The sequence below is a fragment of the Schistocerca serialis genome, chromosome 6, assembly GCF_023864345.2.
Source record: "Schistocerca serialis cubense isolate TAMUIC-IGC-003099 chromosome 6, iqSchSeri2.2, whole genome shotgun sequence".
NCBI classification, from domain to species: Eukaryota; Metazoa; Arthropoda; class Insecta; order Orthoptera; family Acrididae; genus Schistocerca; species Schistocerca serialis.
In genome coordinates this window covers 674,642,725-674,786,903 of record NC_064643.1, presented here as the reverse complement: position 1 = coordinate 674,786,903, position 144,179 = coordinate 674,642,725, and positions in this window count along the sequence as shown.

The window sequence follows — 144,179 nt, the reverse complement described above, 5'->3', positions numbered from 1 at the left end:
CATAGTTACGATCACTCACAACAACCTCTGAAAGACTACACTGGTGCAAATCTGCAACACACCAGATTACTTTAAACTAAAAGTTTTAACAATTTACACAAGCACACAAACAATGCACCCCGTAGGAGGGATGGAAATGGTACAAAACTCTAAAATTGAAATATTAACTTCGCCACCGAATGTGCAATTTGATTTTAACTTCTAAGAAAAGTCGTACGGTGAAAGGGTGGCATCTTTATAAACTAAAATGACCATTTAAATAAAAGCCCATGAAATGCAATCTTATATAAAATTCGGCAAGGTAGGCCAAATAAGTTAACAGGCTCTACAGTACACAGATACCGCCTCTCAAGATGATACGCTAGATCAAAACATATTTCAGGAATTACGCTATTACACTCCAAGCAATAAATTCGTTACTACACCAATTCCGACAAACATGACAGAGTCAGCTACTAACGTACAGTAGATTTATAGGGAGATTACGTAACAACCCGAACCGCAGGTTGCTCTAACCCGCCTCTACTCCACAAAGGAAAGACGGACCACCCAATTCATAAGCAACCACCTTTCCGTGGGTGGGCAAACGGAGAAGAATGGTGGGACCACACCAAAACAAAACGGCTGGTGACCTCACCAAGAAAACAAGTACCATTTAACAAGTAAATGAAACAACATATCACCACTCACTTAACTTCTAATAAACTGCGATTTCAGGAGAAGACCTGGCGCAGCACCCACATATCGCTCTCCCGAACCGTCCGCTGCCAGCCGCTTCAGTGGACGCAGGAAGGCGCTCCGATCTCCCGTCTCACGGCGTCGGAGCTCGCACCGGCCAGACTGATATCGTGGGTTGACTCCTGTTGCTCTCGTGTCGACCGCGAAGCCACTACCCCCTCGCTATACGGCGCGGCCCACTGGACTCACGTGGCGACCTCACATGCGCCGATGTTCAAGCCGGACAAGTCATCTTGTGTCTCAGTGCGCGACCGACCGACGAATCGATCCAACCGCCCTGACCACTGCCTGAGCAAACTCGAGCATACTGGCGGCCTAACGCGCAGGGTCAGATGCAGTGACTACTCGCTGAGTTCTCTTACTGGCGGAGTGGAAAGACTCTCATTTTGCCGGCCTCAAAGGTTGATCCGAACGAAAGACATACTAGCACTCCGGACGACAGACAGACACTAACTGCCTAACAAATGCGGACGAGAGACAGACTAGCAAGCTGGGGACGAGAGACTGACCCCAGACTCTCTCACTGGCGAGCTCATAGCGCCTCTTAAATGGACGTGAACAGGCTACCTTTCCTCTTTGCCACCAGAGGGAGACACCAAAGCTGCGATTGCCACAGCAGCGCCACCACCAGTAACGGCGGGCGACTACTTCACACTACGCGCTGCGGCGCGCTCTTCAAAACAGCAACTTTAACCGCGGCTACCTAACTATTGCCACCAAGAATAGCTCTGAAAGTATGATATGAGCGGAAAAATTTGTGGCACAAAAGTTTCATGGTAAAACGGGGGCCGTAATACGACGTTGGTTTCCTGTTGCTGTGTGAGGTCGCGTCAGAGATACGAAGATCTACTTTGTTTTTTTTGTTTTGTTTTTTGTGTCTTTTTTTAATTGGAATGCTATAGGCAAAACGGTGACATGAACGTCCATTTACAGAAGGTGTTCGAAGTGATGACCATTGGTGTCAATGCAGTGCTGCAACCTTCTTATCATGGATTTAGTGTATTCCTTATCACAGCGGCACTTATCGAAGCACATGCTCTGACAATTCTCTCTCGCATGTCTTCAGGTGTAGTTGGAACGTCTTTATAAACAATGTATTTTACGAACCCTCACAATAAAAAATCCATAGGCGTCATGTCTGGCGAACGAGCCGGCCACGACACATCTCCTCCTTAGCATATAAGTTGCTAGCTCTCACTGAATTTCGTTGGCATTCTCCGTATACGAGAAGCATATCGCCTTGTTCTTCGAAGGAATACATCATTCACATTTGCTTGGTTCGACGATACTAGACTTACCGTTCGTATTAGTGTTGTAATGCGAAACCACCGAATGGTATTTACATGTCAATGGGACGTTAGATGGTTACGCCGTATTCAGCGACTATTTACGATTTTCACGATATACGAGAGAGAATTGCCGGGGCATGTGCTGCGACAGTGCCGAAAGTGATAAGGAATACCACTCAATTAATGATAAGAAGATTGCAGCACTGCATTAATGCCAATGGTTATCACTTCGAATACCTTCTGTAAATGAACGTTCATGACACCTTTCTGATCTTCGAAGACCTTACTGTTACACAGAATTAGATTCATCTCGATAGCCGCTATCAGAAAATGAGTAACAAACTATAGCATTCTATTGTTTTTAAAAAAGTGGACCCTCATATCTCCGACGCGACCCCACCTAGCAACAGAAAAACTCAACGTCATATTATTGTCCTCGTTGCCCCATGAAACATTTGTCCCACAAACTTTTCAGCCACCATCATACTTTCAGAGTTATTCTTAGTGGCACTAGTTAGTGACTCACTTGGAATATATACATATATATATATATATATATATATATATATATATATATATATATATATATATAAATGGAAGCCATGTTTTATTACACTTTTCTCAGCAACACACACACAGACACACACAAACTTTGTAACGAAGATTTGTAAACGAGGCACTAACTCAAACTGGGATGGTAAACTGAAGAATACTGAAGCTCACTCTATAAAACAGACACAAATTGCAAAAGCACTGTTCCCCTTTCAACGCTGTATGAAGTATCTTACCATGAATTTATGTGACTTTCTATGTACGACATTACTCATGACAGATGTTGTGTTTGGACTAGTGTGCTGTGTGGAATCTGCGCACTACTGTGTTTTCAGGCGAACTACACCATACCGTCAGTAAAGTTGTCGATTTTTTGGTGTACCAACACGAACTCTCCATTTTGTCTAGGAGGAATAGTTTATTGTTCTCAGGCGTAAAATCATTGATCGTAAAAACATCCTAACGAATGGGGAACGGACACGATTGTCACACCTTCTCCACGAGAATAAGTTTCAAATGCGAGCAGCTGTCAATCAATGCAGATCCCTCTGCCATTTTCTTACCGATAACGGAGAAGCAGCCGTTCTACGTGACAAGAAAGTGGTTCACCTCGAAGTCATGGTCAGATAGCAAACTATCTTCGTACACTTAGAGACCATCGGCGGGGATGTCAATAATTGGAGTTTGAATTCCTTTTCACAGGCGGCAACAAAAGCTCATAACTGTTGTTAGTATTTATTATTACCATGCATCGTACGCCACAAAAAGGCGTGAACATCCAGACTTCCTTCAACTTCAGTGATCACTATGAGGGATACAGAGATTACACATACTCATTTGGGATAGCCTTATCAGCACTTGACAATGATGGAAATGTGTCTTACTGTGAGTATCCAGGTGGTTGGCTCGTAGAACCATGCAATACCCATTGTTTGGGGAGTTCGGCTTAGACATTAGCTTAATGTTTAACTTGTAGCGAACGTGATGACATGCATACTCATTGTCAAGTTTCTATCAGACAAAGTTTATTCATCGCAAGCGTGGACTGACGTACCAAGCTCACTGTAAGCCCTTTACATCTGTACCTGCCATCCAAGAACAGCTAATGGACTCCCTGAAGCGTACTTTGTCATACTTCGCATTGTTCAGAGACAAGCAACAGCCAGAATTACCGTCCCGTACGATGGCTGTAATAAAACACAAAAGGCTGCATCTTGAGTGGTACCGTAACCAACAAACATGGACGCCTGTTGAAAGGCGTTGCATTGTGTTCAGTGGTGAGTGCAGCCTCTGTCAACCTTGATGACCATCGTCAGCAAGTATGGTATCGACATAGGCAGAGTCCCGTTCCTCCAGTGTTTTCTATTGGTACAGCGGTCTGGAGAACCATCGTGTATGACCACAGGTCACGGCTGATCGAGACTGAGAAATACCCGCCGCCACAACCGTAAGTCACGGTTATCCTGCCTCGTCAAGTGTTACATCGCGTGCATCTGCATCGCAGTGTCATTTTTCATCTGAACAGAGCACGTCCAGATATTGGATATCTATTTAAGAAAGGTGTGATGTTGAGTTACTGCCGAGGTCAGCATGGTCCCCAAATCTGTCCCGGATGTAAAGTGATTGGTACAAGCTTCAGCGTCAGCTCATTACATCCGTAATGTCAAATACCAGTTACATCAGTTGTGCGGCAGCTTGGGTGAGGAGGTAATAGAACTTTCACAACACCCTTCCCAATCGAATCAGTGCACGCAGCCAAGCCCAAGGGGGTGCAACGTTATACTGATAAGTGGACTTAATAACAGCAAGTTTTGGTAATTTCGTGATCACTCAAATGACGCCGCATACCCTCTCAATCCGTCAAGTTGAATTTAGTTTCATCTTCCACTTTTAGCGAACTGTCTTTTATTATCAGGCAGAGAAAGTGACTTTTATCCATCAGCTGCAGCAAGCCAGGTTGACTTCATGGAAGCGTTAGCCTTCAGGTTATGACACCATACATTACTTTCCTAGTGATTCACGATTATTAACAATTTTTTTTAAAAAAAGCAACAACAGTAGAACACAATCAAATAATCTCTTAGAAATTTGCAGTTAAGACAGAGAGAGGAATGCTTTGAATTTACAGGAGCACAATGGCTTAACCAATTTAACAACCATAGCAAAGTAATATAAGGCTAACACAACGGTTTGAAACTAGAGACCCAAAACACTGTAATTTAGCAGACCTGAAATATTAGAGCAAAATCTTAAGGATGGTCAAATGTAACAATGACTAGCACGAAATTAGTAAAGGTAAAATGTTTAACAAAATTAAATTTCAACCCTAACAGAATCGTTTTAAATTACAGACCAAGTATTTAGTATAGCCCTTTGAGGGAGCTGACTAATTTACGCAACACAGAGGCCAAGAAATCGCCCGGCTGAATAGGGAAAGCTTGATAAAAAAAGGGCATGGCACCAAGAGGGATTCAAGCCAAAAGACAAAAAGTACGCAAATCCTGAAAAGACGGAGGCCCAGGAGAACCTTTGTAGGAGAAATTTAACTAACGCAGCAGTCATCGTGTCCTAGACCTGCTTCACGTAAGGTAACAGCAGCGACGAGCCGCAAATGCCGGCCAGTACAGTCGTGCCACCCATGCGCTCACCCTTCTAAGGCCGGGCCAATTGCAGACGTAGACTGCAGAAACAGTAGCTGACGCATCTAGCAACAGCAGAGAGCTCATAAAATAAGCGTTGTGCGACAGGAAGATTTCTGGAGATACCAACAGGTCAATTAGCACGATAACACACTTTCAGCAAACAGCTGCCTGAGCAAGCAATCCAGAATAAGGTGCGTCAACAGCCGGGGAATGGATATTAACAGACTGAACTAGGACTTTCGAGGATAGTACAATCTAAACAATGGCGAGTAGAAACAAACATATTACCATAACCAACCTACAAATATAGTTTAAATTGATTTTAAATAACGGTTTTCAACTTCCTCTCCTGGTTGAAATGTAGCTTCTGTTAGTAATAAAATGGTCAGACACTAATATAAGACGGCCCGTAGACCCAAACAGGTTCCAGGACTCAGCTAACAAATATCGCCTTACAACATCCAAGACCACTAACACTGAAAATTTAACAGCTGCCCGGAAGCACACCTGGTATACTAATACACTGAAGAGCCAAAAAGCCTGGTACAGCTGCCTAATGTCATGTAGGGCCCACGTGAACACTCCGAAGTACCAAAAGAGGACGTGGCATGGACTCGACTAATGTCTGAAGTAGCGCTGAAAGGAAATGACACCATGGATCCTGAAGGGCTGTGCTCAAATCAATAAGAGTACGGCGAGGTGGAGATCTGTTCTAAACAGCACGTTGCAAGACATTACAGATAAGCTCAACAACATTCTTGTCTGGGTAGACTTGTGGCCAGCGGAAGTGTTAATGGGGCCAATCTGTAGCAGTTCCGGACGTGTGGGGTGCAGCATTGTCCTGCTGAAATCTGAAATTACCCACGTCAGTTGGAATGCACAATGGTCGTGAATGGATGAAGGTTATCAGACAGGATGCTTACGTACATGTCACCTGGAACAGCCAAATTTATATGTAACAAGGATCGAATACCACTCCAAATGCACTCGCCCCACACCATTACATTGCTTCACCAGCTTGAACAGTTCCCTGCTGACATGCAGGGTTCGTGGATTCATGAGGATGTCTCCACGCTCGTACACGTCCATGCACTCGATACAATATGAAAAGGAACTCGTCCGACCAGGCAATATGTTTAAAGTCATCAACAGTCCAATGTCGGTGCTGATAGGCCCAGGCAAAGCGTAAAGCTCCGAAGGCCAATATCGATGATGTTTCGTTGAATAATTCGTACGCTGAGACTTGTTGATGGCCCAGCATTGAAATCTGCAGAAATTTGTGGAAGGGTTGCACTTCTGTCACATTGAACGATGTCGGAGATTTGATATTTTAGCGAATTCCTGATATTCACGGTACACTCTTGAAATTGTTGTACGGGAAAATCCCCACTTCATCGCTACCGCTGAGATACTGTGTCCCGTCGCTATGGGCCTACTATAACACCACTTTCAAACTGACTTAAATCTTTATAACCAGCCATTATAGCAGCAATAACCGATCTAACATCTGCGCCAGACGCTTGTTGTCTTATATAGGCGTTGCTGCCCGCAGCGGCGTATTCTGCCTGTTTACATACTTTGTATTTCAATTCGCTGGCCTTTACCAAATTCTTTGGCTCTTCAGTGTACATATCGCCAAATCAGAGTCCAAAACATAATTAAAAGAGCACATTAATCGTAAATAATTGTGACAGCATCAGTAATACATGCGACATGCGACAGCCGTCACATTCCCGCCGCTTGCAGAAACGGTGACAGTATTTATAATAGGCATCATTTGGCAAGGAGAAACACTTTTAAAACCAAACGATAGAAAACTACCACAACACTCATCCCACGTGCAGATCACAACTAAGTTGCTTATCAGGAAAGTAACACAGGGCGCTCAGCGAGTACCGAGGTGATTAGCTCTTACAGTTCCTATAAGTGATAGAGACTACACAAACGGCGGATCCAAACTTCCCGGAAAGCACAAAATCGCAACTCGGCGAAGAGTCACATACGGCACGGCTGTAACGAGAAAGGTTGCTAACGCCGCTAAACTAGATTACATATCACAGCCCTTTCAGCGCACTGAAACCAGCTGGTAAAAATCCAAGTCGTTCACGATGCAAAGATTTCGTCACAGGGAATCAGTCAAGACACCGACCACTGTCGCATGACAATACATGTTGCCTCCAACCGCCAGCCTTTGTCCTCGCCCCAGTAACTGTCCGTTCCACACCCATCCACCTTGCAAATATTTTAGCCCGAACCAGAAGGAAAACGAGGAGATATTAGATCTACAGACCGCGATCGATATGAGCTGAATGGCTCAACCTCTCCCACTAAAACCTGAACCCTCTCCCCCTTTCGATTTTCAACAACATGAGCGGTGAGGGGGAAGAAAGAGGCAGACCTCACTTTCTTGAGATGGATAACGCGCACCCTCAAGACTGCGTACGGAAGGATAATATTGGCCCAGGAGCCTAAGGATTTGGCAAGGCCCCAAAAACAAGGAAGCAATCCCAGCAATACGCCTGCCGCCACCGGGATTGAAGCAACCAGCTTAAAATGAAAAGACGCTCTCCTGGCTGTAAAGCCTCATTCGGCAGAGGTAAGCAAGTTCTAATTTACGCCTAACCTTACCCGAATTCCATTTGGTGATATCTGGGGTTATATCCTGAAGAGAAAGGTCATTGGTGCTCCACAAGTGGCCTAGAGGGGAATTAAGAGGACAGGAAAACATTAAGGGGCAGTATTCAGCATTGACGTCCGAAGACGTCCCTCGTAAGAAGTCTGCATCAGTCTGCCAACGGCCTTGTCAATGAGGGCGAAGGAGCGCACACAGGGTCAGGACACTCTTGTCCTTGAGGTGCGGAACTGCCCTTAAAGACGGAAGAATCAGCCACGATCAACGGCATGAGGATGCAAAAGCCAATGGAAACCGCTGCGTTAAACACACAATGTGTATATACAGGACATGCGGCCTGTAATTGAAAAGCTGTCATGGTGATCTCTGCATTGACCAAAGGTACCTCAATAGTCTCCCATTCGGATCTCCGGGAAGGGACCGCCAAAAAGGGAGGTGACCATGAGAAAAATATTGAATAACCAAAGAAAGGACAACGTTCTACGTGTCGGCGGTGAAATGTCAGGAGCTTGAACGTGGTAGGGAAGCTAGAAAATCTGCGAAGGGAAATGCAAAGGCTCAATCCCTAGATACAGTAGGGGTCATTGATGTGAAATGTAAACATGACAGCGGTTCCTGATCAGATGATAATAGGGTAATATCAACGGCAGCAGAAAATGGTGTAACGAGAGTAGGATTCGCTATAAATACGAAGGCAGGCAGGAAGTGAGTTATTGTGATCGGTTCATTGATAGGGTTGTTCTTGCCAGAATCGACAGCAAACCAACACCAATGATACTTTAGGTATGCATGACAATGTCTCAAGCTGAAGATGAAGAGATAGAGAAACTATGCAACGATATTGAAAGGATAACACAGAATGTAAAGGAAGATGAATATTTATTAGTCATGGTGAACTGGAATGCATTTGTACGGGTTGAAGTAGCAGGAAAGGTTAACGTTGAATATGGGCTTGGGACAAGGAATGAGAGAGGAGGCAGACTATTTCAGCAGGTGATACCGAATACTCTGTTCAAGAATCACATGAGGAGGAGGTAAATTAGACAAAGGCCGGGTGATACGGGAAGATTTCAGTTAGGTTACGTCATGGTGAGACAGATATTTCCAAATCAGATACTGGATTGTAAGGTGTATCCATGAGCAGGTCTAGACTCTGATCACAATGTATTAGTGATGAACACGCTGAAGTAAAAGAGATCAGTCAGGAAGAATCAATACGCAAGGAAGTGGGATGCAGTAGTGCTAAGGGTTGACGATATACGTTTAAAGATATCTAAGGCTATAGCTACAGTAATAACGTATAGCTCAGTAGGCAGTGCAGTTGGAGTGGACGTTTCTAAAAAGGGCAATCACAGAATTTGGAAAGAAAAAAATTGGTACGAAGGAGGTGACTGTGAAGGAACGATGAGTAACTGAAGAAGTACCTCAGATCACCAATGAAAGAAGGAAGTATAATAATATTCTGTAACACAGAAGTACAAGTCGCTGAAAATGAAATAAATAGGAACTGCAGGGAAGCTAGACGAAATGGCTCCATCAAAAATGCGAAGAAATCGAAAAAGGAATGATTGTAGGAAGCTCTGACACAGCACATAGAAAAGTCAAAATAACCCTCGACTAAGTTAAAAGCAAGGGTGGCAACATTGACAATGCACCAGGAATTGTTAATTGCAGAGGAGAGGGCCGGCCAATAGGTGTAAGTAGTATGTTGAAGATATCTAGGAGGCGGAAGATTTCGCTGATGTGATAGTAGAAGAAACGGGAGTGGATTTAGAAGTGGTAATGGATTCAATATTACAATCAGAAACTAAGAGAGCTTTAGAGGAATTAAGATCATATAAGGCAGAAGGGATAGATTACATTCCATCAGAAATTCTAAACTCATTGGGCGGTCTGGAAACAAAACGACTATTCACGTTGTTTTGCAATATGTGTGAGCCTGGCGATATACCATCTGAATTCCGGAAAAATTTCATCCAAACAGTTCCGAGGACTGCAAGAGGAAACTAGTGCGAGAATTATCGTACAATCAGCTTAACGCATCCAATTTGCATTCAAGTATAATATACAGAACAATGGGAAAGAAATTTTTCTTTAGGAAGGATAGAACCACAAGTGAGGCAATTGTGACGTTGCTGTTGGTAATGGAAGCATGCCTAAAGAAAAATCGAGACAAGTCCATAGGGTTTGTTGACGTGGAAAGAACGTTCTACAATGTAAAATGATGTTCGAAACTCTGAAAAAATAGGGTTAAGCTCTAGGGAGAGACGTATATTATATAATATGTACAAGAGCCTACAAGGAATAATAAGAGTGGACGACAAACAACGAAGTGCCCCTACTGAAAAGGGTGTAAGACAGGGATGTAGTCTTTCACCTCTACTGTACACCGAAGAAGTAATGATGGAAATAAAGGGAAGATTCAGTAGTGGAACTAGCATTTAAGGTGAAAGGATATCAATCACACGATTCGCTGATGACATTGCTGTCCTGAATGAATGTGAAGATGAATTACATGATCTGCTGAATAGAATGTACAGCGTAAGGAGTACAGAATAAGGATTGAGAGTAAATAGAAGAAAGACGAAGGTAATGAGAAGTAGGAGAAATGAGAACAACGAGAAACTGAATATCTGGAATGATGGTAAGAAAGTAGGAGAAGTTAAGTATTTTTACTACCAAGGTAGCAACATAGCCAATGACGGACGGAGCGAGGTGGACATCAAAAGCAGACTAGCATTGTCGAGAAGGGTATTTCCCACCAAGAGGAGTCTACTAGTGTCAAACACGGGTCTTCATTTGAGGAAGAAATTTTTGACAATATGCGTTTCGACCACGGCATTGCATCATGGTGAGACATGGAATGTGGAGAAAGCAGAACAGAAGAGAATCGAAGCATTTGAGATGCGGTGCTGCAGACGAATGTTGAAAGTTAGGTGGACTGATAAGGTAAGGAATGAGGAGGTTCTGATCTGAATCGGAGGAATAAGGAATATGTGGAAAACAGTGACAAGGAGAAGAGACAGGATGATAGGACATCTGTTAAGATACTAAGGACTGACTTCCGTGGTATGAGAGGGAGCTGTAGAGGGCCAAAACGTTACAGAAAACAGAGGTTGGAATACATCCAGCAAAAAATTGAGGACGTACGTTGCAAGTGCTACTCTGATATGAAGATGTTGCCAGGGATGAATTCGTGGCGTTGTCACACCCCCTTAATGTGCCAAATTCTGTTGCGGAATTCGGACATGTGTACCACCTACGTGGTGATCTTGTCGGCTTTCCTAAGTCGCGCTATGACCCAGATTAAGACTTCGTTGTCGGTCTCCGAATCAAACTCGCTGCGCTCCACCTAAAATTTAAATTTCTCAGCAGAGGAGAGAAAGGAAAAGGCCTTACAGTCGTAAGTCGAATACTTTAGATCAGCAGTGGTTAAACTCCTCGAGGCGTAAGTGATAGGACGCTTTTCCCCGAAACAAACTTGGACGAACACGGCCGTGAGGCATACATTATATGTTTCAATCTGGACAATGAAGCATTTTTCGAAGTCCGGTATGCTCAAGACTGGTTTATTATTCAAAGCTCTTCACCTAGTCTTAAAAGCAGCCTGCTGGCTCTCCACCTCTCTCCCAAAGTAAGGTCTCTCCCTTTTTTCTTAAGCTATTAAGAGGAATGGCGAGCTAGGCAAATTAGCAACTAACTTCCTAATATAATTGGTAATGCCAATAAATGTTGCTATTCTACTTTTACTCCTTTGGGGGGGGGGGGATAAATGTCTTAAGGCCGAGGTACGATCCTGACTAATTTTAATCTCATCGTTTGACACAATGACCCATGAAAAAAATTTCCAACTTAGCAAGCGTAATCGTACTAGGCTTAAAGATTAACCAGCTGCCCGAAGCCGTAAAAACTTCCTCGAGCTGAAACAAATGTTGATCAAAAGAGTAATGGTAGTTAAAGACGCAGTTGAACTTAAGGTCGCCCACAACAGCACAGCGGCCCCAGTAGATAAGCCAAAGCGGATCTGATTGAACACATTTTGTGATAGTATAACCCTATGGGACCAGTCTGCTGAGGTCATTGGTGCCTAGGCCTACTTAATCTAACTTGAGCTAACGTACGCTAAGGGCAACACACACACCCAGGCCCAATGGAGGATTCGAACCTCGGACGGGGGACCCGTGCGAACCGTGGCAAGGCGCCCCGCACCTTGCGGCTACCACGCGCGGCCAACTCACACTGGTTCCAATCGGTGCAAAATGTAGTAACATGCTTAGAATCCTCAGTCAACGGTATCTGGTAATAGGCTTCGTTAGATCAAGCACCTTAAGTAGCAAGATCCAGAACACTAAATGAAAAGATTTCGGTGTTCGCAGAGCGGCACAGATTCCAGGATGACCTTTTGCTTAAGATCCCTGTAATCAACAACGGTCTGTATTCCATGCCTCGTCCCTTAGGGATCCGAAAAATGGCGGAGCGCAAGGTGATGTGGACGTCTTAATAACCCCGTTCCTAAGCATGTGATTGACTTTAGGTCGCAGTGTCTTTATCTTCAGGAGGGAGGGCGGAAGGTCTACAATCGATATGGAGCTGTCGCACAGGAACACTGACTAATGAGGACACCAGGATAATTCCTTAAGGTGTTCAGTAGCTGCCTAGCCTCAATCTTTCCCAACTGACTCACGTTAACTCGGAAATGGAACGACTTTAGCGACTGGCATTGCTAAGATTACAGCAAGAACAGAGTGATGTCTTGGCTCTGAGCACTACGGGACTTAACAGCTGTGGTCATCAGTCCCCTAGAACTTAGAACTACGTAAACCTAACTAACCTAACGACATCACACACATCCATGCCCGAGGCAGGATTCGAACCTGGGACCGTAGAGTGATGTCTTCTCCGAAGGATAAAAAGAAGACTGTCTTGCTACCAAAATCCAGCACCAACCCAGTCCGTTGAATAATGTCATAACCGAGAAGCTAGGTGACAAACAAATTCTTTACAATGGTTGACTTAATAGTCCAAGGATAGTTACAAATAGATGCTTTTCCTAGCACCGTGCCTACCAGAGGCAAGCCCTGCCTGTTCACCGCCCATCATCTCTGAAAAGTAAAGCATAAGGGAGACATTTTACATGAACGACCATATTCCGAATACCATTCCTAGTCCAATAAGGAAACGAAACTCGGCGAATACACAAGGTGACAAGCAGGTTCCAAATTGAGCTGAGCACAAATTTGTGAATGAGAAGAATTGTTAAGAGCGAGAACGCGACCACAGCAACCAGGAGACTTACCGGGAATATGCTTGGCTTTCCCCTCGAAGGCGTCACCTCTTACCTCCTGAACCTCGCTCGACGTGAAACTCGCGCACGGAATGATCCTCCCCCCACATCGGAAGCATCCTCAGCGGCCCGAACTAGGGGTCGGATGAAGGGTATTATTACCTGGAAACTGAGGCGTGAATTGTAGCCCTTCGCCTAGGTCACGCTGCTCATCGGCGATCCTAAGAGATTCCATGATGGAAAGCATTTCGCTCAACTCAAGAAAGGAGGTGCGCTCTCACGCGAAGGTAGCCCGTGAGCGATTTCCCGGCCTCGTTTCCTGCAAAATAGTTAAAACACTTTCACGTTCCGCGACTCCGTAAAGCAGCGGCAGCTTCGTGAATTTCTCGATTTACTTGTCCTATGCCTCGGTAGGTGTTTGTACAGGCAATTAATATTCACGCTCCAGTTCATTCCGAATGCGAGGCAGTAACTTCAGCTGTTTTATACGACCCGTCAAGTCACTGAAGGTGCCCTGGTTCTGAAGCATTATGGAAAACACGACGCTCAGAATCCCTCGAGTCAAGAGATATAATAAACGAAATATAACAGAAAATTATAATTGTAAGACGTCGGTACGGAATTCAAAACGAAAAATCAATCACAAGATCTCCTCAAACTGGGCCAACTGACCGATTAATATTTCTGAATTACCTTTCCATTAGAACTACTGATGGCCTTGGGAGAGCCAGACATGACAAAACTCTACCATCTGGTGAGCAAGATGTATGAGACAGGCGAAATACCCACAGATTTCAAGAAGAATATAATCATTCCAATCCCAAAGAAAGCAGGTGTTGACAGATGTGAAAATTACCGAACTGTCAGTTTAATAAGTCACAGCTGCAAAATACTAACACGAATTCTTTACAGACGAATGGAAAAACTGGTAGAAGCGGACCTTGGGGAAGATCAGTTTGGATTCCGTAGAAATGTTGGAACACGTGAGGCAATACTAACCTTACGACTTATCTTAGAAGAAAGATTAAGAAAAGGCAAACCTACGTTTCTAGCATTTGTAGACTTAGAGAATGCTTTTGACAACCTTAACTGGAATACTCTCTTTCAAATTCTGAAGGTGGCAGGGGTAAAATACAGGGAGCGAAAGGCTATTTACAATTTGTACAGAAACCAGATGGCAGTTATAAGAGTCGAGGGACATGAAAGGGAAGCAGTGGTTGGGAAAGGAGTGAGACAGGGTTGTAGCCTCTCCCCGATGTTATTCAATCTGTATATTGAGCAAGCAGTGAAGGAAACAAAAGAAAAATTCGGAGTAGGTATTAAAATGCATGGAGAAGAAGTAAAAACTTTGAGGTTCGCCGATGACATTGTAATTCTGTAAGAGACAGCAAAGGACTTGGAAGAGCAGTTGAACGGAATGGACAGTGTCTTGAAAGGAGGATATAAGATGAACATCAACAAAAGCAAAACGAGGATAATGGAATGTAGTCAAATTAAATCAAGTGATGCTGAGGGGATTAGATTAGGAAATGAGACACTTAAAGTAGTAAAGGAGTTTTGCTATTTAGGGAGTAAAATAACTGATGATGGTCGAAGTAGAGAGGATATAAAATGTAGACTGGCAATGGCAAGGAAATCGTTTCTGAAGAAGAGAAATTTGTTAACATCGAGTATAGATTTAAGTGTCAGGAAGTCGTTTCTGAAAGTATTTGTATGGAGTGTAGCCATGTATGGAAGTGAAACATGGACGATAACCAGTTTGGACGAGAAGAGAATAGAAGCTTTCGAAATGTGGTGCTACAGAAGAATGCTGAAGATAAGGTGGGTAGATCACGTAACTTATGAGGAGGTATTGAATAGGATTGGGGAGAAGCGAAGTTTGTGGCACAACTTGACTAGAAGAAGGGATCGGTTGGTAGGACAAGTTTTGAGGCATCAAGGGATCACAAATTTAGCATTGGAGGGCGCGTGGAGGGTAAAAATCGTAGAGGGAGACCAAAAGATCAATACACTAAGCAGATTCAGAAGGATGTAGGTTGCAGTAGGTACTGGGAGATGAAGAAGCTTGCACAGGATAGAGTAGCACGGAGAGCTGCATCAAACCAGTCTCAGGACTGAAGACCACACAACAACAACCCTGATGCAAAAGTGTAATTGAATTTGGTAACTTTTCAAACAAGTCCGCCAGCACGGATTGGCCGCGTGGTTTGAGGCGTCCTGTCACGGACTGCGTGGCCTCTCCTGCTAGAGGTTCGAGTCCTCCCTCGGACATGGTTGTGTGTGTTGTTCTTAACATAAGTTAGTGTAAGTTAGTTTAAGTCTAGGGACCGATGACCTAAGCAGTTTGGTCCCTTAGGAATTCACACACACTTGAACATTTTTAAATAAGTCTGGAACATATATGACCTCGGTATCTTGATTGAACTGACTTTCAGTGGGACCCCTGTCCTCCGTTCCGCTCGTCTCCCCATCCAAACCCTATGTGCTAACCGAGAAATTAGTTGAATCGTCTTGCTCATCACTATGCTCAATATGCTTCAAATGGGCGAGACGTTTGTTGCCGTATCTGTTTGGGTAGGTTGACTGCCCTCGAGAAACTGAACATTGCGTTGTAATACGCAAAGTCGGGCGACCAAGTAGAAATACCAGAATCTACCTCCCAATGCTGTCAGGGGAGAAATGAATAGGACCCCAACGATGTGCGTAACCGTGGTAACAATTCCGCAACGCCGCCCTCAGTCGGCTGTTGCTGTAACCTCAGCTCATACCGAAAGTCGTTCCGTTGTCAGGCCAAAGCCACGTCTGTGCTCCATCCCTCAGTGTTGTCTTCTGTAATCAATCCGGTAAAATTTAGAGACAAGAAATACAATGATAAAGAAAATTCATATTTCAAACAATAAATTATTCGACAAAGAACGACTACACTCCCACCCCCATTTCGGCAGTAAGAAATAACCGCGCTCTGGGTTACCAAGTGAGCTCCAGCAAGCCAGGTTCACAGGAATTCAAGGAAGGACTAGGACCCAGGTTATCACATTATTCAGTATTTGCCAAGTGATTCTCATTTATTAAGCATTTTTCTTTTAAAAACCAACATATATAAAACACAATAAAGTAATAGTTTAGAAACTAGCAATTCTTGAAACAGTCAATGGAAGGCTTTGAATCCAAAGAAGCACTATAGCTTGACCAATTTAACAGCGATAATAAATTGATACCAGGCAAGAACATTGATTTAAATTACATACGTCAAATTTAACACTATTCTCTAGGAGATTCGGCAGGCTTAAAGATAAATTCTTGAAGGTCAAATGTAACAAAGACTAACGCGAGTTTAGTAACGTGCAAAACGTGTAAACAAAATTTATAAGTTCCAATCTAACAGAATCGTTTCAATTCACAGACAAAGTTTTTAACATTATCCTCTGACAGAGCTGACAAATTTAAGCAATAGAGAGACCACCAAATGGCCCGGCTGTCTAGGGAAAATGTGATACAGAAAGCCAAAAGACCGAAAATACGCTAACCTGGGAAAGATTTACGTTCACACGAACCTCTCAAGGAAAACCTAACTTAGGCAACAATCACCACTCCTTAGAGTTGCTCCACACAAGATCACAGGCGCCAACACACAAATTATCACAGCTCTCTGGCAGCGCACCAGGTATACAAAAATTGGGTCTACAAATTTGCTTCTGCCGTTTTGCAATAGACGGCAATACAGGCCAGTGATGTTCAGGTGGTTTGTTATAGGTGTAATACAATAACCTTAGGCATCTGTAAACATAATGCCATAAAAATATTAGACGATTTCTGATTGCGTCATAAGGTTATTCTCGATTAAGTACGTCAACTTACGTACCCATTTCTCGCCATGTGAGGGATGTTTTAATTTTCTGCTTTAACCTGAAGAATTCTGTGGCTGTGGCTGTTAAAATGCTGGGTAAGACCAATGGTGAGGGAACCACTGGTGGAAGAATGTGCAGGGTTTTGATGTCGTAAACCGGCTTGGCGGGAGAAGACAGAACGTTTTCGTAGCAAGTGAAACAGACGAAGACAGTCACAGGACATCATATCGAAAGCAATTGACGCGTTCGAGCCCAGCACTGATACACAAACGGCCACAATACAGAGATAGACACGGTCGCAAAAACCGTCATAATATACATGGAAACGTAGAAATGAGAAGTCCTACCCCTTCCTCCGTGTTCTCTATACGTTGCTCTCTCTGACTACCACCTTTTTCGAACCGTGGTATACAGTCTGGCTGACCAACACTTCCGATCATATGAACAAAATTGCATCGATTCATGGAGCCCCACAACAGACGCCCAGTTCTTCCACCACGGGATTCGTATGCTATCGCAAAGATGTGAGAATGTAGTGGCCAACGATGGGAAATATAATGAATGATAATTTTTTTGTATGTTTTTCACAGTATAGAACCGAACGTCGAGAAAAATCGGAGGAAGCAATGTTGTAGACATAGTAGATCTGGACAGATCAGAATCTAAAACATAATTAAAAGAGTAAATTAATCATTAATGTCTTAGACAGCACAAGTAGCACCAGCCACCGCCGTCACGTTCCCATCGCTTGCACAAACAGTGACAGTAATAATGATAGGCATCATTTGGCGAAGTGGAACACTGTTAAAATAAAACAATAAAAATCTGTCACAACACTCGTCACTCCCGGAGAACACAACGAAGTTACTTTTCAGGAAAGCTACACAGGGTGCGCAAGGAACACCGTGGTGGGCAAGCGGAAGCAGTTACTATAAGCGATACAGTCTACTCTATCCATGAATCCAAACTCTACGGAAAGCACAAATTCACAACTCGGGGAAGAGCCACATAGGCCACGGCAATAACAACAGTGGCCTTAAAGCCGCCAAACTAGACCAAACAACACGACTCGAGACCTGGAAAGACGTAACCTTTCAGCCCACCGAAATCAGGTAGTCACAATCAAAGTCGTTCCCGTAGCGACCATTCTCACAAAGTTGATTATTCAAGACACCGACTACTGCCACAAAACAACAGACCTTTCCTCGGAGTCATTTCCTTGCTAATCGTCCCAGGTGACTGTCCGTTCCACACTCATTCTGTGTTGTTGTTGTTGTGGTCTTCAGTCCTAAGAATGGTTTGATGCAGCTCTCCTTGATACCCTATCCTGTACAAGCTTCTTCATCTCCCAGTACTTACTGCAACCTGCATCCTTCTGAATCTGCGTAGTGTATTTATCTCTTGGTCTGACAGAATTACAATGTCATCGGCAAACCTCAAAGTTTTTATTTCTTCTCCATGGATTTTAATACCTACTCCGAATTTTTCTTTTGTTTCCTTTACTGCTTGCTCAAAATACAGATTGAATAACATCGGGGAGAGGCTACAACCCTATCTCACTCCCTTCTCAACCACTGCTTCCCTTTCATGCCCCTATACTCTTACAACTGTCATCTGGTTCAAAATATGGTTCAAATGGCTCTGAGCACTATGGGACTTATCTTCTGTGGTCATCAGGCCCATACAACTTAGAACTACTTAAACCTAACTAACCTAAGGACATCACACACACTCATGACCGAGGCAGGATTCGAACCTGCGACCATAGCGGTCGCGCGGTTCCAGACTGTAGCGCCTAGAACCGCTCGGCCACCGCGGCCGGCGCCAACTGTCATCTGGTTTCTGTATAAAATGTAAATAGCCTTTCGCTCCCTGTGTTTTATCCCTGCCACCTTTAGAATTTGAAAGAGACTATTCCAGTCAACATTGTCAAGAGCTTTCTTTAAGTCTAAAAATGCTAGAAACGTAGGTTTGCCTTTCCTTAATCTTTCTTCTAAGATAAGTCGTAAGGTCAGTATTGCCTCACGTGTTCTAATAATTCTACGGAATCCAAACTGATCTTCCCCGGGGTCGGCTTCTACCAGTTTTTCCATTCGTCTGTAAAGATTTCGTGTTAGTATTTTGCAGCTGTGACTTATTAAACTAATAGTTTGGTAATTGTCACAACTGTCAACAACTGCTTTCTTTGGGATTGGAATTATTATATTCTACTTGAAGTCTGAGTGTATTTCACCTGTCTCATACATCTTGCTCACCAGATTGTAGAGTTTTTTCTGGACTGGCTCTCCATAGGCCGTCAGTAGTTCTAATGGAATGTTGTCTACTCCCAGGACCTTGTTTCGACTCAGGTCTTTCAGTGCTGTGTCAAACTCTTCACTCAGTATCGTATCTCCCATTTCATCTTCATCTACACCCTCTTCCATTTCCATAACACTGTCCTCAAATACATCGCCCTTGTATAGACCCTCTATATACTCCTTCCACCTTTCTGCTTTCCCTTCTTTGCTTAGAACTGGGTTTCCATCTGAGCTCTTGATATTCATACAAGTGGTCTCTTCTCTCCAAAGGTCTCTTTAATTTTCCTGTAGTTAGTATCAATCTTACCCCTAGTGAGATAAGCCTCTACATCCTTACATTTGTCTTCTAGCCATCCCTGCTTAGCCATTTTGCACTTCCTGTCGATCTCATTCTTGAGACGCTTCTATACGTTTTTGCTTGCTTCATTTACTGCATTTTTATATTTTCTCGTTTCATCAATTAAATTCAATATTTCTTCTGTTACCCAAGGATTTCTACTAGCCCTCGTCTTTTTACCTACTTGATCGTCTGCTGCCTTCACTACTTCATCCCTCAGAGCTACCCATTCTTCTTCTACTGTACTTCTTTCCCCCATTTCTGTCAATTTTTCCCTTATGCTCTCCCTGAAACCCTGTACAACCTCTGGTTTAATCAGTTTATCGAGGTCTCATCACCTTAAAATCCCACCTTTTTGCACTTTCTTCAGTTTTAATCTACAGTTCAGAGCCAATATATTGTGGTCAGAGTCCACATCTGCCCCTGGAAATGTCTTACAATTTAAAACCTGGTTCCTAAATCTCTGTCTTACCATTATATAATCTGATTTCTCCTAGTAACTCGAGGATTCTTCCATGTATACAACCTTCTTTTATGATTCTTGAACCAAGTGTTAGCTATGATTAAGTTATGCACTGTGCAAAATTCTTCGAGACGACTTCCTCTTCATTTCTTACCCCCAATCCATATTCACCTACTATGTTTCCATTAGTTCCTTTTCCTACTCTCGATATCCAGTCACCCATGACTATTAAAGTTCCGTCTCCCTTAACTACCTTAACTATCTGAATAATTTCTTTTATCTCATCATACATTTAATCGATTTCTTCATCATCTGCCGAGCTAGTTGGCATATAAACCTGTACTACTGTAGAAGACGTGGGCTTCGTGTCTATCTTGCCCACAATAATGCTTTCACTATGCTGTTTGTAGTAGTTTACACGCACTCCTCTTTTTTATTCATTCCGATTTTTTTATTCATTATGAAATTTACTCCTGCTTTACCTCTATTTGATTTTGTATTTGTAACCCTGTATTCACCTGACCAAACGTCTTGGTCCACCTGCCACCGAACTTCACTAATTCCCACTATATCTAACTTTAACCTATCCATTTCCATTCTTAAATTTTCTAACCTACCTGCCCGATTAAGGGATCTGACATTCCACACTCCGATCCGTAGAACGCCAGTTTTCTTTCTCCTGATAACGACGTCCTCTTGAGTAGTCCCCGCCTGGAGATCCGAATGGGGGACTATTTTATCTCCGGAATATTTTAGCCAAGAGGACGCCATCATCATTTAACCATACAGTGCAGCTGCATGCCCTCTGGGAAAATTACGGCTGTAGTTTCCCCTTGTTTTCAGCCATTCGCAGTACCAGCGCAGCAAGGCCGGTTATTTAAGACATACTTTTATAGTTATGTAGGTTTTAATGTCTCGTTTGAACATTTTGTGACAAAAGTCTACTGGCTTAATCGGGTCTCTGCCTATTAACAAATAAGATCAGAGGTACACCACAATCAGTGTCTCTTTAGCTCTCCCCTAGGTGCCTCTCCCTCTCTCTCAAATTTAAAAGCAAAGAAACAATATTACCTCAGACAGCTTGGCTTCTACAGAAGATTTACTCTGAAACTGTGCAAAGCAAATAGAAATTCTTAACCAGACAGCAGAACGAGTGTGATTCTAATTATCATAAGAAAAACCAGAATACATATCTAGCAACTATCTGTAACCCAAAACTTTGAGCCGCACGGAGTAGCCGAGCGGTCTAGGGGATCTTATCATGGTTCGCGCGGCTACCCCGGTCAGAGGTTCGAGTACTCCCTCGGGTGAGGTGTGTGTGTTGTCCTTATCGTAAGTTAGTTTAGGTTAGGTTAAGTAGTGTGTCAGCTTAGGGACCGATGACCTCAGCAGTTTCGTCCCAAAGATCTTACCACAAATTTCCAAAACTTTGAAAGGTAAATGTGAGCAATCGAGGGAGATTCTCTCAAACCATACGCTTACGTAAAACCATTCAGGGAATTCACCTGGAATAGACTGCTTACGAAATTCGCGGCACAAACTGAAAACCATTTCCAGTCTTATAAAGGGTATTCATCTCAAAATACACAAAACTGGGACGCTACCATGCATTCATAAAACCAATGAGTCCTTACGTGGCTGAAACACTCACTTTAAAGAGAAAAACAACTGATAAAGTTGAAAGGGTAGACCTATAATCATGAAAAATGTAGATCAAAATTATGCTCCAGCTGGAACATACGGACAAAGAGAAAACAAAAAAGTTGCAGAGTACACCAACATTTATTCGGATGTGACAAATTGCGGGATAAAATTCTGAGGGTATATTAAAAGAATGAGGCTAACCAGAATTGCTACATAGGTTGTGTAATTTTACTAAATCAGTAGTAAAGCTGAAACTGCAACAGTAAAAAGGGTCGGCGCAGCTAAATAACACCTGAAGGAATCAGGAATTACGAAACCTTACATACCAGACAGAGCAATTCCTAGGCGGGACAGTGCAGTCAGACTGGAGCGTAAACCGTAGAAGAGCTGAGTAGCCTGGTCTGACAACCGGAAGGGAGCCCATTCTGAGAGATAAAAGTAATACAAGCAGAAACAAAAGCTAAAACCAACCCTGAAAATTCCCCTTGGCGTACAATCACTTGGTCCATTAGGTTCCAGATTTCTAAAATAATAGCATGAAAGTCGACTATAGGAAGTACCATTGCTTGACACGAGGAAATGTGCTTTCCATTTTACTATCTGTCGAAAAATTTTGGCTATATAATGCACGTCCTTAGGTAATCACCTGCTGTTAATGGATAGCAGAACATATAGTCACCGAGCGACTTACTGATTCTGGTTGGAAATACACTGTGGTACAAGTGGTCAGCGACGCCCCCTGAGTAGCTCTACTGGGAAAGCATGGAAGAAGTTCCTGTTACGAGACCTTTTCGGTTGATTCAGTGCTGAGACTCTTCGTGCGTTTTGCGACCAACGTGCCTCCTCTAAGAAAATCTTATATTGTGATCAGTTTACACAAGAGTCAATTTTATGATTTTTCGACATTACGTTTACGATTGACAGAAAAGTACAATAGCTCGGTGAGTGTTGGTTTGTGTGAAAAATACTGTAATTCACTACTTTGGGATATTGTTCACGATTATCCGTACTCATCGAAAAGTGACACTGTATGCACAACGTATATGTGCTTATGTATATGTGGCAGTTTTTGTGTTCCCTGGAAAGTTAAGTTGCCACCATGCAGATTATGATGTTGCTATAAATTGAATACGTTGAAAGCGGAAATCGCATTGAGATCGACACTTTTGCAACGTAAAAAACACTATACAGCGTAACACTGTTTTCGCATATGATACCATAAGCACCACAGATTATTGCATAAGTTCATTTCGTTTCTGCTCTTATTATTATTTCTATGAGCAGTCTTAGAATTTATTCTCCCAGCCAGGATGCAAACCTCACCCAGGGACCCCCAACGTGGAAGACCAGATCTGCTTTCATTGAGGCTCTAAAGGTACGGGCTCCCCTGAAGGTAGAAGGTGAAGGGGAAATTGGAAGATAACCTCGGGCCTAAGAAATTAATACCAATGGCATCGAGGAAACGTGAGCAATAGGAAAGAAAACAAAAAAGCATGACCGAAATAAGTGAAGGTAATGTCGAACTTAGTTAAGGGCTCATGTGTTTGCCACCGACATACTTCCAACACTGGAGACCCTTAGGGGGTACTACGTCTGGAGACTCACCAACTGTCCATTCTCATATGAGTGGCTTCACCAAACGAACAGCTTAGTATAGTGGATAACTATCACACGCAAACGCCCTGTCAGCATTAAGGTGGAAGTCCATGGGAAGACTACATTTCGTAAGACGTTAATCGATCGGAATTGCCCATCACGTTTTTTGTGATCCTGAATTATTATTGTTATTATTATTATTAGTAGTGGTACTATTATTATTCTCTCGTTCTGTTTACGGTATTTCAAGCGCACCTTTCTTTGAACTTTAACTTGTACCAAAGACACTCTTGTTCGTTTTCCTTGAGCCTCCCATCTGTCTTCATGCTATGTCTTACAAGGTTTCAACTTCTTTTCGAAATACAGTTTTATTGCAAGTTTCTTATTGAGTAAGTCGCGATTGAGGATATCTTCATCCTGCTCAACATCACTGAGCCATGACTTCTTCGATTTTGTCCATAAATTTGATAAAAATCCACTTAGTCATTCCGTTCTCACTGATTCGTGTCATGAATTCACAGAAAAAACTTACTTTTTCGCAAGTTCTTTGCCGCCATTTCCACGTGTAGTTACAGTACGTTAGTTATTTGTCTTTTACATATGATATCCTTTCTTATTAGACCTAATATCTCCTTTGATGTTTTATCTTCCAGTGGCTTCTCACTTGATGTTCGGACCTACCCTTTATATCGTGTGTCATTCGGTTCGCACAGTATCTCCGCTGCGATGACTCGACAGTGGTGAGTGAGCTTAGAGCTAAACGGCAGCGATAGCTTGTGGGAAACATGTCTAGACAGCTGGAATGCTATTTTCTTCTTTGCTGTTTGTCGTTGGCCTGACGGCCTCGTTCTAAACTACTGCATATGCGGCTTCAACCATACCACCTACCGAGATTTCTTCCCGGATGGTGTCTACCTGAGATAATTCGAGATCTCCCGGCGCTGGCTTGATGTTAGTTATTAACTTTGATTTTTATCTGTCGGCCTGCCTTGCTCGGTAAGGCTGTGAATTCATTAATTTTTTTCTGCGGCAGCTCCTAGGATATCAGATAATTTCGTCTCTTCTGCGCAAATTTAGTAATTGAATGTCTGGTCTAGTCTCTTGCAGCCCTTTGTGAACTTAAGTTTTCACCCCATCATGACGAAATTAGTGGATGGTTTCCTGCTGATATTTAAGGCGTCTGAAATCCCATCTTTGGATTTGGCTTTGGAGGTGGTGCCACTCAATGTCTCTTGAGTAATTGCTGTTGTTTTTTACGTATGTCTTTCCGGGTTCGGTACAGTTATAGGCTTTCTTGAAATCAACAAAGGTCACAAAGCTTTTCTACTAAGTTTCAGGCATAAAAGCGCAGATTATTTAAATTTGTCGCAATAGTGCCTTTTCGTATATCGTTCATTATATTCCACTGCTTTTGTGAATCAGGTTGTCCTGTCTCTTCACTGTTGGCTTACGAACCTATTCTGCAACTTCTTTTTTTTCTCTCCATTTGGTGAATTTCAAAATTTTTCTTTGGTTAGCCGTTATCTGAAAATTTCATTCTCGGCCCTTCTATCAGTCTTCTTCGTTCTTGGATTCGTCTTCCACTATCTTGATGAGTCTGTATTAATGTGATCTTGTTATGTGAAGAATACACTTCATACTTTTAACATCAATTTTTGATAAAATACAAGGTTCTTCAAATATATTATATATGTTATATTTGTCTGGATCAGTCTTCTTCACTGACGGTATCTTTCACTGACCCAAAACATCAGTCTTGTATTTTCATGACCAACATCCAAACTCTTGTTTTTTCCTCATGCATAATTAGAACAGGTTGAGTAAGTAACTTACAGAATAATATTTTGGTTTCCCTAATGGAATTTCTGCTGTTTAAGATATTTGAGAATGCTATATTGTTTCTAAATTCTGGTAGTATTCTTTGCTGCATCGAGGTTTGCCAGAATATTTAAATTCGGAAACATGTTCAAATGTTTCAGACGGCACTTCCAGGTTACCTCTACCCTTGTGAGTAGCTGTTGAGCATACAATATTTTCTTATGTTAACATTTAACTGCAGATGATTCATATTAATTCGAATCCGAGAGAACGTACTCGGTTACGTTAAAGAGGGTCAGTCTGCACCAGCAGCAGTTCTATGTAAGCCCAACATTGAGTTTATGGTTAAACTGGATAAGTGACTACGTGCACAGATTGTAAGGAGCGATAGATGGCAGCAGTTAGTGAGGAGCTGGAGACAGCTTGCGAATAAAAGCGCCCCGGAATTGTGTCAGCAGTTTATATGAAGCTGTAAGGGCCCCGTCATGCTCCATCATTCGATATGTCGACCATCCCATGATGACGTTACTTTTCGTGTCCATTTCTCGATTTATGACTTCCCCGTGTCTGTTATGTTCTGGTCTTCGTTTTATGCACCACTGCAGTAGCAGTTTATTTCGTACGGGCTCAAACTTCGCTGACTTTCGTGTCACTGATAATTCACATCCGTTGTACTTCCGTAATTTGGTCTTACGGCTGTCTATAAAGTACAATGATGCATCGTTTGTTGGTGGCAAACATTCAAAAGCAACATGGAAAGACCTTCTACACGCTCACACTGTTGCTTAGAATGCACTGATTAACCCACTTATGTCATCGCAATGTAGTTTAACTAGATAATCTCATTCTCACGTTTGAGTGTTTAAACTTCGTGCAGTATTTATGTTCACCTCAACTTCCAAGTGGGAAAGTACTCTGTAACACTTTACAAGTTCTTTAGTATACATAAAAATGTACTAATTGCATGGTTATTGGCAACGTTTTATAACTTTCAATATCAGAGCTGTGTACGGGTTTGAGGACTAAGATGCTCTTCGTCCCCCTGAAAAACTGGATTTACTTTTAACTATAATGCAATCAATGACATCTACAATATGTTTGTATTTCTCAGGGTTTTTTCAAAACAGCACGCATAACAAGTGTTACACATTCCTGTTGCTTATGATACGTAGTATAAATTTACAAATTACGTATCATCTGAACAACAGGAGACATTAACGAAATTAAATTTATACAGATATCCAAACGTTAATTAAGTGCGCACTACTGTACCGTAATTCATCTATAATGTAAGGTGAGACATCAAGATGAACATGCCATCTCAAGATAAGATCACCGCTTCTATTTATCAGACATTGTATTTAAATCAGCGAATTTCTGAAGAATTCTGTAACTCTCTTTGCATGACAGCCGTGCAAAAGGTATTCAATACCATCTGAAGATGGGAGGACAAACATAAATAATCCCTAAAAACTTGGTTTGCTACAAATATGTAATATGTAAAGACGGTGGGTTGTTAAATTAATTCCTCAAAAATACCGTGCATGCATTTCCGCTGTATTACCTTATCGATTACGCACAGCTACGATCAAGCCATTATTAGGTAGTTAAGATATGAACAATGCGGTGCATACATTCAGTCGCCACACAGAATAAGACGAGGTGGACAATTCATTTTATTTATTATGTGTTCGAAGAACTGGTGCCTGATATTTTAAAGATCAGGTCGTACACTACACGGTTCTACATGTAATATTAAATTATTCCGTATTAGTGACAATTTTGTTTCACAAATGAAACAACGGTAACAACAATGAAATACAAACAAAATCAAATTATTTGTAGGAAATGGAGTGTTAGAACAATAAATGTTAATAATTTACAAGAAAATAATAGGAAGATAGGAAAAGAATGTTCTACAAAATTACCTTTACTGTTAAAACAAAATATAACATATAAGTTATGGCTCGCGTTGTTGCTTTTCTAGGTGGAAGGGTCTCGGCAGAAGCATCGAGCGTCTCTCATCTGAAGTAGCATACTTAATTATGTCTTCTTATATTACTTAACGAAATACAGTACCAGTGACTGTGTATTTTTTTCTATTGTGTAAGGATAGTACTAGTTATTATATTTTTAAGTGCTTATGTACGGCATACTAATTACATTATTTGTTTTGCTATATTTAGATGCACGTCTACATGTTGTATGCGTGCTGTTAAATTGTATGTTCGTGTATCTTTTTATGTTTTAACCAGCGTCAGAGCTTAACCAGCGTCAGAACTTAAAAACTTCGACTCTCACTTCCCTGTATGGAGTATTCCTTAGATGTAATTAGTGTCACTGAAATCTGGTTTCCCAGGACAGAGTGGATCAGGTTGTGGGAAGGGGCCAAGGTCAATTACTGTTAGTTTGCACAAGAACACACTCAACTTCGTAGCTCGAACCAGTGTACATTTTTCTCTTTAAAACAGCAAAGATCAATTCACGTCTGAAGGCCGAAGTAACTTCTCCAGGATAAGACTAAATGACTGCCTTTAAAACACCAAGACTTACAGTAAAGGCTAAAGGCCTTACTTAAGTAAAATTGCAAAATATTATCGGCTAAAGGCCCAAATAGTATTTCAGATCGGTTAAGGAACTTCTGTAAAAGCCAGGGATTTACGAATTTCGGCTCAAGGCCATATTAACGAAAATTCAAATTAATTATTCGGCTTAAAGCCGCAATAATTTTTTTTTTACATAATTTAAAGAGAAACTTTAAAGATAAGCTTTACACAGTACAACACAAAAAACATCTAAAAAAACTTTAAGTATCTCGTCGGCAGAAGGCCCAAACAATTACTCAAGAATAATTGAAGACAATGTTAAGATAAACGTTTACAGAACACGGCTGAAGGCCGATTCAAGAATTCAAGATTATTGAAGAGAGACCTTACAGACAAGGATTTACATATTAAAAGCACAGATTCTGAAACAAACACGGCTGAAGGATTAAATACAGAGCAACAAGAGCTACAACTTTATGTTGCCGGCCGGTGTGGCCGTGTGGTTCTAGGCGCTACAGTCTGGAGCCGAGCGACTACTATGGTCGTAAGTTCGAATCCTACCTCGGGCATGGATGTGTGTGATGTCCTTAGGTTAGTTAGGTTAATTAGTTCTGAGTTCTAGGCGACTGGTGACCTCAGATATTAAGTCAGTGCTCAGAGTCATTTTAACCATTTCCAACAAGAATTTTAAATGAAACGCGGCTGAAGGCCTAGTCTTAAAATAGTTGTCATGAAGATCTGCTGAAGGTCATATACTAAACATAAAACAAAGAATATTAATACACGGCTGAAGGCCTGGCACAGTACCTGCGACCAAATAAAATGACAATCACATACAACAAATCGTGTTGCTCGGAAGTGTTCCAAGGGTCGGCCTTGGGAGGAAACTCTAACCACAGTTTAGGAGACAGGCAGCCAAGCGTAATACTAAACAACCGCCTACTCCAATACGTAGACAGCATTTATCTGCTCAGTGGAGACCAATGAAGCTGCACACGGTTCCACGTAAACACACTTGCACAAAAACTGGAACTATCGTAAAAGCAATCACTGTGGAGCAACAAGGACGAATCAGTTCGACACACAGAAGGTTTCCTCAAGCGGTCGGCAACCAAATACACGTCGTCCGATAGACCGAACGACCAACCCAGGTCGTTGCCATTCAAGTTACATGTACCGGCAACGGTCGGGCGAGTGTTGACTGCCCGAAGCTGACTGCAGCTCCAACCCGATTCAACTCCATGTCCGTTCGGAACTCGGAGACACGGCGACCGGGTGACCGGGGTTGGGCTCGGACCCATCCATGCAGAGGTAACTCTTGCCCATTGGCCACGACATCTCTGCACAAGGAAGAAAACGACCCACGGCCGGCAAGATAGCCAACTGACGAGGTCCAGACACGGTCAACATACCAAATACACGTCGCCCAATGAGACGACCGACCGAACGACTAACCAACCAACGGTCATTCCCGCTCAAATCTTCTTCCGCCTAACAAGGGAACCTCCCTATCGCATCCCCCTCAGATTTAGTTATACGTTGGCACAGTGGATAGGCCTTGAAAAACTGAACACAGACCAATCGAGAAAACAGGAAGAAGTTGTGTGGACCTATGAAAAAATAAGCAAAATATGCAAACTGAGTAGTCCATGCCAAGATAGGCAACATCAAGGATAATCCGAGCCCAGGAACGCCGTGGTCCCGTGGTTAGCGTGAGCAGCTGCGGAGCGAGAGGTCCTTGGTTCAAGTCTCCCCTCAAGTGAAAAAAGTTTCTTTATTTTCGCAAAGTTATGATCTGTCCGTTCGTTCATTGACGTCTCTGTTCACTGTATTAAGTTTAGTGTCTGTGTTTTGCGACCGCACCGCAAAACCGTGCGATTAGTAGACGAAAGGACGTGACTCTCGAATGGGAACCGAAAACATTTGATCGCAAGGTCATAGGTCAACCGGTTCCTCCCCAGGAAAACACGTCCGATATATTCTATACGACACTGGTGAGGGCATGTGCGTCACATGACAGGAATATGTTGTCGATCCACCTAACTTGTACACTCGGTGAATGAGTAAAAAGATTCTTCTACATTGCCTGATTTAGGTTTTCTTGTGGATGTGAGAATTACTCCCAAAAAAGTGATGAAAAGATAAGAGTCTGTCACATAAACTACAACAAATGAATCCAACAGTTTCACAGTCCCGCACTTTTCTCTGTGCTCTGTCAAAACATATGTTTTTAACGTTTTCAAATTTTTCCGTGTGTAGACCGTCAAATCCTGCATATATCCAAGCAAATCTGAACATGTCCTGGAATTTTGGAGAGCGAAGTTGATTATGTGTGATTGCCTGAACTTTGATAATTGTCTGAAAATAAAAAATAAAAGTCTACGCTAGAAGGAAGACTTGAACCAAGGACCTCCCTTTCCGCAGCTGCTCACGTTAACCACGGGACCACGGCTCTGGTGACCTCAGACTATATTTGATGTTGACTATCTTCGCATGGACTACTCAGTTTGTACATTTTGCTTATTTTTTTCATAGTTCCAAACAACTTCTTCCTCTTTTCTGGATTGATCTGGGTTCAGTTTTTCAAGGCCTATTCACTGTGTCAAATTGTAACTAAATCTGAGGGGGATGCGATGGGGAGGTTCCCTTGTAAGAATACATGTATGTCCTCAGCGGTCGGTCGAGTACTGGCTGTGTAGATCTCACTGGAGCTCCATCCCGACTCGACGCCCTTCGGACGGACGACGTCCCGGAGACACTGGCTCGCACCCAACAGCTCAGAGGGAACACTGGCCCATTAGCGACCCGACGTCTCTGCACAAGGAAGGAACTGACCAAAGTCCCGCAAGAAGGTCAATTGAAGGGGCCTAGGAGCGATTGGAAGACCCGATGAGACGACCGACCGAACGACCAACCGTCGGTCATTCCCGCTCCAATCTCCTTCCGTCGGACAGTACATGTGTGTGGGCAGCAGTTGGCAAGTACTGGCTGTCCGCGCCTCAATTGGCGCTCCGTCCCCGTCTCTCCTTCGTCCCCGGCCGCTGCTCCGTCCCCAACTGCTGCTCCGTGCGCGACTGGCTCCACTACTGGTCCGACCGCCACTGCACTCCCGATAGACGACAACCCGGAAACACTAGCGGTCGCTCCAGAGATAGTACGACAGTGCAATTATCGATAAGTGCTACTACTGCCACTCACAGTCAGGTAAGGCAGGAAGTTACTGACGCCAGTAGATGGAATAAGAAAACGAGGTGGCAGTACCGTAAAGAGAAGATGACAAACAATAAACGGCATTAATTATCATATTTAAGGTGCAGTTTAGATACGTAAGCTAATCGCGTGCTATGTCTGCTTCTTTCCTTATAACTATCTTATTTATTTTAGGTGCTATGCCCTTTATGTTACGGGTCTGTGCCTGATGTTGTTGTGTTTGTGCCGTTTTCTGCGACTGCTTCTACACCAGCGTCTATCTTCCCAGAGATCATGTTGTCGTGTTTGTTGAGTGTCTGTTCTACCTTTGCCTTATGAAGTTTCCTATCTGTAGACGACACGTACTGTCCTTGAAACCTTGCTAGCGATGTTGCCTAGAGTACACAATTTGTCTGGGTCACGTGATATTTCTTTCATGACATTTTATTGTGTTACGTGTCTTACGTGTGCGAGGTTGTCACTATGTAATGCCACGAGTTCAGGAGATCCATATGCCCCATATGTCAACGTAGCGCTCTGGCAAAGACCCATGCGGTTCAAATGTACCGAACACTGGCTTAAAAGTGACCAAGTCGTTGCTTGGATACGCATGCTTCAACTTCAGTCGCTCCCGTATTTTGAGGAAGAAGGAGAAAACGAGACGGCTTTATATCGGTCATCTCACACTCCCGTTGCCATGAGTCAAGGCGCCAGCTGTGTAAACGACGCACTTTTACAATGTTTTCCCCCTGTTTTTTCACGAAACTTGTCATGTCTGCCCCTCTTTATCCAGTATGCGGATGGTGATGTCAATGGAGCAAGTCGCCAGAACAATGCTTCTAACGGCGTGGTGTCTTAAGCACCCGATATTCAGAGTAGTATATTTCTCTATTCTCACCTCATAGTGTTTCTATGGGTCACTAGACCCAGGCGGTGCGCCCGTGAGCTTGCTGCAGAGCATACTATGGCCTCCAGAGAGCTGTGTGACACCTTTGTAGCAGTTTCGAGGGTAGTCTGTATGTATGGTGTTTAGCCCTGCGGTTTTCTTCATCAGTTTCGTTATTTTGTCACCTGTCAGTCCAGAATGTCGTTCGTCAAAACATATTCCTAAATATTGTGTTAATTGTTTCCTCATTGAAATAATGTTATCCAGTTTAATAAATGGTATCCTTTTCAGTGCCACTTTGAGTAACAGGTAAACTGGTTTGTTTACAGTTATTCTCAGTTTGTTTTGGCAACATCAGTTACTTATACTTACGAGATGTTGCGCAGTTTTGTTTCCTAGGTGTACTTATGAGTTTGATCATACAACTACCGAATCATCTGCGTGACCAACTACCCTGTTTGCCCGTCGTCCGTGTCCGAGTTGTTTAGGAGTGGCTCGATAGCAATGTCCGAAAATAGTGGCTCACAGAAAGAACCTAGTGGGAATCCTTTGGTTTCTTTTCTTGACTACGTTCTGGTGTTCTGCTTCCCACTCTGCCGTCCACTTTTTGAAACAACTTGGTAAGCTGTTACACAGGGCTCTTAGTATTTGCAGCTCCCTCAGCGAGCGAAGCAGGCTCCCTAAGGTTATCAAAAGCATCTGCGATATCGATTAATACTACAACTGCGTATTTGTCGTTTGTATTATTTCTAATTCGCGGTTGATGGAATCATTTCTTAGTCTCTCTGCCCTAAAACCGTATAGATGTGGACTTTGCCAAATAACTGCCTGTGTGATTGTACTCGATCACAGCGGAGCCTCTCCAATACCTTAACCAATCTCTTTAGGATGCAGATTGGCCTGTGCTCTGATTGCTGAATAATGACCGCGTTGGCTATTAATATGGACTCTGCCTTGTTGTAAGGCATCGTTTAGTGTGCCTACTAGAAAGGAGGTGACATGTGTCACAGTTTCCTGAAGAGTTCCCGACTGCATTCCACCTGGGCCGCATGCTTTCTAATTCAGGCTATCGCCAGCTCCACATCTTCATGGGTTAAAGGAATTTAACACCGCCATTTACGTAAATGTTGTTAATTTGGTCATATAAGTACGTACGGTGTTGTTGGTCGTGTGTTTCTTGTTATAAGGGAGGAGCTTTTCCATCAGGAATTTTGCCGAGCATCTCCAGGCTTGTTTCGCAGCATCTACCAGTTTTAATGTTGACGGAAGTATTGGATCTTAATTGGTTCTATTTGTATCTTTAACGGTTTTTCCCATATGTTGTTTTGTGGCTGTTTTAATAAAGTAGTTTATGTTTCTGTATGTTTTGTTTAGTTCTTCTTTGCACTGTTGTTTCGCGTCGCAGTATAGTTCAAGTCTGAGCTATTGCTCATGTGTTGTCTTGGCTCTTTGGGAGTACCTTCTTTTATCACGTGGTCTTTCCTAGTCATCTCTTTCTGCAGACTTTAATAGCTTATGTTTCCGTCCTCCTTTAGCTCGTGGAATGGCCTCTCACTGCACTGTTCGGAGTAAGTCGGTTAAAACATGCGTTTAGTAGTCTATGCTACCTTGAATAGCGTGTAGTGGTATATCTTCTACTACATCTCTAATTTTCTTCAGTTTGCCCTATTTAGACGTAATCGCCGATGTTGTGAGATCGTGATATGTGTGTTCATGTACGTGCCTGTGTGAATGATTATGACATTGTGGTCACTGTATGTCCAGTAATATTTTATGTCTACTATTGAGTTTTTGTTTGCTAGTTACATGTCTACGTTACTGACTCCTACAGTGTTAAAGCAATACGTTTGTCATTGTCTAGTTTTGTTTAATACAAATATTTTGCACTCATTTATGATGCCAACTATAATATGTTCCCTATTAACTGTTCTATCACCATACCAGAGCTTAGGGCGCGCGTTAATGTCTGTGAGTATAGTTAGTCCTCTACCTACGGAAAATCGTGCAACTTCTCTAATTAGGTCTGCAAACGGTTCCGTGTCGTGTCAATACTGTGCAAACTTTTGATGTTATTGTCTATGTATCGCGATCACAAGTGATTTAAGCTGTGGCTTATGCTCTGAAAAGAGGTATGTAATCTATGCTATCTTGAAAGTTGTATTTGTTACTACTACTGCAGCGTTTGCGTCTTTTGCTGATATGACTGTCAAGTAACGTTGTGCTGCCTTGGAAATTTTTCACCACGCATATATTGTTCATGGAGACAGAGGACATCCGCTCCTACTTCGTCCAGAAGGATAGTAAGTTCGATGCCTGTTAATTTATTGCTCATACAAGTTAAATGTATTATCTTCAGAAAGGATACTTAGTGTAGGAGAAGCAATGCGGTATACTCTCCGTGTCGAAGTAGACGTCTTCATCTGCTCTTCAATTTCCTTTCTCTGTAAGTCCTAGCGCTTTCAGCTCATGTGCCTGCAGCACCCAAGAGGTTGCAGAGTTCACATTTGTATATGCCAGTTGGCCGGTCAAAAGTTTAGAGGATCATACGGTCTGTCTGCTCAGTGGCCGGGAAGCGTATTGTGTGTCCGTTCGGATGATTAAGATGTGTAACGATGCGTAGTAGGATTTGAAATATACCTTTAATTTCAACCCAGTCGTCATAGATGATTTCATTTAGTATGTCACACCCTTGTTTCTGGTGAGTGTCTGGTGGTACGTTCTGATGGTAGTTTTCTTTATTTTAGTTAGGACTGGATCTATGGAATTTACATATGTTACTGCTATTTGCATGGAATACTCTGTGTCTGCTGTTAATATACTTAACACGGGTGGTTTCGGATTGTCTCTCTTTGCAGTGTTTATATCGTCATGTGTTTTAAATATCTTTGTGGGTCTCGCGTCCCTGAATGCGTTTGTGACATCTGCGTTACTGTTGCCATCCCTACCACTAATTGTTACCGTTGTTGTTTTAATCTCTTTTTTATTTGCATTCTTCTCGCGTGTTGCCGAGCCGTCTATTACCTGTACTCGAATGTGTTGACTGTTACATTCTCCACAAGCAAAGCGCATTGGCCTTATGTGAGGTCTACATTTTGCTGCGTCGTATTCTGGTTTTAATCTCGGTGTCTCTGTTGTGGGTGCGTTTGGGCTTTGTGTTATATTTCGTGAAATGTTAGAGTGAGTGACAACTGTATATGTGACTAAGAGTACGGCTGTTACATTAATTTCGGTGTTCTGGTGCTGAGTACTAGAATTACTCCACTGATGACGATGTGTGTGTACGTAATCAGTTTGTAGATGGAAAATTTTCGCTTCAAGCTCCTCCATTCCGAGTAAGATTCTAGTTTGAAACACTGCCAACTAGTACATGTGGTGCTTGATTTTCTGGCCACATAGTAATCTATGGCATCTTGCATACATGCATCGTCGATATAGTCTGTGATATAAAAGTATCTCTATTGAACTGTATGTCACAAACAAAGCAGTGGCTGTTCTAGATTCGTATGATCGCTATGTTTCACGCACGTCTCTCAGACAGTGAGAATCAAACGTCTGATGTAAGCCTTTCCACTGTAATGAAAACAAACAAAAAACAAACACCTTGAAGATCCAATAGTATCGATCGGCTGCCGTGACGTCCTGAATCCTTAAGACTTTAAGCGTAACCGGATGCGGATGCGGTGTGGCATGTTTGAAGCCCCGTTTCCATTACTAGCCATCGTCAGTATACGTGACCGATGACGCTACTTCTCAATCACGTTGGCCTCACAAGGGTTGAGTACATGCTACTTGCCAACAGCTCGGCAGACCCGCATGGTGACCCATTCAAGCGCTAGCCGTGCCCGACAGCACTTACCACTGCGGCAAGGCCGTTGGCTTCTCACCCTTTTATGCAGGGTGTTACAAAAAGGTACGGCCAAAGTTTCAGGAGACACTCCTCACACACAAATAAAGAAAAGATGTTATGTGGACATGTGTCCGGAAACACTTAATTTCCATGTTAGAGCTCACTTTAGTTTCGTCAGTATGTACTGTACTTCCTCGATTCACCGCCAGTTGGCCCAATTGAAGGGAGGTAATAATGACTTCGGTGCTTGTGTTGACATGTGACTCATTGCTCTACAGTACTAGCATTGTTGGTGATGTCTTGATTGGGCCCCGTGTTCTTCCACCTACGCTCAACGGAGCACGTTGTCATGATTTCATACGGGATACTCTACCTGTGCTGCTAGAACATATGCCTTTACAAGTACGACACAACATGTGGTTCATGCACATTTCAGTCAAAGTGTTCGTACGTTTCTCAACAACAGATTCGGTGACCGATGGATTGGTAGAGGCGGACCAATTCCATGGCCTCCACGCTCTCCTTACCTCAACCCTCTAGACTTTCATTTATGAGGGCATTTGAAAGCTCTTGTCTACGCAACCCCGGTACCAAATGTAGAGACTCCTCGTGCTCGTATTGTGGACGGCTGTGATACAATACGCCATTCTCCAGCGCTGCATCAGCGCATCAGGAATTCCATGCGACGGAGGGTGGATGGATGTATCCTCGCTAACGAAGAACATTTTGAACATTTCCTGTGACAAAGTGTTTGAAGCCACGCTGGTACGTCCTGTTGCTGTGTGTTTCCATTCCATGATTAATGTGATTTGAAGAGAAGTAATAAAATTAGCTCTAACATGGAAACCAAGCGTTTCCGGACACATGTCCACATAACATTTTTTCTTTTTTTGTGTGTAAGGAATGCTTCCTGAAAGTTTGGCAGTACCTTTTTGTAACACCCTGTATATGCCATACTTCCTAAGACCGAAATCGTCGCCGGCCGAAGTGGCCGTGCGATTAAAGGCGCTGCAGTCTGGAACCGCAAGACCGCTACGGTCGCAGGTTCGACTCCTGCCTCGGGCATGGATGTTTGTGATGTCCTTAGATTAGTTAGGTTTAACTAGTTCTAAGTTCTAGGGGACTAATGACCTCAGCAGTTGAGTCCTATAGTGCTCAGAGCCATTTGAACCATTTGAACCGAAATCGTCTTTCACGCAGTCGACTAGTGCCCTAATCCTGGATGGTGACGTAATACACTCTTAATGTTAAAACACCTTAAAATTCTTCCACTCTTAAACAACATGCTCACTGCATAAGGAATAAAACCAAAGACCTAGTATCCTCTTCATGCATCTCTGGAGATAGTCTAAACTTAGTAGCCCGAAGAATCTGCTTCTCGGAGTCCCCATTTTTCTTAAAACAGCTATCGGAAGAGCAGGTTCTTCGATAAATAAAGTGCTCTCGTCGAAAATGACATACGCTCTCCGTACCAGAGTCCCTAAGGATGTTATAGCGCTGTTATGGTGAGTGCCAAATCTAAGCATGCAACCAGCCGGAGTGGCCGTGCGGTTCTAGGCGCTACAGTCCGGAGCCGAGTGACCGCTCCGGTCGCAGGTTCAAATCCTGCCTCGGCCATGGATGTGTGTGATGTCCTTAGGTTAGTTGGCTTTAATTAGTTCAAAGTTCTCGGCGGCTGATGACCTCAGAACTTAAGTCGCATAGTGCTCAGAGCCATTTGAACCTATCTAAGCATGCAGATACCGATCGACAGTGTCGGCTTTCGGTGAACACAATACCCCAGACCCCCACCTTGATTCTGTAAACAATGACGTCCAATGATGAAAACAACCGGTCACATTCGACCTCCAAGGTAAATTTAATGTTGACGTAAAGACGAAGCGATCCTAAAGTCTTCGATAGCGTTGCTTCTATGACGCAAAATGGGAAAGCTATCACATACGTATCTCCAGAAGCACGTTGGTAGTAAAACTTAAGTCCTCAGTGCCGTATCTTCGAAATCCTCCAGACATAAAATGGCGTCTATGGGTAGTCCTTCATCACCAAATTTTATCAGCAGCCGATTTATCCCTCTCGGCAGAAGTATATCGCCTTATTACGTCTGTCCTCCTACCGGTTGGCGTGGTTTCACTTCTATTACCCTAAGATCTCACCATGATTACCAGTTTAGGATCCCCGTTTCCACTACTACGACCAGCGACTACTCCTAATCATAGCACATGTAGTTTTCTCCAGTTTCCACGATTTCGCGTGGGCATTATAATACACTCCTGGAAATTGAAATAAGAACACCGTGAATTCATTGTCCCAGGAAGGGGAAACTTTATTGACACATTCCTGGGGTCAGATACATCACATGATCACACTGACAGAACCACAGGCACATAGACACAGGCAACAGAGCATGCACAATGTCGGCACTAGTACAGTGTATATCCACCTTTCGCAGCAATGCAGGCTGCTATTCTCCCATGGAGACGATCGTAGAGATGCTGGATGTAGTCCTGTGGAACGGCTTGCCATGCCATTTCCACCTGGCGCCTCAGTTGGACCAGCGTTCGTGCTGGACGTGCTGACCGCGTGAGACGACGCTTCATCCAGTCCCAAACATGCTCAATGGGGGACAGATCCGGAGATCTTGCTGGCCAGTGTAGTTGACTTACACCTTCTAGAGCACGTTGGGCGGCACGGGATACACGCGGACGTGCATTGTCCTGTTGGAACAGCAAGTTCCCTCGCCGGTCTAGGAATGGTAGAAAGATGGGCTCGATGACGGTTTGGATGTACTGTGCACTATTCAGTGTCCCCTCGACGATCACCAGTGGTGTACGGCCAGTGTAGGAGATCGCCCCCACACCATGATGCCGGGTGTTGGCCCTGTGTGCCTCGGTCGTATGCAGTCCTGATTGTGGCGCTCACCTGCACGGCGCCAAACACGCATACGACCATCATTGGCACCAAGGCAGAAGCGACTCTCATCGCTGAAGACGACACGTCTCCATTCGTCCCTCCATTCACGCCTGTCGCGACACTACTGGAGGCGGGCTGCACGATGTTGGGGCGTGAGCGGAAGACGGCCCAACGGTGTGCGGGACCGTAGCCCAGCTTCATGGAGACGGTTGCGAATGGTCCTTGCCGATACCCCAGGAGCAACAGTGTCCCTAATTTGCTGGGAAGTGGCGGTGCGGTCCCCTACGGCACTGCGTAGGATCCTACGGTCTTGGCGCGCATCCGTGCGTCGCTGCGGTCCGGTCCCTGGTCGACGGGCACGTGCACCTTCCACCGACCACTGGCGACAACATCGATGTACTGTGGAGACCTCACGCCCCACGTGTTGAGCAATTCGGCCGTACGTCCACCCGGCCTCCCGCATGCCCACTATACGCCCTCGCTCAAAGTCCGTCAACTGCACATACGGTTCACGTCCACGCTGTCGCGGCATGCTACCAGTGTTAAAGACTGCGATGGAGCTCCGTATGCCACGGCAAACTGGCTGACACTGACGGCGGCGGTGCACAAATGCTGCGCAGCTAGCGCCATTCGACGGCCAACACCGCGGTTCCTGGTGTCTCCGCTGTGCCGTGCGTGTGATCATTGCTTGTACAGCCCTCTCGCAGTGTCCGGAGCAACTATGGTGGGCCTGACACACCGGTGTCAATGTGTTCTTTTTTCCATTTCCAGGAGTGTATAATAAAATAATGGAGTAGATGATAATAAAATGTTGATATGCATGGCTTTTTAAAATGTATTGAATTACTGAGATTAATTTTTCGGCCTGAATGACAAGCACAATAAGCTGAGATATGGCTGGCAATAAATTCATATTAGTCCACATTATTTTGCAGGGGGAAGTAGTTTCTTTCTCCGCTGTAGATTTGTGCTTACCCTTCTTTATAATGCTACGTTTGGTCGCCGTGTTCACCTTCGAAGACTTGACGGTGATCCCATTGAGCTTATCGGATCTTCGTAATTTTCCAAAGTACACAGGTGGGCTTCAGTTTTTGTAGTTATCGTACTATTTGAAATAACAACTCACACAACCTTTCTTTGGTTGTTACACTGTGAGGTTCACCGATGACATTGTAATTCTGTCAGAGGCAGCAAAGGAATTGGAAGAGCAGTTGAATGGAATGGACAGTGTCTTGAAAGGAGGATATAAGATGAACTTCAACAAAAGCAAAACGATGATAATGGAATGTAGTCGAATTATGTCGGGTGATGCTGAGGGAATTAGATTAGGAAATGAGACACTTAAAGTAGTAAAGGAGTTTTGCTATTTCGGGAGCAAAATAACTGATGATGGTCGAAGTAGAGAGGATATAAAATGTAGACTGGCAATGGCAAGGAAAGCGTTTCTGAAGAAGAGAAATTTGTTAACATCGAGTATAGATTTAAGTGTCAGGAAGTCGTTTCTGAAAGTATTTGTATGGAGTGCAGCCATATATGGAAGTGAAACATGGACAATAAATAGTTTGGACAAGAAGAGAATAGAAGCTTTCGAAATGTGGTGCTACAGAAGAATGTTGAAGGTTAGGTGGGTAGATCACGTAGCTAATGAGGAGGTATTGAATAGGATTGGGGAGAAGAGAAGTTTGTGGCACAACTTGACTAGAAGAACGGATCGATTGTTAGGACACGTCCTGAGGCATCAAGGGATCACAAATTTAGCTTTGGAGGGCAGCGTGGAGGGTAAAAATCGTAGAGGGAGACCAAGAGATGAATACACTAAGCAGATTCAGAAGGATGTAGGTTGCAGTAGGTACTGGGAGATAAAGGAGCTTGCACAGGATAGATTAGCATGGAGAGCTGCATCAAACCAGTCTCAGGACTGAAGACCACAAAAACAACAACAACAACCCACCCTTTCTGTTAATAAAACAATACTGTTATTTTATAAACGGTGCACGTATGAGATACATACTCCTCACTTATTCATAGCGACCTCAAAATGGCGGTCTACAAGTACTCGCTTGAAATGGCGTGCTTCTCACTCGTTCAATAGCTGAGCGTGAATCCTTCCTTCCTCCTACTGGTACAAGATAAACTCCTCGCTTTTTTAACAACTGAAAATCAAAAATACCCGACGGTAGGCTTAGGCTCTATGATGGGCTACCGCTTCATCTTTTCTCTTTGCCTTTAAAGAAGACGAAAACTTAAAAGAAATGCAAAAGGTTTATAACAACATTGAGCCACCGTAGTCAACTATACGTAATGCAAGCGTTCCATTTACTTCATGAGGTACCGACGGTCTCGTAAACTGAGTAGTGTGTTGACCACTGGCCCCTTCATATCTGCCTCGAGGGACGTCTGTGTGCTGATCATGACACGGCGGCTGGTCGGTACCGTTGGGCCTTCATGGCCTGTTCGGCCGGAGTTTAATCCTTTTCATTGTCCGAACTAGTTTGTACTATCTACTCTCACATGAACTGAGGGTTTTTGATTAAGATATAATGAGTTTACAAGTCTTCTGGTTTTCCAGTCCACTCTCTTTTCCCTCATTATAGTCGCCAACTTGTCTCAAGCCACATTGTCAAATGCCTTTTCTGGATCGACGGTCTCTTCGTTTTTTAATATACCTTTCTCCCAAAATTTGTAGAAGCCCTATTGCATCTCTAGTGTCCGTATTCCATCTAAAGCCAAACTGCTCTTCCCCAAGATTCTCCTCCATTACTTTTTCAAGTCTCTTATTAATTATTCTTAACAGGACTTTGTCTGCAGGGGAATGAGGCCGATTGTCCCGTGCTCACTGCATATCTTGGTTCCTTGTTTATTCGGTAATGGAATCATTACATTATGTCGTGGAGCTGCTGCTAATCTCAACGTGTTGCGACGCGACGCGCTGACAAGAATCAACCGACAACTGGTGGCGGCTGCTGGCGCGTCGTAATACACTGCCGCTGGTGAGCTGTGAGTCAGGGGCCTTCGTACAGCGACATACTGACACGCCACAACCAACGAAGGTGACATACATAACCTATAACCGCTCTGCCAGCTGTCGCCGAACGAAAGTACTACAAATATAAGCGTAGGCTTCCGCGGCCGTTGCCTTCTTCAATAAAGAAGGAACCAAGTGTGTTCATTTAGCAATTAACGTAAGGCCCTGATGAAGGCTAGCTGCAACGCTGGCCGAAACGTTGGCGCATTTTAAATTATGACGATGCGGTCTACTACAAATACTTTAATCGCTGTTTTTTTATATAAAGTTCTGATGACCAAAGGAGAAGCGCACTAGATCAGTGAATACCCCTGGTACCCGCGAAAGCACCTGCCGTTTCTCTAGATTAAAGTAGTCATGATCTGCGAACTACCCTGCCGCCATCTTGACTACACCATGGGAGCAGCCACAGAGTGAGACGGAGGCAGGAAGTCAGTGAGAAGTGAAACTCTGAATGTAACTGTGCTCACCGACGGAAGCATGCCGCATTGAGAACAGATGTCCCTCTGCGGGCGCGCACACACACACACACACACACACACACACACACACACACACACACACGGGCGCGCGCGCGCAGGACAATCTGCGGACTCTGGGGGTGAGGTGGCCACTATTGTGACAGGAGCCTTGTGCGTTATTAGCAGCACCATGGGATTAGATTACGGTGCCTCGATCTGGAATGCGTCTATCATGGATGACGAATATTCGAGCTTAAACAAACGGCACGTTAAACTTGGGAACCTTGTAAAGGCGTAGCGAATATCTGAAACAAAGGCGTCGATGTTATGTCACACCTGTAGGAAGTGCCACAGAATAATGCACTTGGTCTAATAACAATTCAAACAAGAGTTCCTTCACTCGTTGGGCCTTATTTATTGGCACAACTCCTTAACTATAAGACCAGAAAAATATGATACTAGAATCATAGGAAACTTGGCAACTCAAAAGAGGAGGGTAGATATTAAGAAGACAACTTACTTTTTATTGCACAAATGTATATAGATATGAAGACTGTCATCGGGTATAAGCCCGTTTATAATTAGTCTTTATTAAACATTATGCTGTATCATATCGTAAATCGTTTAACTTTAACCTGATTTATTGGAAGATAATTTCAGCACATATTTTTTAAAAGTCCGATAAATCGGTGTAATACAAGGCAGTAACAATCTCAGGCTGCACTAGTCACAATGAGGTTTGAGTATATAAATAAGATCTAAGAAATTCATGTTTGGGCTTTGTGCTTTGTACCCCACGCTCCCTTCCCCTCTCCAGCCAATAGGAGTGCAGCACAGAAATAAAAAGTGGAATTGCGCTAGACATGCAGTGAATTGTTACGTAACACTGACGTGAACGTCAAAGATATGCCTTCAGTATTTCCGTGGTGTTTACATAAAACTGTGCACGCATGCATACCTCTATATTTAATCAGTGTAATATTAAAATGGTGGCAGGTTCGATATATATATATACACTCCTGGAAATTGAAATAAGAACACCGTGAATTCATTGTCCCAGGAAGGGGAAACTTTATTGACACATTCCTGGGGTCAGATAAATCACATGATCACACTGACAGAACCACAGGCACATAGACACAGGCAACTGAGCATGCACAATGTCGGCACTAGTACAGTGTATATCCACCTTTCGCAGCAATGCAGGCTGCTATTCTCCCATGGAGACGATCGTAGAGATGCTGGATGTAGTCCTGTGGAACGGCTTGCCATGCCATTTCCACCTGGCGCCTCAGTTGGACCAGCGTTCGTGCTGGACGTGCACACCGCGTGAGACGACGCTTCATCCAGTCCCAAACATGCTCAATGGGGAGCAGATCCGGAGATCTTGCTGGCCAGGGTAGTTGCCTTACACCTTCTAGAGCACGTTGGGTGGCACGGGATACATGCGGACGTGCATTGTCCTGTTGGAACAGCAAGTTCCCTTGCCGGTCTAGGAATGGTAGAACGATGGGTTCGATGACGGTTTGGATGTACCGTGCACTATTCAGTGTCCCCTCGACGATCACCAGTGGTGTACGGCCAGTGTAGGAGATCGCTCCCCACACCATGATGCCGGGTGTTGGCCCTGTGTGCCTCGGTCGTATGCAGTCCTGATTGTGGCGCTCACCTGCACGGCGCCAAACACGCATACGACCATCATTGGCACCAAGGCAGAAGCGACTCTCATCGCTGAAGACGACACGTCTCCATTCGTCCCTCCATTCACGCCTGTCGCGACACCACTGGAGGCGGCTGCACGATGTTGGGGCGTGAGCGGAAGACGGCCTAGCGGTGTGCGGGACCGTAGCCCAGCTTCATGGAGACGGTTGCGAATGGTCCTCGCCGATACCCCAGGAGCAACAGTGTCCCCAATTTGCTGGGAAATTGCGGTGCGGTCCCCTACGGCACTGCGTAGGATCCTACGGTCTTGGCGTGCATCCGTGCGTCGCTGCGGTCCGGTCCGAGGTCGACGGGCACGTGCACCTTCCGCCGACCACTGGCGACAACATCGATGTACTGTGGAGACCTCACGCCCCACGTGTTGAGCAATTCGGCGGTACGTCCACCCGGCCTCCCGCATGCCCACTATACGCCCTCGCTCAAAGTCCGTCAACTGCACATACGGTTCACGACCACGCTGTCGCGGCATGCTACCAGTGTTAAAGACTGCGATGGAGCTCCGTATGCCACGGCAAACTGGCTGAAACTGACGGCGGCGGTGCACAAATGCTGCGCAGCTAGCGCCATTCGACGGCCAACACCGCGGTTCCTGGTGTGTCCGCTGTGCTGTGCGTGTGATCAATGCTTGTACTGCCCTCTCGCAGTGTCCGGAGCAAGTATGGTGGGTCTGACACACCGGTGTCAATGTGTTCTTTTTTCCATTTGCAGGAGTGTATATATATATATATATATATATATATATATATATATATATATATATATATATATATCCCAATAAGCTGATTTTAATACCGGGGACCCTGTACCTTCTATATCGACTTTCGTATCTTCCCATATAAAACATCACCCCTCCCTTTCCTCCGCCTACTACGTACTCTTTCGACATATTCGCTCTTTCCGCTGCGTTTACAAGCGGAAATTCTCTTGCAGTGTTAAAGTTGACGCCTATGGGTTTAATTTCATCGAAGGTAGTACAGAATTCTCCTTACCGTGAATCTTTATCCCCAGCACCAATATGCCCAACCAAACCCCTCCGCCAGGCACTGCTGCTCCAGTCCTCCTCCTTCCGTCACGTGCCGTTCACAACTCGCCACTACTGGGCCGAACCTCCACACGTCAACCAGGAAAATCAAAGATGAGTCACAAGAGAGGTGACTATCGATACCGGTGCCAGAGGTAGTTAGGCCAGAAAAAACCGAGCCGCCACGACTCAGTACTGCTGTAAAATGATTAGGTTTGGATGGTTTAAGCTCAAAAGAATGAAATAAATGGGGAGGGCTGAGAATCCAAGGACACATTGCTGCATGAAAAACGTGGTCGAAAAACAAATACATTAAATGTATTCGCAGTTGCGAATATGGACAACCACCGACAGTATTATGGAATGAAGGCATTAAGAATTTGTCCGGGTCGGGCCTGGAACTCGTATTTTCTGCTTATCGCCAGCGGCCGCCTTACAGAGAGGTTATTCGATCACACTTCACAGCCATGTGTCTACAACCTGCAACCGTACACCCATTATGTGCGTTACCGTAGAGGGGTCACATTTTACTTGAAAGTCTTTTGCCCGGTGTCAGCTCACAAATACGATATTGCAGTGCGTATTTGTTAGAGGAACAAAGTATTGTTCCTGCATGCCGCAGCAGTGCCTCTTCCTTAGGGCATGAATGCATGCGTGAAGGATCATTGTATCATATCTCAAGAACACAGCACTGCAATATCGAAAAATAACTAGTGCTGGGAATAAAAATTCACGGTACGGAGAATTCTGTACTACCTTCTGTTGTGGGTGGGCAAGAGAGCCAACACCGTATGAATAGAGGAAGCCGATAGGCACGCGTTTTGGCTCACGCAGGCTGGCGTCAGGTCTGGAACAGGACAAGGAAATTAGAATTTAGAAAAACGGACGTAGCTGGTGGAATACTTAACTTTAATCCATTAATGGTGAACGTCGACCTGACGGTACATGAATCACAACATCAATAGCAACTGATAATGGCGCCTTGCTAGGTCGTAGCAAATGACGTAGCTGAAGGCTATGCTAACTATCGTCTCGGCAAATGAGAGCATATTTTGTCAGTGAAGACGCTAGCAAAGTCGATTGTACAACTGGGGCGAGTGCTAGGAAGTCTCTCTAGACCTGCTGTGTGGCGGCGCTCGGTCTGCAATCACTAATAGTGGCGACACGCGGGTCTGACGTATACTAACGGACCGCGGCCGAATTAAAGGCTACCGCCTAGCAAGTGTTGTGTCTGACAGTGACACCACATTCCTCCCCCGCAAATCGGTGGACGTGTGTGGCATAAGGCTTCCGCCCGCCGTGGGAAGGACCCCATGTTGACGTATACGATGAGGTGGGGAGCCTAACAACAGGCCAGGCTGTGCCACCCACACCCTGCCATTCGGACTGCGGGGAGCTAGGGAACGCCTGAAAACCAGCTCCAGGGTGCACGCCAACATGCGGTGTATACGCCCGCAGAGAGACAGGAGGGGCCGAAGGGTCGACCTCCATCGGGCCGGGGCACCCAATGAGCGAAGACGACATATGATCCGGAGCGGGCAAGAGTTCCATGTCGGAGGACAACTGGGCACGGGAAGCGATCGGCGGTGCGTGACCCAGGGAGGCGACCGGCGGTTGCAGCGACGCGTCCATGGCCGGCGTCGCCGGCGGGGGAACAGGCGGCGGCAGCGGTGGCGGCGGCGCGTCGCCATGGGGCAAAATGGAAGGTAGCGTCGGTAACATCTGGGGCTGAGGCGAGCCAGTAGATTGGTCCCCAGGGCGCTGACCGGACGGCACCGTCGCTGAAAGCAGACGGCGAGCGGCAGATCCCATGCGACGACAGAGGCGCAGCTGGTTGAGATGCCGGCGCACCTCACCAGAGGCCTCCAAAACCAGATACATAGCGCGTCCGAGGCAGCGAAGAATGCGCCCTTCCAGCCAACGCCATAAACCTCGGTAATGACGGTAGTAGACAACGTCGCCTGGAGCAAAAGCAGGTGTCTGCCGCTGCACAGGAACCTGATGCGGCAGATGTAGCAAAGACATCAAGGTTCGATGATGACGACCGTGGAGCAACTCAGACGGCGAGCGACCATCTCGGGGCTGAGAGCGATACGAGGACAAAAAGATCAACAACGCATCTTTCCGAGAATGTGACTCTTTCAGCTTCAACATCTGGGACTTGAAAGTCCTGACCAATCGTTCAGCGGCACCGTTTGACTGTGGCGAAACGGCGCGGACGTCAGATGTTGAATACCATTGGCTTTGCAGAATCACTGAAATTCTGTGGACATGAATTGTGGGCCATTGTCGGGAACAATAGTCTGTGGAAGACCTTCAATGCAAAAGATAGCAGACAACGCTTGGATGGCGGCAGATGACGTCATGGAAGACACCCGGACAACAAACGGAAAATTACTGAATGAATCTACCACAACCAACCATCGAGCATTCCAGAACGGACCAGAAAAATCGATTTGTAAGCGTTGCCAAGGAGAGGTGGCTTTTGGCCATGCAAAGGATTTCCACGGTGGTGCTGATTGTTGTTCGGCAGACACCATGCAAGAAGAGCACATATTCGTAATCGCGGCATCGATTCCGAATCAAGTACAGTGCTGACGAGCAAGTTGTTTCTTTCTCACTATACCCCAATGTCCTTGGTGGAGAAGCTGTAAGACAGAGGACTGTAACGAACGTGGTACCACGACCCTGGACTGATCATTATCAGAACGCAACAGCAAAACACCACGTCGAACAAAAAGTCTCTCCTTGTGAGCAAAAAATCGGCGAACCAACGGATCCCCGATCCGTGGCTTTGACAAGGGCCATTGTGTAGCAACGAAACGCAGAACGGTAGCAAGGACAGGGTCAGCAGCTGTGGCTGTAGCTACAAAACGAAAATCAATCTGGAACGATTCGAAAACGTCATCGGTTTCCGCATCAATGAACATGCAAGCAAATTCGGAGGAATCGAATGCCCTATCCTCATCAACAGGCAAACGGGACCACGCATCAGTGTTTCCGTGATTAGCAGTGGACCGATACAAGTTATCGTTGCGGTACTGTGAGAGGAAAATAGACCAGCGAATGAATTTCTGCGCTGTACGTGGAGGGACAGGCTTGTTCGGATGAAAAAGCGATGTCAAAGGTTTGTGGTCTGTGATGATGGTAAAGTGACGACCATACAAAAAATCATGAAACTTCGTAACACCAAATACGAGAGCCAATGCTTCTTTCTCGATCTGTGAATAATTTCTTTGCGCAGACGAGAGCAATTTGGACGCAAAGGCAATAGGGCGATCGTGCGATCCATTTTTGTGCGCAAGCACAGCACCGATCTCGAAATCCGATGGATCTACCATCAACAAAAGGGGTTTCTGGGGATCGAATGGCGTATGGCAAGTATTGGAAAGCAACGCCGATTTTAACTGGCGAAAGGCGCGTTCGCATTCCGTCGTCCAGACGAACGGAACACCTGTACGGCGTAAGCGATGAAGCGGAGCTGAAATGGAAGAGGCGTGTGGGATATATTTATGATAACAGTTGATTTTTCCCAGCACACTCTGTAGCTGCTTCAAATTCTGCGGTGAAGGTAAGTCTTTTATGGCACGGAGGTGCTCGGGACTAGGACGTATGCCTTGGGCATTGAGGACATGTCGAAGGTAGGGCAAGTCACGAGCAAAAAACACACATTTGTCCTCCGCAAGCGAAGACCATTTTGTCGCAAGACCTGAAATAATGATCAGAGATTGTCTAAATGTTCTTCTTCCGTCTTTCCGGAGATCACAATATCGTCTAGATAGTTTGCTGCAGTAGGGACCGACGCAAGAACAGTTTGTAGATATTGCTGAAACAATGCAGGGGCGGATGCACACCCGAATGGCAGTCGTTTGAATCGATACAAACCAAGATGTGTGTTAACCACCAAAACACGCTGGGATTCTACATCCACCGGTATTTGCAAGTACGCATCTGCTAGGTCCAACTTCGAAAAATATTTACCTGGGCACAGTTTATCAAAAAGATCTTCCGGGTGGGGTAAAGGAAAAGCTGCAATCACTAGTTGTGGATTCACTGTTGCCTTGAAGTCCACACAAAGTCTCAGTTTTCCGGAAGGTTTTGGCAAAATTACTAAGGGTGTTGCCCAGAGAGAAGCCTGCACACGTTCAAATACACCTTGTAATTCCAAATTGTGTAACGTTTTTGCGACCTCATCACGCAATGCGTGGGGAACATTGTGCGCTCTGAAAAATTTCGGTTGCGCATTTACTTTCAGTTCCAAATGTGCTTTATAGTTCTTAGCGCAAACAAGGCCCGGTGCAAAAATGTCTGCAAATTCTTAACATAGACGAGAAACACTGTCTGAAGGCACAGTCTGGTTAACTGATAGAACCTGATTTACTATAGACAAGTTGAACAACCGAAATAAATCGAAACCAAAGAAGTTCGCTGCAGAAGAAGAACAAAGGACGAAAAATGACACAAGTTTTGTTTGTCCCTTGTATGTGGCGAGATGGCTGCACTGTTTTAACACAGGGATATGTTGACCGGAATAGGTAGTTAACTTAACAGTTGCGACATGCAATGGAGGTGTGTCCAGCAGTTTCTAAGTGTCTTGATTGATCAGTGAAACTGCAGCTCCGGTATCGAGCTGGAATGGTATCACTTTGGCGTTAATGTCCAAATCTACAAAAAGTTTATTATCCTGCTGACGACAAGAGCGACTGTCTCGTGCAACTTGAACTGACACTCGTACAAACTCACTTGCGACTTCACGGGATTTCCAGCGATGTCGACAAACACTATTTGTGGGATGAACACAGTCACTGTCAGAGAGAGTGGCACTGAGCAGAGTGGAATGAACTACATGAATTGCCATGGGTGAAGTTTCACGAGCCGGAGTATCCTTGGTTCGAATACGGTGGGAAGCAAAGGGCCTGGAATGGTTGTGAGTGTCCGACGAGAGCTTTTTCTGGCAAACACTCTGAACATGGCCTTTTTTATTACAGAAAAAGCAGATAGCTTGGCGTGACAGGCAGTTCTCATGCGAATGTTTATTAGCACACCGTGGGCATGATTTTAGCACTGCATTTGCTTACCTGCGCGGCACATGTGGCTGAGAGCCTGGCGGCATCGGCGCAGCCGGGCGCGAGGGCTGTTTACTGCTCCGTGCATCTCGCCCGGCGGGCTGTGTAACCTGACACTCGGCTGGTGAAGATTCAAATGATTCCTGAGCAAAGTCAAGTGGTTCCTGCCGATCCAATATGTCCATCACTTGTTGAAGGGAGGGATCGACTAGTTTCAAAATCTGTTCCCTTATACGAACATCAGAAACGTTATGTGCAATTGCATCACGTACCATAGTATCTGAATAAGGGAGTCCACATTGACACTCAAAAGCACAATCCCTAGTAAGGCCTTGCAAGGTTGCAACCCACTCCCGATTAGTCTGACCTGCCGTACATTTTGTGCGAAAGAAGGCATACCTTTTTGCAACTACGTTGACTGATTCTTGAAATATGCATCTAATGCAGACAAAATTTCGTCTAAGGACAGAGTTGCTATGTCGCGTCGGGGAAATAATTTGACTATCACACGGTACGTTTGTACCCGGATGGAGGAAAGGAGAAAGGGCTGCCGCTCATTGCCTTGAATTTTGTAGGCGGCGAGATGGAATCCAAACTGGCGTGACCACTCCGTCCAGCTTTCCAATGCAGCATCAGAAGGTCGAAAAGTTGGTGCAACAGCGAGTTGTGGCTGCGTTGGCGGTGGAGCGGCGTTTGCCGCATCATTTTGCATTGCCCGTTGACCTTGGACGAGCTGTCCAAGGACATCCAGTAAGGCCTGCGTCTGCTGATTCTGTAAGCGATAAATTTCGGACAGTACATCTGGAGAGTGTGGCGAAGCCATTACACAAGTAAATCAGGGCAATATCGATATGAACGCGGATTGGCCTCGTCGCCAAATGTTGTGGGTTTGGCAAGAGAGCCAACACCGTATGAATTGAGGAAGCCGATAGGCGCGCGGTTTAGCTCACGCAGGCTGGCGTGAGGTCTGGAACAATACAAGGAAATTACAACTTAGAAAAACGGACGTAGCTGGTGGAATACTTAACTTTAATCCTTTAATGATGTACGTTGGTCTGACTGTACATGAATCACAAGATCAATAGCAACTGATAATGGCGCCTTGCTAGGTCGTAGCAAATGACGTAACTGAAGGCTATGCTAACTATCGTCTCAGCAAATGAGAGCGTATTTCGTCAGTGAACCATCGCTAGCAAAGTCCGTTGTACAGCTGGGGCGAGTGCTAGGAGGTCTCTCTAGAGCTGCCGTGTGGAGGCGCTCGGTCTGCAATCACTGATAGTGGCGACACGCGGGTCCGACGTATACTAACGACCGTGGCCCATTTAAAGACTACCACCTAGCAAGTGTGGTGTCTGATGGTGAGACCACACCTTCGATGAAAATAAAGCCAAAGGGGTCAACATTAACAGTGCAAGAGAAATTCCACTTGTAAACGCAGCGGAAAGAGCGAATATGTCGAAAGAGTACGTTGTAGGGCTCTACCAAGGTGGAGGAAAGGGATGAGTGATGTTTCATACAGGAAGAAACGGAAGTCGATATAGAAGGTACAGGATCCCCCGTATTAAAATCAGCTTATTGGGACAGAAATATATATATATATATATATAGAAAGAGAGAGAGAGAAAGAGAAGAGAAGAGGACTATTATGCAGTTTGTGAGTGTTGTGTGTTTGGGGGGGGGGGGGAGGGGTGTATTTTCGCAAATACGTCTGATTTACAACGAACCTGCCACCATTTTAATACTACACTCATTAAATATAGAGGTATGTATGCGTGCGGAGTTTCATGTAAACACCACGGAAACAATTAAGCCATATCTTGGACTTTCACGTCAGTGATACGTAACAATTTACTGCATGTCTGGCGCAATTCCACTTTTTATTTCCGTGCTGCACTCCTATTGGCTGGAGAGGGGAAGGGAGCGTGGGGTACAAAGCCCAAAGCCCAAAGAGTTGGACAACGCATGTAACCGGCTGGATCGCGAGCGACGTGTCGAATGTTGGGCAGCCGCTAAAGAAGGAGCTGAAGGTTGTGCTCTGGAGCTGTGGTGACGGGTGCCTCCTTCTGTACTTTGAAAAAGGAGTTAATAGGGTCATTGACGGTGGGGAGAGTGCTCCGTGGCAAACAGCCTATTGACATTCTGGCCATTTGGTTTTATTATTTAAAGGAAAACTAGGGCAATATTATTGTGTCTTTTTCTGTGAATAATATGTATTTGTTGGTTCTGCAGTGTGCCTTGACTTGAGAGAGGCCAATGGTTGTTAGTGCGTCTTCCTTGAAGCTACGTGTAAACCGCTTGTGTGCACCCGCTTGGGGTGCAATGTTTTGAATCGAAGTGGTAACACCGGTGAGTGGCACTGTACCCGGTGGCAATGTCATAGTATTGTATCAGGCACTGAGTATGAATCTTAAACGTAATTGTGATTTAGTAAGGGTATTTGCTCTAATCTACGTTTATGTGTTTTAGTCGAAATTGAATTACGTGGGGGTGCTACTGCGTGAAATATTCCGCTTTGCTTAAGCTCACCTTAACTAGAATTTCTTAACGCCTTTTTTTAGCACTACTTATTGATGACCCAGGGGGTTTAAGTGCAACTGCTCTGTTTGTACCTGCACCTTGTCAGTTACATGTTCTTGTTTGTGATCTTACCTAGACAGAAGCGCATGTCTTTATTGTGTACGACCAAATCCATTCCAAGTGTCTCTGTCAATCTTAGCTTTAACTATTTGTTCTATCTAAGGTTACAATTTGCATTTATCTTATTAAAGCGAGTCTCATCATTTGTGAGTGTATATTCTGTTATAGTTTGAGGGTGCTGCCTCGCGTGTGATTTATGTTCACAGTTGATTGCGAAACACGAGAGTCTACCTTGGTGTTTGCAGCCTTGACGTCTAGGCCGCGTTGTCTGTCATACCTAGCAAAGCTGAGTAGTTGTCTTGTTCCTTGGAGCTATACCTGAGTTGAGTGACATCTTCAAGTGCTGTAGGCTGTGAAATTTACGGGGACTAACTCATAAACCTTTGTAAATTATCCTCTTACTGAATGAGATTTTCACTCTGCAGCGGTGAGTGCGCTGATATGAAACTTCCTGGCAGATGAAAACTGTGTGCCGGACCGATACTCGAACTCGGGACCTTTGCCTTTCGCGGGCAAGTGCTCTACTAACTGAGCTACCCAAACACGACTTACACCCTGTCCTCACAGCTTTACTTCTGCCAGTACCTCTTCGCCTACCTGACAAACTTTACAAAAGCTCTCCTGGAAGGCAAAGGTCCCGAGTTCGAGTCTCGGTCCTGCACACAGTTTTAATCTGCCAGGAAGTTTCTTATCCTCTTACTGTTCATAAAAGAAGAGTGTTATACTCTCTAGTAACTGTTCCTCATAAAATCGGATGCGCTCTGTATATGGTAAATATAGTTTCCCTGTACTGAACGATTCAGATCTCATTCTTACTGTTCATAAACTGAGAAGTTTTATGTTTTTTGAATACTCTGTCGTTTTGCTTGTATTGATAAATTTCACCAGTTCGTAACTTTATATGTCACTATATTTCTGATGGTTTTGTTGTTGTTAATCTGGAACTTAATTGATCACTATGTTTCTCTTAATTAAATATTTATTTGTTGAAAACGATGAACTACCTGATAGGTCTCGCTTCCATGTGCTGATGTTCGATCCTTTCATATCCTGCACTGATACCAGGGTTTAACGTAATTTATTCGTATTTCTCTGTTAAGAACGTCAAATACACGGAGACAATTTCACCTGGTCATATGAAGTAAGAAATTAAGAATTTCGCAGAATACTTGGAAATTTGACTTCTGTTATTGTTCTAAATAATGTATAACAGACATTAATATTGTCTCTTTGATGTGGTGGTAAGTATTTTCATTTGCTGTGTACATGGTAACTTAGATGGTCTGTGGTTAATACACAGCACAGCTATCAGAGTTGTAGACGTGTAGACGAGCCCTCGTTCCCGAAGCAGGTGCAGCTGCAGCTGCAGCTACAGCAGTGCAGGGCTGCAGGGCATTGCTGGTCGCCGTGCCACTGCGTCCCCCGGGACACAGCCGTAATTGTCTGCAATTAGCAGGGCCGTTGCAGTTAGAGGGCGCGGCCGGCAATTGTTTCGCACGCGGCGCGACGTTACGGTTTGTCAGCGGTAGGCGCGCCGCCTCTGCTGCCGCCGGCAACGCCTCGGCCGCCTCCGCCGCCCCCCGCCACCCGCGCCAACCCACGCCGCCATCCCAGCCACCCCTGTCGCCGCCTCTAACGGCCCGGGACGTCGTAAGACGGCTCGTAAAGGCGCCAGATAAGCGCTCTTAAGCCGGGAAGGGGCAGGGAGGAGGGGCCGTCGCACCTGGTGCCGCCACAGTCTGCGCCACACCGTGTCAATTCCACCACTCCATGGGGGCTGCTCCACGCAGTGCTAAAGTTGGCCACGTGAAGCCGCAGTTTTCATATGCGGCATATACTGCCCAGAGGCATGTGGTAATAAGGGAGAACGAGCACATCACAGCGCTGTTGCTGTTACGTCTACGTCCCATCTTCCGCACGGAAAATGATGCTACCTCGGCAAATGTACAAATGGCATACAACAGCATGCTAAGGTTTCCGGGGATACTGTATTGCCGAATTGCATTATGGTGATCACCTGCTAGTACCTTGAGTAACTGCCGTTTGTTGCAGATACATTAGCGAACGAGTTGACAGTTACACAGTTTCGCCTCCACAGGTCTGTTCAACTCAGCTACTTGTAGCTGAAGCTTCGCATTGCAACAAAGCAGCCTCACATGGCCTGTAGGAGAACAGGCGGGCTTAGAGGCCTGTTATATAGGCTATAACTTTGTAATAATCTAAAAATATAACTGTAATTATTACATGATTTCATCGATTGATTAGGTTAATGTAGTGACGCAATATCGAGTTATCACACAAAATGCACTTACGTTTTTGTCGCAAAGTGGGTGCTCCTACTGATCGTGAATGTCCTACCTGTCTTTTAACATTAGTTATCGAAGCCTGTGACAACCATTTTCTACAGTTTTATCCACGGAGGTGACAAAAGTCATGCGATACATTCCAGTACGGTCAGATCTCATTTTACCCGGCGTAGTGCAGTAACTCTACTTGGCACCGACTCAATAAGTGGTTGGGAGTTCCCTGCAGAAATAATGAGCCAGACTGCCTCCATAGCCTTCCATAACTGCAAAAGTGTTGCCAATACAAGATTTCGTGCATGAAATCGCCTCTTCATTATGCTCCGTAAATGTCCGATGGCTTTCATGTCCGGTGATCAGGGTCACCTAATGATTTTCCCAAATTCTTCAGAATATTCTACAGACCAGTCGCGATCAACTGTGGCCCGGTGACCTGGGATATGTCATCGATAACTGAGGTCCAGGAATGGCTGCAAAAGGTCTTCAAGTAGCCGAACGTAATCACTTCCAGTCAGTGATCGGTTTAGCTGGACCAGAGGACCCAGTCCATTCCATACAAACTCTTCCCAAACAATTACAATTACAGCTTCCACAGTGCCTCGTTGACAGCCTGAGTTCATGGCTTCGTGGAGTTTGCCCCAAACTCTAACCTACCATCAACTCTTACCAATTGAAATCGGGACTCGTCTGATCAAAAAATGATTTTCTACTCGTCTCGGGTTGGTCACGAAGCCAGGAGAGGCGCTGCATAACATGTCGTGCTGTTGGCGAAGGCACTCGCGTCGATTGTCTGACGCGGGAGTAGCAGAGCGGTCTGAAGCGCTGCAGTCATGGACTGCACGGCTGGTCCCGGCGGAGGTTGGAGTCCTCTCTCTCGGGCATGGGTGTGTGTGTTTGTCCTTAGGATAATTTAGGTTAAGTGGTGTGCAAGCTTAGAGACTGATGACTTTAGCAGTTAAGTCCCATTAAATTTCACACACATTGGAACTTTTTTTCGATTGTTTGTTGCTGCATACAACATAACCGCCAAATTCAGCTGCACTGCGCTAACGGAAGCGTTCTTCGTACATCTCAATTGATTTCTGCGGTTATTTCACGGTTTTTGCTTGACTGCTACCACTGACAACGCAAACGTTGCTGCTCTCGGTCGTTAAGTGAAGGTCTAAACTACTGCTTTGTACATGCCGACAACTGTAGCATGAAATTTGCGATTCTCTTCACGCTCTAAACACTGTGGATCTTGGAATATTGAATTCCCTAACAATTTCCCGAATGGAATGTCCCATGCGTCGAGCTCCAGGAATCATTCCGCGGTCGAAGTCTGCTGATTCCTGTCGTGGGGCTATTATTACGTCGGAAACCTTTTCGCAAGAGTTTCCTGAGTACAAATGACAGATCCGTCGATGCAATTCTGTGTTGTACCGCTTTAATACGGGAGGGGCGGGGTTAGGTCAATTTATCTAGGGGGCTGTGTGATTCTGTAGGAATGCAATGCCGATTTCTTTGCAGGTCTCAGAAGTCTGTGTATTTGCATATCGTTATCCCACGACTTTTGTCACCTCAGTGTATTCCATCGCGTTTGTAGTTTGCCATTTTGTTGCCGGCCGGTGTGGCCGTGCGGTTCTAGGCGCTTCAGTTTGGAACCGCGTGACCCCTAAGGTCGCAGGTTCGAATCCTGCCTCGGGCATGGATGTGTGTGAAGTCCTTAGGTTAGCTAGGTTTAAGTAGTTCTAAGTTCTAGGGGACTGATGACCACATATGTTAAGTCCTATAGTGCTCAGAGCCATTTGAACCATTTAAACCTTTTTGTTGACTGAGACCTTCCGTACCGTGCAGTTTGTTACAGAAAGATTCACCCATCTGCAGTGGACTATTTTTTGTACGTTAATGAAGGAGACGTTGGGGTGGATTTTAACTTACGTATCGAAACGATAGATTTACCTTGAAGGCCGATTGAATGCTTCCGGTTCGTGGGGTTGCCGATAGGAGACTCCTCGGTTCCCTTACTCGTTCGTTAATTATCCAGTGTGTGTGTTAGTGAGTTAACGATAACACGTGAATAAAATATGTTTTACATTTTCCGATTCAGCAGGTGCTATTCAGTTAGGCCCGTTCAGCACATTTTTCATCGAGAGGAATTCGATTTACCGCTTACAGCTCAAAGGTTTTGATGATGGCCTCGGTATTTCATGACACTTCTTGTTATGAAACGGAAATCGTTGAGTTTTTATGTAGGCTCCGTCCCCATGTCCATCCCTCCCAAACTTTGGGCGAAACGTAACGTCGCCTAGCGCCAATAACGAATGCAGTAACAGAAGATATGCTTGCGTAAGTACTGAATGAAAAAATGGTTCATATGGCTATGAACACTATGGGACTCAACATCTGAGGTCATAAGTCCCCTAGAACTTAGAACTACTTAGACCTAACTAACCTAAGGACATCACACACATCGATGCCCGAGGCAGGATTCGAACCTGCGACCGTAGCGGTTGCGCGGTTCCAGAGTGAAGCGCCTAGAACCGCGCGGCCACACCAGCCGGCATTACTGGACGAGTTTCTTATCTTCCATCCACTGGAGATTACACTGTACGTATGTGAAAGTTAATGGATACTGTATATTGTCGGATACCTCTTTTGAATTTAATACCCTTGTAGTTCTAAGCGTAAGTTAAAATTTCTCTCATTTGTGTACACTCAAGTTGAAGTATAGTACTGTGCTAACGGACGAATTTCCTTGGAAAACTCTGTAAAAGAAAATAAAAGTATACCGCAATTTTGTTTTATAATTTCTGTTGTTATTTAAACGTGTGAAATTATGGGTTCTCTGCAGGGGTTGGACAAAAAGATACAAACATCGCGAGAAATGTGTGATTGAACATACATGCGGACGGTAGGCAACCCCGCAGCTTGTGCAGTTGTATTTCACCACGAAAGGCTCATGTGTGGTGTCATCAATACTTCACAATTGTTGGTTGTGGTCAGAACGGTGTTCTGTGTAGCAGTGAGGGAACTATGTTGGACCTAAGTGAATACGTGCGAAGGCAAATTATTGGTGCTGATATGGTGGGTGGTTCCGTAATCAAGGGAGCCAAAGTGTTTCGTGTTTCAAGAGAACCGTGTCGAAGATTTATACCGTGTACTGGAGAGCGGAAAAGTGTCACCCAATGCTCCAAACGTTCGCAGTTGGGGTAACACCCAGCAACCTTTCTGGCCAAGTTAGGGCTTGGCAAGCACGAAGAAAAGCAGTCTGCGAGCGGGTATTTTCTTGCTCAGATATTTCATACCCACACTGGTATGCCGACGATATTCTACTCCTCGTTTTATTGCCCTACACGACAAGCCATCATGGGTTTACATTTCAGCAAAATAATGCCCACCCGCACACGGCGAGACTTTCTACAGCAGGGGCTTGCGAGACCCTACCATCGTCAGCAAGGTCGCCGGATCCCTTCCCAACTAAGAGCATTTGGAGCGTTATGGCAGGGCCTTCCGAATATCTCGCGACGGAATTTGGCACGACATCCTTGAGAAGAACGTCCAAAAAATCTATCAGTTAATGTCACGCATGAAGACGAGAGATGTACCAACGTGCTATGATTTGCTCAATTTGTAAAGCTCTTCATCCAATAGTTCAAGTTTAATAGTTTGATTCCCTGTACATGTACATCACATCTACCGATTTCCATCCCATTCGGATAATTTATTCGTGGTGGGTCGTCGGCATTTTTTTTTTTTCTCTAGCGAGCGCTTAACTTCGTGTATCAGTCTATAGACAGCGCCTGTAATCAGGTGAAAACCCATGTCTTCAAGCCCCTTTGATATTTGCTGCAGAATGTGCCGTTTCGAAATGACATCTACATGTACTTCAATACACTTGAAGTATCTTGGTCGTGTCTCATGGTATATGTGGGAGTAAGTAACATGTTGTCCGACTCTTCTCTGAATGCGTTCTCTCGAAATTTTAGTAGGAAACCTGTAGTGTCTGCCACATACGTTTTTTATCATCTCTGTGTCACCCTGGTACCGCCTAAACGATACCGAGTGGAAACGTGCTGCTGTTATTTGATTCTTCTGCATATCCTCTATCACTCCTACCCGGTAGGGCTCCCAAGTTGATGAGAAGCACTCAAGAACTGGTCGAACAAGCGCCTGAGACGAAAAGCCAATCGGTCAAACGAGAGCCTCGTAAGCCACCTCTTTACTGGATGAGCTACATTTCCTTAAGATAGTAGTATGAATTTCCGTCTGGCATCTGGTTTTCCTACTATTTGTTTTAGGTGGTCAGTCCACCTGAGGACGCTCTGAATAATTACTCACAGATGTTTTACGTTAGATAACTTCCAGTGAAATTTGTACGCCTCACCATATCCATATAGGCCAAAGCCTTTCATTCCTCACAGCAGTCAAAACATAAATTACCGAGCGGATTATCACTCTCGCAACCCTTTGCAAATATTAAGTGTTCCTCAGGCGTTGTCGTTGCTTTCGTTTTATACTATAGGCTAACGGTCCGTGTACCTAACTAGGACCACCACGAACACTCTGAGGAATCGTTTTAGAACTTCCACGTCTAACTAGGTCACAGGCTACGCATTTCGAAACAGGATATGCCTCTTGGAAAATGATTAGTTTCCTCCTACAGAATGCACCAGGCGTCGGTGTTTCTTCAGCATACTCAGTTCTTCAGTAAGAAACTTTTGCGATTTGGCACTGGTTCGAACGTGACTCTGCATTGCATGGCGTGTGCCGATGTAGCGGAAATAGTGGTCGACCGCTGATCAGTGAGGGGAAAAAGAACAACGCCTGGCGAGCGGAAGCACCGCTGATTGGCTCTGAAATATTCAGGCGGGACGCTCCGACTGCGCCGCAGTTTGCTCTGCGTTCCTGTGCCCCGGCGGAGCGGTCAGTGTCCGCTGGAGGGTACTGTGCGCGACGCTGGTAGCACAAGTGCCGGACGACGACTCGTAGAAATTCTCTCTCTGGTTTAATATGTCTTAGAGTGGAACTACTCTGATAGGTGCGTTGCTCTACTGTGGCGTGGCTCCGCATTGTTTCCAAACAGTCGAGAGTACATTCTTGTGTGGGTAGTGTCGACAAAGCACTTTGTACCATGTGCCGTCAGTCTGAATAACGATTCTAGAGGACTAGTATGTGGACAAAATGGCCGATCCTACATACAAAACTACAATCGCATCACACTGGCGCATTCTGTGGTAGCGGGAGAGGTAGGAGCCCTTGGTAAGGGCGCTTATTTCTTTCAATACAGGAAACTCCGAATTGACTGTGGACTGTTTTGCTACATTTCAGTGATTATCTTCGAACGTTTTCATAAAACATTTCGGAATTGTTACGGAGGTATATAAGTTCAGGACGGATAGCTCACCGATTACGTAACGAACATGAACTAGCTAGTTCCAACCGTAAATTTCAACACGAAAGTCTAAGTTCCATGGGCTACGTGCCTCGCCCAGGCAAACAATAATTTCATCTTTGTCGCTCTTGATATTTTGCGCAACACCTTGCGGCGCAAACGTGCCTCGTCGAGACATGAAACTAAATCATTTACTTTTCTCGTTTGCTAATCCTATGTGCTTATTTGTTAACAAGTGCCACACCTCACTCTAACCTTGAATACCTTTACATTTTTACTTATTCTATTGATTTCTTATTATTTGTCAACTTTTAAATCACATTTACAATCCGATCAAGTTGCTGCACCGTCTAATTAATGGTATCACAGCCTTTGATAAGGAGATACCTCATAGAGCTTCAGTTTTACTTGTGCTTGTGATGGAAATGAAGGACGACAGTGTGGTTTCGAAGATCTAGTTTCTTAAAGCATGCTTCCTAATCAAATGAAACAGCATGTGCAATCATATGAGGGCAGTTTGGTAAACTAATCACGTGAGTGCTTTCCTCGAATGTTAAAACTTCAGAAAAAGAAAGAAAAAAAGAAAACGCTTCCACAAAACAAGTGACGATTCCTACAAAGGCTCCTCCTTCATCTTACAAAATTACCTGTCTTGCAGTAAAAAGCGAAAAACCTCCAACTATATCGGAAGGCATTATTTCACCAACTGCTCTAAAGATGGTGTCTATTGTGATATTTCGGTCAGCTGCAAGCAACTGGCGAATGTGCCTTTGTCAGACAATATTTTTAGTCGTCGAGTCCTCTATGCGGCTGATGACATTAGAGATCTGTTGGTTCAAAAATCTCAGAGGTAATGACTATTTCGCTATTCAGTTGGCCAAAGCTACAGACAACGACAACGACGTACATCAAATTTTTTACCTGCAGTCTACACATGTAAAGAAATTTCATGGAGTTCTTCTTTCCTGCAGGAAAGTAACTGTACCATCAAAATCAAGAGACCTCTTGGAAAAAAGGTACCATAAATTTTCCATTTCTTCTTTCTGTTGGAGTCATGAGTCATCTGAGTGGTTTGATGCGGTCCACCACGAATTCAATGATCACACGCACGGCACAGCGGACACACCAGGAACCGCGGTGTTGGCCGTCGAATGGCGCTAGCTGCGCAGCATTTGTGCACCGCCGCCGTCAGTGTCAGCCAGTTTGCCGTGGCATACGGAGCTCCATCGCAGTCTTTAACACTGGTAGCATGCCGCGACAGCGTGGACGTGAACCGTATGTGCAGTTGACGGACTTTGAGCGAGGGCGTATAGTGGGCATGCGGGAGGCCGGGTGGACGTACCGCCGAATTGCTCAACACGTGGGGCGTGAGGTCTCCACAGTACATCGATGTTGTCGCCAGTGGTCGGCGGAAGGTGCACGTGCCCGTCGACCTGGAACCGGACCGCAGCGACGCACGGATGCACGTCAAGACCGTAGGATCCTACGCAGTGCCGTAGGGGACCGCACCGCCACTTCCCAGCAAATTAGGGACACTATTGCTCCTGGGGTACCGGCGAGGACCATTCGCAACCGTCTCCATGAAGCTGGGATACGGTCCCGCACACCGTTAGGCAGTCTTCCGCTCACGCCCCAACATCATGCAGCCCGTCTCCAGTGGTGTCGCGACAGGCGTGAATGGAAGGACGAAAGGAGACGTGTCGTCTTCAGCGATGAGAGTCGCTTCTGCCTTGGTGCCAATGATGGTCGTATGCGTGTCTGGCGCCGTGCAGGTGAGCGCCACAATCAGGACTGCATACGACCGAGGCACGCAGGGCCAACACCCGGCATCATGGTGTGGGGAGCGATCTCCTACACTGGCCGTACACCACTGGTGACCGTCGAGGGGACACTGAATAGTGCACAGTACATCCAAACCGTCATCGAACCCATCGTTGTACCATTCCTAGACCGGCAAGGGAACTTGCTGTTCCAACAGGACAATGCACGTCCGCATGTATCACGTGCCACCCAACGTGCTCTAGAAGGTGTAAGTCAACTACCCTGGCCAGCAAGATCTCCGGATCTGTCCCCCATTGAGCATGTTTGGGACTGGATGAAGCGTCGTCTCACGCGGTCTGCACGTCCAGCACGAACGCTGGTCCAACTAAGGCGCCAGGTGGAAATGGCATGGCAAGCCGTTCCGCACGACTACATCCAGCATCTCTAGGATCGTCTCCATGGGAGAATAGCAGCCTGCATTGCTGCGAAAGGTGGATATACACTGTACTAGTGCCGACATTGTGCATGCTCTGTTGCCTGTGTCTATGGGCCTGTGGTTCTGTCAGTGTGATCATGTGATTTATCTGACCCCAGGAATGTGTCAATAAAGTTTCCCCTTCCTGGGACAATGAATTCACGGTGTTCTTATTTCAATTTCCAGGAGTGTAGAAACACCCTACACGGATTGAGATTAGGATAATTACAGATTCTTTCAAAGTGGAACAAACAACGAAATTGGCTAAGGATCTGCGCTATGTATCATGGTCTTCACTGTAGACGAAAAAAGTTTGCATCCAGTAAAAGATATGACACCCACTAACAAGCGAGTTATGAGCTTGACAATCATACAACCAAAACCTACATGCTTATGAACGTAAGTGCACGAACAAATGGTGACAATAAAGAAGATCTTGAAAAGACTTGATTGTTTTGGGAAGAAAGTGAAACTGAGATGCCAAAACTTCCAAAAGATGATGTGAAAATACTACTCTGTGATTTTAATGCCCAGATGCGCAGGAAACGCAAATACAAGAGGACAACGGGAGACTTACCTGCTCACCAGTTGAGCAATAAGAATTATGTGAATAAAGCCATCTAAAAATTATGTTGACCTAATTGTTGAGGTAGCCCGCCCCCCCCCCCCCCCCCAAAAAAAAAAAAAATGGTGCTCACCAACTCCGCATTTAGGGAAATTTCAGATTTATTATGTGGCAATATCGTATGGCTACCGAAAAGAAATTCACGATGTGCAAGTACACGGAGAGGCAAACATCGATTAAGATCGATATTTAACCAGAAAGAAAATTAAATTCACACTCAAAAGGAAATTCAACAGGAAAATTAGGGAGAAACACAAATTTGAGCCAAACAAAATCAAAAACTCTAAAAGTACAAAACAATCGGTAGAATAACATGAAAACAGAGAAAGACCTCATCCTTCTTCACAAAAAGCCAAAACTCTTGGTGAAATAATGAATGTAAAACGCACTAGAAGAAACAAACAAGGAATTTAAGTTGAAACAAATTAGAGGAAACACAGAATTTTCTAGAATTTCTCAAATGTCCTCTACTTTAAGACAAAATAAACGAAAATGGTGAATGGCCAACTGGATTCAAATGAAATAAAATAATTTCAGAGACTTTACTAGTCTCATATAGATATGATTATTGTGTATGTAAAATTAAGTGGCTATCAACATTTGTACTGCTTACTAGGCAGGTGCGTTCGTGTGTTAGCGGGAATTTAAGGTAGACTAGGCGGCAGTGAGCATTTCAATTGGGGATGGAACCGCTGTGCCAAGGTGACTTACTTAACAACGCCCCTCTCTAGCAAGCTGTAGATCCAGGTTCCATCCCCGGCCTTATTACAATTTTTCACTCGCCACTTCAGTATATATACATAAAAAGTCAGCTGGAATCGCTTGAAAATAACGTCCAAAGTTACAAGACCGGCGATTTCTGCCAGAACAGTGGTGGTGGTGGTGGTTAGTGTTTAACGTCCCGTCGACAACGAGGTCATTAGAGACGCAGCTCATGCTCGGGTTAGGGAAGGATTGGGAAGGAAATCGGCCGTGCCCTTTCAAAGGAACCATCGCGGCATTTGCCTGAAGCGATTTAGGGAAATCACGGAAAACCTAAATCAGTATGGCTGGAGACGGGATTGAACCGTCGTCCTCCCGAATGCGAGTCCAGTGTGCTAACCACTGCGCCACCTCGCTCGGTGCAAGAACAGTAACAAGAAAATCAAAGGGTACTGCTTTCGGAAAGAAGATGTTAAAACAGTCCTTTCAAGTAAGGGAATTTTCCAAGAACTAGCCACGTATGTTTCACAATTTTCAAATTGTACAGAACCTAAAGAGAGATTCCAGAAAATACATCCAAAAATCATAATAAAGTTTCTCATCATCAACAGAAGAAGAAGTTTATTCATATACCAAGAAATAACAAACTAAAAGTATCAAATCATCAGAGGACGACGAAACTGCAGCGCAAACTCACCCAAAGAAACTCCACAGATAACCCGAAACATCTGGCCAACCGAGAAAATTCCGGATGGCTGAAAAATGACTCTAATACATTTATTACATAACAAGGCAACAAATCAAATGTAAACAACTATAGATGAATCTCCTTCTTACCGGCACCATGGAAAATCATATTAGCTTCTTTCTCGAACAGAGCACAAAAGCAAATAGTACCAAAATTATTTCGATATGAAGCAAGATGGCTGAAATATGGCTCTAATCCATTTATTACATAGCAAGGCAACAAATCAAATGTAAACAACTACGGAAGATTCTCCTTCTTACCGGCCACATAGAAAATCCTATTACCTTCTTTCTTGAACAGAGCACAAAATCAATTAAAACTCAAATTAGCACGATATGAAGGAAGACTCAGATTTAACAAGTCCCTCACTGAACACGTTTTCAATCCTAAAAGCACACTCAAAATGTGGTCTCTCAGACAGAAACCTCCGGTCTGCACATTTTTAGATTTCAAAAAGGCTTATGACCCGATAGAGAGCCCCCCAGAGTTCCAAATTTTAGAAGAGTGGGGACTAGATCCCAAAACACAAGATCTCGTTAAACAAACATTAATTGACACGAAATATAGAGTAAAATTCATGCGGGAGATTTCAGAACGTTTTGACTTTGAAACAGGTGTGAGACAATGAAATAGATTGTGTTCGAAGTCGTCCTAGTCAAGGTTATGGAAGAGTGGGAGAAAGAACTCAAGAAAAGTGGGTTCTGAAAACCAGTTCTACTGGGCTATCGCAGAAACAGCCCCTACTAACAGTACCTCGCATTTGAGGATGACCTGGTGATATTTGCAGAGGACGAAAAGACTACAGTCAAGTAGCTCGAGAAACTTAACGAACGTGGAGAAAATGTAGAGCTACAAATCTCATTTGATAAAACTGAGTTCTTATGTTCAAAGACAGAAACCATGAGCCAGACAACATAATACTGTAGAACTAACAGGGTCCCCTACTTTAAATACTTCGGAGAATTCACCGAACCGACGGGTCTTGAAAAAATCTCACAGTAAAGTAGCCTTCGAAAAGACAATGAAGCATTAGGGTTAGGCAAAAGCCTCAACAACAAAAAATCCATGTCAAGACAGGCAAAAATTGGGGACTGCTAAACAGTCATAAAATCAGCAGTCCTCTGTCCAAGAGAAACACTGACGCTTAAGAGAGATTAAGACGCTGTAGAAATCGGAAAAGTTGAGAGACAGGTCAGCAGTAGAACTTTAGGAGGCCTTCAAACACCGAAACTGACATTAAGAAAAGGCAAAGGAAATTCTTTGGTCATTTCATCAGACTCCCAGAAAAGCTATTGAAAGGAAAAGTATAACAGACGATGTAACATCACTTAAGAACTCAACACCCTAGCTGAACGAAACTCGAAAGGACCTAAACAACGCAAACATAAGACCTACCGATATTCAAGAGCCAGAAACTTTCAGACGTTAATTACAGAGCTGGGATGTTGCATTACAGCAACGAAATAAGAACAATACAAATCAAAGTGGTGGGTGAACGTAAACAAGGCTTATAGTAAAAACTGAGAGCCAACTGGAGCAAGAAGTAGAATCTAAAGAAATGTTCACTCAGTTATTTGCTTGAAGTCTTTCACTTACTGGGAGAATTCACTAATAATAATAACAATAATAACAAAGCTATCTCCTTTGATGTACAGCTTTTAATGTGTACTTGTCACATTAAAATTCATGTTCTTAAGGTTTGCAAGAGCAAATTTTGCAACTAAAGTGACGCTTCGGCTGCTAATTGTCAATTGCCATTGTTCACTTTCTGTTGTACACTCGTACCGGGTATGGTATTGAAACACGTATGTTGATAATCTGTATCGATATTCGCCAGTCGTAAAGTGCAATTGCGAAACATAGATATTAATGTCTCAGTTACTGAGATTAGGTTTTGAAACTGAAGAAAAATATAAAAGCACACGCTCCAGGCTTTTCAGAAAATGTTGAAAGAGTTTCCAACTGCAAGCGCTGTTTAGATTTGGTTTAGATTTGTTTTTGAATGTCTTACCAACTGCGTAAATAATAGCAACTAATGTGTTAGGGAAGGGGTGGACGGGAGGTGCACCAAATGATATGACACTACTGTGAAAAAATGTCAAGGATGTGGGCTTGTTGCCCAGCAACGGACGTTCCCTGATTTTCGAGAACCTCCGCAAGGTGCCTTTCATACATTGTAATAGTTACAAGACGAGTGTACAACAATTTTCGTACTTCTTCATGAATGATATTCCTTAATGAAACACATAGCGGTTCTAACTTAATTATGCTGTTTGTAACTTCCGTTCCTACTTTCTGTAACCTTTCTCACGACGCTAGGTAAAGTTTTAAAACGTTTTGAGTCCACAGCTTCCGTGACCTGAACATCGATACCTGTGGCTCCTTTCGCACGTATCGTCCTTCACGTAGTAGTTAACTAATCAAATGTTAAAAAAATTAGAGTAGGTATTTCTTTTATAACTGGTAACATAACAGATTCAAGAAAACTTTTAACGTTATTACATCTTAGCCTTGCAACAAAATTCACGGAAAGGATGTGCTTGCGGTTTCAGCATTAGTTCTTCAAATCTTGGTGCAAGAAGGGGCGGTTTAAGGCCCAAGCGACAAGCGCTCGCTTATGCTGCCAAGCGGAGAGGATCGACAGAATTCCCCCTAATGCTGAATTTTTTACAGTGTATACAAGAATTGACACTGAAAATGATTCATTTCCATACTCACTTGGTTTAGATTTGTTTTTGAATGTCTTACCAACTGCGTAAATAATAGCAACTAATGAGTTAGGGAAGGGGTGGACGGGAGGTGCACCAAATGATATGACACTACTGTGAAAAAATGTCAAGGATGTGGGCCAAATGATATGTCGCTATTGTGGTAAAGTATCGAGGATAGGGGCCAAATGGTACGTCCCATTGTGGAAAGATGGGGAGGGAAGGGGTGGGGGGCGTGCAATGATACGTCGCTTTTGTGTGGAACTGGTCCTGGATACAAGACCTGAAATGGCGAATTGCGCGTCTTGCCCAACAGTCTGTATTTCGTATTGATGATATTTCGTATTGATGACTGCCAACGCTGAAAAACCTAACTCACATAAATAGGTTGTGCTAACCTCTATATCTCAGAGTAGCACTTGCAACCTACGTCCTCAATTATTTGCTTAACGTATTCCAACCTCTGTCTTCCTCTACAGTTTTTGCCCTCTACAGCTCCGTCTAGTACCATGGAAGTCATTCCCTCATGTCTTAGCAGGTCCTATCATCTCCTTATCAGTGTTTTCCACATATTCCTTTCCTCTCCGATTCTGCGTAGAACCTCCTCATTCCTTACCTTATCAGTCCACCTAATTTTCAACATTCGTCTATAGCACCACATCTCAAATGCTTCGATACTCTTCTGTTCCGGTTTTCCCACAGTCCATGGTTTACTACCATACAATGCTGTACTCCAGACGTACATCCTCAGAAATTTCTTCCTCAAATTAAGGCCGGCATTTGATATTAGTAGACTTCTGCTGGCCAGAAATGCCTTTTTTGCCATAGCGAGTCTGCTTTTGATGTCCTCCTTGCTCCGTCCGTCATTGGTTATTTTAGTGCCTAGGTAGCAGAATTCCTTAACTTCATTGACTTCGTGACCATCAATCCTGATGTTAAGTTTCTCGCTGTTCTCATTTCTACTACTTCTCATTACCTTCGTCTTTCTCCGATTTACTCTCAAACCATACTGTGTACTCATTAGACTGTTCATTCCGTTCAGCAGATCATTTATTTCTTCTTCACTTTCACTCAGGACAGCAATGTCGTCAGCGATTCGTATCATTGATATCCTTTCACACTGTATTTTAATTCCACTCCTGAACCTTTCTTTTATTTCCATCATTGTTTCCTCGATGTACAGATTGAAGAGTAGGGGCGAAAGGCTACAGCCTTGTCTTACACCATTCTTAATACGGGCACCTCGTTCTTGATCGTCCACTCTTATTATTCCCTCTTGGTTGTTGTACATATTGTATATGACCCGTCTCTCCCTATAACCTACCCCTACTTTTTTCAGAATCTCGAACAGCTTGCACCATTTTATATTGTCGAACGCTTTTTTCAGGTCGACAAATCCTATGAAAGTGTCTTGATTTTTCTTTAGCCTTGCTTCCATTACTAGCCGTAACGTCAGAATTGCCTCTCTCGTCCCTTTACTTTTCCTACGAGCCAAACAGATCGTCACCTAGCGAATTCTCAATTTTCTTTTCCATTCTTCTGTATATTATTCTTGTAAGCAGCTTCGATGTATGAGCTGTTAAGCTGACTGTGCGATAATTCTCGCACTTGTCAGCTCTTGTCGTCTTCGGAATTGTGTGGATGACGCTTTTCCGAAAGTCAGATGGTATATCCCCAGACTCATATATTCTACACACCAACGTGAATAGTCGTTTTGTTGCCACTTCCCCCAATGATTTTAGAAATTTTGATGGAATGTTATCTACCCCTTCTGCCTTATTTGACCGTAAGTCCTCCAAAGCTCTTTTAAATTCCGATTGTAATACTGGATCCATTATCTCTTCTAAATCGACTCCTGTTTGTTCTTCTATCACATCAGACAAATCTTCACCCTCATAGAGGCTTTCAATGTATTCTTTCCACCTATCTGCTCTATCCTCTGCATTTAACAGTGGAATTCCCGTTGCACTCTTAATATTGCCACCGTTGCTTTTAATGTCACCAAAGGTTGTTTTCACTTTCCTGTATGCTGAGTCTGTCCTTCCGACAATCATATCTTTTTCGATGTCTTCACATTTTTCCTGCAGCCATTTCGTTTTAGCTTCCTTGCACTTCCTATTTATTTCATTCCTCAGCGACTTGTATTTCTGTATTGCTGATTTTCCCGGAACATGTTTGTACTTCCTCCTTTCATCAATCAACTGAAGTATTTCTTCTGTTACCCATGGATTCTTCGCAGCTACCTTCTTTGTACCTATGTTTTCCTTCCCAACTTCTGTGATGGCCATCTTTAGAGATGTCCATTCCTCTTCAACAGTACTGCCTACTGCGCTATTCCTTATTGCTGTATCTATAGCGTTAGAGAACTTCAAACGTATCTCGTCATTCCTTAGTACTTCCGTATCCCACTTCTTTGCGTATTGATTCTCCCTGACTAATGTCTTGAACTTCAGCCTACTCTTCATCACTACTATATTATGATCTGAGTCTATATCTGGTCCTGGGTACGCCTTACAATCCGGTATCTGATTTCGGAATCTCTGTCTGACCATGATGTAATCTAATTGAAATCTTCCCGTATCTCGCGGCCTTTTCCAAGTATACCTCCTCCTCTTGTGATTCTTGAACAGGGTATTCGCTATTACTAGCTGAAACTTGTTACAGAACTCAATTAGTGTTTCTCCTCTTTCATTCCTTGGCCCAAGCCCATATTCTCCTGTAACCTTTTCTTCTACTCCTTCCCCTACAACTGCATTCCAGTCGCCCATGATTATTAGATTTTCGTTCCCCTTTACATATTGCATAACCCTTTCAATATCCTCATACACTTTCTCTATCTGTTCATCTTCAGCTTGCGACGTCGGCATGTATACCTGAACTATCGTTGTCGGTGTTGGTCTGCTGTCGATTCTGATTAGAACAACCCGGTCACTGAACTGTTCACAGTAACACACCCTCGGCCCTACCTTCCTATTCATAACGAATCCTACACCTGTTATACCATTTTCTTCTGCTGTTGATATTATCCGATACTCATCTGACCAGAAATCCTTGTCTTCCTTCCACTTCACTTCACTGACCCCTACTATATCTAGATTGATCCTTTGCATTTCCCTTTTCAGATTTTCTAGTTTCCCTACCACGTTCAAGCTTCTGACATTCCACGCCCCGACTCGTATAACGTTATCCTTTCGTCGATTATTCAATCTTTTTCTCATGGTAGCCTCCCCCTTGGTAGTCCCCTCACGGAGATCCGAATGGGGGACTATTCCGGAATCTTTTGCCAATGGAGAGATCATCATGACACTTCTTCAATTACAGACTACATGTCCTATGGATACACGTTACGTGTCTTTAATGCAGTGGTTTCCATTGCCTTCTGCACCCTCATGTCGTTGATCATTGCTGATTCTTCCGCCTTTAGGGGTAATTTCCCACCCCTAGGACAAGAGAGTGCCCTGAACCTCTATCCGCTCCTCCACCCTCTTTGACAAGGCCGTTGGCAGAATGAGGCTGAATTCTTATGCCGGAAGTCTTCGGCCGGCAATGCTGTTTATTTATCAAAATTTAGACAGTGGCGGGGATCGCACCCGGTACCGAAGACGTTTTGATTATGAATCAAAGACGCTACCCCCCCCCGACCACGGGTCCATTCTTGCTTTATCAAGCTTCAAAAGTCAAGCAGTGGTGAGACACGTTAACAAATTACTCTTGTTCTTAAGTCGTAATTGTTAATGGAAGTTCTGTACTGATAGGAACATTGATACAGTTTTCTTCTCCGGAAAATGCTTAAGAAAATTATCTCTAAGTTCAGATATATGAGCCACAAACAGAGGCCCCAATTCATCACTCAACTGAATGTCATTGTCCTTTAAAACCGTGTGAAGAATATGATAAAGAAAGATATTGTGTATCTTTATCATCATAAGCGTCCTTTTGCTATAGTAATTTCTTCAGAAGGCTGAAATTTTATCTCATATCCTTGAAGGGGTTCGTTCAGTAACCTGAGTCCTTCAAAGACGTCACACAGATACGCCAGCTTCAAAACAAAGTCTATCTACACGAACGTCTCGGAACCCAAACGTTCCTCTTGAACAAGGTAAGTGTAAAGTTCATTCTTTTCTTTTTACACCATTTTTATGACATTACTGCCTGAAAACGAGCGAGAATTACTGTAAATAGTAAAAACCCCAAAACGATAAAAAAATAAAGGGAATGTGCTCAGCCTCCACATCAACGCACCTGTATTGAAAACATCTCGACTTGAGAGGTCAACTTTTAACGAAGTTTAGTTTACCTCTTCGATCACTGATACAAAAATACCGTGAGGGACTATGCTCATGTTTTCTGAAATCAGTGTTTCAAGAGATACAAAAGAATGTTACCAAAGAGGATGAGGTACCTCTTTACTGGTCAGAGCCTTCAATTCGGAGTAACAGCCAACCACACTACGGCTTCCAACTGCACCCACGACTACACAAATTTCACATATTTCTTCCGTAAGAACTTCCAGACGTGATCTGGTATTTTTGATTACTAAACAAAATGTCATGGGTCCCTACTCGGAACCTAGCCACTGCTTAAGTTCTGAACAAAAATCAACAGCAGTGAGAGCCGAAGACTTTTGGCATAAGTCGTCACTCTTATTCTGCCAACGGCGTAGTCAAACAGGGTGGAGGAGTTGACGGAGCTTCAGGACACTCTCTTGCCCGTGGTATGGGGAACCGCTCCTAAATAGCAAAGGGTCAGCGATTATCAACATCCTGAGGCTGCAGAATGCGATGTATACCACTGCATTAAGGACACACAGTGTGTATCCATAGCATATGTGGCCTGTAATTGATAAAGGATCATGATCATCTCTCCATTGCCGAAAGATTCCGTATTAGCCCCATCTGGATCTCCTGGAGCGGACTGCCAAGCGGTAGTCAGCCAGCTGACCAGGAGAAGAGCATGGGATAACGAACGACACGATAAGATTCTACCACTCGGAGGATGGAATGTCAGATGTTTGAACATAATAGCACAGCTCGAAAACCTGGCAGGGAAATGCAAAGACAAAATATGGATGTGGTAGGCGTCGGTGAAGTAGAATGTGCAGAAGATTTGTAATTAGACGACTGTAGTAACTGTTATAAACAGGTGCCGGTTTTTTTATGGACAGGGGGTAGGGCAGAGATTTAGGTCCTGTGATCTTTTAGCGGCTTGTTGTCATCAGTTTCGGCGGCATATGCCGCCAACGAAAGTTCACGTGTATATGCTGAGGTCGCAAACAGAGGATGATGAGGTATAGGAACAGATACTGAACGGTTGATTCAGTATGTCAAGGGAGATAAAAATCAAATAGTCATGAGGGACTGGAACAAAGTTATAGAGACGAGAATGGAATAAAGAGTTACACGAGAATATGAGTTTTGCAGTAAGAAAGAGAGGGAAGAAGGACCAATTGAGTTCTTCCACAAATTTCAGATGGTAAGTGAATACTTTGTTCAAGAATCACATGAGGAGGAGGTGCACTTGGAAAAGACCGGGAGACATCAGACGGTTCCACCTGGATGAAGTTATTGTCAGGCAGACATTTCGAAATCAGATATTGGATTGTAAGGCATACCCCAGTACAGAAGTAGACTCAGATCACAATTTAGTAATCAGACGTAACTACTACAGATAAAATACTGATTAATAAACTGAAATTGCTGCTCATGTAAACACGAGTTTAGTGAAGTTATTTTGTATATTTAGATACGATAAAGCGACAGGAAATGCTTTGGAGGTATAGTCTGTATGTAAACAGAAAAGCAAGGGGCGCTCCTAGTGGAGAAAGTCGCCTTTCGTGGAACAACGCTGCAACTGCCGTATACAAGAACCAAAAATCAATTTTTCCCATAACAGTGTAGAACAGTGTGCAGTGATATTCGTAGAATCTATGCACATGCGTTTCCTGTTTAAGCATCTGTGGTACATGTAGTGTCAACGAACTTTGTTGTAAATAAACACTCCCTCCCCCGGATTTTCCCCCACATTTCAGTGACAGTAGTTCATAAGGCAAGCCATGGATGGACCGGTAAAACTTTGTGTAGTTGCTCGTAGTGACGTAGTGAGATAGAGAAAGCTAGTACTCGCCTTCTTGCTCTGAAGTTTGGCGACCTGTGTCGAAGGGAAGTGCATGACAACAATCTGGCGACCTTCTTCCCTCACCCTTCTAACACCACAACCCTGCACTTTCCTTCCAGGGTGCCACCACCAGAACACAATATTTGAACACTTGATACGGTTCCACTATGTTTAGATGTTGTGTAGTAATTTAATACTTTTTCTTCTCAGATTAAATCTTTAAAGCACTTTTCTCAATAATCCGCTATATTTTCATCCCCTTGAACGCGCACATTGTTAGTCCTCGAGAAAGAGAAATAGGACTGTTCAGTACGAATTTTAACGTAGTTTCATTTTGTGTTGAGAAAGACTTTCTTTAGAAGCCGCAGCGTACGAAATACTCAAGAAAAGCATAAAACGGGAACTTCGGACGCCTGCCCCCACCCTCACACTCAAATCACACTGGTCATGATTTCAGTACGTTGTTCATGGCACTTGCCCTTCTACGGTAGGAAAGTTTGCGACCAAACGAAATATTGCCCCCAGTTGAACTTTTCCGATCTTCGTTAAATGGGATGCAGAGTAATAATTTTTTGTATTATCAGTGCTTACACAACATATTTTTTGCTTGCAAACTTAACTCCTCTATGTTTCTTTCAGTTTCATAGTTTCATTTGTGAACCAATAATGCCAACATGGCTTCCGAACGGGAAAAATGGGCTCAATACATGCTGGGAAAAGTTGTCATGATGTTGAATCAACATCTTGAAGGGTATGCATTCACGTAGGGAGATAGTTCTTAAAACATACAGAAGTGCTGTCAAAAATTCGTTGTCGGCAATAGAGTGTTTGAAGAAGAAACAATTATTAACAAGAGAAATAATGCATTACAAATTACATGCTTAACCTAGTATCTATAATTATTTTGTCCAACAATAAACCAGCCTTATTGATAAGGAAAGATATTCATGTCTTCTTACACTAAAGGAGGCATTATTGTAAATGTTTGGCGTGAAGTTATTCGCTTGTCACCAGATTCAAACACGGCAATCTTGAAGTTGTTCATGGATAGCCTAATCTCAATAATACGACTATAAGCGAAAACTTGGTGGTTCCGAAATATCGGTTGAGAACATTACGGTAAGGTAAATATAATTTAGCACTCACACATGTAAATCATGAGCAAAGTATACCAAACTTCATTGTCAACAAAATACCAATTGCAATACTGCAAAACTGTTTAGAATATTCAGGGCGAACTACATACGAGAATCTGACGACACTGTTATCCAATTTTATATTAAATAAGCTGCTTAGTTATCTAGCTCCATACATCTTTTTTTTATCGAGGGTCTCTCCCACTGATACAACTCTGAATGTTTTGAAAAGAGCACTGATTACTCAGTATGAAAGGTTGGATGCACAAATCTATCAAGCAATATCGGCAACTCTGTTTGTTACAGAATCCCAGAGCAGTTCTGAGCTAAGCATTATGTAGCCCATAAAACTGATACAACACCCGCAAACAAATGATTGAAATGTCAAATGAAGGATTCTCGTTGTCCTAGGTTTTCTAAAAGCGTTTGCAGCTACACCTAAAAGTCAATTAAGAACTTACATAGGAGCATAGTATGTTCAAAGATTCAGTAGCACAATTTTTATCAGTAGATCCCAGTACACTGAATGGTGAATGTTGAAGAGAAATAAAAGTAACGCGGGATGTGCCAAAAGATAGTATTGTAGCTGGTTGCAACTTACAAATGCACTGGTGTGCAAAGCTTAAAGACGAAAGAAACTCTCCCATGATGTACCACTGGCACGAAAAATAGTACACTGTGCACAAGACATATCTGAGCAATGATAGGAATCGCTCTACAGCAACGTCTTTTCACTGTTACTGGAAAACAAGTACGTGCACTTCTGCGAGGAGGCAGCGATCTTGTGCTGAGCGGATGTATATGGACATATACGGCACACGTAAGGAGAGTAGTCTTAATGAAGATACAGTGTGCTGTTTGGGGTTCGCTGTTGCTGCAGACTTGTTTAAATCAGTGGCAGGCTGATTACTGGGGCTCAAGTAGCAGCCTGGCATGAAAACTGTTGGTGCTGAGACTCCCATTCGAATTTAAGCCAATAGCCACTCAGTCGTTTGACAGACAGGAACCTGGCCACGAATTTCTTCTCGAAATGGTATTGGACTCTTTCTGATGGGCACTACCTCCATCACGGGGTGGTGGTTTCAACTTAAGCAGTTGCCCAAAGTCCCTATCATCCTGTTTAGGTTGCCCATTCCAAGAGTGTTTTCTCTGCCTTGCATACAGCAGGAGAGTTTGCCCTCGTCAATGAATTGTATTATTGTTTGTTGCCACTTTGAGCACGGATCGTGAGTTGCTGCATGCACGTGTTATTTGATGAATTTAATTGTTAACGGCTCCAGTTGAACATTTACCATACTTGAAAGTGCAAGGTTCATTGGTGTTCATGCAAGCTTTGTGTTCTGTTCTGTTACTCCTTTATTGAGCTGTATTCTAAAGACATTAGTTTTAAAAGTTCCTTGCTGGTTTTTATTTTACGTCCTTGTGTAAACTGTAAGGTTCATTTGTGTGTGTCTGGGCCTTTAGGAACTTTATTAAGAAAATTTCGCATGATTCAGGGAAGCATAGGATTATTATTAACATAAATATTATTATTATTTTCATCGTACTTACAAGGTAAAGAAGCATAGAAGGGGACCTCACCAAATAGTCCTGTGACTCTGCTGCAGGGCAACTGAGTTGAAAACTAATTCAAAGCAAAGAGTGTCATTCATATACCCCTTAAATTCTGAATGCAGTGGCTGATAAAGGCATCTGCCTCCTTTCAGTAAAGCACGTGGAGAAGTATTTAAATTTGTGTGCTTCTGTTGGCAGGTTTTGAATGGATTACCTACATTTTGGTTGAGCTCGACGCCTTGTGATAATGCCACCATTCCCTGTTGTTATCCACTGCCGATCCAGACTTCGAAAGTTAATTTAAGGATTTTGTATTTACTGTTCCTGGCATTTAATTTTTAATTCCTTTCGAATTGATCATCAAGTCCTTTTGTTGCTTATTACTGCTCTAAGACGCTTATTCTCAGCCTAATTCTACGTGGCCTTTGAGAGCGGTTCCTTTTGGTTAACAAGATCAAATTAAAATTTTACTATTACAGTCAGGAGGCGGTTTCAAGCCTGTAAGTCAATTGGCAGTTGTTGTCGCATTCTCACTTATTTTTCTTACACTCATTGGGCGTACTCTATATTCCAGTGTGGCATTCCGTGTGTGTTAAGTACAATTTGGAGACTTCCCACTAACGTTAACTTCTAATTGGCCGTTGCTTGTAAATGCTGTCATTTTATAAACTGCGGCAGTACGGAAGACATCTACGTAGGCTGTTAAGGTTTTCTTATTGGTAACGCCACGTAGCGCTCTGTATGAAAATCACTGGCTGTGCTGTGTGCAGTCTGTGGCTAGTTTGCATTGTTGTCCGCCATTGTAGTTTTGGGCAGATGGATGTTAACAGCGCATAGCGTTGGGCAGTTGGAGGTGATCCGAAGGACATTTCAAAAAAAATTTTGTGAGTGCACAAGTGGTGGTTCATGGACTTGCTATATTATCCGCAAGACTCTTCAATGGTGATTGTGCACCTGCAGAGTCACAACAGATGGCTGCTGGCCATCTCTACAAGGACTACAGTGGGTCTGCATCTTTGATGACCCACCAATACCATTGTTTCTACAAGGACTGCAGTGGGTCCGCACCTCTGGTGGCCCACCAATACCATAATCTCTACCAGGACTACAGTGGGTCTGCTCTGTGATGACCTACCTACCAATATTCTTCAAAACTTCGACTGACTCTGCTGTGGGTTTGCTCTGTTGTGGCCCATTACCTGTATGCACGTCAAGAGTCAGCACTGTCTTTCTGTTGGAAGGACATCACAACTTCTTCAAGACGGCATGGAAATCCACTACTTCCGTGTGCATTTTCTTTTACTGCTCAGACTTTGAGAAAAACACTGCAATTTTACTGTGATGAACGATCAGGACTGTCTTTATGGACTGTGAGAAAATTTTAGCTTTTGACCAACATTGTATCTATAAGGGTGTGCATTTGATTTCTTTGTTATTGTAAATGTGAACAAAATTTTAAGAAATATGTATTGGCCAAGGCCCAAAAAAATTTGTAAAATTTTTTGTGGGGAGCATGGGGGCTATGTAAGTAGGCTGTTTAGGTTTTCTTATCTGTAACGCCACGTAGCGCTCTGTATGAAAATCGCCGGCTGTGCTGCGTGCAGTCTGTGGCTAGTTTGCATTGTTGTCTGCCATTGTAGTGTTGGGCAGCTGGATGTTAACAGCGCATAGCGTTCGGCAGTTGGGGGTGAGCGGCCAGCAGTGCTGGATGTGGGGAGAGAGATGGCGGAGTTTTGAAATTTGTAATACTGGATGTCATGAACTGCTATATACATTATGACTTTTGAACACTATTGAGGTAAATACATTGTTTGTTCTCTATCAAAATCTTTCATTTGCTAACTATGCCTATTAGTAGTTAGTGCTTTCAGTAGTTTGAATCTTTTATTTAGCTGACAGTAGTGGCGCTCGCTGTGTTGCGGTAGTTCGAGTAACGAAGATTTTTGGTGAGGTAAGTGATTTGTGAAAGGTATATGTTAATGTTAGTCAGGGCCATTCTTTTGTAGGGATTTTTGAAAGTCAGATTGCGTTGCACTGAAAACATTGTGTGTCAGTTTAAGCCCAGTCACGTATGTAATTTTTCTAAGGGGAAGTTTCAGACAAACAACTTAATTACAAGACATCTTCCGTGAGAGTCCTGGAATGGTGCGCAGTTTTTAGTTTGAACATGTATGTTACCGTTTGCAGATATGGGCTATAAACAGTTCATTGAAGTTTTTATAACTAACCGTGAAAGTATTTACAGATCAGCGTCTAATTTGTTATTTGTGGGCCTAACAGCTTTCTTTCATGTGGCAAACAAACTCAAAGTTTGCAGTACTTCTTCAGGTGACTGATTTCGAAATATAGCAATGTAACTGCCATTTTCTGTGTCTGTAGTGTCATTCGTTTCTGTAAGTGTTGCCTACCTTCTCAGGTTATGTTTAGAATTGTTTCTCCGTGGCTGTATGTGAGCTGATGTAAGTTCGTTCTGTGTGAAAGTGATTTTGTGTGTGTGTGTGTGTGTGTGTGTGTGTGTGTGTGTGTGTGTGTGTGTGTGAGTGGTACCTTTTCAGATTATTTACTTATTTAATACCGCGTTTATCATTTAATTTTCTTACTCTAATTTATTTTTTATTTTTGCTGTTTATTATTATTGCCATTATTATTTCCTTTCGTTTTCTCTTCCTTTTTCATTTCTCTTTTATATATTTGGGAGGGAATTGGGATTTTTGATTTATCTGTTGGGATTTTTGTATACTACATGATCAATGTAAACAGTAAGTAGTTAGTCGTATTCCCTTGCTCATCTACTAGTAGCTCCTTTCCAGCCAATGTTTTGTATATTTGACAATTTTCTTGCTAGGTATTGGGTGTATTTCATAATTTATTCTAACTACTTTCATGTCATTTTCTGTAGCAGTAGGTTTGTTATTATTTTCTGTTAAATGTTGCACAAAAGTGAAGTGGGTTGCCCCAAATGTCAGTACTCTGGTGTGGCCCTTGCAACATGCGTCGAGTGTTATGCCTTCTAGCAGATGTCCGTGTCCCTTGCTGCTTTTCGAATGTGAAACACGGGAAAATAAGAAAGTAAATAACAAAAGAGGTACACACACACACGGCCAGAATTTATATCAGCTCACATACAGTCACAAAACAATTAAATCGGCGGCAAACCTTGAGATTGTTGTCAACACTTACACAAACGAAAGACGCTATAGACACAGAAAATGACAGTTACAGTTCCTTTTCGAAAACAGTGATCACAAGAGAATGTACGAGAGAGAGCTGTGTGGCTCATATATAATGAATTAGAAGCTGATCTGTAAGTACCCTTTATTTCAGTTAAAGATTTAAAATTTGTACCCTACAAGTGCATACGGCAGCGTATACGTGGAAGCGAAAACATCGTGTAATATTTCAGGACTCTCACTGAAGATGCCTTGTAACTAAGGCGAAACGCGTTTGGGAGATTAATTCAAATACAAACACCTAATATGCGGAATTTAGAAGGCGTTTTTCTTTTGAACTACTGCAGTTTATATGCAGCTGCTGCGAAATGGTCACCAAAAGGAACTGTTATTGTCTTTTCAATTTATTATTTACTTCTTTTGCAGGTGGCCTTGAACATTTAAAAATTTTTTGAATTTTGTGGTTCTCAACACTGGCGTGAGGCGTACAAATTTTTATGAAGCTAATCTTTGTCCACAGTAGTAAAGGAACAATAAAATTAAAACTCTCTAAATTACTTTCTTGGTTTGGAACTTTGATGTTTATTCTGATTTGCAAGGCCGTTTCTCGAGACCCATACGAGCTTAAGCATCAAATGTTTACCATTTGTTCATTTGGATACTTAATGTTAACAATTCCTTTGTAAAAATTTCTAATGCTTTTATAGACCCGGCACCTTACCACTCATCCTACCAGCTCCCTACCACTTTTCATAGTTGGCTGTAATTTGTACCGTCAACAGAAGGAACTCCTACAGTGCAGTACAGTACAACACAAAAGGCAACTGAATGGTATACGCAAGTAGATGAACTTAAACTACATTTTTATTTCACTACAGGACTACTTGCCACCTAGGAAGGCAATGCAGCCTGCTTTCGTATTGGCCCCAGGATGGTAAGGAATTTTTGGCAGCAGGGCGCTCCATTCCTCCATCAGTGTTGTTGACAACTGCTGGAAGGTCGTTCTTGCATGTCGAACTGCTGGAGTACCGTTTTTTTCCTGAAGGTAGAGCCCCTCCGCTCCCACACCGGCATGATGGCCAACTCAAAAGGTCTACTGCCATCTCTGCATAAGGGTTAGTTTTCACTAAAGTGAGGTGTCGCAGGATGTGGGTACTGCGATGTTTCGTACGTCTGGTTAAGGTTAACTATTAATACGCGCTCATCTGGAGATAGATTGGGTCGAAGTTGAACGAAGGGTAGCCGTTTAAAGGGCAGAGAAAGAAAGGTCCGAAGGCAACAGCCAAGGGGAAAAAACCTCTGCGATAGTTAGGTCGGGTGGTAAAAGCAGTAGCGGAAGTCTTGCTGCCTGCCATAGGTTGTCACCCTACCGCATTCCACGCACGCTCACTCTGGTTGAAATCGGAAGTAAGACCAGGCCAGTCCATTTGCCAAACCAGGTCCACGAAAACAATAATGTTACATAATGTTTCTGGGTGCATTACGTGTTCCCACTTCTCACGATGTATAGTCACGACTTGGATAGCTTTGTTGGTCCAGGTGTTATGGTCTGGGGGAGCATGGGTCTGCATGTGTGAACTGGGCTCCCAATCTTTGAACATAGTACGCTCACCGATCAACGTCATTGTGACACTGTACTTCTTACCATATCAACTCTTCGTGGGTGCATCCTGCCCTTATCTCATTTTTAAGGATGAGAGTGCACGACGAGGTCGAACCACGCACGTGGTTGAGGTCTTGGAGAGAGAGGACTTTTGGGTAATTCACTGACCTGCCTATTTCCCCAATTTAATTCACATTAGCTCGTGTTGGATGCGTTGGGGAGATGTATCCCGCAGCACGTTTGAAACCGTATTGGTCGATAAATGGAACGCACGACCACAAAATGATTTAATCATCATCGATACGTGACACGCCTGGCGTGCTGTCAGCTGAAAAGACGTGGAACTCGGCAGCCGACGTTGCCCAGGTGGGGACTCCCAGCCGTCAGTGCCATAAGACCATTTAATTTTTTTCTTTCTTATGAAACATGTACGCGTGTTGCAGAGAATGCACTGCTGTGCGTGATTATCACACACCATATTAAGTACCATGTCCAGTTCTTTACAAATTCCCTTGGTTCATCATGAATGGGGGTTATTTTTGTAATTACTGTATTTGAATAAAAGCGTCATTTCCATTCGTCTCCTTGCGTATTTATTTGAGTTACCTTTTGTACTATGTTTCGGCAGTTATGTGTGGTTCAAGTTTAATAGAGTAATGTTATTTGGCAGTGTCACATAACTCGCCGAATGTTTTTAGGAAGCGTAAAGGAAAGTATGCAACTACCGCAACGTATACATAATCCTCTTTCTGGTGTATTTTCAAGTGTCAGAATTCGACTTGAACTATGTCCATTCTGCTTCACCTGTTTATGTCCTTCATAAGCATCAATGAAATGAGATATACGGGATTACGCAGTACACCGAAGAATATATTGCTTTCTCCCTTCTCCCAGAAGTAAATGTAAGAGCACAGTCGAAGGGCATATTTCAATAGGGGTACAAATACATTTTTATTCATTCTGAGATTCAGACTCCTAACGATCAATGAGCGCTGAAAAATCTTTTTCAGTGCTCAGTTAATCGTCCTGCCATTTAACCGGCTTGGCTTGCGGACTACTCATACCAGTACACAGTGCATGGGATAGCGGCGGGCGGAATCTACCGCTGTTGGTCGGCGCTGTAGTACAGTTTCCCACTGCCTGCAGCGACGCGGCTCAAATGTTGGACACGCCGTTCAGGAGCCGTGGCTGCTGTCAGAGACCGGTCCCGCACATAATCTCGCCGAAATTCGGTGAGAGCCACCCAGCTGATGAGGCAATCAGTGTGGACCGCCTGCACAGCGCAGCTATGCAGCACACCTCTGTTAGCTGTCGGAGTTAATCGTGTGCTAGTCTCAAGTGACTGCTGAAGACACCTTCAACATTACGATGGACTGATTTACAATTGTCATCCACTTTACTTCTGAGCTAGCCTGCATTTATCCCTTGTAAGGTTTGTCTTCAAGGCATATGTAATAATAAGATCAATAACAAAGGTAACCGTTTTAAATCGCTATTTCAGATATGGGTAAACAGCCATTTTTACCGTTTTACGTCAATACCAGCGACTCTCAAACGAAAACTCACCAGAAAATCAGGAACGTAATTCATTATTACGAACTCGTCTGTAATAAAAGACGTACAAAAACATGAACACAACAAAGGCTCAACAAGTTTCTCTATGGAAAATACACTACTGGCCATTAAAATTGCTACACCACGAAGATAACGTGTTACAGACGCGAAATATAACCGACAGGTAGAAGATGCTGCGATAGGCAAATGATTAGCTTTTCAGAGGATTCACACAAGGTTGGCGCCGGCGGCGACACCTACAACGTGCTGACATGAGGAAAGTTTCCAACTGATTTCTCATACACAAACAGCAGTTGACCGGCGTAGCCTGGTGAAACGTTGTTGTGATGCCTCGTGTAAGTAGGAGAAATGCGTACCGTCACGTTTCCGACTTTGATAAAGGTCGGATTCTAGCCTATCGCGATTGTGGTTTATCGTATCGCGACATTGCTGCTCGCGTTGGTCGAAATCCAATGACTGTTCACAGAATATGGAATCGGTGGATTCAGGAGGGTAATACGGAACGCCGTGCTGGATCCCAACGGCCTCGTATCACTAGCAGTGGAGATGACAGGCATCTTATCCGCATGGCTGTAACGGATCGTGCAGCCCCGTCTCGATCCCTGAGTCAACACATGGGGACATTTGCAAGACCACCACCATCTGCATGAACAGTTCGACGACGTTTGCATCAGCGTGGACTATCAGCTCGGAGACCATGGCTGCGGTTGCCCTCGACGTTGCATCACAGACAGGAGCGCCCGCGATGGTGTACTCAACGATGAACCTGGGTGTACAAATGTCAGAACGTCATTTTTTCGAATGAATCCTGATTCTGTTTACAGCATCATGATGGTCGCATCCGTGTTTGATGACATCGCGTTGAAAGCACATTTGAAGCGTGTATTCGTCATCGCCATACTGACGTATCATTCGGCGTGATGGTATGGGGTGCCATTGGTTATACGTCTCGGTCTCCTCTTGTTCGCACTGACAGCACTTTGGACGTTACATTTCAGATGTGTTACGACCAGTGGCTCTACCCTTCATTCGATCCCTGCGAAACACTACAATTCAGCAGGATAATGCACGACCGCATGTTGCAGGTCCTGTACGGACCTTTCTCCATACAGAAAATATTCGACTGCTGCCCTGGCCAGCACATTCTCCAGATCTCTCACCAACTGAAAACGTCTGGTCAATAGTGGCCAAACAACTGACTAGTCACAACACGCCAGTCACTACTCGTGATGAACTGTGGTATCGTGTTGAAGCTGCATGAGAAGCTGTACCTGTACACACCATCCAAGCTCTGTTTGACTCAATGTCCAGATGTATCAGGGCCGGTATTACGGCCAGAGGTGGTAGTTCTGGGTACTGATTTCTCAGGATCTATCCACCCAAATTGCGTGAAAATGTAATCACATGTCAGTTCTAGTATAATATATTTGTCCGATCAATATCCGTTTATCATCTGCATTTCTTCTTGGTGTAGCAATTTTAATGGCCAGTAGCGTATTTTCTTTCCAAAGAGCAGTAAAAATGACTAAAATGTTATTTGGAGCACTATTTTTCATACCATAGCTGCGTTTTCATTTATCAGGCTATACTGCTTGTCTGTACTGTCCTGTTTTTGAAAGTAATTAGACTGTTTTGATTTTATCATTATGTATCAACTGAAGGGCGATATGTTTTAACTGTCAATAACCACTCACAACCAAAAATCACCCGAAACTTATTTTTTTTTATTTCAGCAGTATTTGCTACCATCTTCAGGGCTAGAATATCTTCTTCTAGTAAAACATGTTCATTTGGCGCTGAGTCACATGGACAAGATGTCAAGTGGGTAAAACTCAGCACATTATAAACGTTTGCCTCAGATAAAACATTTAACAACACAAAAATCCTTGTCTAAAAGGCCCTGTCCCTATACATATTTCTTATTTGTACCGTGTAACAAGCGTCTGTGAGTAACATATATCGACATGGCCTTTTCGATAAGGTCCTTTTTTAAAATACTTTAGCGATGACCAAAGTTTATTATGCACTCAGTTTACCTAAAATCTTGTGCATTACGTACAGCGTAAAATATACACGTTCTATTGCAAAAAGGCATTTAACATCTGAAGATGACAATAAAGAGTGTTGAAATCGATTGTCTTAGATAAAAAATGTTTTCTGCAATCTTGGCATTTGAATGATTTCTAGGAATTACATTGACCTATTACAAGAATCGTTTGTAATATGCATGGAACATTTCCTTTTATCAACTGAAAACCAGCTGTTCTAACTTAAACGGTCAGTATACAGTGAACGATGAATACGTATTAAACAATGAATACCCATTGAACGATGAATACCCATTAAATGACGAATAGCCGTTATATCAGTCACTGCGTGAGTGCTAATGGCTACAGAGATTGGTGCACTGAATTCAACATAAACTCTTCCATTACGCTTATAAGTGTCGGGTGAAGTTGTGTTCTACAGACCAGGAAAATGGATATTACTGCGCAAGTAAATATATGTTTCTTGTATCAGCGTCATTTATAACTACAGATTGATATGAAATATTATCTAGGCTTGAATTTTTAATGCTGGGCTTCCGGCTTGCACTGCACTTTTACACCGGAACCTAATCAAAATCTGCAAGCAGTATTATGATGTATCTTACAATACGACAGAAAGCAGCGTCACTTGACGTTAGGGTGCTATAGAAAGTGACTTTATTAGTTTGTGGCGGTTAGCGCGCAGGTAATTATTCTTATTATCGGAAGTCTTTGTTCTTGTTAAGAAGTAATTTATTAGGAGTTTTCATTATTGTGAGGTAGAAATCGACGCCATTGCGAGATTTTGAAGGAAAATGTATTATATATCTTAATATAAGCCAGTGAACACATAATTCATGTTAAGAGAAGAATTTCATTCACACATTTCAAGAGCGTACGTGTCTATTCCACAATTGACGTATTCTTCAATTATGATCTGTTAATGAATATCAGCTCGAGAACATTTCCAACGGGAGCGTTCAGTTCTAATTAAATAGTTTGATGCTTTCTTCAGAAAAGGAGTAATTTCACGAATCATTTAAATCCACCAATGTTGGACATTTCTAAGAACTGAAAGGTAATCTGATTGCTAGGCAAAAGAGCCCTGACGAATATTTGTCCGCAACTTTGATTAATACTTTCAGCTTCAATACAGCGTCTGCAGCAGTTGGAACAGATCGCTACAACAACGGAAGCGTGTAGTGTGAAAGCAGTATCACACATCACCCTGTATCAAACCAACGGTGTGGGTATTCAACACAACAGAGCACACACAGTCACTCATACATATAAAGACAAACACAAGGTGGTGTGGGAAACATACAGAGAGAGACACTCACTCAATGTATATACTCATCAGAGCGACTTTATAGTATGAAGCAGTCATGGGAAAGGTTTTAATGCACTGGGCTACTAAAAATCTTCATCCATTTCAAAGCTCTATATTTTCCAAATTATTATATGTGAAAATATGATTGATGGCTCAATAGAGTCTTAAACTCACCAAGTTAACATTTTAAACTCGACAAATATTTATTGAGTTCCTTTCTGATCACACGACACACGTCCAAGCGGTGAATGTTCCATACTGTCGATGGTCATCAGAGCTACAGTGATGCGTTCTCTGATCTGTTTCAGTGTTGTTGGCAGTTTGTTTGTGCAAACACGATAGTTAACATGCCCCCAAAAGAAAAAGAGACAAGGAATTTGTTCAGACGACTTTGGGACAAGGGAAAAGAGCCTCTCCTCTTCACCACTACAGCAAATCAAGAACGATGCATTCGTTCATCGTTTAGGTAACGATGAATATAGGTGCTCCAATGGCGAGTGTCCGTCCTGTTGGAAGACGAAATTCTCGGAATCGCAATTGCAACATTTCAAGGCATGTCGCGCGATCACAGTCTTCTCACAGAAGAAAAAGTGCCAAACTGGTTCCCCTGTGACATTCCAAAGAAAACGTTAATCTTCGTCGAATCTCGTTCTTGTGCCGTAATTTGATGAGGAGGTTCAGTGCCCCACACTCTCACATTGCGAAGACCAACGATCGTCTACTCTAAAGAAACAATCAATAAAAAAGCTGAACTGCATCCAAGCACGTCTCGGAGGGCCCATCAATACCGACCGACCTCTGCGCCGTCCTTTTCCGTTAGGCGTCACGACATGCTTAATTGGGTGGGCACGTGGTCAGCAAACCGCTCTTCCGGCCGTTGTCAGTTCCCGTGACCGGAGCCGCCACTTTTGAGTCAAGTGCCTCTTGAGTTGTCCACGCAAGGGCTGAGTGCACAACACATGCCAACAGCGCTTGACAGACACGGACATTGACCAAAGTGCTGAACGTAAGTGATCTAAGGGTGAATGGTGTTTACACTGCTGCAAGGAAGTTGGCACCTTCTCAACTAGAAAAGAAGTAATCCATGATGGCTACTGCCTTCCGCTCGGGTTACACACACCATATTGTTGCCAATGATCGCACGGGTACTGTTCGCTCGGCAGTACGCATTGCGTTTGACTGTTGCTACGTAGGCGATCATTCCACTACTCCGCGCTCTGATCACTTTTCCCTGTACTTCTGAGATTCCTTTGGAATTTTTCCCTATATTCACAGTCTTACTGTCGAGTTCTGGCCTTAACCTTCACATTCAACCAGTGTACGGTCCAACCGACGAGCAGCAACAGTCGCATACAGTAATTCTGTATCTACCGTGTTCGTCACTGGTCGATTTCTTAACTTAGAATACTTGAAGAACCCTTTTACTTGACAGACATACATGGATTCTACTCTGTAAATGATGAAAGTCTATATGAATGCAGCTTGCCGCTAACTTGGTGTAATGTTTTGTCTGTACAGAAGTGTATCTGTCGCCTTTATCGCTCTTTCACCCTCACACATAAATCGGTACAATAAAGTCAAGGCCCGCATCTCGTGGTCGTGCGGTAGCGTTCTCGCTTCCCACGCCCGGGTTCCCGGGTTCGATTCCCGGCGGGGTCAGGATTTTTCTCTGCCTCGTGATGGCTGGGTGTTATGTGCTGTCTTTAGGTTAGTTAGGTTCAAGTAGTTCTAAGGTCTAGGGGACTGATGACCATAGCTGTTAAGTCCCATAGTGCTCAGAGCCATTTGAATAAAGTCAGGGCTTCGTGTTTTCTTATTAGGCTGATCCGTGAAAAGACAGACAAACAATTATGCTAATGGAGGATTCTGAGTAATTTCTCGAATTTCATTCGCTCTCTCTCTCTCTCTCTCTCTCTCTCTCTCTCTCTCTCTCTCTCTCTGTCCTTTATCTGTGTACAGTTTAACTATATTATTTACGTGAAATCAGCCTAGTAGAATCTCTGGTGGAGCCCTTCGTCTTAATATTCAGCGGCTGGCTTGCTAGAAAAGATCTTTACATTTGTTATTATTATTAAGCGCTGCATTCAGTTGGGAAAATCGATCGTTTGAACAATTCGTCCAGTTTACGACAGATCTAAAATTTCAGATGTGGACGAAGCCTTTTTGGACGATTTATAAAAAAACTCAGAGATTGCAGGCTCTCTTCGTCACAGCTGAAACTTCCCAATTAATTACAGGGCCCAGACAATCATCAATGGTTCAGACAGAGAACTCATTCGTCATTCACTCTAGAATGAAATGGTCGCAAACCTTATTTCTGAGGAAAATTGTATATTGAATCCATTTCCGTACATGTTACGTTTTGTGTGGGTTCCAAGTCTCATGCAATTTGCTTTTACAGGTTTTTTCTTTCTCTATACTTATCACGCTAGCGGCACAAACTTCCTAGCTCGCTTTAGCGCGAAGACGAGTAAATAAATCTCTTTTAGCAATCCGATATCTTCCAACCGATTCTTCCGAAGCTGTTCCTTTATCCCACTATAATAACCATGGAGCATACATATCTGTACCTCTGTTGTTCCAAAGAATAAACGTACTAGAAAAATACCTTGACGTCGACGAGCTGTCGGCGCATATATTACTAGAAAATCTGATCAGATACTTTTCAAACGTAAATATATGTGGATGATTTGGTTGACCATTATTAATTATTGCGTGGTAGAGGGTAATTTTCCGTGGGGAGATTACAATGCCCCTCGCAGCGAGCGAAGTTTGTGAGCTCAATTTTGATTCACCGAACACACTTCGCGAGCTATCTACTAGCGTGGATAACCCGGAAGTGATGATTGTCAGTCCTCCGACTGATAAAGAATATTATATTTGAGACAGACGAAGAAAAGAAATGTTGAAGACAGAAGAAATGAAGAGACTGGTACCGCGGCTGTATTGCTTTTACGTGCATCTAGGACTTATATTTGCTGTGCACAACCAAGGGAGATGATCTTTCATGAACTGATGTCAGGGTCTACCCATTCGGGAACTTTCTTAAGCAGGGAAACCTTGGAAAACCTCTTAAGCCTAGACCCCCAGCCTACGGTACATAGAAGATAGGTAAGCCTGTAGAAGAAAAAAAAAATATAATTTTGAAATAGATCTCTAAAGGAAAGACAGGGATCAATTTGTATCACGATTTGGAGAAGAGTGGTTTGTGCCTCTAGCAAAAAAAAAACGTTTTACAATAAATAACGTGAATTCTCGTTTTACAATCTTGCTCCTGGTACAATATCTTGCGGTGCTAAACTCCCCCGGGTCTTGCATGTCCCCGACGTCCACATTTGTAGTCGGTCTTCTACGCGGCCCCCTCTGTAGTTGATCTTCTACGCAGCCCACAATGGGAAGAGTAGAAGGAACAGGGATACTCGAATTCACATGCAACATTCATTCCAAAAGAATTAGCAATGACCAAAAGGAAAACTCTTCCTGTAAGAGAACCGATTAGGTTGCACCGTCCAAGATTCTCCTTTTTGAAAGCAAAATCTTTATGGCTTCATGGATCCTTTTTGTTACGACGTACTTCAAGGAATTCAACCCTTAACTAATGATGTTGCCAAAAGCATCATCCGATTTACTCCCTTTTGAATACTCCTTTTGACTTTGCCTCCCCACTTGTGCTTATAAGTCCAAAAGTTCTAACACATTTTCTATCACTGATTTGTTCTTCGTAATTTAAAGGGTTCATGTAACTTACTATAGATTTTGGGTTCAAATCATCGAATAATGGAAAGTGTAGTTCATTTTATACCAAGACATCATCCATATTTCCTTGATAAGTCATGTAATTTAGCTATACTCAAAACCTTTTATTCTAAATACATATATTTCTTCGCTTGAGTGCTCAAATGTAAAAGTTATTAGCATTGAGGAATGCGGATTCGCTTCTTTCAATTACTCTCTGATTCATACGGTGTTCATCCATGCTCATATATGGAAATGGATTTTCCAAACAAAATTCCCAAACGAACACGAACCATTGAAGGTCCGTTAGATCCTTAATCATTCTTGATGACATTAGCAATGCTAAAGTTCTATGTTCACCCAAACCACAGGTGAAGCCTATCTTCACTATCTTCTTTACAACACTCGATAATAATAGTTAGTCACTATTTCTATACTCTATGTCACTGATTAACTATTTCAATTTAAAGGTTTCTATCACTACACACACAGTTTATTATTATGTTTTTTACGAGCGTTCATTTTGCTTTTGGCACGACCAACAATGGGGAGCAGTATGGGCTTGTAGAGGGTTCGATCAAACCCCATTTCCACATGTGATCTATTTCTTTTTTAAATTGCGCCTTAACCTCCAGGGAACAGGATAGAAAGTTCTACAATACGTTTCGTGCGGCTTAACGTAGAGATGTCATATGTATCCCTTAATAACTCCTGGCCTTTCATCAAACACGTTTTCATACGCTAATAATAATTCTTTGAGCTGCTTCTTCTGATCTTCAATAATGCAGTCGTATTCATTTAACTTCTCATACACTAATTGACCGAAATCTCCTTTGACTTGTAACTCATTCTTTACGTGCTGTTTAGAATTTTGTGCAGTCCTGATTACTTGCACACTGATCCCACTATTATATTTTCTGGTAAGGCTTTCCCTTTTCAACAAGTCCAACTCAATTTCTTGTTTATTTACATTTAACCAAATTTTTCCTGTTTTAAAATCTATTCTGCATCCGTATTGACGTAGGCTGTCGACTCCGATAATGCAGTCTACCACCAAATTTTTCACAACAAGGAATGTGCTTAATATTGCTACATTTCCGACTTCTACACTAAGTAGTGACTGCACTTTTACATTAGCCGATCTAGCCCCAACGGCGCCTATTATTCTGCAATTTTGAACTGGAAAAATTGGTACTCGTCTTATATTTCTGATCTTGTTGAATAGAGCCTCCGAAATAACATTCGTGGTTGCAGCTGTGTCCAAAACCGCCACTAGAGGTACAGTCTCCTAAATGACTTGCACTTCGGCTACTGCCACCTGTTCCTTATCCTCATCTTGGAGTTCTAAGTCCTCGGTCAATTCATCTGCCAGTAATCGTCCATCATTATACGTTAGCATGGGTACACATATCCTGTTGCCCCTCAACATATTGTTGACCGCTCCTCCGGGGCACGAGTAGGTCCTTACAAGTTTGTTGGATTTTGATTCGCCTGGTGGTTGACATCGTCCGTCACTTCGGTAATTACCGGTTGATTCGCAGATGTCCGTCCCCACTGATGTTGGTTATTTGAGTTTATTCCCCCCGGTTGATTCCACTTTCTATTATCGTTATTGTTCCAGGCTTGCGGTCTGAAATTCCTTTCGTTCCCCCATACGGGATTGTATCTTTTCCCATTCCTGTTGTTCCTTGGATAGCCCCTCGCAAGACTATTGCCGGTATTATTGTTGAGATTTTGAGGGATTTCTCCACTATTTATCGATCTCTGTGCGTTTACTTGCCTACCATTTGGCGGAGGTTCTATCTCCCTATTTTGGAATCTGTTGTTACGGGCTTTCTGGTTGTTCTCTTCTATAATGTCTATATGATCTAACGTCGTGAGGAACGACTCCAGGTCTTTATCGTTGCCGTAAATTAATTGATTCCGTATACTAGTTGGTAGTCTTGCCTTGTTGTTGTGGTCTTCAGTCCTGAGACTGGTTTGATGCAGCTCTCCATGCTACTCTATCCTGTGCAAGCTTTTTCATCTCCCAGTACCTACTGCAACCTACATCCTTCTGAATCTGCTTAGTGTATTCATCTCTTGGTCTCCCTCTACGATTTTTACCCTCCACGCTGCCCTCCAATACTAAATTGGTGATCCCTTGATGCCTCAGAACATGTCCTACCAACCGATCCCTTCTTCTGGTCAAGTTGTGCCACAAACTTCTCTTCTCCCCAATCCTATTCAATACTTCCTCATTAGTTATGTGATCTACCCATCTAATCTTCAGCATTCTTCTGTAGCACCACATTTCGAAAGCTTCTATTCTCTTCTTGTCCAAACTATTTATCGTCCATGTTTCACTTCCATACATGGCTACACTCCATACAAATACTTTCAGAAATGACTTCCTGACACTTAAATCAATACTGGATGTTAACAAATTTCTCTTCTTCAGAAACGCTTTCCTTGCCATTGCCAGCCTACATTTTATATCCTCTCTACTTCGACCATCATCAGTTATTTTGCTCCCCAAATAGCAAAACTCCTTTACTACTTTAAGTGCCTCATTTCCTAATCTAATTCCCTCAGCATCACCCGACTTAATTAGACTACATTCCATTATCCTTGTTTTGCTTTTGTTGATGTTCATCTTATATCCTCCTTTCAAGACACTGTCCATTCCATTCAACTGCTCTTCCAAGTCCTTTGCTGTCTCTGACAGAATTACAATGTCATCGGCGAACCTCAAAGTTTTTATTTCTTCTCCATGAATTTTAATACCTACTCCGAATTTTTCTTTTGTTTCCTTTACTTTGCCAGACATAATAAACATAGTCTTGCCTTAAGTATGTTTATTATGTCTGGCAAAGGCATAGGTCTGTCCCAATATCTAGTTTTATTTATATATTTTTCAAAATACTTCCTAAGGTTTCCTTTTGAAAAAGAGAATGGCTCTGGGTAGAGCACCTCCTGCCTTAGGCGTTCCTGTACCCCTTCTGACCAGCATTTTGCTAAAAACGCTTTCTCAAAATCTTCATAGGTCGAGCAAACAGAAGTCATGTGCGAGGCCCAGATCGCCCCCGAACCTTGTATATACCCAGTCACGAAACTGATCTTCTGCCACTCCGACCAATTTCTGGGTAGTACTCCTCTAAAACTTCGAATAAAAACAATCGGATGGACCCCCCTTTTGTCAGTGTTAAAAATCTGAAATTGCCGATGCTTTAGCATTTTTTCTTCGGCATGGCAAAGGCTTTCGTAATCTCCGTCAGATAAAACTTCACGCGAACAACTAGCTCGTGGCAATTTAATATTCGAATTACTCACACAAGTCGGTATCGTGTGCGAATGTGCAGTAACGCTCTACAGTCGCTGCCATCTTCTGCTGCTGGCCTGTATTCATTTGTTCTGAGCGTTGTTGTGAAACGCGTATCGACTCTGCTATCGTTTGTTTCCAATGCTCGAAATCAGCCCCTAACTGCTGTCGCACTTCCTCAAGTCCTTTCGCAAACAAATTCTCTTCCTGTTTGTCACATAGACTCTGGAATGCTGCTTTAACATTTTGCTCAACGTTTTCACACATTAGCCTTTTGTTTTCTAATGTGATTTCGGATAATTTATCCGTTAATACATTAATTTGGTGGTCTATAACGTCCTGACATTCTGTCAGATGTTCCACACTTTCCTTTAGGTTCGTCTGCGTACGTGCCAATTCAGGAAGTTGCGCAATTGCACATGATATGGCATCTTGTTTTTGTACTAACTGCGGAACCATTTCCACCTGTTCCCGTACGGTATGTATCTTAATAGCCACATACTCCTTCATTTCTACTCGTACGCGTTGAGTAGATTCCTCACATTGAGCTTTAACCAGTTCTATTTGTGCAGTTAATTTTCGTTCCGTCTCTTCGGCCTGATCTTTAAGTTCCTTTGTCTTCGCCTCTATCCGCTGCTCTAATTCGGAAAAACTGTCGTGTAACTGCTGCTTAATCTCAGCTTTCAAATTTTCCTGCCCCTCAGTAACTGAGGCTAATTTCGCATTCAAATCATTTTGCCCCTCGGTAACTGAGGCTAACTTCGCATTAATGTCATTTTTCAGATTTTCTTGCCCTTCAGTAACTGAGGCTAGTTTCGCGTTAATGTCGATTTTCATATTATTCATGCTCTCGGTTATCATCTGCATCTGTCTCATGATAATTACTAATAGATCTAATCCATCTGCATCTGTCACATGATAATTACTAATGGATCTAATCCATGTTGCATACCTGCTGTTACATCTCCAGCCGTGTCTGCAGAGCGTTCTATTGCGCTATCTGTAGCGATCGGTTCCACAACACTTCTTACTCCATCATTATCATCAGTGTTAACAGCTGAAGGCTGTTGCGTGTTGCTCTGCTCTGTTTGACTCATCTTAAACATTGCCCTAGTTAAAACCATATAAATGTTCTATCGTCAATATGTATACATCTCCCTTCACACAAGAATACTTCTGTGGCTACTTTCTTATAGTACTTATACTGGTAAATGCAGTTAGGGCAGATCAAACTACGTCTCGCATGAGCACAATTAGTAAATGTTCAAGCCTACGTCTACTTCCTCAATATTAACAAGATATAATTCAAAATTATAGATCTAGAATACTTCTGTGGCTACTTTCTTATAGTACTTATACTGGTAAATGCAGTTAGGGCAGATCAAACTACGTCTCGCATGAGCACAATTAGTAAATGTTCAAGCCTACGTCTACTTCCTCAATATTAACAAGAAATAATTGAAAATTATAGATCAGGCCTTCTTTTCTGCGCCCAGCGTGCTGCTTTTATTTGTAGATGGACTTAATTTGGCTGCGAGTATTTCTTCTCTTTTCCAAGTTAAGTTGTCTCGTCGTAGTTCACATGAAACAGAGAGCAAAATTATTTTAACAACGTCCAAAAACGTGTCCGGTCACGGATTGGCCATTATAATGAATTCTACTCTGTAAATGATGAAAGTCTATATGAATGCAGCTTGCCGCTAACTTGGTGTAATGTTTTGTCTGTACAGAAGTGTATCTGTCGCCTTTATCGCTCTTTCACCCTCACACATAAATCGGTACAATAAAGTCAGGGCTTCGTGTTTTCTTATTAGGCTGATCCGTGAAAAGACAGACAAACAATTATGCTAATGGAGGATTCTGAGTAATTTCTCGAATTTCGTTCGCTCTCTCTCTCTGTCCTTTATCTGTGTACAGTTTAACTATATTATTTACGTGAAATCAGCCTAGTAGAATCTCTGGTGGAGCCCTTCGTCTTAATATTCAGCGGCTGGCTTGCTAGAAAAGATCTTTACATTTGTTATTATTATTAAGCCTGCATTCAGTTGGGAAAATCAATCGTTTGAACAATTCGTCCAGTTTACGACAGATCTAAAATTTCAGATGTGGACGAAGCCGTTTTGGACGATTTATAAAAAAACTCAGAGATTGCAGGCTCTCTTCGTCACAGCTGAAACTTCCCAATTAATTACAGGGCCCAGACAATCATCAATGGTTCAGACAGAGAACTCATTCATCATTCACTCTAGAATAAAATGGTCACAAACCTTATTTCTGAGGAAAATTGTATATTGAATCCATTTCTGTACATGTTACGTTTTGTGTGGGTTCCAAGTCTCATGCAATTTGCTTTTACAGGTTTTTTCTTTCTCTATACTTATCACGCTAGCGGCACAAACTTCCTAGCTCGCTTTAGCGCGAAGACGAGTAAATAAATCTCTTTTAGCAATCCGATATCTTCCAACCGATACTTCCGAAGCTGTTCCTTTATCCCACTATAATAACCATGGAGCATACATATCTGTACCTCTGTTGTTCCAAAGAATAAACGTACTAGAAAAATACCTTGGCGTCGACGAGCTGTCGGCGCATATATTACTAGAAAATCTGATCAGATACTTTTCAAACGTAAATATATGTGGATGATTTGGTTGACCATTATTAATTATTGCGTGGTAGAGGGTAATTTTCCGTTGGGAGATTGCAATGCCCCTCGCAGCGAGCGAAGTTTGTGAGCTCAATTTTGATTCACCGAACACACTTCGCGAGCTATCTACTAGCGTGGATAACCCGGAAGTGATGATTGTCAGTCCTCCGACTGATAAAGAATATTATATTTGAGACAGACGAAGAAAAGAAATGTTGAAGACAGAAGAAATGAAGAGACCGGTACCGCGGCTGTATTGCTTTTACGTGCATCTAGGTCTTATATTTGCTGTGCACAACCAAGGAAGATGATCTTTCATGAACTGATGTCAGGGTCTACCCATTCGGGAACTTTCTTAAGCAGGGAAACCTTGGAAAACCTCTTAAGCCTAGACCCCCAGCCTACGGTACATAGAAGATAGGTAAGCCTGTAGAAGAAAAAAAAATATAATTTTGAAATAGATCTCTAAAGGAAAGACAGGGATCAATTTGTATCACGATTTGGAGAAGAGTGGTTTGTGCCTCTAGCAAAAAAAAAACGTTTTACAATAAATAACGTGAATTCTCGTTTTACAATCTTGCTCCTGGTACAATATCTTGCGGTGCTAAACTCCCCCGGGTCTTGCATGTCCCCGACGTCCACATTTGTAGTTGGTCTTCTACGCGGCCCCCTCTGTAGTTGATCTTCTACGCAGCCCACAATGGGAAGAGTAGAAGGAACAGGGATACTCGAATTCACATGCAACATTCATTCCAAAAGAATTAGCAATGACCAAAAGGAAAACTCTTCCTGTAAGAGAACTGATTAGGTTGCACCGTCCAAGATTCTCCTTTTTGAAAGCAAAATCTTTATGGCTTCATGGATCCTTCTTGTTACGACGTACTTCAAGGAATTCAACCCTTAACTAATGATGTTGCCAAAAGCATTATCCGATTTACTCCCTTTTGAATACTCCTTTTGACTTTGCCTCCCCACTTGTGCTTATAAGTCCAAAAGTTCTAACACATTTTCTATCACTGATTTGTTCTTCGTAATTTAAAGGATTCATGTAACTTACTATAGATTTTGGATTCAAATCATCGAATAATGGAAAGTGTAGTTCATTTTATACCAAGACATCATCCATATTTCCTTGATAAGTCATGTAATTTAGCTATACTCAAAACCTTTTATTCTAAATACATATATTTCTTCGCTTGAGTGCTGAAATGTAAAAGTTATTAGCATTGAGGAATGCGGATTCGCTTCTTTCAATTACTCTCTGATTCATACGGTGTTCATCCATGCTCATATATGGAAATGGATTTTCCAAACAAAATTCCCAAACGAACACGAACCATTAAATAACTCCTAATTCTATGAATATTACTTTCTTTAATCATTCATTAATAATTTCAAAACTCTTAACTTCTAATTATAACACCTATTTCTCTTAGAGTTCAACAGTTTATCCTCGCGTTTGGTGCGAGTCTCTTACAAAGCATATCTGTATCGTCTATATCGATTTTCATTCTCGCGCCGTCGTCAACTGTTTTGCGCGGGAAATTATCTTTGCGGCGTTAACCGTCACTCACGATTCCCTACCACAACACATTCCTTCACACGTTTACACATGTAAGCGTTCACATGAGATTATATATGAATCTTCACTCGAACCTGTTTAGATTATTCAGCGTCATTTGTGGGAAACATTTCATTCTTCTTGAAGGTCCGTTAGATCCTTAATCATTCTTGATGACATTATCAATGCTAAAGTTCTATGTTCACCCAAACCACAGGTGAAGCCTATCTTCACTATCTTCTTTACAACACTCGATAATAATAGTTAGTCACTATTTCTATACTCTATGTCACTGATTAACTATTTCAATTTAAAGGTTTCTATCACTACACACACAGTTTATTATTATGTTTTTTACGAGCGTTCATTTTGCTTTTGGCACGACCAACAATGGGGAGCAGTATGGGCTTGTAGAGGGTTCGATCAAACCCCATTTCCACATGCGATCTATTTCTTTTTTAAATTGCGCCTTAACCTCCAGGGAACAGGATAGAAAGTTCTACAATACGTTTCGTGCGGCTTAACGTAGAGATGTCATATGTATCCCTTAATAACTCCTGGCCTTTCATCAAACACGTTTTCATACGCTAATAATAATTCTTTGAGCTGCTTCTTCTGATCTTCAATAATGCAGTCGTATTCATTTAACTTCTCATACACTAATTGACCGAAATCTCCTTTGACTTGTAACTCATTCTTTACGTGCTGTTTAGAATTTTGTGCAGTCCTGATTACTTGCACACTGATCCCACTATTATATTTTCTGGTAAGGCTTTCCCTTTTCAACAAGTCCAACTCAATTTCTTGTTTATTTACATTTAACCAAATTTTTCCTGTTTTAAAATCTATTCTGCATCCGTATTGACGTAGGCTGTCGACTCCGATAATGCAGTCTACCACCAAATTTTTCACAACAAGGAATGTGCTTAATATTGCTACATTTCCGACTTCTACACTAAGTAGTGACTGCACTTTTACATTAGCCGATCTAGCCCCAACGGCGCCTATTATTCTGCAATTTTGAACTGGAAAAATTGGTACTCGTCTTATATTTCTGATCTTGTTGAATAGAGCCTCCGAAATAACATTCGTGGTTGCAGCTGTGTCCAAAACCGCCACTAGAGGTACAGTCTCCTAAATGACTTGCATTTCGGCTACTGCCACCTGTTCCTTATCCTCATCTTGGAGTTCTAAGTCCTCGGTCAATTCATCTGCCAGTAATCGTCCATCATTATACGTTAGCATGGGTACACATATCTTGTTGCCCCTCAACATATTGTTGACCGCTCCTCCGGGGCACGAGTAGGTCCTTACAAGTTTGTTGGATTTTGATTCGCCTGGTGGTTGACATCGTCCGTCACTTCGGTAATTACCGGTTGATTCGCAGATGTCCGTCCCCACTGATGTTGGTTATTTGAGTTTATTCCCCCCGGTTGATTCCACTTTCTATTATCGTTATTGTTCCAGGCTTGCGGTCTGAAATTCCTTTCGTTCCCCCATACGGGATTGTATCTTTTCCCATTCCTGTTGTTCCTTGGATAGCCCCTCGCAAGACTATTGCCGGTATTATTGTTGAGATTTTGAGGGGTTTCTCCACTATTTATCGATCTCTGTGCGTTTACTTGCCTACCATTTGGCGGAGGTTCTATCTCCCTATTTTGGAATCTGTTGTTACGGGCTTTCTGGTTGTTCTCTTCTATAATGTCTATATGATCTAACGTCGTGAGGAACGACTCCAGGTCTTTATCGTTGCCGTAAATTAATTGATTCCGTATACTAGTTGGTAGTCTTGCCTTAAGTATATTTATTATGTCTGGCAAAGGCATAGGTCTGTCCCAATATCTAGTTTTATTTATATATTTTTCAAAATACTTCCTAAGGTTTCCTTTTGAAAAAGAGAATGGCTCTGGGTAGAGCACCTCCTGCCTTAGGCGTTCCTGTACCCCTTCTGACCAGAATTTTGCTAAAAACGCTTTCTCAAAATCTTCATAGGTCGAGCAAACAGAAGTCATGTGCGAGGCCCAGATCGCCCCCGAACCTTGTATATACCCAGTCACGAAACTGATCTTCTGCCACTCCGACCAATTTCTGGGTAGTACTCCTCCAAAACTTCGAATAAAAACAATCGGATGGACCCCCCTTTTGTCAGTGTTAAAAATCTGAAATTGCCGATGCTTTAGCATTTTTTCTTCGGCATGGCAAAGGCTTTCGTAATCTCCGTCAGATAAAACTTCACGCGAACAACTAGCTCGTGGCAATTTAATATTCGAGTTACTCACACAAGTCGGTATCGTGTGCGAATGTGCAGTAACTGGCTCTACAGTCGCTGCCAACTTCTGCTGCTGGCCTGTATTCATTTGTTCTGAGCCTTGTTGTGAAACGCGTATCGACTCTGCTATCGTTTGTTTCCAATGCTCGAAATCAGCCCCTAACTGCTGTCGCACTTCCTCAAGTCCTTTCGCAAACAAATTCTCTTCCCGTTTGTCACATAGACCCTGGAATGCTGCTTTAACATTTTGCTCAACGTTTTCACACATTAGCCTTTTGTTTTCTAATTTGATTTCGGATAATTTACCCGTTAATACATTAATTTGGTGGTCTATAACGTCCTGAAATTCTGTCAGATGTTCCACACTTTCCTTTAGGTTCGTCTGCGTACGTGCCAATTCAGGAAGTTGCGCAATTGCACAAGACATGGCATCTTGCTTTTGTACTAACTGCGGAACCATTTCCACCTGTTCCCATAAGGTATGTATCTTAATAGCCACATACTCCTTCATTTCTACTCGTACGCGTTGAGTAGATTCCTCACATTGAGCTTTAACCAATTCTATTTGTGCAGTTAATTTTCGTTCCGTCTCTTCGGCCTGATCTTTAAGTTCCTTTGTCTTCGTCTCTATCCGCTGCTCTAGTTCGGAAAAACTGTCGTGTAACTGCTGCTTAATCTCAGCTTTCAAATTTTCCTGCCCCTCAGTAACTGAGGCTAATTTCGCATTCAAATCATTTTGCCCCTCGGTAACTGAGGCTAACTTCGCATTAATGTCATTTTTCAGATTTTCTTGCCCTTCAGTAACTGAGGCTAGTTTCGCGTTAATGTCGATTTTCATATTATTCATGCTCTCGGTTATCATCTGCATCTGTCTCATGATAATTACTAATGGATCTAATCCATGTTGCATACCTGCTGTTACATCTCCAGCCGTGTCTGCAGGGCGTTCTATTGCGCTATCTGTAGCGATCGGTTCTACAACACTTCTTACTCCATCATTATCATCAGTGTTAACAGCTGAAGGCTGTTGCGTGTTGCTCTGCTCTGTTTGACTCATCTTAAACATTGCCCTAGTTAAAACCATATAAATGTTCTATCGTCAATATGTATACATCTCCCTTCACACATGAATACTTCTGTGGCTACTTTCTTATAGTACTTATACTGGTAAATGCAACTAGGGCAGATCAATCAAACTACGTCTCGCATGAGCACAATTAGTAAATGTTCAAGCCTACGTCTATCAAACTACGTCTCGCATGAGCACAATTAGTAAATGTTCAAGCCTACGTCTACTTCCTCAATATTATCAAGCTTGAATTAAAAATTATAGATCCGGCCTTCTTTTCTGCGCCCAGCGTGCTGCTTTTTTTTGTAGATGGACTTAATTTGGCTGCGAGTATTTCTTCTCTTTTCCAAGTTAAGTTGTCTCGTCGTAGTTCACATGAAACAGAGAACAAAATTATTTTAACAACGTCCAAAACGTGTCCTGTCACGGATTGGCCATTATAATGAATTCTACTCTGTAAATGATGAAAGTCTATATGAATGCAGCTTGCCGCTAACTTGGTGTAATGTTTTGTCTGTACAGAAGTGTATCTGTCGCCTTTATCGCTCTTTCACCCTCACACAAAAATCGGTACAATAAAGTCAGGGCTTCGTGTTTTCTTATTAGGCTGATCCGTGAAAAGACAGACAAACAATTATGCTAATGGAGGATTCTGAGTAATTTCTCGAATTTCATTCGCTCTCTCTCTCTCTCTCTCTCTCTCTCTCTCTCTCTCTCTCTCTCTCTCTCTGTCCTTTATCTGTGTACAGTTTGACTATATTATTTACGTGAAATCAGCCTAGTAGAATCTCTGGTGGAGCCCTTCGTCTTAATATTCTGCGGCTGGCTTGCTAGAAAAGATCTTTACATTTGTTATTATTATTAAGCGCTGCATTCAGTTGGGAAAATCGATCGTTTGAACAATTCGTCCAGTTTACGACAGATCTAAAATTTCAGATGTGGACGAAGCCTTTTTGGACGATTTATAAAAAAACTCAGAGATTGCAGGCTCTCTTCGTCACAGCTGAAACTTCCCAATTAATTACAGGGCCCAGACAATCATCAATGGTTCAGACAGAGAACTCATTCGTCATTCACTCTAGAATAAAATGGTCACAAACCTTATTTCTGAGGAAAATTGTATATTGAATCCATTTCCGTACATGTTACGTTTTGTGTGGTTTCCAAGTCTCATGCAATTTGCTTTTACAGGTTTTTTCTTTCTCTATACTTATCACGCTAGCGGCACAAACTTCCTAGCTCGCTTTAGCGCGAAGACGAGTAAATAAATCTCTTTTAGCAATCCGATATCTTCCAACCGATACTTCCGAAGCTGTTCCTTTATCCCACTATAAAAACCATGGAGCATACATATCTGTACCTCTGTTTTTCCAAAGAATAAACGTACTAGAAAAATACCTTGGCGTCGACGAGCTGTCGGCGCATATACACTCCTGGAATTTGAAATAAGAACACCGTGAATTCATTGTCCCAGGAAGGGGAAACTTTATTGACACATTCCTGGGGTCATATACATCACATGATCACACTGACAGAACCACAGGCACATAGACACAGGCAACAGAGCATGCACAATGTCGACACTAGTACAGTGTATATCCACCTTTCGCAGCAATGCAGGCTGCTATTCTCCCATGGAGACGATCGTAGAGATGCTGGATGTAGTCCTGTGGAACGGCTTGCCATGCCATTTCCACCTGGCGCCTCAGTTGGACCAGCGTTCGTGCTGGACGTGCAGACCGCGTGAGACGACGCTTCATCCAGTCCCAAACATGCTCAATGGGGGACAGATCCGGAGATCTTGCTGGCCAGGATAGTTGACTTACACCTTCTAGAGCACGTTGGGTGGCACGGGATACATGCGGACTTGCATTGTCCTGTTGGAACAGCAAGTTCCCTTGCCGATCTAGGAATGGTAGAACGATGGGTTCGATGACGGTTTGGATGTACCGTGCACTATTTAGTGTCCCCTCGACGATCACCAGTGGTGTACGGCCAGTGTAGGAGATCGCTCCCCACACCATGATGCCGGGTGTTGGCCCTGTGTGCCTCGGTCGTATGCAGTCCTGATTGTGGCGCTCACCTGCACGGCGCCAAACAAGCATACGACCATCATTGGCACCAAGGCAGAAGCGACTCTCATCGCTGAAGACGACACGTCTCCATTCGTCCCTCCATTCACGCCTGTCGCGACACCACTGAAGGCGGGCTGCACGATGTTGGGGCGTGAGCGGAAGACGTCCTAACGGTGTGTGGGACCGTGGCCCAGCTTCATGGAAACGGTTGCGAATGGTCCTCGCCGATACCCCAGGAGCAAGTGTCCCTAATTTGCTGGGAAGTGGCGGTACGGTCGCCTACGGCACTGCGTAGGATCCTACGGTCTTGGCGTGCATCCGTGCGTCGCTGCGGTCCGATCCCAGTTCGACGGGCACGTGCACCTTCCGCCGACCACTGGCGACAACATCGATGTACTGTGGAGACCTCACGCCCCACGTGTTGAGCAATTCGGGGGTACGTCCTCCCGGCCTCCCGCATGCCCACTATACGCTCTCGCTCAAAGTCCGTCAACTGCACATACGGTTCACGTCCACGCTGTCGCGGCATGCTACCAGTGTTAAAAGACTGCGATGGAGCTCCGTATGCCACGGCAAACTGGCTGACACTGACGGCGGCGGTGCACAAACGCTGCGCAGCTAGCGCCATTCGACGGCCAACACCGCGGTTCCTGGTGTGTCCGCTGTGCCGTGCGTGTGATCATTGCTTGTACAGCCCTCTCGCAGTGTCCGGAGCAAGTATGGTGGGTCTGACACACCGGTGTCAATGTGTTCTTTTTTCCATTTCCAGGAGTGTATTACTAGAAAATCTGATCAGATACTTTCCAAACGTAAATACATGTGGATGATTTGGTTGACCATTATTAATTATTGCGTGGTAGAGGGTAATTTTCCGTGGGGAGATTACAAGAGGTACATGGATTTTTTCCCGTCGACATGGAGCATTTCCGACCGAGAACTTGTCGTCTTGTCTCAAACTTGTGCGGTGCTGGCAGTCGGTGCAACGGTCTCTTCGTTTCGCTGCCACCTGTCACATGTCCAAAACGAAATCTTATCCAGTTAAACAACAATGCTCAAATCTAAGAGAAAATTATAAAGAGGAACTGGATTGCCCAAGTAAACCCTAAGAGTGAAAAGCTGTAATAAACCTAACAAGTAAGGCTCAAAAGGAAAAATTATTCTGTGCGCAGACGACGTGGTTACATGACCAACTGTAAGAGAGGAGGTACAGAAGGCACTATAAAGAATAGGACGTGTGCACAGGAAAATAACCCAAAAGGGAACATAGAGATAATAGTTCAAAGGTCATTCAGGAAGGGAGGAAAAACATCACCTAAATACAGAAACTCTGTACAATAAACCACTCTACATAGCAGGGAAATAAGAATACTTTGGAATTACATTACAGTCAACAGCACTATGCATATTCAGGAAGGTCGCCAACAACCACCAAAGCCTCATGCACTATCGCGTAAATAACCAACCTATCGACAAAGACAGCGACTTAAGTATTCAAAGCAGCAGTGGCGTGAGTCGTAAAGTGTCGAATACAGATCATATACGAAAAACGTGGCTTCATTAAACGAATGGAAACAGTCAAGACTACGTTAATGACACGGATACTAGGAGTGAGAGAACTAGCGCTATTCCATTTACATTTTAACTCATGAAAGAGACTTATTTTGTAGAGGAAATCAGATTACAATAGTGGCTATCGTTCAAAGGACCGTATCGAAACTAACATTACGGGCCAGAAGGATGAGGTATACCTAGAGAGATACAACACACCTGCCACGCTGAATCAAAGCTGGACCAGAGAACGTAGGGACCAGAGTGATGTAACAACAAGACACGCAATACGCGGATTCCATCATAATGTATTCACCAGCAACAAATTTCTCGAATTGTGTGAGGAGTACAACTACTTGCAACGCGTACAATGAAGTAAAAGATACCACACTGTAACGTGGACGAAGAAAAGGAAAGCTGTAACAGACTGAATCGAAGACTAAAATCATGTAAAAACTTACGTAAACTTCAATAGTCATGATTAATGCGAGCAAACTTTTCTCTTTAATAATAACTCATCAATCGAAACATGAAGTTGGTCTAATATTCAGCACGTCCGTTTTTGTTAGTTAGGCTATAAATCGAAAATGTGTACAAGTAATTGTCAGACCATCGACAGGGACATGGATGTATACATACACAGCACTGCGGCAGCAGACCCACTTGTAATCAGTCGGGCAGGCGGTCTGCAACGAGATATCTAGGTATTCTCAATTACCACTTGACGGATGCTGCTGCACTATTAGGACCAGGAATTAAGGTACAGATATCACTCACAGGCAATTTATCTGCCTAGCCGTCCCTCCCTCATTGCTCGCTTCCCGCACCCCGGTTCCCGGGTTCGATTCCCGGCGGGGTCAGGGATTTCCTCTGCCTCGTGATGACTGGATGTTGTGTGATGTCCTTAGGTTAGTTAGGTTTAAGTAGTTCTAAGTACTAGGGGAATGATGACCATAGGTGTTAAGTCCCATAGTGCTCAGAGCCAAGTCCCTCATTGCTGTCAACACACTTACATCCATCGCAACCCTATGTAGTGATTATGGGACCCGGCTGGTGATTGGAATGTATTTCGTTAGTGCATTAATTTGTACGGTTTTTGTTTTGCATGTTTTTATATTGGTTGCTATGGGTTTATGAATTGATTGCTATTTTTATTTATAGTTCACTGTTGATAACTGAACTGTTGTTTGGTCATGTACAGATAGTGAGTGGAGCTGTGGAGCGCCAAGTCAAGATATCAGAACTTTTACAACCTATTCTTCTCTTAGAGTTCAATAGATGTGTGACAATAGCGAAGGCAGCCAGAAACTTATGCGCCGTGATTGAGAATGACGCTAATGGACAGAGCACTGCAAGAAAACGAGTTTCTCGATTTAAGGAGGGTATTTTTGACATAAGCGACGATCCACGGTAAGGAAGACCTTCGGGGTTTCATTAACATCGTTTATATACATTCACCCACAACTATCTACATCATTTCACTCGAGAATTGGTAAATGTGACGATCTGTGAGCATTCCACCATCGAGCGACGTTTGCATGCAGTGGGAAAGATTCAGGTATCGGGTGAATGGGTACCGTATGTTCGACGCCAAAACCACAATAATCAGAGGATGGCCGTACGAGCGTCTCTACTTGCTCGTCATCAATTGCCTTATGAACAATACCGATCAATCCTTTCCCGTATTGTCACTGGTGACAGGAAATGGTGTCTTTATGATAACATAAGGAAAAGAATGGAATGGTTGAGCCCGAACAAAGCAGCAACTTCCCGAATATAGAAGTGCTTGTATAAAAAAAAAAAAAATGTGGTGCATCTAGTGGAATGGCGACAGTTTGGTGTACTACTAGTTGCTTCGCCCAGGTGTAACCATCAAGGATACATTTATAGTCAGTAACTGAGAAAACTTGCAGACGCAGTTCAGGAACAACTGCCATTTGAAATCTGGTTTCGCAGGACAGAGCAGATCAGGTTGTGGAAAGGGGCCAAGATCAGTTACTGTTACACAAGAACAAATACTTGATACCTCGTAAACCAATGCACACTTTTCTGTTTAAAACAACAATGATCAATTCACGGCTGAAGGCCCAAGTAACTTTTCAATAATAAAGTTTAAATAATTCCTTTTAAAATACAAGCATTTAGAAAAACGGCTGAAAGTCATTCTTAAATAAAATTAATATATCCTCAAATAATTCCATTTAAGGCACCAGAATTTAGAGAAATGGCTGAAGGCCTTACTTAAGTAAAATTAAAATATCTTCACGGTTAAAGGCACAAATAATATTTAAGATCAGCGGAGGACCTCGTGTGCGTGCTGGGGCCCTGTCTCGGCGCGGCGGACGGCAACGCACAAGGCAGCACCGGACGCCGCGCCGCACCTCACCTCCACGCTGCTCCGCTACCGCTATGGCCCGCACAAAGCAAACGGCCCGCGAGTCCACCGGCGGAAAGGCGCCGCGCAAACAGCTCGCCACCAAGGCGGCGAGGAAGAGCGCGCCCGCCACCGGCGGCGTCAAGAAGCCCCACCGCTACAGGCCGGGCACCGTCGCCCTGCGAGAAATCAGGCGCTAACAGAAGAGCACAGAGCAGTCTTCAGCTAAAAGCCATATTAATAAAAATTTAAATTAATTCCTCGGCTGAAAGCCCAATAATTTTTCAACATAAGAAAAGGCAACTGCTTCCAGTTTATATATAATAACAAAAGGCAACCTTTAACGACAAGCATATACACAGTATAACAGAAAACCATCTTAAGAAAACTTGAAATTCTTGACGGCTGAAGGCCCAAACAATTATTGAAAATAATTAAAGACAAACCTTAAACAAAATTAATACAAGTCTAAAGACCTGGCACAGTGCTTGTGACAAAAGAAAATCAAAATCGCAAGAACAGAACAGTGGTGCTCAGAAGTGTTCCAAGGGCCGGCCGGGGGAGGAAACTCTAACAACAGTTTAGGTGAGACAGGCAGCCAAGCGTAACACTAAGTAATCAGGTGGCAGCACGACCTAGGGACGGCTGAAGAACCAACCAATAACCTAATCAATTCCCTTCCACCCAACCAATGGCATGACAACCAAAAACATCAGCAAGGACAAGGATCGCAGCAGGAGTATGTCTTAATAACTGGCGCCTAAACACAGTCAAGGCTCAATAACCTCTCAGAGAAAAAGGGAGAACAACATCCAGCTCTCGAACTACACGCTGTGACAGACAGCATCAACACAGCATGGAAAGCACACCGCCAGAAAACTACACTAACGACCAGGGAAGGTAACCGGAATGTTAACGGCTACAAGGCAGAAGATACGGCTGGTGCACCTCACTAATAAATTAAAATCATTTCAATAGTTAGACGTCACACAGGAAGACGGCTGCAATATTTTGGTAACTCAAGCTCACCATCATGTTGCTGCTTGCAGGAACAGCCCAGGAAGCAACAACTAGCAATCAACGAAGAGATGTCACCGCAGTTGAGATTTCATAACTGGTTCACTGATTACTCAACTCCACTATGTAGGTTCGGTGGGCAACAAACCTTGCAGCTCTCGCAGCTAGTGCCGTACAACTCCGACCGCACGTGCGCTCCGCCAGTGGCCCCAGCCTGACTACACCCTGCCAAGACATCCTCACTGCTCCTTTGCAACCGACTAACTGCCTCACACACACCACTACACGGAAATGTAACGGCCACACCAAAGAAGATACAGCAGTACTAGTATCAATAAAGGCTGCTGCTGCCACTTACAGAGGCAAGTGAGCAACTCGTTCAGGTAGCAACTGAGGGGGCAATGAGGCACCACTAGATGGCGACAAAATGTCAAAAAAGAAAATGGCATCAGCGGAAGCCGGGGCCATGGCTCAGTCTCCCGTCCTCAAACACCAAAGGCTGTCAAACTACATGCAGTATGGACAGCATCAACATGGAGAGGAAAAACACACTGCTAAACACTACACTAATGGCCTCACTGTGTAGACTTCCTCGCTGCTCAGTCCCAACTGACCAACTGCCAAACTCCATTATTCAGACAGCATTCATCTGCTCGGCGGAAATCACAGAAGCTACACATAGTTCCATGTAAACACTTGCACCAAGAACTCTGACAATCCTAAAACCAATCACTGTCGAACAACAAGCTGAAATGACGAGTCACACACGCAGGAAGTTTCTATAAGCATTAAGCGACCAAATAAACGTCGTCTGATGAGACCAAAGACCGAACGACAAACCAAGATCGTCCCCACTGCAGTTATGAGTGTCAGTAACGGTCGGGCTAGTCTTGGCTGTCCGGAGCTCAGTGCAGCTCCAACCTCACGCAACTCAATGTCCGTTCGGAAAACGGAGACACGGCGATAGGCGACGACATCTCTGCATAAGGAAGGAACCGACTCACGTCCGACAAGATGACCAACTGACGAGGCCCAGAAACAGTCAAAAGACCAAGTACACGTCACTCAACGAGGCGACCAACCGAGCTACCAACCAGCAGACGTTCTCACTCCAATCTACTTCCGTCATACAGTTCATGTATGCGACCCGCGGTCGGCGACCACTGGCTGTCCGTACCTCACCGGCTCTGCATCACGACTGAACTCGATGTCCATTCGGAACTTGGAGACACGGCGACCCGGGCACACTGGGTCAGACCCAACCAAGCTGAGGTAACAATTGCCCATTGGTCATGACGTCTCTGCACAAGGTGGGTTCGGAAGACAGAGTGGATCAGGTTGTGGAAAGGGGCCAAGATCAGTTACTGTTAGTTACACAAGAACACCGAACTTTATTCCTCGAAAACCAGTGCACAATTTTCTCTTTAAAACTATTAGGATCAATTCACAGATGAAGGCCAAGTAACTTCTCAATAATAATGTTTAAATAATTCCATTTAAAACCCAAAGACTTAGTGAACTGGCTGAAGGCCTTACTTAAGTAAAATTAAAATGTCTTCTCGGCTAAAAGCCCAACAAATATTTCAGATCGGCAAAGGAAATTCTTTAAAAGGCAAACATTTACAAATCTCGGCTAAAAACCATATTAATAAAAATGTAAATTAATTCCTCGGCTGAAAGCCCAATAATTTTTCAACATAATAAAAGACAACCTTTACAGACAAACATTTATGCACTATAACAAAAAACTTGAAATATCTTCACGGTTGAAGGCCCAAACAATTATTGAAAATAATTAAAGACAAACCTTAAGACAAGCATTTACACAGTATGGTGAAGGCCATTTTAAGAGTTCAAGACAATTAGATACAAACCTTACACCGAGTAATTTACACATTGCGGCTGAAAACCACCGATTTTAAAACGAACGTGGCTGAATGCCTATACACAGAGCAAACAAGAATTTTAAATAAAACACAGCTGAAGGCCTAATCTTAAAATACTTCACATAAAGTTGGGCTGAAGGCGATATACTGAACATAGAACAGAAAAGCCTGCCACAGTACTTGTGACAAAAGAAAATCACAATCATAAAGAACAGAGCAGTGGTGTTCAGAAGTGTTCCAGGGGAGAAAAGTCTAACGATACTTTAGGTGAGACAGGCAGCCAAGGGCATCACTAAATAATTGGGTGGTAGCACGACCTAGGGATAGCTGAAGAAACAACCAACAACCTAATCAATTCCCTTCCACCCAACCAACAGTGCGACAACCAAAATTATCAGTGAGGGCAAGGATCACAGTAGGTCTGTGTCTTAATATATGGCATCTAAGCACAGTTAAGGCACAATAACCACTCAAAGAAAAAGGGAGAACAACATCAAGCTGTCGAACTACACACCGTGCCAGACAGCATCAATATGCCAAGGAACACACACTGCACGAAAACTACGCCAACGACCAGGGCAGGTAACCGGAACATAGATGGCCACAAAGCAGATGATACACAGAGTACGCGAAAGAACTTGCCCCCCTTCTAACAGCCGTGTACCGCAAGTCACTAGAGGAACGGAAGGTTCCAAATGATTGGAAATGAGCACAGGTAGTCCCAGTCTTCAAGAAGGGTCGTCGAGCAGATGCGCAAAACTATAGACCTATATCTCCAACGTCGATCTGTTGTAGAATTTTAGAACATGTATTTTGCTCGAGTATCATGTCGTTTTTGGGAACCCAGAATCTACTATGTAGGAATCAACATGGATTCCGGAAACAGCGATCGTGTGAGACTCAACTCTCTTTATTTGTTCATGAGACCCAGAAAATATTAGATACAGGCTCCCAGGTAGATGCTATTTTTCTTGACTTCCGGAAGGCGTTCGATACAGTTCCGCACTGTCGCCTGATAAACAAAGTAAGAGCCTACGGAATATCAGACTAACTGTGTGGCTGGATTGAAGAGTTTTTAGCAAACAGAACACGGCATGTTGTTACCAATGGAGAGACGTCTACAGACGTTAAAGTAACCTCTGGCGTGCCACAGGGGAGTGTTATGGGACCATTGCTTTTCACAATATATATAAATGACCTAGTAGATAGTGTAGGAAGTTCCATGCGGCTTTTCGCGGGTGATGCTGTAGTATACAGAGAAGTTGCAGCATTAGAAAATTGTAGCGAAATGCAGGAAGATCTGCAGCGGATAGGCACTTGGTGCTGGGAGTGGCCACTCACCTTTAACACAGACAAATGTAATGTATTGCGAATACATAGAAAGAAGGATCCTTTATTGTATGATTATATGATAACGGAACAAACACTGGTAGCAGTTACTTCTGTAAAATATCTGGGAGTATGCGTGCGGAACGATTTGAAGTGGAATGATCATATAAAATTAATTGTTGGTAAGGCGGGTACCAGGTTGAGATTCATTGAGAGAGTCCTTAGAAAATGTAGTCCATCAACAAAGGAGGTGGCTTACAAAACACTCGTTCGACCTATACTTGAGTATTGCACATCAGTGTGGGATCCGTACCAGATCGGGTTGACGGAGGAGATAGAGAAGATCCAAAGAAGAGCGGCGCGTTTCGTCACAGGGTTATTTGGTAACCGTGATAGCGTTACGGAGATGTTTAACAAGCTCAAGTGGCAGACTCTACAAGAGAGGCGCTCTGCATCGTGGTGTAGCTTGCTCGCCAGGTTTCGAGAGGGTGCGTTTCTGGATGAGGTATCGAATATACTGCTTCCCCCTACTTATACCTCCCGAGGAGATCACGAATGTAAAATTAGAGAGATTAGAGCGCGGACCGAGGCTTTCAGACAGTCGTTCTTACCGCGAACTATACGCGACTGGAACAGGAAAGAGAGGTAATGACAGTGGTACGTAAAGTGCCCTCCGCCACACACCGTTGGGTGGCTTGCGGAGTATAAATGTAGATGTACATACCATCATATTGCGGCTTGTGGGGAAAGACCAGGGAGCAACAACCAGCAGTCAACAAAGAGATGTTACAGCAGTTGAGGTTTCATAACAGGTTCACTCATTAATCAACTTCAGTATGCAGGTTGGGTGGGCGACGAACATTGCAGCTCTCACAGCTAGTGCCACACAACTCGGACCACGCGTGCACGCCGCCAGTAGCTCCAGTCTGACCTCACTCAAACGGTTCAAATGGCTCTGACCACTATGGGATTTAACATCTGAGGTCATCAGTCCCCTACAACTGAGAACTGCTTAAACCTAACTAACTTAAGGACATCACACACATCCATGCCCGAGGCAGGATTCGAACCTGCGACCGTAGGGGTCGCACGTTTCCAGACTGTAGCGCCTAGGACTGCTCGGCCACAACGGCCGGCCTGACCTCACTGTGCGGAGACTTCCTCACTGCTCCGTCGCAATCGACCAACTGGTACTCCATTACGCAGACAGCTTTCATTTACTCAGCATAAAACAGAAATACTACATACAGTTCCACGTAAACACTTGCACCAAGAATTCCAACAAACCTAAAACCAATCACTATTGAAAAACAAAGAGAAATGACAAGTCACACACACAGGAAATTTCCATAAGCGGTGAAGGAGCAAATACACCTCGTCCGGTGAGGCGACCAACCGAACGTCCAACCAAAGTCGTCCCCACTCAAGTTATGTGTCGGCAACGGTCGGGCGAGCCTTGGCTGCCCAGAGCTAACACCACCTCCAACCCGAATCAACCCAATGCCCTCCGTTAGGAAGTCGGAGACACGGCCGCCTGGGCACACTGGTTCGGACCCAACCATGCAGATTTAACTGTTGCGCATTGCCGACGACATCTCTGCACGAGGAAGGAACCGAACGACGTCCGGCAAGATGACCAACTGACGAGGCCCAGAAACGGTCAAAAAACCAAATATACGTCACCCAATGAGACGACTAACCGGCGGTCGTTTCCGCTGAAATCTCCTTCCGTCAGACAGTGTATACGTTGTAACACTACCTCCCTACTCGGACGTAGGTTAGCTCTTTAAAGCCTGTACTGCAATAAGTTCACGGGCTTCACCTTATAAACAAGGATTTTAGTACATTAGTTGACCGCGTGTACCTAATGGAAGCAAGATCGGACTTATATTCAGTCAATAACTACAGTGATGCATCAAGCAAATGTACAGTATAATTATTCTTTCGCATGGACAAGAAGTACACACAGTAGATGCTACCTATGACTAACAATTCGGTCGCCAGCCTACTTAGGCAATTAGTAAGTTTTTCCTTGTACAAGTGGGTACATGTACAAGCATAGTAACACGTAGTAATGATGCGTTATATGGCGAAGTTTGGAACCCGAAAAATCCACTGAACTAAAGTTATCTCTTTTTGGTACTAATTTGGACGAGCTACATTTACACAACACCACACAGTAATGATTACTACGAACTGCCTTTTGTATGTTGAACAGACTGAAATCGGGCATAGATTGCCCTAGCGTCGACAATCTTAAAAGTACACACACAATATCACTATGAATAATGGAAAAACACTAATACATTTAGGATTAATATAGAATTTAGCTTTACTGGTCAAATCTGATCAGTACACATCAAGGTTTGAACGAATGGACAAGAGCAAAGGGGGGGCCCTGAAACTGTTATAGTCGTTATACTGAAACTATCTAGTACTGAAGGCAAATTAACACACAATATTTATCAATCTCTGGATAACTACTCTTTTGTCTTACTTCTGAATAATTTAACTGTCATTACTTCTGTCTCAAATTAATTAAATAACATCGCTAACTCAATCCAACAAAAACTCTTTTGTTCTTTACCAATATTTGCAACAGCACACAGAACTATAGATTCCTTCATGGCATAGATTAATCTGCTGATAATTTTCATTAACACAAACATTAAACTTTCAGTTTAGGATACTCGGATTGCACAATACGAGGTAAGGATCCTGTCTAGGTCAGTGATCAGGATAAGTCATGGCTAAAGCAATTCTGGTGAAAGTCACATTATTATTGAACCATTAGAAACAGTTTCGACACTGGTCCACACAGATACGCTTCTAAAGATGAAATAAATGTTTGACCTGTGCAGTCGGTGCGGCGGTTGGCGGGCAGCGAGATAGCGGGCAGCACGGCACACATGCAAGCACGGCTAAGGCTCACACAACATCGGCACTTTCCATCTTCGTAGCATCGTAATCTTTCCAATTTTGTGCCTCATAATATAGCCATGCCAAGTAGTCGTCGGAATCGGTTCATCCGAGGCTCAATGGAATCCACTTTTCCTGGGTAGCCTCCTCGGTACAGTACGTGTACTTCCGACTGTTGCTCGCCTCCGACTGTTTTACTGTGCCCGTTGTGCCGAACCGCGCCAGTGTGCGTTTTCCCGCCTCGCCTGCCTCCACCTTTTCCCGCTCCCCTACAGGTAGGGTATTCACCACAGGTTTTCTACTACACATATCCTAATGCATTACCTACGTATGGACCAAGTGTATAAATTACAATTTTCACATCTTACAATAGTTTTAACATTAAATACACTTTCCTTTGATTACCACATTATTTGAAATCTAACATAAATAATATTCGTTTCAAAAGTTACTCACAGTTTCTTTAACATGACACGAAAAGAATCGAAAAAGAAATTCAACACATTGCTATTATTAATTTATCTAAATTCATAAAGAAAAAAATTCTTATACGTATAATTCTCGTTACAACGTGTGGCCACCGGTCAGCAAGTACTGGCTGTCCACGCCTAACTGGCGCTCCGTCCCCCGACTGAACTCCAGACACACGAAGACCCGGGAATACTAGCGGTCGCTCCAGAGATGGTAATATAGTGCCCTTATCGATAACCGCTGCTGCTCCCACTCACAAGGAAGCAAACCAGTGACCTAGTGACGGCAGTAAATCGAATTAAAGGAAAAACGAAGCGACAGAACCACAAGAACAAGATGAAGAGCAATAAACGACATGACCGTGAGCCGCGCACGGCTCAGTGGTGCTACTCCACGATAACGGTCCCTTGCATTCTACTAGACTGATAAAAAAACACTATACAGTAGTTTGGTTGGGGAGTCATTCCTGACGCACCTTTTTCAATTGATCTGGCGCCCTCAGATTTTCCCCTTTTCAGGTTTGTATCGTAAAACCTTCAAGGAATTTTCTTTCCTGATATAAATGCTCTCTGAACATAGCTCGAAGGATTCTTCGTCTCAAACCCGCGTGTTTCTACAGTCGCGGAAAGGGAAAGTAACCCCAGCAAAGACAGCCTGAACATTCACGAGACACATAAGGTAGCAGATACCGCCGCCCGCGTTGTTGCCGCGGTCATTGTCCGACGGAAATCTGTCGGCTAATGAATGAAATACAAGCGTACAGAACTGTAGATTATCTTTGCGGTCGGTGTGAACAGATCGTAGTAACAGAACAGCGCAGACCAATGATAACGGACATAAATATTATAATGATAAAATAGCTTAGGGTGTACACTGTGGGACTCATAGGAACTTTCGGACGAGTGAATCATGCCGGGAAGATACTGTTGTACATAGAGAAGTCACAGTACTAGAAAATTGTAGCTAAAGTCAGGATATCTGGGGATATCTGTAAAATGTTTTTTCAGTTGGAATGACCAAATAAATTTAATTGCAGGTGACGCTGATTTCAGATTGAAGTTCATGGAAAGAATCCTCAAGACGTACATTCCACCAAATACCCGAACATTGTCCACCTGCCTGGGCTCTGTAACCAATAGGTTTGATAAAGGAAACAGAAAAGATCCTAAAAAGAGCAGTGCGTTTTCTCACAGATTAATTTGTTGAGTGCGAAAGCATATCGGAAATGCTCATACAATTCTAGTGACTGACACTGCAAGAGAGATGTTGTGCATCAAGTGTAGTTTACGGTTAAGATTCTGTGATCGTGCGTTCGTAGAAGGGCCAAGCGATTCACTCAATCGTGCTACGTAAATCTCGCGAAATGATCACGGAGGTAAAATTAGAGAGAGACTCGAGGTAAGTAGGCGGCTTACCACCAAACGTTCTTCCGAAGGACCGTTCGCTACTGCAACACAAAAGAATGATACTGACAGTGGCAGGAAAAGTACTTTCTGCCACAGAACGTAAGTTGGCTTTCCGAGTAGCATATGTCGATGTCGTTAAATATGTCGTTAAATATGTAATGCCACACATTTTTTTCCACAAAGCAGGTCGATTTTATTCAGGGTTCGAATACCCCATGTTATTCCCCACTCTTTTGGCTAGTAAACATTATTTTGAAACATATACTCCATTCAATGCGACGGCCTTTCACCACCTAACTTGGGGGCATGTATGACCCCATAGTACCACTCTACTGGTCGACGTCGCAGCTAACGTCTTGCTGCATCAACAAACTGTCTCTCACTTACTGCTTCCTGCTGAGTTCATTCTTCATTGGGCGAAACCGTTGGAAGTCGGAAGGTGTGTGACCCGTGCTGTAGAGCGGGGGAGAGAGAAGAATGAGATGCAGTTTTGTGTGCCTCTCTCGGATATTTGAGGCATTGCGTTGCCAAGTAAATAATCTGTACGAATGCATACTTTCGCGGCGATATCCGTTAATAAGACTTTCTCGTGTTTCAAGCCGCGTCAAGTGGTTTACTGCCCACGAGCTTTCGTCACTGACCTCCTCTGCCATTGTCAAGTGGATGACTGTCGTGTGTTTGTCATTGCCGTGCTTATATAGCCGCGCCGTCACTCGTGACGTCACTGGTGCTCGGTGCCGCACCATACGTGGTAATGTTTTGTTTGCGCGACCGCGGGGACCGAGCGCCAGTGACGTCACGAGCGACGGCGCGTCTATATAAGCACGGCAATGACAACCACACCACAGTCATCCACTTGACAATGGCAGGGGAGACCTCTGCCGAATGCTCGTGGGCAGTAACCCACTTGACGCTGGTTGAAACCCGAGAATGTTTTATTAAAGGAAATATTCGTTTACATTTTCGTGGCTACGAATATGGCATTCTTGAGTTTCCTGCACAATACACTTCAGAGTTGGCAGTTGCTCCATGATGGAGCCCACCAAAGAGAACAACCCCTTCAGGGTCCAAGAATACCGTCTTTTCCGTATGAGGGTGTGGCTTTGAACAGTTTCTTCGGATGATAGGTAGTGCAGTGTGGCTAGGGCCTCCCGTCCGGTAGAGCGTTCGCCAGGTGCAAGTCTTTCGAGTTGACACCACTTCGGCGACTGGCGTGTCGATGGGGATGAAATGAGGTTCATAAGGACAACACAACACCCAGTCCCTGTGCGGAGAAAGACTCCGGGAAACTAACCCGGGCCGTTAGGTGTAACATTCTGTCCAGCTGACCAGAGGAGAGGTGATGTGGTAACATTCCATGGGTTGCTGTTTTTGTTTCCGGTTCGAGGTGACGAACCATTTTTCAACACTTGCGAAAGTGTTCGACCAAAAATTGTCACCAACAGCCTCGTAACGCAAAGAAAATCTGCATAGATGGTACTTCGTTGCTCTTTATGGCCTTGTGTTAGGCGGCCACGAATCAAGCGGGCACACACCTTTCTGTACCCCGTAAGGAGGACGAGTGTGTCAGCACTACCAACAGAGACGTCCAGTTGTGCAACGAGGTGTTTCAGTGTGACCCGTCGATCACTTCGGATCAAATGTCCACACGTTCCACCATTGCAGGGGTCACAGCTGGGTGCAACCGGCCAGCAGGCGTGAGATCGTACAGGTTTGAGCGACTTTGTGATGATTACAGACCCTTCGCCGAACGACCCACCATGTTTTTGTTCACTGCAAGATCTCCATAGAAACTCTGCAAGCGCCTATGAATATCTAAATGTTAATGTATTTTTGACAAAGAAAACTCAATGACAGTTTTTGCTTAGAACCCACCTCTGTTACAGAAGTCCTTTTGAAAGATACAGTACGTACAGAGCCTCCAACCATAACAACTGAAGCGAGAACGTCCCAAAACGCATTCTGCATTCTTTCAAACCGAAATTCATGGAGGAGAAGAGTGTGTTGCATTACCTACTGAACACCCGTCGTAAATTTGTGGCAAACTGCACTGATTAGTCTGCAGTGCAACGACCCCTGTGTTTCGGCGTGTCACAGTTTCCCTGTATTTGATTAGTAGAGCGCTTTTATGAGATAAATGAGGACTAAGCAGTATTATTGTGTTTTAGGGTGTCTTCTTTCTGGTCTGTTAAGTATTTCAATGGCTGTAATGTGACCCATTAAGCTAATTTGGTATTCCGAGATAGTTCCTTTGTCTGCTTCGGTTGTTCTTTCGTCGAGTGTTTTTGTAAACATTTTTCAAATAATCGATTTCTACCGCAACTCCTCTGATCGAATCCGGGGATAATCTGTGTCGCTTCCATACGTGTAGGATCTTTATTATCGCTCCTTCCCAGCCTTGAGGGGCTCTTTTGTTTTTTCTCGACATTGTGTTTTCTCGATGATGTCGATGAAATATTTGAAGTTGCTAATATTCATGCTGCCTAGGCGCCTTCTTCTTTTATCCTACTTTCACTGCTTTTTTGAGTTCAGCAGTTGTTATTAATTCATAGCTGTGGGAGCTCTCCGCTGCTTTTATTTCATAGGCTTCCATAAGTTTTCGTTTCATACACCTTGTCTTTTCTCTGTTTATTCTATATTTCTGAGAAAAGTGTTTCCAGTTTCTTCACATGTATTTTTACAGGTAGGGGTGACACCTTTTCCCGTACTGCAGGTCTGATTTTGCATTCATCTCTAATACTGTTGCCTACTTCTCGATACAGGCTTACGCAGCTGTTTCTCGTTAATTGTAACTATAATTGTATTTCCTTCTTTTCTCGCATACACAGCTAATTCTGTCTTTTATATGTTTGTTTTAGCTATTTGTAGTACCTGAGCCGGCCGGTGTGGCCGTGCGGTTCTAAGTGCTTCAGTTTGGAACCGCGTGACCGCTACGGTCGCAGGTTCGAATCCTGCCTCGGGCATGGATGTGTGTGATGTCCTTAGGTTAGTTAGGTTTAAGTAGTTCTAAGTTCTAGGGGTCTGATGACCTCAGTAGTTAAGTCCCATAGTGCTCAGAGCCATTTGTATTACCTGATGGGTCTCTTTCCTTCCTCTGTAACAATCTTGGTCAAATCATTTTTGTGCTTGTAATCTTCTTTTGATAATGTTTGTCCACAACATGTATTATAAATGGCGAAGTGTGTAATGCCGGAAACTCGTGGATGATGATATTTTTATAAAGAGATGTCGTAACGAGAAAAAATGTTGTTAAATTGCTTTATGATCGGCAGAGACTAGACTTTTGGAGCGAAAACTTACCATTGGCCCTCAACATACATAACTCTGAAGGAGTATCAACAGATTACACATACGCAGAGCCGTCTACAATTCCACAACATGTGTACATTTGGGAACGTGTATGTAGTTGTCCACTTCTAGCGGAATTATAACCCAAGATCGTGGTAATACATTTTACCTACTGCGACCGTAATGCCAAGAGTATTTTCAGTTGCGTGATGATAGCTGATAATGTTTTAAGGTGGGCAACAGAATGAATGTACTAGGAAGGCACGTCTGAATCGATTCATCCCTACGTTAGACACATGTTAGCACATGAACATGAAGGGCACCGTTACTTACTTCAGGAGTGTATGTGTGATCCGTGTTGTAGCTTCATTAAAGTTCCCAGACAAAATCACCCTTGAAAAATGTTTTGGTCGATTAATTAACACTAACTTTAGAAGGTATCCTGTCGATTGAAAATGATAAAAAGGCGTTTATGTCTACATGGCCACTCTGCAAATGACACTTAAAAACCTTGATAATAATTTTCTGTTATTCCAGTCTCGAATGGCACGTGGGAATGACGAACACTCTGATATGTTCTTTCCAGTTTAATTTGTTTGTAACTGTAATTCCTAGGTACTTAGTTGAATTTACAGCCTCCAGATTTTATTGCTTTTCCGTGTAACTGAAGTATAACGGATTAATTTTATCACTCATGTCAATGACCTAGCGTTTTTCATCATTTAGGAACAGTTGCCAATTTTTGCACCGTACACATATCTTTTATCATACCTTTTGTTCATAGAAACATCAAATAAAGTTCTGCATCATCCCGATTCCCATTAATCCTGAACATAGAAGCTGAATATCGATATTGTATCACAGACACAGTGCCTCTGACTGTTCAGAGATGTCTCTAAACCCGCCCAAAGAGCATGAGCAGCGCCTTTTAGACGGACGGGCTCCGTCAGCCGATCAGTTCCACTCATTCCACAAGGGGAGGTACACGGCTAGTGCTGTCTGTAGTTCAACCATGCCTAGACGGCCAATACGGCGGTTCGATGGCGTCCGCATTGTTACTTTGTGCTAGGAAGGGCTCTCAACAAGGAAAGTGTCCAGGCGTCTCAGGGTGAACGAGAACGATGTTGTTCTGACACGGAGGAGATGCAGAGAGACAGTAACTGTCGATAGAATGCCTCGCTCAACCCTCCCAAGGGCTACAACTGCAATGGATGACCGCTACCTACGGGTTATTGGTCGGAGGAAACCGCAGAGCAAGGCCACCATGTTGAATAATGCTTTTCGTGCAGGCACCGGACGTCGTGTTACGACTCAAACTGTGCTCAATAGACTGCATGATGCGCAGCTTCACTCCCAACGTCCATGGCGAGGTCCATCTTTGCAACCACGACACCATGCAGTGAAGTACAGACGAACCCAACAACATACCAAATGGACCTCTCAAGATTGGCTTCACTTTCTCTGAACCGATAAGTGTCGCATTGACGCATACGCATTCAACCAGACGATCGTCGGAGACGTGTTTGGAGGCAATCCGGTCAGGCTGAACGCCTTAGACACACTTTCCAGTGAGTTCAGCAAGGTGGAGGTTCCCTGCTGTTTTGGGGTGGCACTATGTGGGGCCGACGTACGCCGCTGGTGTCTATGGAAGGTGCCGTAACTGCTGTACATACGTGACTGCCATCCTCCGACCGATAGTGCAACCATATCGCTAGCATATAGCAAGGCATTCGTCTTCTTGGCAACAATTCGCGCTCCATCGTGCACATATTGAGAATGACTTCCTTCAGTAAAACGACATCGCTCGATTAGAGTGGCCAGCATGTCCTCCAGACATGAACCCTATCGAACAAACCTGGGACAGATTGAAAAGCGCTGTTTATGGACGACGTGGCTCACCAACCGCTCTGAGGGATCTGCACCGAATCGCCGTTGAGGAGTGGGACAGCCTGGACCAAAAGTGACTTGACGGACTTGTGGATAGTATGCCATGACTAATACAGTCGTGCATCAATGAAAGAGGACGTACTATTGGGTGTGAGATGTACCGGTGTGTACAGCAACCTGGGCCACCACCTGTGAAGGTCTCGCTGTGTGGTGATACAACATGCAATGCGTGGTTTTCATGAACAATAAGAATGGTGGAAATGATATTTATGGTCATCTCTGTCCCAGTTTTCTGTACAGGTTCCGAAACTCTCGGAACCGAGGTGTTACAAAAATATTTTTTTTATGTGTGCAGTTTTGGAATTGGTTCTTCTCCTGAGGACTTTACTAGACGAATAACGACAGCATCAGCGGCAAACAGCCTAAGACACGGCTACTCAGCCTGTCTCCTAAATATTTTTAATAGATAAGCAACAATAAATGGCCTCTAACAGTACCTTGGCGAACACCAGAAACCACTTACGTTTTACTCTATGGCTTCCCGTCAATTACTACGAACTGAGACCTCTCACATAAAATCACAATTCCAGTCGCATAACTGAGACGGTACTCTGTGAGCACGCAATTTTATTACAAGCCGTTTGCGGGGTACGACGTCAAAAGCCTTCTGGAAATATAGAAGATAATCGCTTATTGGTGAGAAGTTTGTTGTTGTACATTCATGGTCGTGAGGTGTAATACACGAGTGACCTGTTTCAAAGCCAGAAATTCTGCTCGTTAGGTAACTGCTGGTTGAACTGGTGCGAGAATACGGAGATCTCTAAACAAAAGCTTCCATAGTCGACCATGCGCTTGACTGCGCCTCTTGGAATAGAACAGCAACCTTGCAAAATATCCTTGAGATGTGCCTTTTCACCGGGTTATCTGGATTTTAACATAGTGAAAGTTCAAAGAGCTCTTGAATGTTTAGCTAGATTGCAGCTGATTAATGTTGACATTTACGCATTCCCGGCTGATGTTGAATATAGAAGAACATTTGTTTCATACCGACTACAGAAGCACACCTAACTAAGCTTCATTGTTTACGCACATGTGACTAACATTGAATACATAAACACAACGGACTGATAATGAACGTACAAATATAATGGGCTGGTAATGAATATGCATCTGACTGTAATAAACATACAAACGCAACTGAATTAATTCACTGTTTTTAACGAAAAATTTACATAGTAATTCTGACAACAGTTTTATTAAGATTCCATACTGTCATTGCACAGTTGTAAGAAAATCTTAAGCAGTGAAGAGGTTTGGGGTTGCAGATTACCAAAATCTTACTTTCACAAAATATCTGCTTCTGTTATTTAATTCTACATTTGATACAGAAAAGCACAGTCTTACCTCTGCGTTAATCACAGAACATTAGGACATTACAGATGGAAATGAGACTTAGGCTTGACTAGCAAAGAAAAGTACTTGTGGTGGGATTCCATTGGGAAACAGGTGCTTTAATGACTGCAATATTTGTGCTGTAAACAAGAAAACTATCAGCATCTGCCAATAGATGTCTGAAATCCTTACTGTAGCCTATTGACTTCAGGCAGTGAGTGTCCATCTTCTGTGTAAACATTAAAGTGGTCAAGACTCGTGTAATAAAAACCCATATTACAACTTCAGCTTGGCGTCAGTACAGAAGAATCTAGCAGCTAACGAACAAGTTTTGAACTTCTGTTTTGACGTCTTTTTGAAGTTATAATACGTGTTTTTATTACATGAGTCTTCAAGAGTTTAATATTTTCCGTGAAGATGGTCTCACAGTGAATGTGGTAGATTTGCTACAATAAATGATTTCAAACCTCTTACGAACGGTCCTGAAATTTTTCATGTTTAAAAGAAAACTACTTTTCGTACATAAGCACGTCTGGTACAGATAAAAACAGATCAGTATTCCTCACTTATTAAAGGCGATATTTCATCACAGCCTATTAAACAAGATCAATTTCAACTCTGTTCTCTATCAAAGAATACCGGAAGAATAAAATAATAGTAAGGGTGTTATCAGAATACTACAAAGCTTGATATTCCTCTCAGAGGAAGAGCCAAGTGAGAGGTTTACATTTATACAAATCTAAAAGAAAACTGATATTCTTGCCGTGTACGGACCACGTAGTTAATACAACTTCCGCATCCTCTAGTGCAAATCGCTAACTCTCTCACATAATAGCTTAGCAATCAGACAGACCGTTTGTTTTAATAAAAATAAAAAAGGACAAAAAAAAGAATCTAAGCAGCGGACATAGGTGGCACGTGAAGAACAAGAGTGAAATAAATCTTCCAAATAAATGAATAAACCTCTGGAATAGCAAAATACAAGGACACTGTTGGCTCACGCCAAAATTTGTCTTCCAAATACTTTTACTAATTTTTCACATGTCGCACATTGTTCGATTAAGGAGAAAGCGTTCAGGAACAAGCGAACACTCTAACAAAAACTAGGGAATTCTGTTTTTCACTTTGGTAATGTATTAAAAAACTAGCATTAACAGCCGTGAAAATACGATGGATAATGTGCAGACAATACTATACACCAACCCTTTAGACCTCGTCGCATTTGTACAGATCTGCCACAGAGAAACTGGTTTCTAACAACTGCAGTTGAAATGAAAATAATAACACCTCGAAGCTGAGGCAAAGATCCAGCATTTCCAGTATCACACTAGAGAGAACTGTTATCGTGCAAAAACCGCACGTCTTCCGGCCTCATTAATCATTAACTGATAAGACACAACCCAATCGAAATTAAATATATTGTCTTATTACATTTTGACGTTATCCATATTATGTATATTGCAGTCTTCTTCTGAAATTACTCTGGAAAAGTGAGGCGATTCCAAATATGAGGAACTGTTCCAGAGCATAACATGGGTATCTACCTAGGAACAGATATTCTATTCAAGTTTAAATTATGGCAATGCACAGAATCTCACCAGTACTATATTTAATAAGTTACCCTTTTACACTACTGCCTATTGATAATCAGCAAGTGAAATCAAATTAAGAAGAAATATTATCAAAACCCAGTCACAGATTAACAACCGTTTCAAATAGAAGCTGTCGGCAACTATCACAAATTTCCATTTTCGATACAGAAAAAATTGCTTTAGATGTTAGTAAAAACTCAGTTCCTTTCTAAATATCGCGTGATCCATGGTAGAAATAACTTCCGTTTTCTGGTGCAAGATGGTGCACGACTAACGATGTATGGCTTAACCGTCCACACCTTATGTAAGTACACGGATTGGAAAATGGCGGCACCAAAAATAATTGATTTAGATTATTGGAATTTCGGGAGCACATTTGTTCAGGTAATGTATGTAACTGATTAACAGTGCAAGTTCATGTAAGCACGATATAAAAAATGGTTCAAATGGCTCTGACCACTATGGGACTTAGCTTCGGTGGTCATCAGTCCCCTAGAACTTAGAACTACTTAAACCTAACTAACCTAAGGATATCACACACATCCATGCCCGAGGCAGGATTCGAACCTGCCACCGTAGCAGTCGCGCGGTTCCGGACTGAGCGCCTTAACCGCGAGACCACCGCGGCTGGCAGCACGATATAAGCGATATACCATCAGACTTTCGAAAAAAACATCCACACAGTTCTTAAGAATGCAAGAGGCTATAATTTTAATTCATATTTTGTTTATACTTGGTGCTGGTGAGGAGGAAAGTCAGTTTTTTGTATTTTATTAATGATCTCAGTCATAAGCAGCCATATCACAGTCATCACAGTCTCTCAAGAAAGTTATAATCAAGCGTTACTTGTTTAATCAGAATCGGACGATGACTCTCCTTGTCCGCAGTCTCGATGATTCGAAGCGATCCGCTATCCTGTGTAAATAAAATGTCTTGGTTTTCTTGCGCTGCGCAGCCAGTCGGGAAACCTCAGATCAAGCGGAAAGTTTGCTTTGATAGAGTTTAATTATCCGATGAAATAATGGAGCTCTTGGATCTAATAATTGCAGGTTCGGTTCAATTCATCGGAAGTTCCCTTCTGATTACCAACGAAACGACACCTCCGTGGAAATTTTCAATTAGAGAATACATATATAGTGAAATTCCTTACACACTTTTGATGTAAATCCTCAGTATATATTTTCTTGAGTAGCATACAATTTATTTTCAATCTCTTTCTTCCAGTAATATCGATAGCAAAATTACAATTATTCAATGCGGCTATTCGGCACGGAGAAGATCCTAGAAGTCCTCTCAACTCACCAGAGAGAATATTACAAAGAATAATTATGCGCTCATGGAATAGTAACAGTACTGTACTACTTTGCGCATTGAAGCTGCGAGTATATAGATGGACAAGTAGGAAACTCAGTTCATTCATAGATTTGTGCAGGGATATTTAGCAGAATATAAGGAGATATTACAAGCCCCAAGTGTGAGAATCGCCATAAAATCAGCTTATCAGCTCATGCATCCATGTTCCGAACAAGAATAACGAACAGAAGAACGGAAAAGAAAGGCGTTCGACAACGTAAAATCGTGCACGATTTTCTAAAAGCTTGGAAAATTGGAGGTGGGCTATTGGGTAACACGAGTAATATACAATATGTACGAAAACGAAGAGGAAAATACAACGGTGGAAGACCAGGAACGAAGCGCATGGATCGAAAAGTGTGTAAGCCGGAATGTAGGTTTTAGCCCCTGCTGTTCAGTCTATAGTGATCAAAATAAAAGAAGGTTTACGAATGGAATTAAAATTCAAGGTGAAACGATATCAATGTTAAGATTCGCTGGTGACATTACAGGATTTGTTGAATGGAATGAACAGTTCAATGAGTATAGGATGCTGATTGTCAGTAAAGCGAAGGAAGGAGAAGGTAGTGAGAAGTAGCAGAATTGAGAACAGCGAGAACCTTAACGTCCTTATTGGTGACCAGGAAATAGGTGAACTAAAGAAAATTTGCTACCTGCCATTCCTGGCCAGGAGAAGGCTCCTGGTATCAAACATAGGACTCAATTTAAAAAAGAAATTTCTGAGTACGTACGTTTGGAGCACAGCTTTGTACGACAGTGAGACATGAACTTTGGCAAAAACGGAACACAAGACAACAGAAGCACTTGAGGTGTGGTGCTATCGAGAAACGTTGAAAATTTGGTTCTCCGCAGAATCAGCGGGGAAAGGAATACGTAGCAAACATTGACAAGAAAAGGGTATAGGGTGAAAGGACATCTGTTGCAGCATCAGTTAATAGCCTTCAGGGCTCTAGATGAAGCTGTACAGGGTAAAAACTATAAAGGAAGACGGGAATGGGACAAATGCAGCAAAAAAATGAGGACGTAGATCACAAATGCTACTCTGAGATGGAAAGGTTGGGACAGGGGTACAAATCGTGCCATGCCGTATCAAACCAGTCAGTAGACTGATGACACAAAAGACAAAAATTTTAACTCTAGTTTTGAGTCTGATAGCTGTTTAACGTACTTCAAAGCTGCAGTATGTTTGCATTTGGATATATTTGACAAATATAATGTTTAGGTTGTTTTCTGGAGTCGTTAGTGCGAAATCCTTCGGTTTTGATTGTATATAGCTTATCGTTTTACAAGTACGTTCAATAGCTGTACAGTACATGAAAATAAGTGCTCTATAGTATATGTTCCGTGTTTCCTGCACCAAAGCTCTACTGTGGTAGAGATAACGGGTTCGTCACAAAGTGTGAATGGAGTGACATACGTACTGCAAAGCTGAGTTACGCGGAACAGTTCTATTCTTATGGACAAAACGTCTACGCCGTTTTGCACTTTACCTACAGATAGTTAAGACTCACTTTCAAATGTACTAAAACAATAATCAGTTATTGATTTCGCTATGGGAATGGAGTGTAGCCATGTATGGAAGTGAAACATGGACGATAAATAGTTTGGACAAGAAGAGAATAGAAGCTTTCGAAATGTTGTGCTACAGAAGAATGCTGAAGATTAGATGGGTAGATCACATAACTAATGGGGAAGTATTGAATAGGATTGGGGAGAAGAGAAGTTTGTGGCACAACTTGACCAGAAGAAGGGATCGGTTGGTAGGACATGTTCTGAGGCATCAAGGGATCACCAATTTAGTATTGGAGGGCAGCGTGGAGGGTAAAAATCGTAGAGGGAGACCAAGAGATGAATACACTAAGCAGATTCAGAAGGATGTAGGTTGCAGTAGGTACTGGGAGATGAAAAAGCTTGCACAGGATAGAGTAGCATGGAGAGCTGCATCAAACCAGTCTCAGGACTGAAGACCACAACAACAACAAACAATGGGAATGGCTGTAACTTCAAATCATCTTTATTTGCAATACACTGAAATACGAAATGAAGTTCCCCTCTGAGACTCTACAGTGGAAAAAAGTTAACAATATAGGTAATCTCTATCCTCTCAGAGTACTCATGGTCTAATTTCTGACTTTACCTGGGCCCGAAATGAAAGCGGAATAAAATCTCATATCTGTCGGAAAACAAATACAATTACAGTTTTCTGTTGTACAACATGATGTATCATAATCTTCTCCCAAAATGGTACTTGGTAAAGTGAACAACAGTATCTGTAAAAACCTATTCCATAAAAAAAACAATAGTATTATGATTAAATTAGATATTAGAATGGAACCACATAAACACGTACCATACAAGCAATATGTTATTGCTGGTAAGAAAAAAGGTATGACCTACAGAATACCGTAGAAGCAACCAATCCTTAAACATATAACATCACTGACTTAACTGTCAATACGGCTGTCACGAAACGTCATTATGAACTAAATGTTCGTAATTCGACATCTACACAAATAACTACTCCCCCCCCCCCCCCAAAAAAAAAAAAACACTATAGCTCCAACAATAACAACTGAGGAAACTTATACAATAGTGACAGCAATTGGGACATCGATGTTGTATGGATATCATGACAACCATATTTACTTAGCAAACCCTAATGCTATAATACGTAAAGTAGTCTACTTACAAATTTAAAATATTGTACCAAGCTATGAGTTTTCACAGATAATCTAAAGATAATAGTCACCCTGATAAAGGTCGATGGTAATAAACGATATAATGAAACACAGTAGTGTCCTTGGTGTCATAACGCAACATACCTATGAATTCTTTATGCGTCAGGAGGTTAAAGGTAGATTTTCATACCCGTCGTTCCTTGAACCCTTATTTGCAATAATACATTCGGCCCCCCCTCCCCTTTTTCTCATCCCTGTCGCAGACCTCGTTAAACCTCAGCGCGTTTTACTTGGAATATAGGGATTTAATAGCTGGAGAATATCGTAACTGAAGGAACGTTTTACATTTTGCTTACAGATACCAAAGACACATGTTTAAATATGGCAAAACTGAAATAGGTTAGTGATCTACCTGTGGGAATGCCTTTACTTGGAAACTTTTTTCCTCAAAACTATCAAAATACTAAGCTAAGCTAACTATAGTAATTATGCCAGAATCTGTTGAAACACACACGTGTTTAGACACGTACTGCTGACAGTTATATCCAAAGCAAAAAATCTAACAATCTCAATACTGTTCTTTCAAACTGCCTATACTATAACCTTTCAGCATTTTAGTCTCCCCAGTTTACGGAAAACGACCTATAACTGGCGAAGGCGCGAATGTTTCATGCGCCTTGTATTCATGACAGCACCAGTGGAGAATTATGCCCTGCCTGCCGTTGCTGGTGGAAGCTCTCTGTTTGGCCTGTTCCCACAAAAAGGGTGTGGCTCCAGAAAAAATTTAGGAATGTGACTGGGTGTGGAGATATCGCAGTAAAATACTTACCTATTACTATGCTGATTTTATTTCGGCTTACAACTGTCGGTTTGGTCTATTCCCTTTAAAAATACATTCTTAGGGAAGGGGTGGAGGATACGGGAAAGGTGTGGCTTTGGAAGGGAAGGTCCCTAACGAGAGGCATGGCATATGATGAAGTACATGTGTTTGCTCCTGCTCGTTTTCCTGCAAGGAAGCAACCAGGCAGCCAGAGGTAAAATTTGATCCAAAAAGCTTATTGCTCGCTGCTATGACCCATAAGTCGATTACTCTCCGCCATAAACGTATAAATATGTCCAAATTATTTGGCTAAGTGGTACAGATAGTTGCCTGAATACAGCTGTTTTATTCCTACCTGAATCGTAACAGTATACATTCGATACACGTTTCTCTTTAGATTAATCGCAAGCTGCTGTTTCGCTTCCTTCCGCTCTACATGGAGAACCACACTAGCAGTGCTTGGTAATTAACTAACTACGCACTACGACCAACTGCATATAGTCATTATCTGTCGCCGTCGGCCATCCCAATAGTACGACCACATTTGCCGTGAATTCATGTTTTGTACTTGTCGTCAGAGGAGATGTAATTGGTGTTGTCACAGAGACGAAGCCTATATCACGTCCAGAGCAGATGTCGGCCGCTAACTGTAATTGGTATAATCGTAACCTAAGCACGTTGGCTAATTCAATAGGGGATCGTACTGACATGGATTTGACAGTGATTGACGTACTGACCGCCGCTGGTTTACGACAGATATGTTGACTTTGTGCGTTGCACAGTATGCAGCGTTAGGTCTACCAAATTTTTGATTGTGAAACAGGATTAATAACAGTTCCCTAGAAATTCTATGGACATCTTCAATTCAATTGGTAAAAAATGTAACACATAAGGCGAGTCCAGTATGAACAGTGGCGACATACATTCGACTAAAAAACAGAAAAGAAAGGAAAAGTAGGTCATTATTTGATACACCATGCCTCAACGTATATTGGTTAAAGTATGCATGGAGGCACGTTTCCATTATGAATACAAACTGCAGTTAAATTCTCGTGCAAATCATGACTACACAGCTTACCTTGTGTTCGTACTCGCTGCAAATATTAGAAGGTAAGAGAAGGGACATAACGATGGGGATTCCTCATAACGATTTGATAGACTGAATTTCAATTTTGCGGCAAGCACAGTTTTGCTGTATTCCATAGGCACGTGAATAATGCGCCAGTTGGATGTAACTGATGACTGTTGCTGATCTTGCGATTCAAACACTGTTAGTTACTGGTGATAAACAAATATCACCATTTTCTTACAAATGATAATAACAATGAACCAAATATAGACTGGCTGGAAACAGTTGTGTTAAGGCATCTTTCCACATACTTATGGATTGGAAGTTTGCGAAAGGTTTTTCACAGCGTCAAAGCAGTCGAAATATTCTGTCAACAAATTATCGGTACTACCCATATTCAAGAGTACTAATTTGATCATTTCTGCTTACATAACTAAAATCTTCATAACATACCTAACAGCGTTATGAAGCAATATTTCTGCAAAAAGCGATTATGTTTCTGATGCTACGTTGCTAAAATGCAATGCATTGATTGCTGGTCGTAAATGGAACAAAATGCATGTTCCTTTGATCGGACCCAAATTATGTTGATTTTATAACAAGATGACTTCTTCGAAGTTTTTCTCTGTGTTTCTAAATACATGGTAAAACTACTGCTATGTTGCGATATGGAAAGTTGTGTTAAAATACTTAACGTCCACTAGACTATGACAATATCAATCAAATGCACACTTCAAAAGATGCAACACAATAACGACACTTGCGTAAGAGGTACAAGTATATGACTCACAGTGCATAACACTGTCTTAATATTAAACGGAATGTTTACAATGTTTGGGAATCAAATAGAATAGGAAGGGGCATCATTAGGAGAGTTGTGGAGCATTATAGACGTCATACGTTAGCTCCTGTTCCTGCAAGTACGCAGTCCGACGGTCAGGGGTCAAATTTGATGCAAAATGTGCCCAAAATTCCTCCTATGCTGCTATGCTGCCGATATGGTTGCACTATCGGTCGCAGGATGGCATTCACGTAACGTACAGCCATTACTGCGCCTTCCGTGACCACCAGTTGTGTACGTCAGCCCCACATAATGCGACCCGTAAACAGCAGGTGTCCGGCACCTTGCTGCATTCACTGGACAGTGTGTCTAAGGCGTTCGCCTTGACCGGGTTGCCTCCAGACACATCTCCGACGATCGTCTGGTTGAAGGCATATGCAACCCTCATCGATGAAATGAACTTGTGGTAATTAATATTGCTAATATTGCTAATATTGTGCTAATTAATATTAAACGGAATGTTTACAATGTTTGGGAATCAAATAGAATAGGAAGGGGCATCATTAGGAGAGTTGTGGAGCATTATAGACGTCATACGTTAGCTCCTGTTCCTGCAAGTACGCAGTCCGACGGTCAGGGGTCAAATTTGATGCAAAATGTGCCCAAAATTCCTCCTATGCTGCTATGCTGCCGATATGGTTGCACTATCGGTCGCAGGATGGCATTCGGTCCATTCGGAATGTTGTTGGGCCTATCTGTACAGCACTGCATGGTGTCGTGGTTGCAACGATGGACCTCGCCATTGACGTCGGGAGTGAAACTGCGCAACGTGCAATCAATTGTGCACAGTTTGAGTCGTAACGCGATGTCTTATGGTTGCACGAAAAGCATCCATGAACAGTCAAAGGGTCTGTGTCTATGATACAATATCTACAGTCAACGTCTATTTTCAGGATCTCTGGGAACCGGGATGTTGCAAATATTTTCTAGATGTGTTTATGTTGAATTGTAAGGCGTCTCCAGGAGAAAATATAGACTCCGATCGCAATTTAGTAATAATGTTCATGACGCTCAAGTTTGACAGACTAACCTTACAGAATCAAAGCGTAAAGAAATGGTATACGGAAGTGCTAGGAAATGTAGAACTACGTTTGAAGGTGCGATAATGACTAGCTTAGTAGGCAGTACAGTTGAAGAGGACTGGACATCTCTAAAGAGAGCAGCTACAGAAGTTCGAAAGAAAACCGTAAGTACAATGAAGGTAACTTATCGATGAAAGAGGGAAGTGCAAAACTTTTCAGGGAAATTCAGGAATACATGAAAAAAGACACGTACGAAATAATTAAATAGGAGATGTAGGAAAGCTAATACAAAATGGCTGCTTGAAAAATCTGAAGAAATAAAAAAAAGGAGCGATCCGGAGGGCGGATTCAGGTTATAATAAAGTTGGACAACCTTCGGTGAAATTAAATGTAAGGGCGATAAAGAGTTCAATGGGAACTCCACTGTTAAATACAGAGGAGAGGGCTGATAGGTAGAAAGAGTATACTGGAGGCCTCTACAATGGGGAAGAACTGTCTGATGACGTGATAGAAGGAGAAACAGGAGTCGATTTAGAAGAGATCGGAGATCCAATATGAGAATCAGAATTTAGAAGTGCTTTGGAAGAATTAGGATCAAATAAGGCAGAACGGACAGATGACTTCCCATCGCAACTTCTAAATTCATGGTGGGAACTGGCAACGAATCGTCTACTCACCGTTAAAGTGTATAATGAAAGACAATGACGATATACTGCAGACTTTCGGGAAAGTATCACATAACAGTTCCGAACTCTGTATTAAGTCACAAGTACTTATAGTTTTACTGCTAACTGATCCAGTTGCTGACAAGAGTAATACAGAGACGAACGGAAAAGGAAACTGAGGTAGTGTTAGATAACGAACAGTTTGGGTTTAGGAAAGCTTAAAGTCTCCTGAGCGGCAGATCTGAGGTTGCGGTTAATAAAGGAAACAAGACTGAAGAAAGATCAAAATACCTTCGTTGGCATTCCACAATCTGAAATTGTGTAAGATGATAAAATTCTGAGAGAAATTCGGATAAGCTATAGAGAGATACTGGATCATATACAACATGTACAAGAGCCAAGAGGCAACAATAAGATGGAAGACCAAGAACGAAGTGCTCGGATTGAAAAGTGTATATCGGAGGGACATATTCTTTTTTTCCTGCTGTTCAGTCTGTACATCGAATAATCAATGAGGGAAATAAAAGGAACATATAAGGGTGTTATTAAAATTGAGGGTGAAATTGTATGGATGATAAGATTCGTTGATTACTCTGCTGTTCTCAGAGAAAGTGAAGAAGAACTGCTGGATGTGTTGAGTGGAATGAGTAGTCAGTACAGAATACGAATTGAGAGCAACTAGACCAAAACCGAAAGTAATGAGAAGTGGCAGAAATTAGAAAATTGAGAAAGTTAAGTTTACAACTGGGAATCACGAAGTAGACAAATTTCATGAATTATGCTAACTGTGCAGCGTAATAAACTACGTCAGACGGATTAAGGAGCACGTAAAAGGCAGACAACCTTTAGCGTAAAAGGCGTTCCTGGCCAGGACAGTTAAGCTAATTTCAAATACAGTAACGAATTTCTGAGAATGTGCGTTTAGGGATCAGAATTATATGGTAGTTAAACATGACCGACGTAAAAACCAGAGCAGAAGAAAATGGAAGCCTTTGATAAGTGATGTTACCGAAGAATGTTGAAAATTAGGTGGACTGATAAAGTAAGAAATGAGGCTAACCGTAATTTGTATAATTGTTCGTCTATAAATATTATAAAATAATGGGATTCGTAAGAATGTCAATTTTTATTTTGTTGAAAACAGATTTTTTGGTATCATATCATTAAATAGTCACCAAATAGTCGTTTCTTCTAAACTACTTACTAACTTCCTTGATTTTTTATTCACTTCAAATGAATACAAAGCTGTCTCCTACTTTCATTTACTCTTTGTCACGCATATGGCAGTGTTTACTGACAACTGGAACTCATGCACCCACAGAACGACAATTATTTTTCAGCTCTGTGGTTTAAGGCTCCTCTAGTCTCCATAAACACCTGAATCAGGAAATTAAATGAGAAGTCAGGGAAGAGGGCACTGTACTATTCACAACATACAGCATTTAATATGTTATCTTGCTTTAGATCACTGCGTTCTCAGGGGCTGTTTACGCAGATTAGTTTCCTCATACGTACCTTTGTTCGAAGTCGTGATGGCCCGATAAAAAGAAATGTCTTGAAGACGTAAAAGGCTGAAGGCTATGAATTACACTTGCTTACTTGGTTCTTTGATGTGCGATAAGTTGTAGTGCTACAACCATGATTCCATTATGAAATGTGATTTGAATGTAGATGGCTTTTTTTTGCAGTATCGTTCCCGTTAACCCATTATATCCAGTGGCTTTTGAATTTACGGTATTAAGCCATGAGAACAGCCTCGTTGAGAGACATTTTTCTAGTGGAACAGGTGCGACAGTGGATAGCAATTTAATTTTTTGCGGCGTGGGTATTTCGGCGAAAAGGTAACGGAATGGTACTCACCCAGGATTTCAGAGATTCCCAAGGAATATGATTATTAATAATACTAGAATCAATAGAATCAAATGCGTGGAAAGCATAACTTATGTAGGTAACATTTCTATGGTTCAGGAATACACAGAATCAATGTAAAACTTGCCGAGGCTACTACGCGGGACAAACTGGCAGGAACTTATATGCTAGATGCAGAGCAAAAATACCGGACGTCCAACCAAAAACGTAAAAGAAGATCATAAGGTACTGCATCATCTCCAGAAATCATGTACAATGAGTGTAATAGTGGAGCGGAAAATTGTTGTGCATTACAGAAATCAATGAGGAAATGTGCTACAGTGACAATCTAGAGAGTTAATCAGTTAATATGTTCAAATATTTCTCTTGTTTACAATAGCGAAAGAAAGTTCATTACATGTTCATTTAGTCATACACTCTGAAACGTCCCCTGTCCCCTTTGTAGAACTATACACGACTGTCCTTAAACTGACACAAAATATTTTTAGCGCAACGCAATCTGACTATCAAAGATCCCTGCAAAAGAATGGCCCTGACTAACATTAAACTATACCTTTCACAAATCACTTACCTCACAAAAATCTTCGCTGCTCAAGCTACTGCAATACAGCGAGCGCCACTACTGCCAGCTAAATAAAAGATTCAAACTATGGAAGGCACTAACTACTGATACGGATAGTTAGCAAATGAAAGATATTAATAGAGAACAAACAATGTATTTACCTTGATATCATCATATATAAATATAGCAGTTCATGACAAATTACAAAACTCCGCCATCTCTCTCCCCACATCCACCACTGCTGGCGGCTCACCTCCAACTGCGCAACGCTACGCGCTGTTCACAGCCAGCTGCCTAACACTACAATGGCGAGTATTACAACAATGCAAAGCAGCCACAGACTGCACACAGCACAGCCAGTGATTTTCATACAGAGGTTGCGTTACCAATAAAAAAAACCTAAACAGCCTACTTACATAGAGAAAACATAAACAGCCTACTTACATGGAGAAAACATAACCAGCCTACTTACAACTCTAACACATATATCTGCAACGAAATAGTACAAAATAAGATATAAAACATAATAAGTAATTTCATAGCCAGTAATGGTAAGATAAAAGTTATAAGAGACAACTTTATGAAAGTAATGTAATCCACAGAAAATGTAACACATCCTAAGGAATACAAACTTTTTGTGAAGACATTCGGTCGTAATTTATTTCCATTGTGTTTTAATGCCACAAACAAGCACTGCGAATCATTTTTTATGTATGTGTGGAGTCCTACGTAATGAAGGAGGCATATTACTTGTAAGTGGACGGCCAAATACACTATTTTATAATATTAGCACGAAAAAAACTCAAAATTTAACTTGTCCGATTCCCGACTGCAAGACGACGTCAGAAAAAGCGACCACAGTGCAAGAAAAGCAAAACAGCAGACATAGAAACTTACACAAAATACTTATACAAATACTTACAGTTAATAAGAAAATAAATTCTCGTAATGCGTCATGTTATGTATGAACTAATACGTAACTGCTACAGTGCTTCGTTGTGTAATGTATGAACCAGACTGATGAAGGCTTTTCAAAACATCGATTGTGATGAACGACGTTATTTAAGCTGTGCTATATGTAAAGAGCATTAAATGGTCTGCAAATATCATGATTTAATAAATTTCGTGCACATATGATTCACTTGTCCTCACGTTAATCTAGTAAAGGCGTGTTTATAGTTACTGTATGCACTTTTGTTGAGATGTGATACCTTTGATCAAATACGTTCCCATTATTAAATTTTCGTCAAAGGCAATTATGTTATACTAGCTCAGCACCCGCTGCTTCGCTCGCTTTTACTGCATGGTCTCCACATATTTGTTTTCTTTTTTGTTTTCCTTTAATCTTATTACTATGTTGCTCAGAAACTGCAAGATCTTCTAAACTTTGCACCCTAATGAAGGCCACAGAAGCCATGGGGTTTTCCGAATTTGCTTGTGACCAAATAGCAATTCTGACAGCTAGAGCTGGAGATCTTAGTTAATCCTGTCTTTTGCGTTCTTGTGGTCGTTGTTCCACAAGAAATTTCAAACGATAATTCTCATCTAATTAGATGTCAAATACAAGTTTTGATAGAGTTATCTTTAAAAATGTTTTAATATTACGAAGTATTTTCGTTCCTAGTTTCGATCCCTTAAGGGGAGAAGTTCCAGAAACACTGTAACACGTTATTTTTTCCTAAGCAATAAGCCAAATACAAATTTTCCTAGATTGAATCTAAAAATTCTTTCACAATGGTAATTTTCAAAAACGCAGAAACATGTAATTTTCTATTTCCAACTTAGAAGTCAAATAGCATTTTCGACATATGTAGCTCTAAAATGCTATATATGGACTTAAGTAACAATTTATTTTGCAAGATAGCTGCCACCTACTGTAGTTCTCCTTAGGGGTTGAACTTCCCAAAATCTTGAAGGACGATTTTTACTACCTGACACACACGAATGTTTGTAGTTGTAGCTAAAAAATTGCCTTAAACGCGGCATAACTTCAAAAACCTTTCTATTCCCTACTTCACCTCCTTAGTGGTGGAATTTCGAACTATTCCTTTTTAAATTATGCCTGCAGTATAGAATCAACACCTCCTATAAATTTCCTTCATGGTTTGGGCTAGACGATGATGTGTCAGTGAGTCAGTTTGTCGGAAAATTGCCTTCTACATATACCTATCAAACGTTTAGCGCGATGCTGTCCTCCAATTTTCCCTAACATTTGCCTTTTCATGTGACCCATCAATCATTTTACCGGTCTGATGCAGCCTGAAACGAATACCTCTCTTCTGACAAACTCATCATCTCACAGTAGCATTAGCCGCTTACATCCCCAATTATTTGCTGGATATATTCCAACATTTGTCTTTCTGTATTGCTTTTACCCTCTACAGCTCCATCTTGAACCAAGGAAACTAGCCACTGATGCTGTAACAAATGTCTGATCACAATATACCTTTTTCTTGTCAATGTTTGCAATGTATTCCTTTCGTCGCTAATTCTGCGGAGAACCTCATCTTTCCTTACCCATTCAGTCCACCTAATTTTCAACATTCTTCGGTATCACCACTTCTCAAATGTTTATATTCTCTTGTGTTCCGGTTTTTCCACAGTTCATGTTTGACTGTCGTACATGCCGCACTCCAAGCGTAAATCCTCAAAAATTTCTTCCTTAAATTGTGTCCTATGTTTGATACTTGCAGACGTCTCCTGGCTAGAATGACCGGTAGCAGAACTTCCTTATTTCACCTACTTTGTGATCACCAATTACTATGTTAAGCGTCTAGGTGATCTCATTTCTGCTGCTTTTCATTATTTTCGTCTTCGCTAGATTCACGAACAAGCCATGTTCTGTATTCATTACAATGGTCGTTCCGTTCAGCACAACTTATAATTCTTCTTCACTTTCACTGAGGAAGAGAATTTCATGAGCGTTCTTGTCACAGATATCCGTTCACCTTGCATTTTAATTTGATTCTTGCACCTCTCTTTAATTTCCATCGTAGGTTCTTTGATGTACAGGCTCAGCAGTAGGAGTGAAACGCTACATCCTTCTCTTATATCCTTTTCAATCCGAGCACTTCATTCTTGGTCTTCCACTCTAACTGTTTCCTCTTGCCTCTTGTAGGTGTTGTGTATTACCCGTCTCTCCGTATAGGTAAGCCGTATTTTCCGCAGAACTGCGACCATCTTGCACCATTTTGCATTATCGAACGCTTTATTTAGGTCGACAGAGCGCATGAACATATTTTAATTTTTCTCTAGTCTTCTGCCATTATCAATTGTAACGTGAGAACTATCCCACTCACGCCCCTATATTTCCTAAAGCCAGACTGATCTTCATCAAGTTTCTTCTTCATCCTCGTCATATTATGCTTGACAGCAACCTGGATACGTCAGCTCTTAAACTGACTATGCGATAATTCTCGTACTTACCGGCTCTTGTAGTCTTCGGAACTGTCCGAATGATACTTTCTCAAAAGTCTGTATTTATATCGACATTCTCATTCACTCTACACATCAACGTGACTAGTCATTACGTTACCACTTTCCTCAATGAATTTAGAAATTTCAATGCGATTTTATCCATCCCTTGTGCCTTATTTGGTCCTAATTATTGCAAAGCTCGTCTAATCCTAATACTCGATCCCCTATCTGTTATCGGCTGAGTCCTGTTTCTTCTTCTATAAAGTCATCAGACACGTTTTCCGCGCCGTAAAGATCTTCAGTATACTCTTTCTACCTACCAGCTCTCTCCTCAGCGTTTAACAGTGATATTCCTATTGAACTCTTAATATTACCGCTCTCGCTTTTAATTTCACAGAAGGTTTCCATGACTTCCCTATTGGCTATGCCCGTCGTTTGAATCATTTCTCTTTCGATATCTTCAGATTTTCCGTGGAGCCATTTCGCCTTAGTTTCCCTGCACTTCCAATTTATTTAGTCCATAAGTGTCTTTTTTATGTATTCCTGAATTTCGCAGAAATTTTTTGTACTTCTTTCTTTCATCCACGAGCTAAGTATTTCATCTGTTATTCATGGTTTCTTCGTAGTTATCTTCCTTGTACCTGCGGTTTTCTGTCGAAATTCTGTGACCGCCCTCTGTAGATATCTCCATTCTTCTCCGACTGTACTGCCTATTAAGCTATTGATTACCGCAGTGTACATAGCTTCAAAAATTTCAATGTATCTCTTCAGTTTCTAGGACGTTCGTATCCCATTTCTTTGCTCTCTGATTCTTCCTGACTGCTTTCTTATACTTCAGCCTACTCTTCAACAATACTAAATTGTGATCTGAGTCTATATTTCTCCTTTGCTATATCGGGCTAATTTTCCCACTTCTATTTATTTACTACAGCATACAACCTCTACACATTGTATTGGTTACTGTAGTCTTCTTATGGCCGCACTTTAACACCCTTCACTGCTCCTTTCACCACTCATCTAACATATCTGGATGTTCCATGCTTTGGCTGACTTATGATATCTTCTAGATGTGACATATATTTCCCCTCCTCCACTACAAAGTCAATCCCAGTATTGGTCTAATTCAACTACCCACTTTTTTCAACACCTGCGTTCTTCTGAACACTCTTTTTAAAATTTAGTTATCTTTCTTGAGCTTCCATTTTTGCTACTGTCACTCCCTGATTTTTATTTATTTTTTTATCTATTTTTATTATTTGAATTTTGAGATAGTTTGCCTCTCCTTGTACTTTAGCCCCAATGACGAACATCCCTTTCCATCTCACAAACATCGCAGCCTCTTTCTTAGTGCATAAGCCATACATCGTAGGAAGGCATTCTTATTTGACTACTGTCTACCTTCCAGTTTAAGCTCAACGCAAGACTTCTTTATCCTTTTCCTTTCCTAAAACGGTAATGGTTGAACATTATAGTACATGCAGTATGGTCAGAAACAGCCTGTGAAGGTCGTAATCGTGTTGGTGGGCAGGTTGTGGTGAGAAATTCTAAGCAATAAATCGATATGTTACATCATTCCCGAGTTAATTAGCAAAGAAATTAGACAGTCAGATCACTGTACTCGAAAATTCAAGTGGCCCTCCAGAGACGGTGTCATCGAAGGTGTATTTTGTTTGGTTTGCTAAAGCAGAACAAGAGAACGATACGAAAAGCAGACATGGGTCAGTAATAAGGAGTGAAACCGAGCCAAAGGCAGAGCAGTCTCGTGCGGTATTGCCGGCCCTATCTAAACAACTGACACTAATTGTATTTGGCGGGCAGCTTGAATTTCCACTCACAACTCTGTGACTGGCTAACTCCAGTGATAAGTAATCGGGAAACTGAGCCACGTACTGAATTTTTTTCTTCAAATTTATTTCTCAGCACAGCCTATCCTTCAACATTCTTACCAGTTTTTAGACGGTTTTTGACCACCCTGTATAACTGAAATCAGCAGGTTAGAAACGCAACAGTCATATGAATACTCAGGTAGTACTGACGTTTACACAGTCGTGCGTTTTTCTTAAATATAGAAATCTGATAGTCAGTGAACAGTTAAGCAAATCTTCTTAAACCGACTGAAGTACCGTTCCTATTCTAATACCTGTCACAGGTTTCAGTACCAGTTAAATCAGTTAATCCTTAAAAGTAGCTCCTAGTGACGTTTCAAACGGTTCACCTGAGGGAGTTTTCCTTTCAATCTAAAGAATCATATTACTCGTGTGGATTCTGTAAATCCCTTAATGAACGTGTACAGTTCTTAGGGAACACTAAGTTTGGTGTTCAGCGCAACTACTGTATGTTTAGGGGCCCGTCCGAGTTTACCAGCTCAGGCGAATACATCCCACGCACCAAAATCATTATTGTAAAGTGACTGTATAATAATAACTAACAGATCAAATTTGCTAAAGAGATATAAGATCACTGTCACTCCTGTATGGTAACAAAACAAAGACTGCTGCTACGCTGATTAGATAAAACCACTACAGCCTTCATTAATCGAAAAACATAATCATAATGACTAAAATTCATTTTCTAACATCTTGTTAAAATCGTTTTTCGCGTGTAAAATTAATCATCATAATAATGAATATTTATTGTTGTTATGTATAGGTATCGAAAGGAAACTAACAGATGATTAATGAAACCAATTAAACTTGCAGGTGTTTTGGTCTCATCAATAGTCTAACGTCATAGACCAGTTCCCGACTTCTATCATGGAGAAATATACTATCGCAATCATGCTTTCCTTTATCAGGTATTTAATTTCTTTTATGGCCATAAATATCAACGCTTTACTTATCTGGACGAATATTTTATAATTTCGGGCATAGTACCCGAGGCAACTGTTGCGACAGGATCCAAACTGTAAACATGAAAGACGTCAGCTCACACTTCATTATTACTTTGTATTTGCGGACTGGATTGTTCACTGTTATCACGATACTTGGTTTTGCCTATGATTATAACATCTGTCTGATTATGAAGCCAACTTTCATAACAGATGATGCTGTCGTGACCTTATCCTCACCATGGACTGATTTCTATGCTAATGGCGGAAGAAACACGATCAGATGTAGGTATTTCATTAAGACGGAAGCCCTCAAAATCGTTCAAGACATTCAGGTTTCAACTAACGACTAGAAAAATTAATATGAAATGGGTTAACGTGCGACTGAAATATTGTGGCATACAGAAGCTTCAAAAAAATGGCTCTGAGCACAATTGGACTTAACATCTGAGGTCATCAGTCCCCTAGAACTTAGAACTACTTAAACCTAACTAACCTAAGGACATCACACACATCCAAGACCGAGACAGGATTGGAGCCTGTGACCGTAGCGGTCGCGCCGTTCCAGACTGAAGCGCCTACAACCGCTCGGCCACACTGGCCGGCGAAGCTTCAAAGAGGATAGTTACATATTTGATACATTATGGGGAGGATAGAAATAGGTTCAAATATAGCTATTTCATTGCCACAGAAGTTTGCAAAATCATTTGTGACACTCAGGCAATAGCAAATGACTAAGAGAGAAAAAAATAAGTATGTTCGCTTGTGGTTAAGAAACAGACATTTCAGAAGGGATTAAAAACTGTATCCCATTCTTAAAACAGCAATATCAATTACGTACTATTTTGTTCAAATCACTGATAACAAGCCAATAAAATACCATAAGTGATGTGCCATTTTTAAGGAGAGCGAACTGATAATCGATTGGCTCAGAGTTGAAAATAACGTGTGGCCTCCATGGCTGATAATCAGTTGTTCCTTAGGTTAGCGTAGGTGTACGTCGAGATGCTTTCTTAACGAAATCCAAACACCATTTTTTTGAATTAGAATTTTCCGTCAACTATCTACGAAAGCCGCTGTGTAAATTAGACATTTTCGTCAACCATCCGATTGATTTAATGTAATCCGGTATGTCTTCCTTTCTTTTGAAAATCCCCTCATATCAGAGTGGCATATATAAACTAATGGGCTCTAGTATTTGTTGCATATTTTGCAACTCAGTGGCATTCCACACATTTGGTTTCCACTACGTCTCCTTCTAGTAGCGTGATGCCTTCAAACGTATCCCACTTTTCCTAAAATTCCTTCCTTGCGGATTCTAATGAGAACATTATTTCTCATATCAACTTTAAATTAAACATTTAACTTTTCGTAACACTGCATTCTAAACACTTTAAATCCTCTACAATACTGTACTTAAAATATACCTTCACAAATTTTTCTTTCTGAATTTAAGGCCAACTTTTGTCACCAGTAGACTTCATTTGGCAGTGGATGCCATATTTTCCTGCGTTGGTCTGCTTCTTATATACTCCTTCATTCGTCGATCATTGTTTTGCTTTCAAGGTAGGAAAATGTCTTTGTTTCGTTTACGACACTGTCCGCAGCTATAATGCTATAGTCACTTACCTCATTTCTGCTTCCCCTCAATACTTTCATCATTTCATTGTTTCCTACTAATCGATATCGCTATTTATTACACTTTTCATCCAACTGTATAAATCACGTAATTCTTCCACAGTATCATGGAGGGCAAGAGTGTCATCAACAAATCTCATCATTGACATCCTTTCACACGGCATATTAATCTCACTTCCGACCGTTTATTTATGTCATTGCTTTTTCAATAACCTTTACGTATATTAGATGTCTTTCTCTATGATGTATACCGAAGAATTAGAACAACTTGCTAACTATCAAACACTTTTTCCAAGTTGTGCTGATGTTTCTTAAGCCTTGCTTCTATTAACATGTGTAACACTAGAACTGAGTCTCTCTGGGCTTTCTTTTCCCTAAACGGAAGCTTATCTGAATGTGAAAAATTTATTTTCCATTCTTCTAGTATATTATACCGATCGGGAACTGGGATACATCGTCTGTTCAGATAATTGTGCAATATTTCTTTTGTTTATCCTACCATGTTGTGTACGTGATTGTGCGGATGATATTTCTCCTTGATTCTGCACACCAGATTCAAAGATTTTGCACTATAAGTAGTCACTGTTCTGATTCCACAATGGCTTCAGTAATTCCTAGTGAATTACATCTGCATTAGGCAACCATTCACCTATTGAATGAGGGAATGACTGACAATTACTAGAGATGTGGGTTTTCCCATTACTGTCATCTTGGTAGCTTGTATATTTAGTCATTTAAATGTATCTGTTGACTGAGGGTGACTTTGCTGAGGGTGTGTGGAGTGGCATACCATATTATGATGTCATGATTGTAAATGTTGCGGCCAAAGCACAGGAACACATCCATGCCACCGTCTGAGGGACCACAGATATCAATAGGCATGAGCCCCCAGCTAAACTATTATAAGGAAGTGAAATCCAGAGGACGCGATAAATTTCAAAGAACATCCGTAACACCTCAGACGTTAAATACTTTTTAGTCACAATAAATGGTATAGCTGAGGCTTCCCATTATGTGAAACGAATGGACTGTCCCAGATGTCTGTGTAAGAGGCTATGAAATTACTGCACGGAGAAGCAGGTGCTGTTAGAATATCCCGGAAAGAAAATTCTGAAAAATCATCAACGAGGGTTGCCCACTGAGCTTTGTTTATTATCCAGAATTTCGGAATATTGGCACAGAGCTCTTATTGAACCGGCGTCAGCGTATAACCCATACTAGAAGCAGCGTCGCCTACTCATACGATCTGCTCATTATAGTTTCTGCCAACACAAGGGCTAAATTAGAGGAAAATTGTAGGGTTGTTATTGAAACAATAAGTAACTGAAACACAGAAACAAACTAACAATAGCAGCACACAAAACAGTTTACATGCTACTAAAAGGAACGTCATCAAGATATGGAAATCCCGCAACCTGAAAAAATGACCAATCTGTGAAATGAAAGAATATATAGATACCTCTGTGTTAACATCGACGAAAAGCAAAACTTGAATGAACATGTAGCAGTCGTCTGCAGAGAGGCATTAAAAACCATGACAAAATTACAACGTTTAGCCAAAGAAGTTTTCAGCTGCCATTAAGTGCAATCAGATCGTAGCAAAACTCAATCTTAGTCACTATTGTGGGCTACGGGTCGAGAGGTAAGAACAGCACAGGCCCTACGGCGAGCACAGAGAAATGTACCCACCACATTACTGGCGCCTATAAAACTACGCAGACTGAAGCGGTGTGATGATGCTAGGTTTGAAACATATGGACCTAACCATAATAGAGAGAGGCACACCAACATTGGCTCACAACGGGCGAATACGTTTAGGTAATGGAGATATTGGGCACAAGAGTCACAGTGAATGAGGAAATAGAGGCAGCCATTCATAGATACTGTAAAGGACAGGGTAGGAACAGGGAGAAGAACTTTCTAGTTCGTTCCTAACGCAAAACAAGGAGTCAAAATGTTGTGCTTACTTCCGACAACTACACACTACCTCTCGGGAC